General features: G+C 40.5%; 2 protein-coding genes and 1 pseudogene across 6 annotated transcripts in view; 1 reads left to right on the top strand and 2 right to left on the bottom strand.

Annotated features, from left to right (window-relative positions):
* Nucleotides 1-19264: 19264 nt before the first annotated feature.
* On the top strand, nt 19265-103599 carry EEIG2 (EEIG family member 2). The gene is made up of 11 exons (XM_036109944.2): nt 19265-19516; nt 60053-60173; nt 70540-70569; nt 75655-75771; nt 79577-79623; nt 87374-87477; nt 91355-91450; nt 91593-91782; nt 91879-92006; nt 92795-92864; nt 99391-103599. The coding sequence occupies exons 1-11, from the start codon at nt 19377-19379 to the stop codon at nt 99431-99433; spliced, it is 1086 nt and encodes a 361-aa protein (XP_035965837.1). The 5' UTR covers nt 19265-19376; the 3' UTR covers nt 99434-103599.
* LOC118546874 (GEL complex subunit OPTI pseudogene) lies at nt 47219-57907 on the bottom strand (annotated as a pseudogene).
* A 6302-nt stretch (nt 103600-109901) lies between the features above and the next one.
* The window catches only part of HENMT1 (HEN methyltransferase 1), a 9527-nt gene continuing 2995 nt past the window's right edge, over nt 109902-116433 (bottom strand). For all 5 annotated transcript variants that reach the window (XM_036109939.2, XM_036109937.2, XM_036109938.2 and 2 more), the window contains 5 exons: nt 115342-115454; nt 114593-114727; nt 112193-112372; nt 111347-111536; nt 109902-110510 (listed from right to left, as the gene is read on the bottom strand). In XM_036109939.2, the coding sequence (XP_035965832.1) occupies nt 110076-110510; nt 111347-111536; nt 112193-112372; nt 114593-114727; nt 115342-115454 (1053 nt within the window). In that variant the 3' untranslated portion in view covers nt 109902-110075. The remainder of the gene's footprint in view (nt 110511-111346; nt 111537-112192; nt 112373-114592; nt 114728-115341; nt 115455-116433) is intronic.

Genomic DNA, 116433 nt, shown 5'->3' with positions numbered 1-116433 from the left:
ATTTAAGCACTTTAACTTCCTATATATCTGTATGATTTCAAAATTTTCCTCTATTACCTAAAATAGTCTCTATTTGAAAGCAAAGGCCTCCTCTCATATCAACCTGCTAAAGAATTAGTCTAGTATTTTAGAATTTGACTTCATTTTCTCCTTTCTAGATCATGTGAGTTGGCTTTGCCTCTTTATGAGTTTGCCAAAAGCAAAAGTAAAATGCCAAACCAAACATCTGTCACTAAACAGGAGATTTAGTACTTTTACCTAAAAGAATGTTTGTTACAACAGGAATACTGTAATCGTTAAACCAAGATGAGGCCCCAGCCCAGGCCAATGGTGTAACATTAGACACCAAGGACTCAGGGAACAACCTGCTTCTTCTCACAGAATCTTCTTTCGCAGTGCTGTCAAGAACTGGGGGGAACGTTCTGATAATGAGGGGCTATGCTTATCTACACGGGGTTCTACAAAACACAAAGGCCTATTCAGGCCCTAATACCTGAATAGGACTGCAAAATTAGCTGACATGCTACGTTAAGAGGAGAGAAAAGAGTGGCTAGCTTATATCCATCATTTATCTTACCTTGTTAGAGCTCTATTCGAAACATTTGAGCATAAATATACAAAATGTTCATAATGATTTAACTCATAAAATAAAATAAGAATCAAAGCTTAAAAAAAAAACCAAAAAAACAAAAACAAACAAACAAGAAAAAACCCACAAAGGCTGGGACTAAAAGCCCTTAGCCACTCTTTGGTCAGCCCTGGCATCTGATAACAATGTTCTTCCAATTCCTAGCAAGGCTGGAGAGGTTGATAAAGACACTATCAGCAAAACCTCAGGCAGAAGAGAAATTCTGGTTCTCAACACTGATCCTATCACCACAGGGTGGAGAAGAACACAGTACCAGTTAATACCAAAGAACAAAAGTTTCCTTTATCTCCACAGTATATCACTAGGATGGGAAAGCCGTTACCCTGCTTATAAAGATTACCTACAGCAAAGGTAGGTGACAAACCATCACTTAAACCAGTAAGTGCTAAAATTTTATCTGTGCATTTGTGTGTGTGCTTTTGAAAAAGAAGATCTGAAAACTATATTGCTGCCCACACTAGGTAAGTTTATTATGTAGTTTATTGAGTTTATTAAACAGAACAATTAAATTTTGGAGGACATCTATCAAAGATAACAATGCTAGTTTTAGAATTGTTAATATTATGCCATTTTTTCTGACATTTATTTTAAAAAGATTGATTGCCCGTTGAGGTCATTCTTGGTTCTTGAAAGAAAAACCGTGTTATCACACAATTACCTACCCACCCTGCCCCATTTTCTAAAATGGTGGGGCAAGGGTCAGAAGGTGATTTTGTTTTAGAGCATTTTCAATTTCAGAAAAACTACTGTGGTGCCCAAATCTTTCAGTGCTATTAAAATGCAGACTTTAAAAATCATCAGCAGCCAGGAATCTTTATTAAGCATGTATACAATTCCTGCCCTTCTCAATCTCAATAATCTCAATTCCATGCAGATGTCCAAGCTGGAAACTTGGGAGTAATTCTTGCCCTCTCCCTCTACTTTATTCTCCATATCCAATCATCCCCTACAAAGTCCTATTGACTATAATTTTAAAATATATCATGGGCACCTGGGTGGCTCAGTTGGTTACGGATCTGCGTTCGGTTCAGGTCATGATCCCAGGGTCCTGGGATCAAGCTCTGAGTCCAGCTCCCTGCTCAGCGGGGAATCTGCTTCTCCCTCTCCCTCTGCCCCTCCCCCTGCTTGTGCTCTCTCTCACTCTCTCTAATAAATAAATACAATCTTTTAAAAAATAAAATAAAATATATCATAAACCTTTCATGCTCTCTAGTTAAAGATATTCCAAGTCATTGATATCTCTCATTTGGGCTGCTACAACAATAATTCTTAAAGTAAAAATAGCAACAAATACTTCCTAATACTTACTTTGGGTCAAGCACTCCTCTAAACACTTTAATGTTAGTTCATTGATTCCTCTTGACAACCCCGTAAGGTGTTCTGGTACCTTACCACTCTAAGACGGGGGGACTGGTGAACAGAAGAGTTCAGTGACTTGCCCAAAGTCCCACAACTAAGGAGGTGGAGAAGCCAGCAATCACCTCCTAACTCGCCCTCTGCAGTCACACCTGTCAGCCTCTGGTCTGATATCCACTCAGCAGCCAGTGTGATTATTCAAAACAAGTAAACTTTACCCAGGACCAGAACCTCTCTTAAGGGGAGAACAGAAAACAACTTTCTTCTTTTCTTCCCAAAAGCCTGATCAAATCAGCTCTGCAGAAAGGTTCTTTCCTAATGCCTCGGGAAAGTCCCTTAACTTTTTTGGTATGCTCAGTTAATCAAAATTCTTCTTATTAGTCACAAAGTAGTCTCAGTTCAATAACAAAAATGCTCAGTCCAGTGTCTTAGTTAAAACTCTGAACTGTATTGCAGTTAATGCTTCTTTCTACTACCCCCCCAAACTACTCGGGCTGGAGGCCTCTGCAGTGAGGATCAGCAAATCTTCATTCTCTCCGCTGGCCTTTGGTCAGCCAGGGGTGGAGGGGCCAGAGAAGGAAGAGAGATAAGGGGTAGGTCTTGTTTGACAGGCACACATGTAATCCAGCTCTGGTATACTCTGGCCATGGCAGGTGTTTAAAGTTGACTCCGGCTCTCAGAGTTGGTTTTATGAGCACCTTGGATATCCTCCTGTGAGTTCCCTTGACTACAGCTTCCTCGAAGTAGGCAAAACCTCTACCTGCACTGGACACTTATGCAGGAACCCCAGCCCCAGCCTCACCTTCAGCCTCTGATGGCACATCAGTAGCCTCTTTCTGCTAAGCTTGTCTGGTTTAGGCAGAAGGCCTCTTGGACATGATCCCGTTTTAAATAACCCAGGCACATACTCCTACCAAGGGCTTCATACCTTTAAGATGCCAATGAAAGGATTATAGTTACTTTCCAAATGCAGTTCTTTATTCTGTGTTCCAAGTATTTCTGTGTTCCGTGGAATCCAGGGGATCCAAGTCAAACTCTCCATCTTGTCCACTTAAAGCCTTCCTCACTAAGCCTGAGGTGAAGTAAAAACACCTGTCTCAATGGGCGTAGGGAAGAATCATAAGGCATTGAAAAATTTTTCCATGGGAAACTTCTAAATCTCAACTAGCTTCTCTGCCCCTTCAGTTTTAGCCCTTTTATACCCCTAAGATAGGCAGGGGAGTAAGGATCCACAGAACTAGTTTTTAACACCTTCTCCGTAATCCTGCCATGATGATCTGACCCTAACACTTCACTTTGGAATGAGGGGGTCATTGAGAGAGTCGGCTGAGTCAGTGAGTCAGCAAGAGTCCTGTTTTAACATCCTGTTAGAAATATTAAAATAGCATGTCTTTCCACTGCTATTAAGATTAAATGCTAACTCTTTAATATGTTCTATGGTGTGCTGCATGTTCTTTCTTCTACCACTCTTTGTCTTCTCATTTCTCAGCTCTCAGTTTAAATATTATCTCATTATTACAAAGGACTTTCCTGAAATCGCTCCCCACCTTTACTCCATTATTCTCACTCATACATACTATTTTATTTTACAGCATTTATCACAAGTTATATAATTGCATGTTTACTAGTTTGTAGTCATACTGCTTAACTATTCACTAAAGTATTTCCATTTTCCTCCTAGGTATACAACTGGACTACATTTCCCAGCCTCCCTTGCAGTTAGGGGCCATCATGTGACTAAGTTCTAGCTAATGGGATATAGGCAGAAAATGGGATATAGGCAGACCACTTCCCTAAAGCCTTCCAAGTTTGACTCAATTACAGTTGTGGACCTCATTTAGGAAACCCTGATATAAGAGGATTCTACCACTTACTGATTGTATAACCTTGCGAGAGTTCCATAATCTCCATGTGCTTCAGTTTCTTCATCTGTAAAACAAAAGAATAATATCTACCTCACTGAATGGTGAGATGTGAACCAATGAATACGTGAAGGTGATAAAACTAGAACAATGCCTACTACATAGTAAGTGCTCAATGTATGCTGATATTGTTACTGTTATTATGGATAATAATACCAGCAAACATATGGAAGAACAGAAATACAGATTTGCAAAGTTCAAATTGATACGGTAGAAGAAACAGACATTTTTCACTAATAAAGGAATTTAAAAATCATAACCAATAAACATGTGTTAGGATTAACAAAGCAGGGTTTGACTACATGAAAGGTAAGAAATCTCAGAGAAATTTAGAATTAAAGTCTTAGAAACCTCTGCCAATTAAAGATCAATCAGAAATGAAAGTAAAAGAATTCTGAAAATACAGCATAGCCATTCAGATTTGATTAACAACAACAAAAGAATCAGCTTATACACAACTTTACAGGAACACATCTACAGTGTTAAGTCAAAGCACATCTGTATCCTTCAATACAAAATGTCACTCTAATCAACAAGGACAGATGGGATACCTTTCCTCGTGCCCTTGCCCCTTCTGTACCACATAACCACAATATCCCCCTTTTACTAATAACTATCTGGGAGGCAGCAACATCCCTCTTGATCTAGCCCCGGCTTATCACATTAGTGCAAGGCCCCAACAAGGATTTCCACAAATGAACATGTGTGATGAAGTAAAATACATGCTAAGAAATCAAGTCTGCACTAAAAATAAAGCCAAAAATTGAAGCAAATCACTGAATAATTTTGATAAAACGTGCTTTTAAATTCATTTATGCATTTACCTCAGTTTTCTTTCCTACATGTCACTGGAAGAATTTATTTTATTTTTTTATCATCACGTTATTATTTTGCTTTTTTTTTTTTTTTGCTTCGTAGTAAAACCATCAGGATGAGATTATGCTACAATCTTCTTTGGCCAAACTGATTTATCAAGCATGTAGCAGTCTTCTTGTTCCCACAAAGCAACCTCCTATCTTTTCTTAGCTAGGATTCTGAAGCGTGCCAAACAGAGGAAATGATACTGCATGTCTCAGCGTACCTTCAGTCTTGGCCTTCCTCTCCCTCAAACAACAACAACAAAAATAGCTTTTTATAAAGATAGCTCTTAAGATTCGAAGGAGAATGTAAAACGTGTGAAGTTAAATATGGCATTAAAGGTATCAGAATAAATAGTAAGCTTACTGCATAGTCCTACTATAACTCTTTTCACATTGAAAATTAAAAACCACAGATATGGAGGAAGGTCCTGCTTAGAACATTTTGTGTTATAAATGGACTCACTTTAACAGATCATCCCTATCTACCTAGTTAGAAAGTACTCTAGTAAAGCAATTATTTAACCCTTTAAAAAAAAAACTTTATCTTAACCAATTCTACTGAAACCTGAATATTGTTTCTTAGAAAAATTAAAAAAAAAAAAAAAAAGAAAAGAAAAATTATACAAATAAAAATTATGCTTTCCAACTGGGAAATTATACTTGATTGCATTAGTCATGATAATGACAGTACCCGTCCCTGGGCTGTTTATTTGAACTATATTAACCACACCAGACTTAATCTAGAAAGCCCCTGAGTTTAAGTATTCAAAGAACATGTAAGCTAAAAGCTTAAGTCAAGCCCATCCATGGATGGGCACTTTCGTTGTTGTTGTTGAAGATAAAGATCTTTTGTGTTATTTTAAGAATCTCCTTTGTTAAAGATTTTGAATGCAGTAAAAAAATCTATATACCTCAGACACTTGGCTAACCAAGAAGGTCAGGTTAAGGTTATAAGAGGCATTTGTCCAATTTATCAGTCTGAGAACATAAATATACTTAAATAATGAAGGAGACAACATTGAATATAAATAATCTGGACACTCATTATTATCATAGAGCAAAATTCAAGATGTCCCCTAGTGCACTTCCTATTTTCATCACTGGCTTCAGTTCAATCTTCAAATGAATATATATATATATTTCCAGAATATAGTATAAATATATTTCTTCCTTACAAGAGCATATTTTCTACATCGATCTTAATCTGTTTCTCCTCCTGCATTCCCTAAATTAGCTTGAAATACCACCATCCTCTTTGTCATAGAGACCCATAATACTGGAGTAACTTTTTTTTACTTGCTCCCCTTATTCCATCACCATATGCAATAGGTTTCCAAGACCTATTGATTCTAGTTTTACAATAACCTCTCCTGAGTCCTCTCTCTCTAATGCCCCTGCTAATATCCCAATTGAGAGCCTATGGTCTGCACTGCTATAGTAACTAACCTTCTGACTGGCCCCTCCATTAGCCTCTCCCTAGCCCAATGTATAATCTTAAATACTCCTGTCAGGACAATGTTCCCAACAAACATCTCTGATTTCTCATTCCCTTGCTCAAATGCTTCACAATCTACAAAATAAAGTCTAGACTACCCAGCCTAGCATCTAAAACCAGGTTCTGGCCACAATCTATGATTCCAGGCTGGTTTTCCTCTACTCCTTTTCCTAGCTATTTTTTCCTTTGTTTCAACTCTGACTCCTCTCCCTAACTTCATGCTTTCCTGCCTCTTTGCCCTGGCTCAAGACGGAAGTGGCCTTTCCTTCCTTCTCTGCATTGGCAGAACCTACGCTTCCTTCAAGGCTCAAGGTCTAGCTCAATACCACATCCTCCACAAAACCTTCTCTTAATGTCTCATCTGGAAGTAATTGCTTCCTCCCCTGAAGTACTCTGGTAGTTATGTAAATACCTCTTTTTCAACTTTCTTCTGTTTTATTTTCCCTACCCTCAACTCCTTTAGAAGATTCAACACTTGGGGCACCTGTGTGGCTCAGTCAGTTAGGCATCCGACTCTTGATTTTGGCTCAGGTCGTGATCTCAGGGTTGTGGGGTGGTGCCTTGCATGGGGCTCTGCACTCCGCGGGGAGGGGGCGTCTGCTTGAGATTCTCTCTCTCCCTCTGCCCCTCCCCCCACTCTCTCTCTCTCTTTCTCTCTCTAAAATAAATAAATCTTAAAAGAAAAAGAAAAGGGGCGCCTGGGTGGCTCAGTTGTTAAGCATCTGCCTTCGGCTCAGGTCATGATCCCAGGGTCCTGGGATCGAGCCCCGCATCGGGCTCCCGGCTCGGTGGAAGACTGCTTCTCCCTCTCCCACTCCCCCTGCTTGTGTTCCCTCTCTCACTGTGTCTCTCTGTCAAATAATTAAATAAAATCTTAAAAAAAAAAAAAGAAAGAAAGAAAAAGAAGAAGATTGAATTGTTACTTGCTTTTGTATCCCTCTAATTGAATAATTGCATACTGGTCAACTAAATAAATAATAGTTAAAGAAATAAATGGGTACATATCCAATAACTAAGAGGCATTTAAAGCAAGTAAAAGTTTTATGTAGGGCGCCTGGGTGGCTCAGTTGGTTAAGCGACTGCCTTCGGCTCAGGTCATGATCCTGGAGTCCCGGAATCGAGTCCCGCATCGGGCTCCCTGCTCGGCGGGGAGTCTGCTTCTCCCTCTGATCCTCCCCCTCTCATGCTTTCTGTCTCCCATTCTCTCTCAGATAAATAAATAAAATCTTTAAAAAAAAAAGTTTTATGTAAAGAAGACATAATCTAATGCATAGAAAAATACAGGACTTGATACTGTAGCTAGATAGCAATAAAAAGAAAAAAGAACATTGGAAAGGAATGAATATATTTAGATAACAATATAAAATAATCTTTATTTTTCTTCCAAGATTTTATTTAAATTCAAGTTAGTTAACATATAGTATAGTATTAGTTTCAAGAGTAGAATTTAGTGATTCATCCCTTATATATAACACCCAGTGCTTATCCCAACGAATGCCCTCCTTAATACCCATGACCCATTTAACCCATTCCCCCACCCACCTACCCTCCAGCAACCCTCAGTTTGTTCTCTATAGTTAAGAGTTTCTTATGGTTTGCCTGCCTCTCTGTTTTTATCTTATTTTATTTTTCCTTCACTTCCCCTATACTCATCTGTTTTGTTTCTTAAATTCCACATATGAGTGAAATCATACAGTATTTGTCTTTCTAGGACTGATTTATTTCACTTAGCATAATACACTCTAGCTCCATCCACGTAGTTGCAAATGGCAAAACTTCATTCTTTTTGAAGGCTAAGTAATATTACATTGTATATATACCACATCTTCATGCATTCAACAGTCAATGGACATTTGAGCTCTTTCCATAGTTTAGCTATTGTTGATAATGCTGCTATAAACATGGGGTACATGTGCCCCTTTGAATCAATACTTTTGTATCTTTTGGATAACTACCTAGTAGTGCAATTGCTGGGTCATGGGGTAGCTCTATTTTTAACTTTTTGATGAACCCCCATAATGTTTTCTGGAGTGGCTGTACCAATTTGCATTCCCACCAACAGTGTAAGAGGCTTCCCCTTTCTCCACATCCTCACCAACATCTGTTGTTTCCTGTGTTGTTAATTTTAGCCATTCTGACTGGTGTGAGGTGGTATCTCATTGTGATTTTGATTTGTATTTCCCTGATGATGAATGATGTTGAGCATTTTTTCATGTGTCTGTTCACCATAAAATAATCTTTTCAAAGGAATATCTCCTCAAAGTATTTATTCTGATATATTCTATTGCAAAACTTATTTGTAGTTTTTTTTTTTTTTAAGATTTTATTTATTTATTTGACAGAGAGGGACACAGCGAGAGAGGGAACACAAGCAGGGGGAGTGGGAGAGGGAGAAGCAGGCCTCCCGCCGAACAGGGAGCCCGATGCGGGGCTCCATCCCAGGACCCTGGGATCATGACCTGAGCCGAAGGCAGACGCTTAACGACTGAGCCTCCCAGGCGCCCCTTATTTGTAGTTTTTAATGGACAAACATGCCTACTTCTTTCATTCCCACCTTTTTTATTAGTAATACTAGCCAATGCTGCTGACTTATCTCTAAGTAGTTGAAGTAACATTTAAAACACTATCGATTCAAAATATGACCTGAGGGGCACCTGGGTGGCTCAGTTGTTAGGCGTCTGCCTTCGGCTCAGGTCATGATCCCAGGGTCCTGGGCTCGAGTCCCGCATTGGGCTCCCTGCTCGGCAGAAGGCCTGCTTCTCCCTCTCCCACTCCCCATGCTTGTGTTCCCTCTCTCACTGTGTATCTCTCTGTCAAGTAAATAAATAAAATCTTAAAATATATATATATATATATATATATATATATATATATATATATATGACCTGAGAGGTGATTTGAGATCACCTTTAAAACGTCATCGAATTCATTTTTTTCATACATGTCTAGCAAAGTGTTTGGTACATAAAGAAACACTCCTAAATACTGAATGAATGAATCTACAAAATAAGAGTGCTGATAGTATTCATTCGCTACTATCTCTGAGTGGAAATGCTGTACTCAGAAATCAAGCCAAGAATGAGCCTGACAGAAAATAGGTGCTCAGTAAATATTTGTTGAGTTTAATTCATATAATTTTAGAACTAGAGAGGATCTTAGAGATGATTCACCTTCTGGTAATTTACTCTCTCTTCTATGCTTTTTGCCTATGTTTATTAAAGCGCATGAATTAGCAAGTATTTATTTAGCTTTTCTCCATGTTAACCCCTTGGATGCAAAGACATCGTGATGACTCACATGTAGCCAGATGCTTGGCAAATTGTAGGTACTCAAATGTTTGCTGAGTGAGAGTGAGACTAGAACTCTGCTGTCCAATATGGTAACCATTAACAACATGTGGCTATTTAAATTAATTAGAATGAAATATAATTTAAAATTCAATTCTTTAATCATACAAGCCACATCTGAAGTGTGCAATAGCCACATGTGGCTAGTGACTACACGACTGAACAGAACAGAGACTATTTCCATCAGTGCAGAAAGTTCTATTGGACTGTGCTGGTCTAGACTATTTCCTTCATTTTGCCGAAGAATATGAGCTCAGGGAAGGTGTCACCTGCTCGGAACCAAATCAGCAAAAGCAGAACTGGGATTAAAACCTGGAACTCCTAAATCAACGTCCATCATTGTTAAATCGTAACTGATTCATTTCAGAGCTCAAATTGTATGTAGCCCTAACTTAGAGCTGGTGGTATTATGGAAGCCATGGTCTTTGTCTTATGTTTGCCATAGAAGATATTTTATTTTTCTATTGCAATTGATCAATTTACATGTTTTATAAACAGGAAAAATATGACAGATAAAAAAAAATGTGCCTAGAAGCTCTGTACCTCCGCTGTAAAAGTAGAAAATAATGCCAATTTTAAAAGTGTTTTCCAGGGGCACCTGGATGACTCAGCCCTTAAGCATCTGCCTTTGGCTCAGGTCATGATCCTGGAGTCCCAGGATCAAGTCCCACATCAGGCTCCCTGCTCAGTGGAGAGTCTGCTTCTCCCTCTGACCCTCACCCTGCTTGTGCTGTCTCTCTCTCTCAAACAAATAAACAAAAACTTTTAAATAAAAAATGTTTTCCAGGTGCCTAGCTAAACAAAATGTTATAGTATCCTGACCTTCTGCCAATTTAATTAGAAAATGCATGAAATAGGTTCTGATTTAATGGTTGCTTTTTTAGTTTAGTTTCTTTAAAGCATTCCTCTTTGGTTTACTAAATTGAAAAAAATATTTGAATCAAAATCAACAAATTAATAAGGTTTGTTCAGATTTAGGATTCAAGATTGGTTTGGTGTGAATTCTTAAAAGATTTTCTCAGTTTTTTTTTTTTTTTTTGAGAGCATCAGTAATTTCTAAAATGCTCTTAGAGAACGTTATTTTCTACTACTTCTATAATGTATTTAGTTATGAAATTATTCTTTACTGTTCTCTGGAAAGAGAAATCTAGTTCTGCCTGATAAGAATAATTATAAAGAGATGAAGAAGTAATCATTCCCATAGCTACCTTAATATTGGATTATGAAGGAGGCAAGGGAAGAAAGGACCAAATCAGGGTTTAAGGATCCCCCCAAATGCTATCAGTCTAGGGCATTTAGACTATTACACTTGCTCAACGAAAGAACCTGTCTTAATCCACTGTAGTTATGCCCTGACTGGAAAGAAGTTGTTGACTAAATGTTGTGGTTTCAGATAGAAAAGTGTACAATTTAGTGTGTGTTTTTAAGAGCCACAAAGGCAATTTGCCATCTTTCTACAGAAATTTGAAAAAAGGTGAAAAGAAAGTGATGAAAGAAATCAAGTTTTAGAGTTAATGGAGGCACCTCAGAAAGTAATCTAGTTCTTTCTTTGAAAGCCTTCATTCTTCCATCAGGGAAACTAGTATTTAAGACAACTAAATATCAGTACTTAGGTATCAGTGATGTCCTTATTTAACCACAGGACCAAAGAAAGAGGGTATGTTTTTACTACCATATTTCCTTTGATGTGAAGTTAAATAGCTTTTGCTTGGCTAGGAATGTTATTATTCAAACTCCTATGTCATTCTCCTATAATCATTCCTTAACAACTCTAGTTTTGTTTTGGGCAATGGAAAATTAAGGCAAGTATTTAATTTAACATTTTTAGAATATATGCTTTTTCCAAACAACACAGTATAGCAGTATTTCCCCCAAATGAACAATGTATAGGAAAAAAAATGTTATGGACTCCCAAAGTTAATTTAAATTATTGTAATTACAAGGTTTCTTAAATCTCTATTAAACATAAAATTAGAGATCCTATAACTATAAAACAACATGAATTTACAAATTAAATATAACATAATGTCCTAAATAAATGTTTCAAGTTAATGACAATAATTGAATGTTCATTTATTCAGCAAATGTTTATTTGAGGATCTACTCTCTTCTAGCCACAGAGTTGTGTAATTATAGCTGGTACAATAAACACATCCCAAATTTCAATGGCTTTAAAAATTAAATGCTTAAGCAAAATAAGCCACTCACAGAATGACAGGTATTGTATGATTCCATTCATATGAGATACCAAGAGTAGTCATATCCAGAGAGATAGAAAATAGAATGGTGGTGTCCAGGATCTGGGGGGAGCAGGAAATCAGGAGTTATAGTTTAATGCATTAAGAGTTTCAGTGGATGATAAAAAAGTCCTACAGATGGATGACGGTGATGGTTGCACAACAATGTGAATAAACTTCATACCACTGAATTGCACACTTAAAAATGATTAAATGGTGCAAATGGTGGGTATTAATCCTTTCTGATGGCTGAGTAATATTCCATTGTATATATGAACCACATCTTCTTTATCCATTCATCTGTTGAAGGACATCTCGGCTCTTTCCACAGTTTGGCTATTGCGGACATTGCTGCTATGAACACTTAGGTGCACGTACCCCTTCTTTTCCCTACATCTGTGTCTTTGGTGTAAATACCTAGTAGTGTAATTGCTGGGTTGCGCAGAGGACCACAGGGGAAGGGAGGGAAAACTGAATGGGAAAAAATCAGAGAGGGAGACAACCATGAGAGACTCTGGACTCCAGGAAACAAACTGAGGGTTACGGAAGGGAGGGGGTAGGGGGATGGGGTAACCAGGTGATGGGTATTAAGGAGGGCACATGTGGTGATTAGCACTGGGTGTTATACACAACTAATGAATTGTTGAACAATACATCAAAAACTAATGATGTACTATATGTTGGCTAATTGAACATAATAATAAAAAATTAAAAATAAATAAAAATATGGTTAAATGGTAAGTTTGTTTTTTTTTCTAAAGATTTTTTAATTTTTATTTGACAGAGAGAGTACAAGCAGGGGGGAGTAGCAGGCAGAGGCAGAGGGAGAGGGAGAAGCAGGCTCCCCACTGAGCAGGGAGCCCGATGCGGGGCTCGATCCCAGGACCCCAGGATCATGACCCGAGCCAAAGGTAGACGCTTAACTGTCTGAGCCACCCAGGCGCCCCGGTTAAATGGTAAGTTTTATATGTATTTTACCATAATCTTTAAAAGTAATTTTTAAAAATCATACCCACAAAATTAATGCTAATTTCTCAGTCATCAATATTCTGGTCAGGAGGTTGGGAGAATGGAAGAGGGGCTCTGCTATAAGCAGCTGATAGAAAGACCCAGGCTGATGGAGGCTTTCTCATCTTCAGCACCCAGCTTCTAAGGCCAAATTGACATCAACATCCAGACATTAGATGAGGAAAGAATGAAAGAAGCACATGCAGGAGGTTTTTATGGACCATGGAAGTTTTATGGGCCTGGAAGTTGCACACATTCAATTGGGTGGAACTCAGTCATGCAAAAGAGACTGGAAAATATAATCTGCGTACTCAGGAAGAAGAGAAAACATGTTTGGTGATGACCTAGCACTCTATGCCATAGTCCATCCATTTGGTCATCAAATATCTATTTTACCTGGGGCGCCTGGCTGACTCAGTCAAAAAAGCATGAGACCAGGGGCGCCTCGGTGGCTCAGATGGTTAAGCGTCTGCCTTTGGCTCCGGTCATGATCCCAGGGTCCTGGGATCAAGTCCTGCATCGGGCTCCCTGCTAGGCGGGGAGCCTGCTTCTCCCTCTGCCTCTCTCTCTCTCTCTCTCTCTCTGACTTTCATGAATAAATAAATAAAACATTAAAAAAAAAAAAGAGCATGAGACTTTTTTTTTTTTATTTAAGAGAGAGAGAGGTGGGAGGAGCAGAGGGTGAAGGACAAGCAGACTCCAAGGTGAGCCTGATGAGGGGCTCGATTCCAGGACCCTGAGATCAGGACCTGAGCCGAAATCAAGAGGTGGACGTTTAACCGACTGAGCCACCCAGACACCCCAGAAGTGCATGAGACTCTAGATCTCAGGGTAATGAATTCAAGCCCCACGTTGGATGTAGAGATTACCAAAAAAACTAAATAAACTTTTATATATATATATATATATATATATGTTTCACCCTTCTTCTGAAATGGTATGCTCTCTCCCTCTCCAAAGGAAATAACCTAAGATCTCACTCAGTCACTTCATCAAGTTGAAAATACAGGATCTCCAGTAACTACACAAGCTTCTCCATCAGATCTGGATACAACTCTGTATTATCTCGTGATCTGGTGATTCTCAACCAGGGGTGACTTTGTCCCCTAGGGAATATTAGACAAGGTCTGGAGGTGTTTTTTTATTGTCACAACTGGGAAGGAGGGGGCATCTAGGGGTTTGAGGCCAGGGATGCTGCCAAACATTGTACAATGCACAGGACAGCCCCCCACAACAAAGAATTGTCTGGTTCAGTGTGTCAACAGTCCCAAGGGTGAGAAACTCACTGTGACCTATAACCTAATAAGATATCTTCCCCAATCACGCCCAATATATAATTATGGAGCAAATGTATTGCAGCAAATACTTGCAGGTGGTAAGGAGGAAAAAGGGAAACACTGGCCCACTGCAAAGATACAATTCTGCCTGGAGACATCGTGATGGTCCTGAACTGGCAGTGGGGGAGGTTCCCAAGCTAAACCTTGCTTCTACATTCTGCAATATTGTTCTCTGTGGTCACCGGCTCTACCCTCTGAAAGCTTTTCCTCTAAGCCCTCATGTGAAGTAGGTGTGGGGAAACATGAATTCCTTGTAAAGAGTACAGCTTTTAATATAGGCAAATGGTTTCTTTAGCCATACAGTCCCTCAAAAACTGAAAGACTTCTGATCTGTTTGCATCCAGTCAGTTCCCTAGGCCAGTAACACTAAAGTTCTTTCCTAGAGATAATTCTCAACCCTAATTTATTTCTTTGCTTTTTCACCCCAACACTTCTCCCCCTCTCAAAGGGCTAGCAGACTTAAATGTGAAGGCCACACCCTAAATCTAATCTTTGCGGCATGGCTGAATTTTAATGGGGTCTTGTTGCTCAAAAGCTCTTTCAATCTTATTTCCTATTCTTTGAAGTATAGAGCAGTCAGTTTTTCCAATCCCTTGAGGCTCCAAGTTTTTGTACTCTCTCTATTCCTTTTCATTTATGTTTGCATACCTGCTTATTATTGCATGAGCTCATCTCATCTTTCTAATATCTTGCTAAATGTAACCAGTAAACTTAACTTACTAACATTTCCTTTTCCAACCCCTTCTAGAGCTATGGGCTTTGTAGTCACCTTATTTGCCTTCTGAAATATTGCACTAACTTTTTTACCAAATGTCTTGCCATGGGTTTCCATTTTCCAGCTCCTAATAATAGTTTCTTTGTTGTCTACTGCCTGCCTAATTTTAGATTTGCATGATAGCACCCTATCTGTAACAATTTCTGTATTAAGGTAATGCTAGCTATTGGGGCAAACATACCTCAAAAAGTCCCAGTAAAATTTGTTTCTTACTCACCTAACAGTTCAGTATAAGTGTTCCTGGTCAGGGGTGGAGGAGCGGGGGAATAACCCTTTGCCATACAGTCACCTAGGGACCCAGCCTTCTAGAGGCTCTGTCATCTTCAACAAGTAACTTCAAAAGTTTCCCTTGACACCAAATTCCAACCAGCAGAGACCAGAAGAGAGGGAAGATCATGGGTGGGAAGTTTCTGTGAGCCAGGCCTGGAACTGGTGCCATTATTTCTGTTCACATTCCACCGGCCAATAGAATTTAAGTAAAAGTAGACTTCGCATCTTTCAGGAAGTGTTCTTGAAGGGAGGGAATATACCTTTCTTCCTTCCAGCTTCTTCCTGGCTGGAAGTGAGAAATGGTGCTGGAGCTCAAGCAGCCATCTTAGACCACAGGGTGAAAAGCACATGTTAAGGATGATGGAAAAACAGAGCTGAGGTCCCCGATAATCATGGAGCTCTCCTACCAGCTTTGCACTGCTTACCTCCTGACTTTAATTAAGAGAGAAATAAGCTTCTGTCATATTTAAGCCACTGTTGTTTGAGTTTTCTTTTATTTGTAGCTTAACCTAACTTTAACTTATATAATTATTCTCTAATTGTTTGGTATGGTTACTTTTTCTTCTGCCCACTCCTTTTAGTTGAAGACCTTTAATACTTTCTTCTCATAGTAGAGGAGACTGTAAGAACTACCAAATCTCTGACACAAGTAGTCTTAGCTTATGTCTAGCACCTTCAGATCATTTCAAGAAACATTTATTGAATACCCACTAATGCCAGGTACTGGTTGAGCCCATCTTCTACGAACTGCATCTTCCAGGTTCCTTTGCCTTCTGGCTTTGGATCATGGGAGGTACCAGCAGGAGATCAGAAGGCAAGAAGTGAGAGAGGCCAGGATATTTATCCTCCCTCCTTTCAGCTCCCCCACCAGACTGTGTGTCCCTTACCCTGCCCTCAGTAAAGAGTCCTTTCATTGAACTTTCCTCATTTAAACACTTTGAGTTTGATGTCTGTTTCTTGTCTGGGCTTTAATTCATTCAAACCATGGATCAACAAGAGAGTATTAGACTCCGTTCCTCCAGCTGGAGATCTTAAAAAATGCAAATCAGGCCCCTTCACATTTCTCTGTGTTAAAACGTCAACGGCTGCCTATTGTATCCCTGTCACCACACCCCACTGTAAGTTGCAGCCAGACTGAATGACTTTCAGTTCCTCCTGCAGCATGGGCTCTCTTCCTCTGAGCTTTTGCACATGCAGTACCTTTTTCCTGGAAACTGCTCCCTACCCCCCACTCTCATCATTCAGACATCAGTGCGAATGTCACTTACCCCAGGAACTCTTCCATAAACCTAATTATCCTCGTTAGAGGTTAGTATGTGCTCCCCAGGCAGCCTCTAATCACCATCACATACAGATAGAACTCAATGTTACATTGTACTTCCACCGCGTGCATATTTATTTGTGTCCTCTGGTAGACTGTAAGATATAGAACAGGGACTGCAGCTCAGATCTCTAGGACCTATTAAGGTGCTTGGTACCTAATAGGCTCTGACTAAATCTTAGATAGTACCTAAATGTTATTGAAAAAGCTTGAGCCCTCCTCCTCTAGCTACTGTCCTCTCTTCTCATTCACTGGCAAAAATCATAAAAAATAGTTTTTAGACACCCACTCCTCATTACTACCTTCCATTTACTTCCCAGACCTTTTTTTTTTTTTTTTTTAAGATTTTATTTATTTGACAGAGACACAGCGAGAGAGGGAACACAAGCAGGGGGAATGGGAGAGGGAGAAGCAGGCTTGCCGCCGAGCAGAGAGCCCGATGTGGGGCTACATCCCAGGACCCTGAGATCATGACCTGAGCCGAAGGCAGACGCTTAACGACTGAGCCACCCAGACGCCCCCTTCCCAGACCTTTTTAATCTCACTTTGCCACCACTTTTTATGGGGACTTCTCTTGCCAATAGTACCAATGACCTCCTAGCTCTTCAATGTAATAGATTCTTTTCAGTCCAAATCCCCTAGGAATGCTCTGCAGCACTTTCTGGAAACTCCCTCTGTTGTCTGGGGATCATGGATCTGTCTCTCTCTCTCATTGATTTGTTTGCATATCTATGCTATCCTCCATTCATTTATAAGCCCCTGTGTGTCTTATTCATTTCTATCTCAAGCCCCAAGGATAGTAGCATAGTGCCTGGCACACAGTAGTTCTTAATAACTATGAATGTTAAATGATTAAAACTCTTGGTTTCCAGCTCATCTCTCTTTTTCTTTCTTTCTTTTCCATCTCTCTTTCTTGATCTCTTTCTCTGACTGTTCTCAGGCACCTTCACAGACTCCTCTTCTTCCATCTACCCATTAACTATTCTTCAGAGTAACTCATTTTTATCCACCTTTGGGGTTTCAGCCATCAGAGAATACCCTAATTCCCTCATGTTTTTAATCTTAACCTTTCACCTGAGCTAAGGCTGGCCACTCTCCCAGGATATCTCACAGGCAGTTCAAATAACTCTTTCATTCCCAACCTGCCCTCCTCCTGCTTCCAAAACTCAGCCAGTGGAATTAACATGCACCTATATGTCCAAGTTACAAACCCCGAAGTCCCCTTAACTCTTCCCACTGCCTTTCCTGTCCTGGGGGGCAACCAGCTTTATCCACCACCAAACCCCCAAGCCCAACTCCTAAACTCTGCCTCTGGGTCTTCTATTTCTTCCACCTGGGACACCTCAGGCAAATCCTACACATTCTTTGAAATTCAGAACACAGGTTAACCTCACCTAATTGCTTCCTCTTCTAAATTCTAGACAAATTGCTTCTTTATTCTGAACAAACACAACTTGATGCTAGATTTAGTTTTTAATGACTGATTTACATATGTCTCTCACTAGATGGTAAAATTCTTGAGGGCAGGTTTTTGTCTTTGTTTTTTTGATCACTGGGTCTAGCCAGTGACTGACATTCTAAGGTGATTAAAAACTATTTTATAGGAATGAATGCATGAATAAATGAATGAACTGGGAATGAGAATCTCTGCAATCACACGCTTTCAGAGATTAGTGGGAGGGAATCTTGAGTTAAAAGGACAATAACTCAGTTTGAAAAAACTAACTTTATGTAACCAAGTAGGCAACATATATTGTAACAACATATACATGCCTATGGAAGGAAGGTAATCGCCGTGCATCTTAGGGAGGCTTTATTTTCCGGCTTTTCGGTTCTCCGTTATGGACAGCCGTATTTTAAAAGGGAAGGTATTATTTTAACCCCTCCTGTACTCTTATCCTGGGAGACAGGAATTAAAGTATAAATAAGAGAAAACGCCTAGAGCAGTGCAGTGCCTGGGCACCTGGCAGGCCCTCAACACATTTTAATCCCTTTCCTTTTTCCTGCCTCGTCCTCATTTTACATTAGAAGCCTTGTGAATTTAGAATATCTAAAGGAAATTTTAGTTTTAGGATTTCGATTTGACGAAAATAACGTCGTGGAGATTCTGATTAACCCTATTAACCCATGACTCTCAAACCCAAGAGAAAAAAAAAAAATCACTGGAGGGGGAGGGGGGAAAGGAGGCGGAGCAAAAACTGAAACAAGGCTGAGAGGAAACTGTAGAAGGAAGGTCCTTTTTGGTTGGGTTTGTCTTTATTTAACCCCAGAGAGGCGTGACGCTCTAACTGCCGTCGTGGGTCAGTTTCCCGGCGAAGCGCCCGCCCGCCCCGAATTTCCTCGCCCGCCCTCCCGCTTCCGCCCCGCGGTGCGCTGCTGGCCGCCGCCGCTAGGGGCGCCTCGGGCCCCGTGGCGCTGAGGCAGCGGCAGCAGCGGCGGCAGCGGCAGTCTTCCAGGCTTCGCCTCTCCCGGCTCTCAGACGGGCGGCGGCGGCGGCGAACTGCACACCGAAAGGGCGCCCACAGCCCAGGCGAGCTGCAGCACGACCAATCCTCGCGGGCGGGCGGGGTCCGCGCCGCCGTGCTCCGGCCCGGGCTGCCGCGAGAGGCGGCGGCGGCGGCGGCCCCTGCCCCGGCTCCGGCCGGCCCGCGGCGCCCCCCGGCCGCGCCCCCGCGCGCAGCTCGCGGCCCCGGCCATGGGGCTGCGCGGGCCCGGGGCTCCCGCGAGCTGAGGCGGCGGCGCCGGCCCGCGCGCCCCTTGGGGCCGCCCCCGCACCCCGCTCGCCGGCGTCTGGCTCTCATGATGATGAAGAAGAAGAAGTTTAAGTTTAAGGTGGACTTCGAGCTGGAGGAGCTCTCCTCGGTGCCCTTCGTCAATGGGGTCCTCTTCTGCAAGATGCGGCTGCTGGACGGCGGCAGCTTTACCGCAGAGTCCCCCAGGTAACGCGCCCTCCGCGCCCCTCGAGCCGCTGCGCCCGCGCCTGCCCCGCGGGGGTTTTTTCGATGGGCAGCTTGTCATTCCTCGGCCCATTTGCTCCAGGGGGAAGGCCAGCCTCGCGAGCTTCTCTTTCTCCAGGGACCAGTCTGAAATCAGTCAGGAGTTTATTGATCTGCACGAAGTGCTTTGCAAATGGGTCCATCTCAGCTGGGCTTGGCTCCTGCTTTCCTGATTCCAGATGGTTCCCGGTATCTGCGCTTCCCTCCTAAATTCTCTGGGAATGGGAGCAATGGCCAGAAGGAAGAGAATACTTCTGGTTTATCTTAAGACATTTCCATATTTGCGAAATGCAAAGTGGAACTTGAATTGTTGTTAAAACAAAAGCAAAAATAACTCAAACTGCTTGAGTTCCAAGAGCCCTGGCTCTGAACAGAAACCTGTGTTTGGCGTAACTCCTTTTCTCTTGTTGCTTACTTGGGGACTCCGAAGCCCAGGATGCGGCCAGGGTAGGCCCGATCAGGCTTGACTTGAGTCAAGTGTTCCCTGGCAGATGAGACAACAGTCTGTGCCTCATCAGAGAGCTGCGTCTGCAGTTACGCGCTAACACTCACTGAATTACCAGTCTTGAGGTGGCCACTGGTGGCTCTCAATGTGAAGGACTTAGAACCAGAAGGAGAGCCCAGACATGCCCTCATTTTGAAATGAGCCGCTGGGCACTCTCAGGGAGAGTCATTGGCAGGTTACAGAATGAAGCCAAGGGTGGTAGTGTTCCTTGAGTCATGTAAGGTCTATTTGGTAGGTTGACAGATTTGCTGTAAGGTAAGTGTTCCTTAAGAAAATAGGAAATTTACAGAAACTTTTAAAATGAATTTTTAAGTTCCTGAGATCAAGGTAAGAGGTTAACAGTTAATGCTTATTTTGCCTAAATTTACTGCTCATAGACTTTATTTTTACCCTAAAAATATTCTGCTTTCTTTTTACCTGTCATCCCTATTAGTGTAAAGGAAATAAGGTCAATGGGTTGTGGAATTGGGGTCAGAAAATTGTCTGCGGTGGCAACGCTGAAGCCTATAGAAGCCAGAAAATGTAAATGGCTAGTTGGCCAAAGCAAAGGATGTATAAAGCATTATCGACTCTCAGAATTAAAGAAATTAGCCAAGGATACTTTTTAAGATTAAACTGTGCTGCCAGATCTTTTGTGGCTATTCAGCTAATTAATTGCACTACAATCATTTTTAACACACTGGTGAGAGAACAGTGTGACTTAAAATGGTGCAGCAAATATTGTACCAGCTCTTCAAGTGTGGAAAAGCCAAAACCAATTCTTGAATGTCCTGTAGGTGCAAATGACTGTCTTACCCTGTGTCTTACCCTGTTTGCTGCAGGGTCCCACCCTGCCACTTCTGGCAGTTAGACCAGCTCTTCTGGGTCTCTGGTGACACCTGGTGGTCAGGGCACCTCTCTCTTACCTCATTCTCCCTCAGATTATTGATTTGGCTTGCTACTCGCAAGTCAGTTATTCCAGTATTGCAGGCAGTCATTTATTCAGCAAATACATGTAGGTTGGGTCCTTTAAGTATATTATCTTATTTCATTCTCACAGCAAACCTGTGGGGTAGGGATTCCTTTTTTGTGGATGAATAAACTGAGACTCAGAAAGCTTAACTTTCCCAAGGCCTGCAGATCTGGTAAGTAAGATGTCAAGATCTCGATACAGGTCTGTCTAATTTCAAACAGACTGATGCCAGATGAAGGAGAAAATTATGTGCTGTGCTGAATGGGGAGCTTCCTAATGATTTTAACAAGCAGGGGGTATAATTTGATTTCTAATTTGCAAGAATTGGAAAGGAGAAAGCGGAGTATCCTGGGTTCAACTTACCGCTTTCTCTTCCGACAACAATGTGGCCTTACCCCTACTGTTTGGAGGGAAATGATTTATAATAAGGAGCCTGTGCCTTGTTAGGTAGAGGTAGTTGGTGTAAAACTAAGAGCGAGGATTTAGAATGAGGCAGATCTGCATCTAAATCCCAACTGCACCATGATAAACCTGGGTGGGTTATTCAGCCTCTCAAAGTTTCCGTCTATAAAATAGAAACCATCACTGGCATATAGGGTTGTTATGAGGATTTAGTAAGATGATGTACCAAAAACAGCTATCACAGTGCTCTAGCACCCAATCAACATTCTTCTTTTAAGATTTCTTTATTTGTCAGAGAGAGAGAGAGAGAGCACACGCACAAGCGGGGAGAGCAGCAGACTCCTCAGGAACCTGATGCAGGACTCGATCCCAGAACCCTGGGATCATGACCTGAGCCGAAAGCAGACGCTTAACCGACTGAGCCAGCCAGGCATCCACACCCAATCAACATTTAAAGAGAAGACAAGGCGCTTGTCCAAGAGGGTTTGCTTCCTTTAAGATGTTGATACTTAATTCCTTTATCCTGAGAATTACAAAAGTGTTGGTTTGAAAAAAGCTACCTCATTTTACAAAAAAAAAAAGAAAACTTGAAACACCTAAAGGATATGAATTATTTTTAAATTGCATAACTTTTAATTCTTGGATGCCAGTCTAGGCATTGCATCTCTGATTAAATGCTAGATTTTCGGGGTACCTGGTGGCTCAGTCGTTAAGTGCCTGCCTTCGGCTCAGGTCATGATCCCAGGGTACTGGGATCGAGCCCCACATCGGGCTCCCTGCTCAGCAGAAAGCCTGCTTCTCCCTCTCCCACCCCCCCTGCTTGTGTTCCCTCTGTCGCTGTCTCTCTCTCTGTCAAATAAATAAATAAAATCTTTAAAAAAAATAAAAATAAATAAATGCTAGATTTTAATTTTTTAAAAAATAAGGGGTGCCCGGGTGGCTCAGTCAGTTGTGTCCCACTCTTGATTTCAGCTCATGTCATGATCTTGGTCCTGAGATCAAGCCCCGATCTGGCTCCACACTCCGTGTGGAGTCTCCTTGTCCCCCCACTCTGCTCCTCCCCCTCTAAAATAAATAAATTAATTAAATCTTAAATCTTTAAAATAAAAAACTCTGTTGCCAACCAAACAAAAAACAAAACCACAGTAGCTTTCCAGTGGAGCGTGCTGGGAGGATTAATTTGCATTAACGAGGAAGTGAGGATGAGAGGACAGCTTGAACAGGTCACCAGTAGGAGCTGGTGATAGCTCAGCCTGACTGCAGAGAGAGTTCACATTGAACAGAAGCAGAAGATAAAGACTTTGAGTACCATTATAGTTTGCTTTCCACTGCTCATAGGATAAAAGTCAATTTGAGATTCTTGCACTAAGTTCTATTGTGATTAAAGTGGTATTTAAACTGGCTAGCTGGCTGATGTTTGTCATAGACGAGAAATGGGGAGACAAATTAGGAGTCTGTTAAAATAACCCAGAGGAGCTAATAAGTACCTGAACTTGTAGGTTTTTCATATAAGTGGCTGATAACATGATAATGCTATGACAAAGGCCTTGATGACATGACAGAGTAAGAAAGTCAAGAAGAATCTTTGTTTTGTTCTGTTTTGTTGAGGTGTATCACGGTATGTGTGAGGTGTATTTGTTGATAGTATATTGTGGGGGAGGATACGAGGAGGTAGGTTATATGTTGGACACACTACATTGAGATGACAATGAGTGATATGCACTTGGAGACATGTTTATTGTGGGTTTCTTAGATTCTGGTCTATTGTAAGTAAGCCTGCTTACTGAACTTTTCATCTAGAATTTCCTTACCCTTTTTGCCCTTTTAAAGATTAGTAGTGAAAATTAATTTTAGAAGGATCCAGTTTCTGCTGGAAAAGTGTGTTTAGTGAAGAGGTTAGAAAAAATATAAAGACTAGAAGGTGTTTATTTGTAATAAATGTTATTAAAATTGTCAGGTTTTACGTACCATAGTTAATAAAACATTCAGAAAATACACGTATGATTATAGTAATCTAATAAACTGAAATCAAATTATTGCCTAATAAAATATTTTTGAACCTTTCAAAAAGACAGAAAATTACACTAAGTCTTTTTAAGTGCATGCTTCCTTTGTAAAAGCATTTAAATCTCTTTTGAGGTTTGTTAAGACGGTCAGAACAAGTTTCATTTCTGGTCTGCTTTAATAAAGGAATAAGAAGAAAAGTTTCCTGTATTTTTAGGATTTCCAAGTTTGCCTTATTTTGTTCATGTTTTTTTGTACTCTAGCTAAATACTTTCCCAAGTTTCACATGAGTTGTGGCAAAAAACCATGTGAATTCAGGGAGTGTCTGGGAAGCTAATGAGCACATCTGTGTATTGGATCTTTTACTTTGTAAACAAGCTGAAAGGATTTCTTCCCTTTGGCCAGAATACGTATTCATGTTTTCAAGATTTTAGTTCACTGCACATCGTGTTTCATTTTTTTTGCATGTCCATTTTCTGAACACCATTTGTTGAAGAGTGTCCTTTTCCCATTATATATTCTTGCCTACTTTGTCCTAAATTAATTGAACATATGTGCATGGGTTTATTTCTGGGCTCTCTGTTCTGTTTCACTGGTCTGTGAATCTGGTTTTATGTCAGTGTCCTAGTGTTTTGATTACCACAGCTTTGTAGTATAGTTTGAAATCAGGTAGTGTGATACTTTTGGCTTTGTTCTTCTTTCTCAATGTTATTGTTTTGGCTATTCAGGGTCTTTTGTGGTTCCATACACATTTTAGAATTATTTGTTTTAGTTCTGTGACAAAGTTCACTGGAATTTTAATAGGGATTGCATTGAATATATAGATTGCTTTGAGTAGTAGAGATATTTAAACAATATTAATTCTTCCAGTCCATGAGCCCAGAATATGTTCCCATTTATTTATGTCATCTTGAATTTCTTTCATCAGTGTCTTATCCTTTTCAGTATATAGGTCTCTCACTTCCTTGGTTAAATTAATTCCTAGGTATTTTATTCTTTTTTATACAATTATAAATGGGATTATTTTCCTGATTTCTCTTTATGCTACTTAGTTATTGCTGTAGAGAAATACAACAGATTTTGGGGTGCCTAGGTGGCTCAGTCAGTTAAGCGTCTGCCTTTGGCTCAGGTCATGATCCCAGGGTCCTGGGATTGAGCCCCACATTGGGCTCCCTGCTCAGCGGGGAGTCTGCTTCTCCCTCTGTTCTGCCTCTGCTGCTCCCCCGCTTGTGCTCTTTCGCTCACTCTCTCTCTCTCAAATAAATAGATAAAACCCTTAAAAAAAAAAATGCAACGGATTTTTATATATTAATTTTGCATCCTGCAGCTTTACTGAATTCATTTACTAGTTCTAACAGTTTTTTAGTAGAGTCTTTAAGGTTTTCTATTTATAGTATCATGTCATCTGTAAATAGTAACAGTTTCCCTTCATTTTCGAATTGTATGCCTTTTATTTCTTTTTTCTTGTCTAATTGCTGTGACTAGGCCTTGCAATGCTATGTTGAATAAAAATGAGTATAGTGGGCATCCTTGTCTTGTTCCTGATCTTAGAGGAAAAGGTTTTAGATTTTCACTGTTGATGGGTGCCTGGGTGGCTCAGTAGATTAAGTGTGTGACTCTTGATTTCAGCCCAGGTCATGATCTCAGGGTCGTGAGATTGAGCACCACATCAGGCTCTGCATTAGGCATGGAGCCTGCTTGAGATTCTCTCTCTCCCTCTCCCGCTGCCCCTCCTCCCCTAAAAAAATTAGATTTTCACTGTTGAGTATGATATTAACTGTGGTTTTGTCATTTATGGCCTTTATTATGTTGAGGTACATTCCCTTTGTACCCAATTTGTTGAGAGTTTTTATCTTAAGTGGATGTTGAATTTTGTCAAATGCTTTTTCTGCTCTATTGAGCCGATTATATGCTTTTTATCTTTCATTTTGTTAATGTGGTATATTATGTTGATTGATTTGCAGATGTTGAACCATCCTTGAATCCCTGAAATAAATCCCATATGATTTTGGTATATGATCCTTTTAATATATTGTTGAATTCAGTTTGCTAATATTTTGTGAGCATTTTTGACCTATGTTCACCAGGGATATTGGCCTGTAATTCTCTCTCTCTCTCTCTTTTATTTTTTTATGGTGTCATTTTCTCATTTGGATATCAGGGTAATGCTGGCCTCATAAAATTAAGTTTAGAAGCTTTCCCTCTTCAGTTTTGTTTTGTTTTTGAAGAGTTTGAGAAGGATAGGTATTAATCTTTGAATTTTTGGTGGAATTTACCAGTGAAGCCATCATTCAATCTCCTTACTAGTAATCAGTCTGTTCAGTTTCTATTTCCTCATGATTCAGGCTTGGAAGATTGTAAATTTCTAGGAATTTATCCATTTCTTCTATGTTCTACAATTTGTTGGCATGTAATTGTTCATAGTAGCCTATTATGATCCTTTATATTTGTGTGATATAAGTTGTAACTTCTCCCCTTTAATTTTTTTTTTTTAGAGGGAGGGAGGGACAGAGGGAGGGGGAAAGAGAGAATCTTAAGCAGACTCCATGCCCAGGGCAAAGCCCAACATGGGGCTTGATCTCACCACCCTGAGATCATGACCTAAGCCGAAATCGAGAGTCGGATGCTTAACCATCTGAGCCACCCAAGTGCCCTCTCTTTTAGTTTCTGATTTTATTTATTTGAGCCATCTTTCTTTTTCTCTTGGGGAGTCTAGCTAAAGGTTTGTCAATTTTATTTACCTTTTCAAAGAGCCAGATCTTAGTTTCATTGACTATTTGTCTTCTTTATCTCTATTTCATTTATTTCCATTCTGATCTTTGTTATTTCCTTCTTTCTACTAACTTTGGGCTTCATTTGTTCTTCTTCTTTCTTTAGGTGTAAAGTTAAATTGCTTATTTGAGATTTGTCTTATTTTTTGAGGTATTGCTATGAACTTTCCCAGTACACCTTTTACTGTATCACATAGATTTTGGTATGTTGTATTTCTGTTTTCATTAATCTTTAGGTATTTTCTTATTTCTCCCTTGATTTCTTCAGTGACCTAATAGTTGTTCAGTAACCTGTGGTTTAATCTCCATGTACTTGTAGTTTTTCCAGTTTTTTTCTTGTAAGTGATTTCTACTTTCATACCATTGTGGTCAGAAAAGATGCATGATATTATTTCAGTCTTGAATTATTGAGACTTGTTTTGTAGCCTAAAATGTGACTGATCCTGGAGAATGTTTCACGTGTACTTGAGAAGAGTGTGTATTCAGATGCTTTTGGATGGAATGTTCTGTATATCTGTTAAGTCCATCTGGTCTAATATGTCATTTAAGGCTAATATTTCCTTAGTGATTTTCTATCTGGGTGATCTATCCATTCATGTAATGGGGTGTAAATAAATGTGGTGATGTAACGAAGTTCCTTACTATTATTGTATTACTATCAATTTCTCTCTTCAGGTCTGTTAATATTTGCTTTAGATATTATGGTGCTTCTATGTTGGGTGCATTTATATTTATAAATGTTATATCTTCTTGCTGGGTTGTGCCCTTAATCATTTTTATTATAAATAGGTTGTTTTAAAGTTCATTTTGCCCAATGTGAGTATAGCTACACCAGCTTTCTTTTTGTTTCCATTTTCATGGAACATCTTTTTCCATCCCTTCACTTTCAGTCTTTGTGTGCCCTTCTGAAGTGAGTCTCTTGTAGGTAGTATATAGATGTGTCTTATTCCTTAAGCTATTCATCCACTCTATTGTCTCTTGATTGGAGAATTTAGTCCATTTACATTTAAAGTAATTATTGATAGGTATGTACGTACTGCCATTTTGTTCATTGTTTTCTGGTGTTTGTAGTTCCTCTCTTTTTTTCTTGTCTCTGTTTTCCCTTGTGATTTGATGACTTTCTTTAGTATTGTGTTCAGAGTCCTTTCTAATTTTCTTTTGGTATTTACCATAAGTTTTTGCTTTGTGGATACCATAAGGCTCACATATATCATCCTATGTATATAGCAGTCTATTTTAAATTGAAAGCAACTTAAATTTGAACATGTTCAAAACCCTACACTTTTTTCTCCCCTGCCACGTTGTGTTTTTGGTGTCATTTTTTACACCATTTAATTTTATAAATCCCTTAACTAATTCTTGTGGTTTTAGTTAATTTTACTACTTTTGTCTTTTAGCCTTTTGATAGCTTTATAAGTTATTAGTCCACTACCTTTACTGTATATTTACCTTTTCCAGTGAGATTTTTACTTTCATATGTTTTCTTCTTATTAATTAGTTCTATTTCTTTTCAGCTTAAAGAAGTCTCTTTAATATTTCTGTAAGGCCAGTTTAGTAGTGATGAACTTTCGCTTTTGGTTGTCTGGAAAACTCTTTATCTCTCCTTCAAATCTGAATGATAACCTTGGTGGGTAGAGTATTCTTGGTTGGAAATTTTTTTTTTCCTTTCAGCCATTTGATATCTCATGCTACTCTCTTTTGACCTGCAAAGTTTCTGCTGATAGCCTTATGGGGTTTCTCTTATACATAACAATTTTTGTTTTTCTCTTGCATCTTTTAAGATTCTCTCTTTAACTTTTTATTTTAATCATAATGTGTCTTGGTAGCTCTCTTTGGGTTCATTGTATTTGGAACTCTCTGGACCTCCTGGACCTGGACGTGTGTTTCCTTCTCTAGGTTAGGGAAGTTTTCAGCCATAGTTCTTCAAGTAAGTGTTCTGCCACTTACTCTCTTTCTTACCCTTGTGGGACCCCTAAAACACAAATATTATTTCACTTGATGTTGTCCTAGATATTCCTTAAATTATCTTCATTTTTTAAATTCTCATTTCTGTTTTCTGCTCTGTTTGGGTGAGTTCCAATTCTTTATCTTCCAGTTCACTGATCCAGTTCTCCTTCATCCAGTATACTGTTGAACCTCTATGGTATATTTTTCAGTTTGGCTCTTGTATTCTTCAGCTCTGTGACTTCTGTTCGGTACTTTTTTTTAACGTTTTCTATATCTTTGTTGACGTTCTTACTGTGTTCATCCATTCTTCTCCAGAGTTTGGTGAACACTTTTATGACCATTACTTTGATTTTTCTATCAGGTGGATTACTTATCCCTATATCATTAAGGCCTTTTTCTGAGGTTTTGTCTTGTTTTTCTATTTGGAACATGTTTCTTTGTTTCCTTATTTTACTTGACTCTCTGTGTTTTTTCTATGTATTAAGTGAAACAGCTACCTCTCTATCTTGAAGGAGTGGCCTTGTGTAAGTGATGCTCATTCTCATTCAACATTGCCCTAACTCTTGGCTGTCTCTCAAACCTTTGCGATTATCTAAGCCACCTGATTTATTCTTGATATGCCCCTGTTGTTGAGGTTGTGCCAAGACCTATTAGTGATCCAAGGGAAGGAATCTCATTTATCACCTAGTTTGGAAGTCAGACCCTCAGGCAGGAGCTTTTAAAAGTTTGCAAATATATAAAAATCCAATGGAGCCACAGTCATAATCTCTCTTAGCCTCTAGACCAGGAGATCTTGACCCTGGGCAACAGTTGCAAAAATCTGGGAAGGCTCATTGAGCTGTAGCAAGGCTAGTGGGATGCACAAGGATGGTATTTCCCTGCTTACATTCCCTGGATATGCCTCCTTAGCCTCTAGATGGGTGGGAAACCTGAAGCCTATCCCTCAGGCTGAAGCTTCAGGCTAAGTAAATAGGCCTTTTTCACAGGAAGACTAGGGTTATGTTTCAGTCTGCTGTCTTTGTAGTGCCCAGGGCATAGTGGCCTACCAAGAGCTGTCTTTTGGACTTTTACAGTCCTGGGGAGCTCTAGAATGCTGGTCCTCTTGGCCACGAGGGTCAGACAATCAACAGATGTCCCCTATATGGATTGCACATGCCCACTGGCTTTAGTAAAGGAGCTGGAAGGTGTAGGGGGTTGGTTCCCAGCTTTAGAAAAGCAGTGGGAAAATGTCTTGACTTCTTGCACTGGTGGTATTCAGCAATGTAGCAAGAGAGTGAGTGCCTTGTCTGTGTGCATGCACTGACTTTAGGCTTGGGAGTGGGAGGATGCCCCAACTACTCACACTTGCCAGCCCCAGCCAGGGGAGGGCAGGGATGGGTTGCAACAGCCAGTGCTGGCAGACTTTAGCTAGGGAGCAGGAGAACTCCACAACTGTTTATGCTCTCTGGTCTCAGCATGTGCCATGACTGCTCACCTGACCCATCCCAGCAAGACAGTGAGAGGGCACCACATCCAAGGTCACCCACCTGTGCTGGTAGGCAGTGTGGAGAGTGAAACAGTGGTGTCTACCAGTTCATCCATATCTGGGAAGCATCTAAACTGTCCCCTACTCCTCCAACCAATGTCCCCAGATCAGCAAATGAATCTCTCCCACACAAAACCTTGCCTCTTTTCAAACTGCTATTTTTTCACTGGGTCTCAGGGTGAGTGAGACTGTACATGAGCCCTCCAAGAGTGGAATCTCAGTTTCCTATAGCACTTTGGGACCCCCAGACCTATTGAGTTTTACAGTTTTACCTATCAGACCTATTGGTTTTACAAGCCAGACATTCCAGGGGCTCGTCTTCGTGGTTCAGATCCCAGGGACTGGGGGCCCATTGTGGAGCACCAATCCCTGACTCCTCCAGAGAAGTGTCTGTCTGGTGAGATCCATCCCTATTCTGGGTCACCACACCAGAAGTGGGTTTTTGGGGGTTTTTTTGTAAGGCTGTGTCTCTGCCTCGCCTACCCATCTTGATGTGGTCCCTTTTTCCTTTGTTGTGGAGAGTACTTCATCTAGTTTTTAGATCTTTATCAGAGAGAAATGATCCATATGTAGCTATAGATTTGGCATATCTGTGGGAGGAGGTGAGAGTTCAGGATCTTCCTAGGCTCCCATCTTGGACTCCCTCCCTCCTCCCATCCCAGAATTCTTTTTTTTAATTATTTATTTTTTAATTCTAGTATAATTAGCATATAGTGTTATATTAGTTCCAGGTATAGAATATAGTGATTCAGCAATTCTATACATTACTCAGTGCTCATCATGATAAGTGCACTCTTAATCCCCATCACCTATTTCACCCATTCCCCCAGCCACCTCTCCTCAGTAACCACCAGTTTATTCTCTATATTTAAGACTGATTTTTTGTCTTTTTTCTTTGTTCATAGTTTCATTTCTTAAATTCCACATATGAGTGAAATCATGTAGTATTTGTCTTTTTCTGACTGACTTATTTCACATTATACTGTCTAGATCTATCCATGTTGTTCCACATGGCAAAATTTCATTCTTTTTTATAGCACACAAATACACCACATCTTCTTTATCCATTCATCAATTGATGGACACTGGGGCTGCTTCCATAATTTGGCTATTGTAAATAATGCTGCAGTAAACCTAAGGGTACATATATCCTTTCCAATTAGTGTTCTCATATTCTCTGGGTAAATACCCAGTAGTGTGATAACTGGATCATATGATAGTTCTATGGTTAATTTTTTGTGGAACCTCTATACTGTCTTCCACAGTGGCTGCACCAGTTTGCATTCCTACCAACAGTGCACAAGGGTTCCTTTTTCTCCACATCCTCTCCAATACTTGTTTCTTATGTTTTTGATTTTAACCATTTTGACAGGTGTGAGGTGATATCTTATTGTGGTTTTGATTTGCATTTCCTTGATGATGAGTGATGTTTAGCATCTTTTCATGTGTCTGTTGGCCATCTGGATGTTCTTTGGCGAAATGTCTGTTCATGTCTTCCACCTATTTTAATTGGATTATTGGGGGGAGGTAATTGAGTTGTGTAAGTTCTTAATATATTTTGGATATTAAGCCCTTATCAGATATATTATTTGCAGATATCTTTTTCCATTCAGTACATTGTCTTTTGTTTGGTTGATTGTTTTCTTTGCTGTGCAAAAGCTTTTTATTTTGATGTAATCCCACTAGTTTGTTTTTGCTTTTGTTTCCTTGCCTTAGGAGACAGTCTAGAAAAATGTTGCTGCAGTTGATGTCAGAGAAATTACTGCCTGTGCTCTCTTCTAGGATTTTTATGGTTTCGGGTCTCACATTTGGGTTTCTAATCCATTTTGAGTTTATTTTTGTGTATAGTGTAAGAAAGTGCTTCAATTTCAGTCTTCTGTATGTAGTTGTCCAGGTTAACCAACACCATTTGTTGAAGAGACTGTCTTTTTCCCATTGCAAATTCTTGCTTCCTTTGTTGAGGATTAATTGACAAAATACTCATGGGTTTATTTCTGGGCTCTCGATTTTGTCCCATTGATTTGTCTGTTTTTGTGACAGTACCATACTGTTTTGATTACTACAGCTTTGTAGTATATATTGTTATCTGGGATTGTGTATCTTCAGTTTTGTTCTTCTTTTCAAGATTACTTTGGCTATTCAGGGTCTTTTGTGGTTCCAGTCCTGTGAAAAGCTGTTGCTAATTTGATAGGGATTGTATTAAATCTGTCGATTGCTTTGTGTGGATATGGACATTTTAACAATATTTTTTCTCTCAATCCATGAGCATGGAATATCTTTCCAATCATCTTCAATTTCTTTCATCATTGTTTTAGAGTTTTCAGAATACAGGTCTTTCACCTCCTCGGTTAAGTTTATTCCTAGGTATTTTATTTTGTTGGGTGCAATTGTAAATGGGATTTTCTTAATTTCCTTTTTGATTATTAGTGTATTTAAATGCAACAGGTCTCTGTATATTGATTTTTGTATCCCACAACTTTACTGAATTCATTTATCAGTTCTGGTAGTTTTTTGGTGGAATCTTTAAGGTTTTCTGTATATAGATAGTATCATGTCATCGGCAAATAGTGACATTTTACTTCTTCCTTACCAACTTGGATGCCTTTTATTTCTTGTCTGATTGCTGTGTCTAGGACTTTCAGTACTATGTTGAACACAAGTGGTGAGAGAGGACATCCTTGTCTTGTTCCTGATCTTAGGGAGAAAGCTTTCAGCTTTTCACCATTGAGTATGTGTCACAGACTTCTTTATACCCTGAGCAGAAATGGGATCATCTATTCACGTAATACAGTATTGTAATAATGGTAGCTTACATTTTTTGTATACTTTTCCCATGTGCCAGAAACTTTTCTAAGCCTTTATATCCTCAAAATACCCCTAGTAGGAAGGTACTATTATTACATTATTGCTGTTATTACTTTCATTTTATACCTGAGGAAACAGAAGTACAAAGAGGCATTGAAAGTTATACAGTTAGTAAACATCAGAGCTGGGAGGTAGGGTACACTCTTGATCACTAAATTCTGCTGCCTTTCAAATTTTATGTTATATGTTTTCTCATTTTTATGTTTTAACGAAATTGTAAATAAATATATATGGTATGACTTTTTCTGAATGCTAGTCTCAGAAAACTTGTTTTCATATGTGACACCACCAAAGAGGTCACTAGACCTGGCCCCTCTAGATTTGTCCCAAATTATTGTATATCAAACATAAGAAACATAGTACTCATGCATATGCTTTTTTCCCCCCAAGGTGTGACATTCCAGCAGGAAGTCCTCAAAATTCAGTCTCATTACTGGATAGTTGTGCCTTGTAAAAATATTATTAATGCCATTTTACACCAGTAAGTTAATATTCACTATTATATCACTAAGTCTTGCACAGTAGGCAATTTATAAATATTTATTGAAAGAATACAGGTATTTGGAGAGAGGATCTGTTGTAGCTTTGCTAAGGATGACAATAACACAGAGACCCCTAAATTAAATATATAAGGAAGTCATTTGGGGAAGTATATGCTGTTCTATGTACATGGCTTATAAAGAATTAATGTTCAATTTGGGGTATAAGCCTTTGAGGGATACTATCGAATAGAGATCCAGAGAAGTGTATAAAGATTCTGAGGAATCTGAGGCGCCTGGGTGGCTGGTTGGTTAAGCGTCTGACTCTTGGTTTCGACTCAGGTCCTGATCTCAGGGTCGTGAGATAGAGCCCTGCATCGGGCTCTGTGCTTGGCGCAGTCTGCTAATTTCTCTCTGCCCCTCCCTGCCCTCTCGCTCTCTCAAATAAATAAATAAATCTTTAAAAAAAAGATTCTGAAGAATCTTGAATTATGAGGTGAGTCTCAAGAGAGGAGATGATAGTCTTCAAATAATAAAACAAAAAAATTGTGTGTATGTATATTTTACTTTAATTTTATTTAATTCTTATAAAATCCCTTTTATAGAGGTGTTATCTCCTATTGGGTTAGGATATATGTTGGGTGCTGTAACACATATATTAAAAAGTAATAAGTGGCCTAAAAGATATAGAAGTTTATTTCTCTCCTGTAAATTCCAAGCTGATGTGGCTCTGCTCTGTCAAGTTGTCAGGGGCCCTGGCTTTATCTTGTTGCTCTGTCATGCCCAGGGTATTGTTCTCATCCACAGAGACTAAGTTAGTTCACCCCACATCCGAATTCTAGCCACTAGAAAGAAGGAAAGGGGAAGGGGAGGTCCCTATTGCCCAGAGCCCATTGACCAGAACTTAAGCAGAAAGCCACATCCAGCCCCAAGAAAGGTTGAGAAATGTAGTCTTTGCTGGATGTCAAGTGCCCAGAAAAAGATTCAATTATGATAAAGAGAAGGGGAGGACAGATATCAGGGGACAGTTAGCCTCGATCACACCACTGTTTTGTTTTGGGTTTTGTTTTAAGTAGGCTCCATGCCCAGCGTGGAGCCCAACACGGGGCCAAAGTCACAACCCTGAGACCAAGACCTGAGCTGAGGTCAAGAGTCAGGATGCTTGGGATGCCTGGGTGGCTCAATCGGTTAAGCATCTGCCTTCGGCTCAGGTCATGATCCCAGGATCCTAGGACTGTGTCCCACATTGGGCTTCTTGCTGAGTGGGGAGCCTGCTTATGTGTGCTCTCTCTCTCTCTTTCTCTCTTTCTCTGACAAATAAATAAAATCTTTAAAAAAGAAAAAAAGTCGGATGCTTAACTTACTGAGCCACCCTGGCACCCCTATCACACCACTGTTTTAGAAATGAGAAAGTTGATCCTCAGAAAAGCAACATAATTTGTTCCAGGTCACAAATCAATTAAATGAAAGATTTTTGAAAGACTGTCCCATAAAGAAGGAATAGGCTTATGCTGGGTGCATCAGAGGACAGAACCTAGGATCACTGGGGACATGTTAAAGAAGGCATGTCTCTATCCAGTATAATATTAGAAAAGTAATCTCTAATATTTAGAGGAATACAGGAGTGAATACGCTACCTCTGTACCCTGTCCTTTTGTCAGGGACGCTGTCCTTCATTAGAAGGATTGGTGACATAGATGGTGCTCGTGGCCCTTTCTGACTCCAGGATTCTATGATTAGGCTTTCAGTTGTATTTCCTAATAATGCTCTTCCTAAATCACCCATTTTAGCCAAGACTGGTCAGCTTATAGCAGCCAAATGTTTGTGTGTTTCTGTCTCCTTGGTGCTCTCCTTTTCCCACCTCTTCTTCACCATTCTTGTAGTTGATTCAAATTCCAACCATTCTTCAAGAACTAAATCAAATGTCTCATTGGCTTTATGCCCATACCTGTCCCAACCTACAGTCCACCCACTGCTTGCCTGCAATGTTTACTACACATACTGTGTCCTTAACAAATGTCGGTTGTCTGTTGAATGGATGAAATCTTTCCTCACTGTCCCACTCTGATTTTACCTCTCACTCAATTCTTATAATTCTTGTTTCTACCCACCAGTCATTTTACCCAGATTTGTCCTTTTAATTGCCTTTATGAAAAATTTCCATGCAGTGTAAAATTTACGGTAGTAAAAAATAAATACAAGAAAAGGTAGAAAGAAGTGTTTAACTGTTTTTTTTGGTGGGGGGGGGCGGGCAATGGAAGAGAATTCCTTAGCAAGGTTTTGAAAAAAGTCTAGCTGGAGAAGGAAATGAAATGATAGAAGGAACAGTACATATACACAGTGGCAAGGAACGGGCATGGTATGTACTGGGAGCACTATGAATACAGGTTTACCCCGCTATCCAACGTAGAACATTCCTATGAAATCTTTCATAAGCCAGTGGCATAAGGGAGAGAGTACCATCCCCCCTTTTGCAAAAATTCACATTCCGGCACTTCACATTTAGGAAAGATCCACCTTATTCTAGTAACAGTTTTTTCTTGAAAGCAAAAATCCTCTTCAGATTTCTTTCATTTAGCAGGCACCAATGTAGGTCTTTTTAAATGTGAAATGGCAAGACACAAGCTTTCAGAAAGTGAGGGATACCTGTGTGTAGCATTTTCCACCCTTATTTATGGTTCTGCTTTTTGCAGTTTCAGTTACCATAGGTCAGCTGCGGTAAGGAAGCAGATGATCCTCCCTCTAACATTTGGTCAGAAGGTCAGCAGTAGCCTAAGGCTATGTCACAATGCCTATGTCATTTGCCTCACCCATCACAGACATTTCATCATCTCACATCACAAAAAGAAGGGTGAGTATAGTACAATATTTTAAGAGAGACCACATTCACATAACTTTTGTTGCTGTATATTATAATTCTGTTCCATTGTTAGTTATCTTTGCCAATCTCTAACTGTGCCTAATTTATAAATTAAACTTTATCATAAGTATGTATGCATAGGAAAAAACATAGTACACATAGGATTCCATACTATCGGATTTCAGGCATCCAGTGGGAGTCTTGGAACATATCCCCCACGGATAAGGCCGGGGGGGGGGGGCGCTACTATAATTGTGTATTACTGCTGACACATAAAGAGAGGGAGAGAGAATGGTCTCTACAAGGAGTCTGGACTTAATTTTGATACTGTAGGCTCTACGGAGCCAAAAGCAGAGGAGTGACTTATGCAAAGTTAGTAGATTGGCTTAAGGCTGGAGTTTAAGAGAATTCTCATCTGACAACCTTAGCTTTCTCAGTAGCAACTGAAAAAGGGAGAAAAGGAACATGAGGATAATGATAAAAGATCAGAAAAGCTTCTATAAGTGAGGAGAGAAAGCTGACCAAAGACAAATCCAAAAGGCCCAACTAGAATTTAAAACATAACTTTAGGGGCACCTGGGCACCTCAGTCAGTTAAGCATCCCAACTCTTGATTTTGGCTCAGGTCATGATCTCAGGGTCCAGAGATCAAGCCCCGTGTTGGGCTCCGCACTGATCATGGAGCCTGCTTGGGATTCTCTCTCTCTCCCTCTGCCCCTCCCCCCATGATTGCACGCTCTCTCTCTCTCTCTAAAAAAAAACCATGAATTTTAGTGATGGCAGTGTGTGTATGTTCATGCATTTTTCTCCAGCAGTGCTCATAGGTTTGAGATAGGAAAAAATGGATAGAAGGTTTGATCCAGGTTTAGATGTTGTAGGTATGTGAAAAGGCCAAGGAGGCTAGGGAATTAGAGTGTTGGTGAGAGAGGAATTTTATTTAAGCAGTCGCTCATGGGGTCCACACTTCATAAGGAAAGAAACCAGGCCAGGAAGATAGATAGGAAAACAAAATGGTTAGAAGATGCAGGCTTCAGTGATTGTAAAGAAAAGTACGTGTGAAAGGAATGAGGTTGTGACAGAGTTGCTGGAGTCAGAGATGTGCTCAGGGAGCAGGATCCACATCTCCCACCAGAGGGTACATTTGTTACAATTCATGGACCTACATTGACACATCATTATCACCCATGATGAAACCCATAGTTTTCATTCAGGTTCACTCTTGGTGTTCTATATCATGTGGGCTTTGACAAATGTGTTCTGACATGTATCCACCCTTACAGTATACAGAATAGTTTCAGTGCCCTAAAAATCTTTGTCATCTATTCATCCCTCCTTTTCCTTAACCCCAGGCACCTTGGATTAGCCTTTTCTAGAGTGTCATATACTTGGAATCATATAGTAGGTAACCTTACTCAGATTGGCTTCTTTCACTCAGTAATATGCTTTTAAGGTTCTTCCATGTCTTCATAGCTTGATAGCTCATTTCTTTTTATCACCAAATAATAATTAGGTGGTCTGAATGTACCACAAATAATCTGTTCACCTACCATTCACTATGTGTGTGTGTGTGTGTGTGTGTGTGTGTATACATCATTTATATATATATATTTTTTGTTTTTATGTATTATATATTTATATATTTTTTATATATTGATTTTATATATATAATTTATGAATTTGTGTATATTTATTTATATATATTAATTTATATAAAATTTCATTTATGTGAGTTACCTAGGGTGGTCATATTCATAGAGACAGAAAGTAGAATGATGGTTGCTAGGACCTGGGGGGAGGAAGGAATGGGAAATTGTTTAATGTGTACAGAGTTTCACTTTTACAAGAGGAAAAGAGTTGTTAGAGATTTGATACAATATGAATGTATTTAAGACTACTGAACTGCACACTTAAAAATGGTTAAGATAGTAAATTTTATGTTATGTGTATTTTACCATAGGTTTTGTTTTTTGGGTTTTTTGGTTTTTTGGGGTTTTTTTTGAGAGAGAGAATGGGGGGAAGGGTCAGAGGGAGAAGGAGAGAGAGAATCTCAAGCGGACTCCACACTATGTGTGGAGCCTGAGACTGGGCTCAGTCGCACAACCCTGAGATCATGACCTGAACCAAAACCAGGAGTTGGACACTTAACTGATTGAGCCACCCAGGCGCCCCTTTCCACAATTTTTAAATGAATAAGTATTTCAGCCCCCCCCCCCATTTTTATTAGGTCAGGCCAATTAATTACATATTTAAGTAAAGTTGATAAGTATTAAGAAGAATGTTTTCTCCTTTTTAAACTTCATAATACAGGAACATTTTGCCATGAATTTTCTGCAATAGCATTGATGAGTCCGTTCAGTCATTCTGCAAACTAATGTGATCTAATAAAATTAAGACAAATAGGTTTATGTAGTAATTAATTTTTACTTAACAATTTTAGGCAAGTCCCTCTTGCTCCCACTTGTATTTGTGCTTATTTAAGCCATTTTTGCTTGTACTGTAAGTCTTGAGATATATTTTGTTCATCAACAAATAACATTTATTGATAATATTATTTCAAATTTATCTTTTATTAAATGTATTACCTTAATAAATTTGTTCTTTTTTTGAAGATTTTTTAAAATTCATTTGAGAAAGAGACACAGCATCAGAGAGAGAGCAAGCAGGAGCAGGGGGAAGAGCAGAGGGAGAGGGAGAAGCAGACTCCTCGCTGAGCAGGGAGCCTGATGTGGGGCTCCATCCCAGGACCCGAGGATCATGACCTGAGCCGAAGGCAGATGCTTAACGGACTGAGCCACCCAGGCACCCCAATAAATTTGCTCTATGAAAGTACTGTATAGGACATTTACTTTCATCTTTTGCATGAGCCCTTTTCATTATCTCAAATGATATATCCATCATAACAATTTATGAATATATTATAATAAAATAATATATATTAATATATGTAATAATATAATTGTTACTATAAACATAGGTATAAAATATAATTTTTATCATCAAAAAGTCTGTAGTTTAGTGAGAGATACTGATGCATATATTGTTAAATACAATATAGGGCAGAGTGACAAAGTCTACAGTAAATGTACAAATCGAATTGTATGGCAGTTCAAAGGAGAAAGGGAGCTATGAATTCTGACTGAGAAAATAGGAAAGACTCCTTAGAAGAGGTAGCGTGTGAACTAAGCTTTGAAAGATTAGTAGGACTTATCCAGTAGGGGGGAAATGGGATGGTAGAATGCCCAGCATTTTGACTTTAATAACTTTTTGACTTGCATTTATTATTAAAAACCATCTTAAAGAGCAGTACATTAATACTGAATCTTCATCAGGAAAGCATTTTCTAGTGCAGCCACTTTGTAAAACAGACTGGCAATTCCTCAGATGTTAAACAGAGTTCCATATGATCTGGCAGTTCCTCTAATCTACCCAAGAGAAATGAAAACAAGTCAACACAGTGGCGCCTGGCTGGTTCGGTTGGTGGAACATGGGACTCTTGATCTTGGGGTTGTAAATTTGAGCCCCACTTTGGGCGTACAGATTACTTAAAAATAAAATCTTTAGGGGCACCTGCGTGGCTCAGATGGTTAAGTGTCTGCCTTTGGCTCAGGTCTGGGATCAAGCCCCACGTTGTGGTCCCTGCTCAGCGGGGAGCCTGCTTCTCCCTCTCCCTTTTCTCTTCCCCCTGCTTGTGCTCTCTCACTCTCTCTTTGTCAAATAAATAAATAAAATCTTTTTAAAAATAAATAAATAAATAAATAAGTAAAAATAAAATATTTTAAAAAAAAAGAAAAAACATGTCAACACAGGGGCGCCTGGGTGGCTCAGTCGTTAAGCATCTGCCTTCAGCTCAGGTCATGATTCCAGGGTCCTGAGATTGAACCCCACATCAGGCTCCTTGCTCAGTGGGAAGCCTGCTTCTCCTTCTCCACTCCCCCTGCTTGTGTTCCCTCTTTTGCTGTCTCTCTCTCTCAAATAAATAAATAAATCTTTAAAAAAGTAAATAAAATTCTATAAAAAAACATGTCAACACAAACACTTATACAAGACTTTTCATAGCAACATTAATCATAATAGTCAAAAGTCAAAACAACCCCAATGTCTGTCAGCTGATCAAATGGGTAAATGTGGGACACCCGTACAATGGAATATTACTCAGCAATAAAAAAATGAAGTACTGATACATGCTACAACATGGATGAACCTTGAAAACATCATGCTAAGTGAAAGAAACCATAACAAAAGGCTACATATTATATGATTTCCTATTCTGGGCATTTCATATAAATTCAGTCTATTGAGACAGAAAGTAAATTAGTAGTTGCCCAGGCCTAAAGGGTTGGAGGGAAAAGGGCAGTGACTGCTGATGAGGTTTCTTTTGGAGGTGATGAAAAGGTTCTAAAACAGATTGTGGTGGTTTCACAATCTGAATACACTAAAAACCATTGAATTGTACATTTTAAATGGTTGAATCATATAGTGTGGGAATTATATCTCAATAAAGTTGTTTTTAAAAAGCATTTTCTGGTGCACCTGGCTGGCTCAGTCCATAGAGCATGCAGCTCTTGGTCTCAGGGTTATGAGTTCAAGTCCATGTTGGGAGTGGAGCCTACTTACATAATAAAAATAAAAATAAATAATAATAGGGGTACCTGGGTGGCTCAGTCGGTTAAGCATCTGACTCTTGATTTCAGCTCAAGTCGTGGTCTCGTGGATTGTGAGATTGAGCCCCATGTCAGCCTCTATGCTGGGCGTGGAGCCTGCTTTAGATTCTCTCCCCCTCCCTCTCCCCCACTGCTTATGCTTGAGCTCTTTCTCTCTAAAATAATAATAATAATAATAAATAGCATTTTCTGACAAAACTCTATTAAACCAACCTAAGTCCTTGGACAGTTTTCTATACAGTTCATTCTTTCATTTAACAAATAATCATGTGTCTACTATGTGCCAGGCACTATTCCGGGCAGTTGAACTATTTCTATTACTTTTCACTTCAGTTTTTCTGAAGTGAAAAAATTATTTTTCTTGGTGATTATTCTCTATATATTTTGCAATAAGCATGAGTTATAAAACAAGTATAAAAATTATAATATCCTAATTTTTATTAATCTGTTAGAATGTGTATAGTAGCTATTTTTTTATAAAGTCCAGTTTCTCCGGATCATATTTTACATGTCTAAACTATGTTAAGAGGGGTGCCTGAGTGGCTCAGTCCTTTAAACGTAGGACTCTTTGTTCTAGCTCAGGTCATGATCTCAGGGTCATGAGATGGAGCCCTGCATTGGGCTCTGCGCTCAGTGCAGTCTGCTTGGGATTCTTTCCCTCTTCCTCTCTCTCCCCCCCAGCTCATGCGCAAGTGCGCGCTCTTGCTCTCTCTCTCTCTAAAATAAATAAACTGTGTTAAGAATTAATTTTTGTGGCAGTTCATATAGCCAAAAGCAATTTTAATCATTTTAGCTAGTGAGTTATTTCAGCTACTTTTTTCAAAAAGATTTATTTATTTATTTGGGAGAGAGAGCATGAATGCCGGCCCGAGAGTGAGGGGAGGGGCAGAGGGAAAGAATCTTCAAGCAGACTCCCCCCTGAGCACGCAACCCCTCACAGGGCTTGATCTCAAGACCCATGAGACCATGACCTGAGCCAAAACTGAAGGTCAGCACCTAATGGACTGAGCCACCCAGGTGCCCCTTTAGTCACTTTTATGTTTATTATTGATACCAATAATATTCATTATGAATTGGATAAAAAAAAACTTCTAGAATTTTTCTTTCTTAGCTAAACCAAGAGAAAATTTTGAGCGTTGCTCTCCAGCTCTATATTATGGTTTAGGGAGCAAAGATCTTCAGGGTCAAAATGTCCTACTTTGGGGTAGGAGAGAAACAGACTTGATAAGCAGGAGCACAGAACCATAAAAGTGGACAGTGCTGAGAGCATGTCTAGGTAGTGAAGCCGAACAGCAAATGTTTGGGGGCTGTAGTGAAGGACAAGACAGCAACAGGGGCCAGATTTTGCTAGGCCTTGGATGCCATTCTGTGAAGACAGAATTTTATTCTGTATGCAATATGACCTTGAACCCACCATACCCTTTTTTTCTGATCCTAAAATTAATTCAAGATCAGTATAGAAAATTTGTAGGAAAATACATAAAATTACAAAGATGAAAATATTACCCATCCAAGATAATTACTGTTAAATTTTTGAAATGTACCTTTCCAGTTTCTTCCAGTTCATTTTTTACACAGTTGAAGCCAAATTACATACACAATTTTTATTCTGCTATTTTTTTACTATTATAAGCATTTTCCACATTATTAAACACTTCAGCATATTATTTTAATAGTGTCATACCTAATATTTTTTCATGAATGAACTATAAGTAACAATTCTTCTGTTTTGGATATTCCTATTGCTTTCAATCTATTCCTCTCTTGCCCATTCTGAGCTCTCTCCCATGAACATTGGAATGTGAGGTAAAGCAAGGTCTGTGATGATGTATGGTAGGCAGCTGAAAGTTTCTGTCTGAAACTGAGCAGGGTAGTCAGGATTGCATAACTAGATTTTTAAATAATCCACATGGACAGGTAATTAAAGCCAGAGATAGCGTATAGAATAAAACATAAAGGCCAGAGGATAGAACCTTGGTAGATGAAGATCTAATTAAGGAAAATGAGTCCAAAATTTTCGAGAGGAATGTGGTATCACAGAAGCTAACTGAGGAAAAATCTTGAGAGAGTGTCCAGCTCTGCCACTGTATGAGAGAGAGAGTGGTGTAAGAGCTGCTCTCTTTATTTGAAAATCAGCAAGTCTGGTGAACTTTTTTTTTTTTGAGGAATGATTGACATATTAGTTTCAGATGTACAATGTAATGATTTCATACTTGTATACGTTACAAAATGACCACTACAGTAAGTCATCTGCCACCAGACATAGTTACAAAAAATTTTTTTTCTTGTGATGAAAACTTTTAAAATCTACTCTCAGCAATTTTCAGATATGCAATACAGTATTATTACTATAGTCACCATGCTGTACATTATATCCTTGTGACTTACTTATTTTATAACTGGAAGTTATCTGTTTGATCCACTTATCCATTCATATGTCAGGACACTTAGGCTGTTTCCATATCTTGGCTATTGTAAATAATGCTTGTTTGTTATTGTAAATAATTTTTGTTTGGGGGTTTTTTTTTTTCTATAAATACTCAACAATGGAATGGTTTTATGGTAGTTTTATTTTTAATTTTTTGAGGAACCTCCATACTGTTTCCATAGTGGCTGTACCAATTTACATTCCTACCAACAGTGTACAAGCATTTCCTTTTTCCACATCCTTACCAGTACTTATTTCTTGTCTTTTTGATTCTACCCTTTCTGACAGGTGTGAAGTGATAGCTTATCGTGGTTTTGATTTGCATTGCCCTGATGATTAGTGATGTTGAGTATCTTTCCCTATACCTGTTGGTCATCTGTATGTCTTCTTTGAAAAAATGTCTACCCATTTCCTCTGCCCGTTCTTTAATCAGGTTTTTTGTTGTTGTTATTGAGTTGTAGGAGTTCTAATTTTGGATCTTAACCCCTTATTGGATATATGATTTGCAAATATTTTCTCCTATTCAGTAGACTGCCTTTTCATTTTGTTGATGGTTTCCTTTGCTCTGCAGAAGCTTCTTAGTTTGATGTAGTGTTACTTGTTTGTTTTTGTCGCCTTTGCTTTTGGAGTCAAGCCTCAAGAATCATAGTCAAGATTATGTCAAGGAGCTTACCTAGCTGTGTCTTCTTCTGGGAGTTTTATGATTCCAAGTCTCATGTTCAAGTCTTGAATCCAGTTTGAGTTAATTGTTGTGTATTGTGTAAGATAGTGGTCTAATTTCATTCTTTCGCATGTGGCTGCCCAGTGGTGAACTTGAGAGAGTAGTCTCATTAGAGTCATTGGGGCAGAATCCAAGTTTCGTGGAGTCAGGGGGTGGGCAGGTGGTGAAGCAGCCGAAGTGTCGAGTGTAATTGTGCTTTTGGGAACTTTGTTGATGAAGAGGAGAAAAGTGAATTAGGTAAAAGGGGGAAAACAGGAAAAAACAATAGCTTTATGTATTTATTTTTAGGATGGAGACCCAAACATGATTCTAGGCTGGGGCAAAGAAACAGTGTAAGAGAAAATAGGGGTAGAAATATTTAAAACAAACCCATGATTGAACACCTTTCTGTTATCTCAAAGAAAAAAAGAAGTTTCTGTCCTGAAACCTGTTTACTGGTTTCAGAAGAAATTCTCAGGCTTCTCCTAATCAAATGCTATTTCCAAACCTTGTGGCTTAGAAACTAGCTTACACCCAAGTCTGATTTTATCTTAATGAAATGAGGAAGTAACCATAGTATTGATTTTGGACCTTACATGTTTGCTTCATTTCATTTTCGTGAGTCATCATTAGCATAGCATTGGAATAAACTTATTTAGTGACATTTTCTTTCTAGTTAAAATTTTATATATTTCCTTGTTCACAGACTGCAACCACATTTCAAAGGCAATTTCTGGGAATTTTCTAGTGCTGGTGTCTAAAAAAAGTTGTTGACTTTTTTTTTAGAAAAGTTGTTAACATTTTATCTTCTATTGTTATCTTTTGAGGCCAGTTCAGGGTCCCATAAGGTTTTTTGTTTGTTTTTTTTTAAGTATCACCTCTGTGTACCATCCTGGACACGAAAGTCTCTGCATTTTGGTCATTTCTTATGGGATAGAATGACTTTCAGAAAGCTCAAATGACTGTCTTCCTTGGAGTGTCCTATAGACATCACTATTTTCTCTGCATCCAAGGCAGAGACAGTTTTAGAAATAACAGCCCCAGAAACATAGAAAAGATTGTTCATAGTCCCTGCAAAAGAAAATAATTGGTTCCAAAATTTTGCTTATAGGCTAAATTAGTAAAGAACCTTTTAAAAGCAACCATAAATTTCCTTTACAATTTCTATTAATGCATTTCTATTCATGGAAAAATTAACTCAGTCATTAAGTTACTAATACAGATGATAAGCATTTGTAATTATATACAACTGAGCACTATAAGCTCTCTCATTATACTAATATAGTGTAAGCCTTCGTGAAGCAACTAGGAATTCAGTAATACCTGCAATATTAGCTATTGCCAGTTCCTCGTTTGAGAAACTATATATTAGTGCCAACTGATAGTAAGCCAAAATGAATCTGACAGTAATTTTTACTAAGGTCACCCATATAAAACCAGCATACAAAAAAAAAAAAAGAAAAAATTAAGAAGATATTTAAAATATTCATTGCAGTTTTTCTGACTCACCTACTGTGACCCCCCTGGGGTTTCCTTCCTTGTGAGGAATGGTATCAGACCTGTCAAGCAATGCTGTGTGATGCATAATCACGGAGCTCACACTGACTGTGGTCACAGTCAGCAGGAGATACCATGGTGGGTCTCTGCCACTCAAGAAATCTCCCAGCCCACGTGCTCAGTATAGTCCTTCTCTGTTCAACCCCTAACCGCGTCCTTTCACTGCCACCCAGATCTCTCCCCTCTTCCATCTCGTCCCCAGACCTCCCTTCAAAGTAGCACTCACTAGACCGTGTTGCCGTGACTTTTATTTTAATTCACTTCTTTTGCCTGAGTTTTTCCTCATTATTATATCATTATCATTATTTTAAGAATTACCAAAATAGCCAGAGTAGAGCCTTCACAGCACAGTTTTCCTGCTATTTTGTCACATTCCAACTGTGTCACTGGCTCATTTCACTCCCAATCTCAAAAATGTAAGCATTCTACATTCTTCTCCTCCTTATCTGTATCTCCAAATCAGTCCTCATGGCCTGTGCATGTTGTTTTGAATTCACTACTTAATATCACTGTAGCAGATAAACCTCCTCTGATACTCTAGAGCTCCCTTTCAATAATTTATGCTTGTGAAAATACCCAAGGGGGAGTATATTTTTTAATATATTCTGTAACACACAGCAAAAGTTCACTAAAGCCCCATCTTTCTTGCTCTTAGTATTGTTTATTTGCAAGGCACCTCCAGACACTTATAAAATGTCCCAGGAGTTTATCGAAACAAGAGAATCATTTTACCCAGGGACTCAGGAATTGTATCATAGAAAAAGCTTTTGAGTGGTCTGGATTCATAACATTTTGTTCTTTACACAGTGCTATGTATATATAATATATATAAGTAATATAATAAATAATCATATATCATATATGTAATTTATCTATATGATAAATAGATAAATATTTAATTTGGGGGCACCTGGGTGGCTCAGTTAAGTGTCCAACTCTTGATCTCAGCTTAGGTCTTGATCTCAGGGTTGTGAGTTCAAACCCCACATTGGGCTCCACGCCAGGCATGAAACCTACTTAAAAAAAAGAGAGAGAAAGCAATTAGACTTGAGCCCAAGTCTTCTGAGCTTAAAGTTTGCTCCCTGTCCAGTAGACTGTGTAGATGAGGTTGGATGGTAGGAAAAGGACAGAGCACGTTTGGGAGGCACCTCAAGGGAGAGAGGCTGTTATCTTTTACACATGTTTTTAGACTGTTCAGAAAGAACCAAAAAAATGTCATTTTGTTCAAAAATAAAGTATTTTGAAAGAACAGGTAACCTACTGCCTTGGTTTCTTGCCCTTTTTTTTTTTGATTCTTAAGGTCTAACTTTTAATTCATTTTTCTTATTCTTACACAACACAAGTGTCTTATTCAGAAAGGGTACCTGAGTGATAACTTTTTGCTTTGCTTTGCTTTGTTGTTGTTTTGGGTTTTTTTAGTCCTTGCATGTCTGACAGAATATCCTTTTTTCCTTCAGACACGATGCATAGTTTGGGCTAGGTATAGAATCCGCAGTTCACATCTGCTTATTAGTTCTGTAAAGTTAATCCCTTTTCCCTTTGTTTTTAAGAGTTGTGGAGAACATATATTCATTCCTATATACATAACTTGATTTTAAGTACATGTGTTCATGAAGGATTTCACCTTATTGAAATAGGGAAGCTTTGTGGGTTTTCTCTTTTTTTTCCCCTCAATTAAAGATTTGATTTATTCAAGTACCCAAAAACATTCTACAGTGGAAAAACTGTTTTATTAGACTCCATGGCCCACGCACATACTGCCACACTGTTTTCAGAAGACTTGAAATGCCACTGATAGTTTAAAAACTGTACACCTGGTGGAAAAATGAGGAAGACAATTTAATGTTGCATCTGGATCCAGAGGTGCATCAAATTAAACGACCGCTCCCATTAGCAAACAGGTGTTTCATGATGATATCCAGGAAGAAATGGTTGGTGATGGACAATTCAGAAATGCTTCCTCAAAAGGCAGATGGTTCTTTAAAAAGTTTCAGATCACAGCCCGTGCAGAAAACACTGATGCCCAACACACTGAATCTCGGTCCAGGAAACATGGGTCTTTCGGGTTCCACGTGGCTGGGGTGCCCCTACAATCATGTTTCTGTGCTGTAACTATGAGGCTCCTTTATACCGGACAGAGAGCGGGTGGGGTCTGTACACCATCAGTCATCATGGATGGCAGTGTAAAAAATGATCCAAATGACCATGAACAAAGCAAAAGATGTCATAAACCCTTCTTTTGTGAGCTCCCATGTGCCACCATATTCTTCCTCACCTGTCTGTAGGTAGTTGCTGAAGCAGAAGTACAGGACTCCTGCATTGATTAGGCAGAATTCCGTTATTCCCAGGAAACCCCGCAATGCTCACACTCCCCAAATGACACCTAGGACCACAGAGATGATCTGTCAGAACCAGTAGATCACATCTAAAAATTCATCCTTGTCCTCCCAGGCCATGTAGCTCCACAGCACCTTGCTCCAGACAGAGACTTTGAGGGCCCCGTTGGCCAGCTGCGGCTGAGGCAGCTCCTTTTTTTTTTTTCTTTTTTTTTTAAGTTTTGTGTAGTTTTCATTAAATTTTCCCAAACTATCCTGTGTATTCTTAAATTTGTAGTATAAGGTCTTTCCTTAGATTAGGAATGGGTTTTTTCTGTTACTTCATTTTTTTATTGTGCTTTCTTCATCTGTACTGTCCTTTCTAGAAGGTAGGGAACTAATGCTTTGTAGAATGTGTATATTTACAGCAAAATAAATTAATTTTCTTGGATGATAAAATAGTCTTGTCAAAAATACTTATTTTGATACATGGGAATCATGAAATTTTAGCATCTAGTTTAACACTTATTCCTAAATGAAGAAGTTGAAGCCCCAGTAGGTTAAATGATTAGTCACAACTCACCTAGTTTATAATAGAAAACACCTTGGTTCTCTATCCTTTGCTCTTTCCATATATCATCCTGCTTTTCTTTCACTGACTCTTAAACTGAGAAGTTATAAATAGAAAAACTATACGTTAACTGACAGGTGAACTGGGTGCTAGTCTTCCTTTTTTATATTATTCAAATGGTTTCTATTAAGTGTTTAGAAATGTGGTCAAAAAGTATATAGAAAAAATAATCTATGACTATACATATGGGAACTTAAAAAATACATGTCTCTCTAGGTGAACATAAATTCATATTTTACTCATAAAAACAACTACTCAGTTATCATACTATAAAAATTGGCATAATTTTGCATACTTTTTTTTAAAATGACTTTTCTTGTTAGGACATCTGCTAAGTCACTGAATGACAATCTTTCTTTTTCTTTTTTTTTTTTTTAAAGATTTTAATTTATTTGACAGAGAGAGACACAGTGAGAGAGGGAACACAAGCAGGGGGAGTGGGAGAGGGAGAAGCAGGCTTCCCGCAGAACAGGGAGCCAATGCGGGGCTCGACCCCAGGACCCTGGGATCATGACCTGAGCTGAAGGCAGATGCTTAACAACTGAGCCACCCAGGCGCTGTGGCAATCTTTCTTGCATGAGGCTACAAAGATTTTTTTTTAATATATTCAGCAGATTATTAACAAGCAAGTATTTAAACATTTATTTGAGGACCTACTGTATGTCAAGTAGTAGTGTGTGTTTCTAAATGAAATTTCTCATCAGAACAGTTCTGGGGTGGGGAGCCTGGGTGGCTCAGTCGGTTGAGCATCTGACTCCTGATTTTGGCTCAGGTCATGATCTCAGGGTTGTGGGATTGAGCCCCCGCATCAGGCTCCATGCTCAGCAGGGAGTCTCCTTGAGATTCTCTCCCTCTCCGGGCGCCTGGATGGCTCACTTGGTTAAGTGACTGCCTTCAGCTCAGGTCATGATCCTGGAGTCCCTGGATCAAGTCCCGCATCGGGCTCCCTGCTTGGCAGGGAGTCTGCTTCACCCTCTGACCCTATCCCCTCTCATGTGTTCTTTCTCTCTCATTCTCTCTCTCTCAAATAAATAAAATCTTTAAAAAAAAAAAAAAAATTCTCTCCCTCTCCTGCTCCTCCTCCACCCACTCCTGCTCGCGCTCTCTCAAATAAACAAATAAAATCTTGAAAAAAAAAATTCTGAGCAGTGAACAGTGAGCTGTTGACAAACTTGCCTGCATTACAGCATGTTCTTTTCTCTTTCCTTCCTCATGATGAAAGAGGAGCCCCTTCTTCTGTCGAGGGACAATTCCCCCAACTATTGTCCATTTCACATCCGCTCTGACATTGTCAGAGATGGGTCCTCTCTGGTGCCATTATTCATACCTCCTCAAATCTTTGACTTTTTCTCTTTAGTGGTTCTTTCCTATCAGTGCTAAAACATGCTTAAGTCTCCTGCATGTTAGTTGAAATCTTCTTTCTACCCCATGTCCCCATCCGACTGCCACCTTCATCCTCTCCACTTTATTACTACTGTCTCTACCTCCTATAGTAATCTGCCTTCCACCCTCACCTTTGCACTGAAACTATACTTGCCAGTGTTATCAGTGACTTCATTGTTGCTGCTTTTTCATCATTATCTTACCTGCCCACTCTGCCACATTTGATATTCTGGGGCAACGCCTTCTTAAAAATCTTTTCCTTGGTTTCAGTGACAAACAGGATCTCCTTTGCTTCTCCATTTACCCTTTGGTCTCCTTCACCTGCCCCCTTCTCCTCCCATACCTTACATATCAGTGTTCCCTAGAATTCCAGACTCCGCTCTCTTCCCTTCCGACTCTACCCACTCTCCTGAATGGCCTTATCCATTCCCATGATCTCAGTGACCATTAACATGCTGAGGACTTAACATTTGTATTTTGAGCCCTGCCCTCTTTTTGAGTTCTAGGTCTCTGTATCTGTCTACCTACTGGACATTTCCAAAGGAGGGACTCTCAGGCTCCTCAACCTCAAAATGTCCAAACTCTGGATCATCATTTCCTACATTGTCTAACACTACCAGCAGAATGAATGAATGAATGAATGAATGATGAATGAATGAATGAAAATCCCCTGGGCTCAATTTTTTTCCACTGAATGATAGTACTGTTCACCTAGTTACACAAGCCAAAAATGCCTCTAGAATGCGAGAGATTCATGTATGCTTAGTGTTGTAATTAAAAGTCACAGTTTTTACGGATCTCATTTATTCATGGAGTTTTAAAATATTTATTTTTGCTTCAGTTCCCAAAGGTTCATTTTCTCATGAATCTATATCTCTTAGAAAATAGAAACCTCCATTGACTATTGAAGAAAATTCCCTACTTATAAATTTAATCATTATTTCTCTCTGGGTGGCAAATGTAAGTAGATGTAGAACTACTTACATTCTTTTTTTTTTTTTAAGATTTTATTTTATTTATTTGACAGAGAGAGACACAGCAAGAGAGGGAACACAAGCAGGGGGGAGTGAGAGAGGGAGAAGCAGGCTTCCCGCGGAGCAGGGAGCCCAATGCGGAGCTCGATCCCAGGACCCTGGGACCATGACCTGAGCTGAAGGCAGACGCTTAACGACTGAGCCACCCAGGCGCCCCAACTACTTACATTCTTAATAATAGCAACTTCTAACATTTATTATTGAGATCCACTATAAGGCACTGTTCTAAACACTGTAATAATTCACTTAGTTTCCAAAAACTCCCTTGACTTGTAGGTACTGTTACTACCCCCGTTTCGTGGAGGAGGAAACGGAAGTGCAGAGAGGTTAGGGAGTGTGTCCAGTGTGAGAGCCGGCAAGTAGCAGAGGCAGGATTTGAACCCAAGCAGACTGGCTCTGGATACAAGCACTTCACCTCCCTGCAGTAATGTTGTCTGGCAAAACAGCTTGCGTTCCTCACAGCAGTTTTTGATCACTGTTTCTGAAAAGTTAAAAATACTTCAAATTCCAAGATATGGCATAATTTTAAATATATGTGTAGAGTATACATATGCAAGTTATTCTTAGAATATTAAATAATGCAGTTTGCTGGTACAGTAAGTTACAAAAAATGGATCCATAATTTTCACTTTATTAATTTTTTAAAGACTTTTTAGATTTTTTTTAACTCTTGAAGGATAAACAGTGGCCATAGCAACATTTATCTTCTTTTAAGTCTTTTGCTTACGTATTTCACAATCAGCAACTTTATCGTTTATCTTAGAAATACTTGACTTTCCACAGTATCAACATAAATCCTATTCTCTTGCTTTGTTTCTTGAAAGTGGTTAAGCAACCATATAAAACTCATAGGAAATTAATGACTCACATAACGGAAAACATTACTAAATGTGACTTTTGTCTCAGTTGCCAAGTAGTCTGAGTTTGTTTCCATGGTAACCCATCAGTATAACAAACTGTCACGAACTAGCTTTGCCACTTTGTTTGTTTGTGTAGTTTGGACAGCTTTCTGTCAGCTGTGTGTCTATGCATGTATATTTGCGTGCATGTATACACATTAAAGATTATGACAAAAAAATTCTGAATAATTGCCTTGGGCATACAAAATTTTTCCTTTATTTAGAGAAATTGTTGAATACTTCAGGGCTATTACTCTGATGATATAAAATCGAAAAGATTGCCTAAATTATCATATCTTTTTCTACTTGAATTCCTTTTAAGAAGGGACATAGCTATTTTTAAGCTTATAAATTTTTAAAATTTGTTTCAAATATCGGTTCATTTGAAATATGTGTAATCATAGAAGCATCTGCCAGAGACAAGGCAGAAAAAAAAGGAAAGTAGGACTGCGTCCTAGGAGATGAGGACTGAATGGAATGATGGAGGAAGCCAACTCGGCCAGTTCTTGCCAGCCCCTCTCCTGGGTGGCAGTACTCTAGGATACAGAATGGCAGACACAGAGGCATTCAGGGAACCGAGGTAGACCGCATCATACATGACACCAGGCTTTCACCTGAAGGCTGAGTTGGGGAATGATTTCTAGAGCAGGTCATGACTAAACTAAGTGAGTAAGAATTAAATTGGTAAATCTAGGGAGTTGAAAGGGAGAGTAGACAGCATACAGAGGAAAGAAAACCTCATGAACAAGGCATACAAATGAGGAATAGTGTGAAGTAAATTGGGACTGACAAGCAGTATGAGACAGAAAGGGTCAAGAGAGGGGCACCTGGGTGGCTCAGTCAGTTAAGCGGCTGCCTTCGGCTCAGGTCATGATCCCAGAGTCCCGGGATCGAGCCCCACGTCGGGCTCCCCACTCAGTGGAGAGCCTATTTCTCCCTCTCCCTCTGCCTGCCTCTCTGCCTACTTGTGCTCTCTCTCCCTCTGTCAAATAAATAAATAAAATCTTTAAAAAAAAAAAAAAGGGTCAAGAGACTAAAGATAAGCAGGGACCTAATCATGGCCATGTTAAGTAGGTTGGAGGTAATCCTCCAAGATATGGGGAAGTGGTGAAGGATTTTATTATTTTTTTAAAGATTTATTTATTTATTTTGGGGTGGGGGGAGAGCCAGAGGGAGAGGGAGAGAGACTCTCAAGCAGACTCTGCGCTGAACACAGAGCTGATCTCGGGGCTCGATCCCACAACCCTGAGATCAGGACCTGAACCAAAACCAAGAGTCAGACACTTAACTGACTGAGCCACTCAGGCGCCCTGTCAGTGAAGGATTTTAAACAGAGGAACGACATTTTGAAATTTGTATTTTAGAAGGAGCTCTCTGGTAGCAATGAGAAAGGTAGATTTGAGTGAGGACCATTTAGGAGGCTGTTGCCATATTTCAAGGAAGAGCTATTGAGGGACTGAATTAGGGTAGTGGTGCTAGACACAGAAAAGGGGTTGATTTAGGAAAAATCGTGAAGTAGCATAGGCAGGAATCAGTAGCTGGGACTGTTTATTTGTGACTAATGCATGACATTTATTCATTCAGTCAACAAATATTTATCTAGTGTTTACTGTGGTTGGCAGTGTATTGTCCAGAGTGATTTTCTGGGCTCTTATTTTTGCCTTCATCATTTCTGAGTTTCTACTCCAGTAAGGATTCTTTGTTGTGTGACATCATGAGTTAATTAATGATCATGTACACTTTTCATAGCCTTAGTTCATCCCAACCTGATCTCTTGGTTCATTAGACTTTCTTACTCTCACATAAGAACCTGTTCCAGAGTCTTAGCTTATATGTCAGTCTACTACTTGGGAGACAGTATTCATGTGTCTGGATAGTGTCTTAATTCCCTGCAAGTGGATCTGAGCTTATCTGTAGCTTCATTGGGTGGGGCTGTACAGGTCATGAAAAATATGTACAATATATACAAAAATATGCACAAAACATTTCATCCATAATATTTGATTTTATCTTTTAGTTTTATTGAAGTATAATTGACAAATTAATTATATATGCTTAAGATGTACAGCTTGATGGGGTGCCTGGGTGGCTCAGTCAGTTGGGTGTCCAACTCTTGATTTCAGCTCAGGTCATGATCTTAGTCCTGGGATCGAGCCCCACATTGGGCTCTGCACTCAGTGGGGAGTCAGCTTGAGATTTGCCCTCTCCCTCTGCCACTCCGCCCACTCATGCATGCACTCTCACTCTCTTGCACTTTCTCTCTCTCACAGAAACAAATAAATCTTTTAAAAAAATGATGTACAACTTGAGATGTTTAGATTTATGTATACATTGTAAAATGATGACCACAATCAAACTAATTAACATATCCATCACCTCACATAATTACCTGTTTTTTTCTGGTGAGAATATTTAAGATCTACTCTTTTAGCAAATTAGAAGTATGCAATACAGCATTATTAACTATGGTCACCATGCTGTACATTAGATCTCCAGAACTTATTCATCTTGCCTAACTGAATTCGGTACCCTTTGGCCAACATCTTCCCCATTTCCCCACTTTCTAACTCCTGGCTGCCACCATCCTACTCATTGAGTTCCACTATTTTAGATTCCACATATAAGTGAGGTCGTGCAATATTTGTCTTTCTGTGTTCGACTTACTTCACTTTGCATAATGTCCTCCACCCTTACCCATATTATCACATTTACTTCTTTTTTGTGGCTGAATAACATTCCTGTGTGTGTGTGTGTGTGTGTCACACATTTCTTCAGTCATCCCTCGACAGACACTTAGGTTGTGTCCGTATCTCAGCTATTATGAACAATGCTGCAGTGAACATGGGAGCAGAAATATCTCTTCAAATATCAATTACATTTCCTTTGGATATGTACCCAGAAGTGGAATTGCTGGATCATATGGTAATTCTATTTTTAATTTTTAAGGAATCTCCATACAGTTTTTCATAATGGCTATACCAATTTATATTCCCATCAACCATGTAGGAGAGTTCTTTTTTTCCACATTCTTTTTTTTTATAGATTTTATTTATTTACTTTTGAGAGCGAGAGAGAGAAGGGCTGAGAGAGAAGCAGACAACCCACTGAGCAGGGACCTCGATGGAGGGCTCCATCCCAGGACCCTGAGATCATGACCTGAACCAAAGGCAGATGAATAACCGACTGAGGCACCCTTTTTTCCACATTCTAACCAATACTTTTTTTGTCTTTTTGATAATAGCCACTCTAATAGGTGTGAGGTCATATCTCATTGTGGTTTTGATTTGCATTTCTCTAATGATTAGTGATTACAATCATATATCTGTTGGCCTTATATCTTCACTTGAGAAATGTCTATTCAAACGTTTTTGCCCATTTTTTAATTGTGTTGTATGGAGGTTTTTTTGTTTTTGCCATTGAGCTGTTTGAGTTTCTTATATATTTGAGACATTAACCTCTCATGAGATATATGGTTGGAGAGTATTTTCTCCCATTCCGTAAGTTGCCTTTTCATTCTGTTGATCATTTCCTTTGCTCTGCAGAAGCTTTTTAGTTTGATGCAGTCACTTATCTATTTTTGCTTTTGCCTGTGCTTTTGGTGTTATACCCAAAAAAATCATTGCCCAGACCAATGTCAAGAAGCTTTTTCTCTATTTTTTTCTAGTAGTTTTACTGTTTTAGGTCTTACATTTAAGTTTTTAAATCCATTTTGTGTTGATTTCTGTATATAGTATAAGAGTCCAATTTCATTCTTCTATTGTGAATAACCAGTTTTCCTAGCACCACTGTCCTTTTTCCATTATGTTTTCTTGGCACTCTTATCAAAGATCAGTTGAGTGTAAGTGGGTGGAATTATTCCTGAGCTCTCTATTCTGTTTCACTGGTCTATACTTCTGAGGGATTTTTTTCCCAATACCATACTGTTTTTATTGCTGTGACTTTGTAATACATTCTGAAATCAGAAAGTGTGACGCCTCCAGCCTTGTTCTTCTTCCTCAAGATTGCTTTGGGGTCTTCGTGGTTACACAGGAATTTTGGGATTGTTTTTTTCTAGTTCTGTAAAGAATCCCATTGGGATTTTGATAGGGATTGCATTAAATCTGTATATCACTTTGGGTAGTATGGACCTTTTAACAATATTAATTCTTCCAATCCATAGGATGCCTTCCCATTTATTTGTATCTTCATTACTTTCCTTCATCAGTGTTTTATAATTTTCAGTGTACAAGTCTTTCACCTCTTTGATTAAATTTATTTCTAGGTATTTTATTCTTTTTGTTGCTATTGTGAATGGGATTGTTTCCTTAATTTCTTTTTCAGGTAGTTCATTGTTCATGTATAGAAACACCACAGATTTTTTTTTCTTATTTTGATTTTGTATCCTGCAACTTTACTGAATCTGTTTATTCTGACAGTTTTTTTGGGGGGGTGGTCTTTAGGGCTTTATATATATATGATCATATTGTCTGCAAATAGAGCTAATGTTACTTCTTTCTTTCTGATTTGGATGCTTTTATTTCTTTTCTTGACTAATTGCTCTGGCTAGGATTTCCAGTACTATATTCCAGAAGTGGTGAGAGAGGGCATCCTTGTATTGCACTAGATCTTAGAGGAAGAGCTTTCAGGTTTTCCTTACTGATTATGATGTTAGCTGTGGGCTTTTCATATATGGTCTTTACTGTATTGAGGTAAGTTGCTGCTATACCAATTTTGTTGAAAGTCTTTATCATGAGTGGATGCTGCAGAAAAAGCATGCCAAATTTAATCTATTCAGATGATCATGTGGTTTTTCTTTTTTAAGATTTAATTTTTTTATTTGACAGAGAGAATGAGAGAGAGAGAGAGAGAACAAGCAGGGAGAGTGGCAGACAGAGGGAGAAGCAGACTCCCCTATCTTTTGGAAAAGTTTAAGAAGGATTGGTAAAAATTTTCCTTTGAGTGTTTGATAGAATTCTCCTAAGAACTATCTGGTCCCGGGCTTTTTGTGGGGTGGTTGTTCAAAAGTTTTTTATTATTGATTCAGTCTCCTTATTTGTTATTGATCTGTTCAAGTTTTCTGTTTCTTCTTGATTCAATTTTAGCAAGTTGTATGTTTCTAGGAATTTATTGATTTCTTCTAGATTATCTAGTTTGTTAGCATATAACTTAATAATAGTCCCTTATGATTCTTTTTATTTCTGAAGCATGTTTTAAATGTCTCTTTTTTCTTTTTTTTAAAGATTTTATTTATTTATTTGAGAGAGAGAATGAGATAGAGAGAGCATGAGAGTGGGGAGGGTCAGAGGGAGAAGCAGACTCCCTGCTGAGCAGGGAGCCCAATACGGGACCGATCCCGGGACTCCAAGATCATGACCTGAGCCAAAGGCAGTCGCTTAACCAGCTGAGCCACCCAGGCGCCCAGTGTCTCTTTTTTCATTTCTTATGGTCTTCACTCTTTTTTTCTTAGGCTAGCTATGAATTCCTTGATTTTGTTTATTTTTTTTCAAAAAGTCAACTCTTGGGGCACCTGGGTGGCTTCGGCTCGGGTCATGATCCCAGGGTCCTGGGATTGAGCCCCGCATCAGGCTCCCTGCTCAATGGGGAGCCTGCTTCTCCCTCTCCCTTTGCAGCTCCCCCTGCTTGTGCTCGCTCGTGCTCTGTGTCTCTCTCTCTCAAATAAATGGATAAAATCTTTAAAAAAATAAGAATATCAAGCCCATGTTTTTTATTTCTGTGAGTACTTTTTAGTTCCTTATATGTTCTGTTTTATAGCATCCTATTCCTTTATGGTAGATGCAATTTCTGTCTCTCTGAGAATCTTTTTTTCTTCTTCCAGCATAGACTCTGTTTTTTAAAATTTGCCTTTTTGCTATTCATTCTGGTCTCAGTTTGTTCATATTAAGAGACATTCTTCAAGTGTTTGCTCATATTTAACTGTGAGGCAGTTAAAGTTGCTTAGAGGCTTTGTGCATGTAGAGAGTGTTCATTGATTCAGGTTTTTACTGTAGATTGAGCTGGCAGAGTCATTTTATAACCTCCAACATTCATCTCATTAGAGCTTTTTTTGGGGGTCTGGTTGGATTCCCCAGAGAATGTTCTTCTTACGTCTTCTTAAAGAATATATCCTGAGAAGCCAGATTAGGGGAAGAAGTTTAGAAGTCTTAGCATTCAATAAGTCCATCTTTCATCCTGGGTCCACCCTGCCCCCCCACCCAGTATGGTCATTCTATTTTCAATACCTGCCCTCAGGTCATGTAACACAGAGATCCCTCTGTTGTACCTCATCAGGAGAATAAATCTTCTGCAGGAGTCAGGAAGATCTGAGGGCCTCTTTCTAAAAGAGTTTTCAATCAGTTCTTCTGCCATTTGTCCCTCCTTTGTTTCACTTAATGCTAATTTAAGATACCTGCTCTTGGCTTTCACCATTACCAGCTTCATGTTCAGCTTTCTTTGATTTGCTAAATCATTATCACTTGTTAATCCCTGGCCATTTATTTTTGTCTCCTCTCTGGTTCTCTTTGTCCTTGCTAGATGATGCCTTAAAAATTAAATAGAATGTTTGGGAGAGCAGAGGTAAGTTAATACATGCTCTCAACCTGCAATCTTTAACTAGAAGTTTTTATGTAATTTTTTTTGAAGTAAAATATAGGGGTTTTTTTGGTTTTTGTTTTTGTTTTAAATGTCTGATTCCTGATCAAAGGTCAGTGATCTCAGTGACAGAAACAACGAAGTGCTTGGAAGCATAGGGTGCTCCTGAAGGGTAGCCCTTCAGTATACTTGCACACCCTTTTTAGGAGCTCCAGAGGCCATGACTGATGCCTCCATCAAGTCTTGAGGCCCTGAGATGTTGATAGGGAAACAACATTTTAAAAAATTCTAATTTTATTTTTTCCTCTTTGTTATTTTCATTATTATTCACTATTTTTTTCAAAAATTCATTTATTTTTAAGCATGTTAGCTCCTGCCTATCTTGCTGGGGATGCCCCATGTTGCCTGATAAATACCTCCAGATCCATTCTTTGCCAAAGAACTCATTCTGCCTGTGTTGTGACCATACAAATAAATTGCACTCCTGCTGGATTTCCAGGAAACTCCACTAAGAACACATACATCCTAGGGGTGCCTGGGTGGCTCAGTTCGTTGAGCTTCCATCTCTTGATTTTGGCTCAGGTCGTGATCTCATGGGTTCTAGCCCAGGAGGGGCTCCACACTCAGCTGGGAGTCTGCTTGAGATTTTCTCCCTCTACCCCTCCTCCCCCCCAACGTGTTCTCTCTCTGAAATAAATCTTTTTTTTTTTAAGATTTTATTTATTTATTTGACAGAGAGAAACACAGCAAGAGAGGGAACACAAGCAGAGGGAGTAGGAGAGGGAGAAGCAGGCTCCCCGCTGAGCAGGGAGCCCCATGTGGGCTCAATCCCAGGACCCTGGGATCATGACCTGAGCCGAAGGCAGATGCTTAACAACTGAGCCACCCAGGCGTCCCAAGGTGAGGTTATTTCTATAGAATGACAGGGGCTGGCTCAGTCAGTTGAGCGTCTGCCTACGGCTCGGGTCATGATCCCAGAGTCCTGGGATCGAGCCCCACATTGGGCTCCCTCCCTGCCACTCCGCCTGCTTGTACTCTCACACTCTCTCACTCTCTCTCTCTCTGGCAAATAAATAAAATATTAAAAAAAAAAAAAGAACAAACCTCACCTTTTACTTTCCTAAGAAAATCAAAAACTATTCAGCCTGGGCTTTCTTGCCTTTCCCTTTTGGTTTCTTCAGTTTTCTCTTTATTTTCACCCATTGTCTTTCTTTTCTTCCCATGTTAGAGGAATAATTATCCTTCTGTTTTAAGGCCAAGCCCCCTACACTTATACAAAACAGTAGAGGGAACAGCAGGTACAAAGGCCTGGAAGCTTGAAAGAGCAGAGGTGGTGGGGAAAATACAGATTTTCCTTTATGGACAAGTAGGCTGTTGAGTTAAACGGGCCTGGTTTGAAAGCTAGTGCCGCGACTTCCTGCCTAAATGACCTTGAGTTAACTTTTCTCCTTGCGCTTCATCTTTCTTATCTATAAACCTCCTGGGGTTGCTGTGAGATTGAATAGCATGTGGTAAGCTGACAGCAAATGGCAGCTGTTGCTGTTACGGCGGGAACAGGAGTAGAGCGATAGCAGGAGTCCATTTCAGAACACGTATTTGTTCACAGTTCTGTCTCTGGTACTGACTAAACCACAGGCCCTACAAGGTTAGGAACACCGTCGTCCTCGTCTTCGTATCTCGGACACCTAGCACACAACCCGCACACCAAAAATAAACATGTATTATGTGCTGAATGAATGAGTAGTGAAGCTTCGATTTATGTTGATTAAATTGATATGTAATTTCACTTTTTTTTTAAATTTAAGTTTCTGTGGATAATTAAAAGCTTCTAGAGATTTTCAGATCACATTGTTAGAAGTTTGTTTTCTTCATGTTTCCAAATACTGGCTTTTAATCTATCGCTTCTGCATTAGAGACCTGAGTGAAAGAGTGTGTATGCTTTTTTGACCTGTCATCAGTAGTAATTGTTTCTCTTTTTTTTTTTTCCCCATTCAGGGAAGTGGTGCAAGCAAACTGTGTTCACTGGAAGAAGAAGTTCTCATTTATGTGCAAAATGAGTGCAAGTGCTGCCACAGGCATCCTGGATCCTTGTATCTACAGAGTATCTGTGAGGAAGGTATAAAAGTAGCTGATTACGTCTCCCCTTTCAGAAACCATAATTAGTTCCATAGTCACTGACTCACTTTATTTAGCTCTACTTCATCATTAGAAGTGTTATATGTAATGCCACTTCACACTTGCAGCAATAATTTGAATTACTGCGACAAATAGGACTTAAGAAAATGCTAAGTCATAAACTATTACTCAAGAACCTTATCTCACTATCACTACCTTTAAGTATTGACCCTATTTGTATTATTTGGGGGGGGCTCTATCTATCTTTATCCGGCCATTCATTAAATTTCTCATTGTTAGGCATTATTTTAGGGACCTTACATATATTATGTCTAACAACAACCAGGAAAATGGGTGTTATTTTTTGGCAATTTCAGGAAAACTGAGGTTTAGAGAAGTTATCACTTGCCCAAATTCACATAGCTAGGAAATGGCAAAATGGGGACTCACACGAATCTTTCTAATTCCAAGGCCCTGTTTTGTTTTTTATATCATTTCCTTTCCACGTTAGGTTGAGGCATGTTCCCAGTAATCTACAAAGATGGTAATCTCAGGTGATCAACTTAATATATATAGAAATACGTGATCCTACTTTTTTGGGGGTGAAAAAGAGGAAATCCATTTGTCACCACTATAGGTGAATGAAACTATTGCCTTTAAATGTAACCTGTATGTTACATCTTATATACATTTTTTTAAAGATTTTATTTATTTATTTGACACAGAGAGAGAGAGCACAAGCAGGGGTGCGGCAGGCAGAAGGAGAGGGAGAAGCAGGCTCCCCGCTGAGCAGGGAGCCCGACATGGGGCTCGATCCCAGGACCCTGAGATCATGACCTGAGCCAAAGGCAGATGCTTAACGACTGAGCCATCCAGGCGCCCCTCTATCTTATATACATTTTTTTAAATAACCAATATAATACATATACGTGTTCAAAGATTAAGGGAAGGACTTAAAATGAAAAGCAGGAGTCCCTTGCCTTGTTCTTTTCCATTCCAGTCTTGTGTTCTTCTTTATCAGATAAGAAGTTGTATTTTTAACTTTCTTTCTCTGCTTTTTGAGTGAATGGATAGCACTATGTTGTGTGTGGCTATATTTTGTTATATTGATTCATCTACTCAGCTAAGATATAACATAAATACATATATACATTTTATAGGTTTTAAACCTTTAATGAAAATAGACCTCTAAAACAGTCTAACTTGGAGCAGCAATAATTGCATCAAGGGGACACCTGGGTGACTCAGTCGGTTAAGCATCTACCTTCAGCTCAAGTCATGATCCCAGGGTCCTGGGATCAAGTCCTGCATCAGGCTCCTTGCTCAGCAAGGAGCCTGCTTCTCCTTCTGCCTGCCACTCCCCCTGCTTGTGCTCTCTCTCTCTTTCTCTCGTTGTGTCTCTCTCTGACAAATAAATAAATTTTTTAAATCTTTAAAAAAATAATAATTGCATTAAATCTTCCCTAAAGGAAGGATAGTGCCGTGAACGTGTGTATGTCATCATAGTGACCTATGTTTGAGTCCCAGATATGCTGCTTATTAACTGTAAGACCTTAGGCAGTTCTCCTGACTTTCTAAAACTCAGTTTCTTCATCCAAGCTAAGAGTATGATAATTGCTTTCTCTAGAAGTTTTGAGGATTAACTGATATAATAAAGCATCCTACCTTCTCTTTCTACTTTAATTGCTGTTGTGGCTTTTATATTGAAACCTTTACTAAATGGAGTTCTAGTCATAATTTTCTAAAGATGACCAGTCTTTGAATTTTAATAAAAAGAAAACATATAACCAGTTTAGAGTAAAGCATAACTGCTAATTAAATACACTGAGTCGGTGTGCCTGGGTGGCTCGGTTGTTAAGCGTCTGCCTTCGGCTCAGGTCATGATCACAGGGTCCTGGGATCGAGCCCTGCATCGGGTTCCCTGCTCCGCGGGAAGCCTGCTTCTCCCTCTCCCACTCCCCCTGCTTGTGTTCCCTCTCTCGCTGTGTCTCTCTCTGTCAAATAAATAAAATCTTTAAAATAAATAAATACACTGAGTCTATTACAAAAAAAAACTAATTATTTTGTAATTTAAGGTAGGACTTGTTCATGTGAAATAAACCAGTTCCTCAGGTTGTGATGGTTTGGTGTATTAGTTACAGCATATACAATAAGCTGCTGAAGCAGATACCCAAATATACAATGACTTAAACAGGACAGAAGTTTATGTCTCTCGTGGGTAACAGCCAAGGGGTCCAGGGCTGGTAGAGCAGCTCTGTCATCTTCACCATATGATGCCCATCTTTAGATCCAAGGGAGTTACTCCAGTCTTGTTATCTTTCAGCCATTGAGAAAAGAGAAAAGGCCACATGAGAATAAAAGTAAGAACCCATAAAGAAAAATTAGTAAACTCATCTATACAAACATTTTCTGCATTGCAAAAAAATACCTTAAGCAAAGCTATAAATTAAGGGAAAACATCTGCAAACCATGTCAGAGGACTAATTTCCCTGGTATGGAAAGAGCTCCTTCAAATAAATCAAGAAGAAAAGATCAATAACCCTTTAGAAAAATAAGCAAGCAACAGAATATTTATTTCACAAAACAAAATATAAATAGCTTCCAAACCTATAAAAAATTACTCAGTCTCATGTATGTTAAAACTACAAATAAGGCACCATTTTTTACCTATAAATTTAACAAAGATCAAAAAGTTTGATAATGCACTCTGTTGCCTAGGACACAGGGAAGCAGTCCATCGCCTGTCAACAAATATGTGAGTTCCTGCAAAGTGCCAGCTACTATTCTAGGCCCTGAAAGGACAGTAGTGAACTGCAATAAGTTCCTGCCCTCAAGGACTCTCTTTTCTGGTTGGAGCTGGGGGGAAGAGTGATAGAAAAGATAGAGAGTAAGCATGTAACCAAATAAAATTGTTTTAGATGGTAAGTGTTGTATATAAAATTCAATGAGATAATAGAGAATAACTCAGGGAGAGGAAATCATTTCAGAAAATTAGGGGAGACTTCTCTGAAAGGTAACATTTGAATAGGAGGCACTCATGTAAAGATCTAGGGAAAGACCATTCTAAAGCAGTAGGACCTTGTATTAACTAATACAAAGTTCTCCAGAGAAACAGAATCAATAGAGTGGAGAGGTAGCTATATAGATACAGATTTATTATAAGGAATTGGCGACAATTATGGAGGCCAAGAACTCCCACGATCTGCCATCTGCAAGCTGGAGACCCTAGAATGCTGGTGGTGTAATTCCAGTCTTCAGACCAAAGGCCTGAGAACCAGGAAACCAATGGTGTAAGTTCAGGTCAAAGCCGTTAATTAGGAGTGCTGATGGTGTAAGTCCTAGTTTGAAAGCAGGAGAAAACTGATGTCCCAATTCAAACAGGTAAAGAGAGCGAATTTAACCTTCCTCAGCCTGTTTCTTCTATTCAAACCCTCAACAGATTGGATGATGCCCACCCACACTGAAGAAAGCAATCTGCTTTCCTCAGTTGACTGATTAAAATGTTAATCTCATCCAGAAACACCCTCACAGACATAGCCAGAAATAGTGTTTAATCATATATCTGGGCACCCCATGACCCAGCAAGTTGGTACATGAAAGTAACCATCCCATACCTGAAAGTAAAAAGGCTCTGTGTTAGTTTCCTAGAGCTGCTATATTGAAGTTCCATAAACTGGGTGGCTTAAAACAACACAAAGGTATTGTCTTATAGTTCTGGAGGTCAGAAGTCAAAATCAAGGTGTCAGCAGGGCCATGCTCTAAAGGCTCCAGAAACTGTTCCATGCCTTTCTCCTAACTTTTGGTAGCTCCAGGCATTCCTTGGCTTGTAGATGAATCACTCCAGTTACATGGCTGTCTTCTCCCTTTGTGTCTTCACATCATCTTCCCACTGTGTGTGTCTGTGACTATGTTCAAATCTCCTTTTTTTTTAATGAGGGTTCCAGTCATGTTGGATTAGGACCTCATTCTAACTAGATTACCTATGTATTTCCAAATAAGATCACATCCCAAGGTACTGGCGGTTAGGACTTCAACATATCTTGGGGGGTGGGAGGAGAAATGCACAATGCAATCCATAACAGACCCTAAGATTATAATAAACCTGGGGATTTATGCTTCGGAAATTAATGGACCAGCTTATTAAACACCACCCATCCCTCTGAGAACAACTTGAAAAGTTAGACAAAATATAAAAAACAGCTGCTTGAAGGTATCAGAAGCTGCCAAGGCAGTAAGGACTTAAGAAGCTTAGAATCATAGACAAGGGAAGCATAAAGAGATGAGCCTAACATTTAGCATTGCTTTTTCCCTCAAAGCATTTGCTAAGTTGCAAGCAGTGGTTAAGAAGCTGAGCTGAAAGCAATGACTGAGAAGAGGCTAGCTGAGATCCCAGCAATTTTACAAGACTAAAGGGACAAAAACTGGAGTCCAGGACCCATCAGCATGAAGGGCCTTGGTAAATACCCCAGACTTTTCATTGGGACTCCCTAAGAGTTTCAATCTAGAAAGAGTATGGTGGGTATAGATCAGCCTGTATAAAGATTGAAACTCAGCTTCTAATCCTGCTTAGATGAAAGTGATCTGCCCCTGTCAGAATTTGCCAGAAGCAAATGTGTATCTTCTCTGAAGGAAAATAACACTATTCTGAGCCTCAAATTACTTCTTCAAATTATCATGCACAAAAATTACCAAGTATACCAAGAGACATGACTGCATGACCAAATATCAAAAGGAAAATAGATAATGAAAACAGACTCATGGAAGATACAGGTTTTGGGAAGATCAGAGACAAACATTTACTGTAACTATAATGAATGAACAATATGGGTGCATTTTATTAGAGAACTAGAAACTATAAAGATAAAAGCAAATTGAATTCTAGAACTGAGAAATGAAATAACTAAAATTTAAGGCTAAGTAGACAAGGGGCACCTGACTGGCTTGGTTTGTAGAGCATGGGACTCTTGATCTTGGGATTGTGAGTTCAAGCCCCATGTTGCGTGTAGAGATTACTTAAAAAAAAAAAAAAAAAAACACTTTAAAAAATAATAAGTAAGTAAATAAAGCTAAATAGATAAAAATAAATTTCAACAGACAGATTTAACAGCAGGCTTACCAAAACTGAAGAGAGGTTTGGTAAACTGGAAAATAAGACAAAAGAAAATATCCAGACAAAATCACAGAAAGAAAGTAGAAAATTTAAAAAAGAATGTAAGACATGAGAAACAGTATAAAGGTCTAACATATATGTAAATGGAGCCCTAGAGGGAGAGGAAAGGTATTGTGGCTGAGAATCTTCTAAAACTGATGAAAAACATCAAGCCACAGATTCAAAAGTATTGTAAACCCCATTTAGGTTAAACAACAAATCTGTCATGTTTAAATGACAGAAGACCAGCCTGGCTGGAAGATGGAGAAGAAGGAGAGGGAAAGCTCTTGGTGATGAGGATGGAGGCACTAGATCAGGCAGGGCCTTATAGGACATGGTAATGAGTTTGGATTTTATTCTAATTACAATTGGAATCCATTTGAGGATTTTACTAAGGAGAGAGATGATCTTCTAAGATCAGTTTTGCTGCTGTGTAGAGGATGCATTGCAGATAGACCACGTAGGTGGTGGGGATGGTTCAGGTGAGGAATGCTTGTATTGGCATGGAGCTATAACCACAGAGACGGTATGATGTGGGATGTGTTTCTGGAGGTAGACCCCCACCAATGGATTGGATGTGGTAAATGAAGGGAAAAGAATTGAGAATAACTCTTAGACCCTTGCCTGAGCATATAGGAAGGTAATTGTGCTATTTATTGAAATGGCAAAAGCTGAGTGAAATAATTTTGGGGACCGATAAGCAGAAATCAGCAGGCCTGTTTTGGCCATGTTAAATTGGAGATGTCTATGAGATACCAAGTAGGAATGTCCATTAAAGATACCAGTCTGGCACTCAGGGGAGAAGTCAGACTAGAGACGGAGACATGAGAGTTACGAGCATAGTTTTTATTTAAAGCTATAGACCTGGGACGCCTGGTTGGCTTAGTCAGTTAAGTGTCCAACTCTTGGTTTCGGCTCAGGTCATGATCTCTGGGTTGTGAGATGGAGCACCGTGTCCTGCTCCACACTGAGAATGGAGGCTGCTTGGGATTCTCTCTCCCCTTCCCCCTGCTCGTTCTGTCTCTCTCTCAAAAAAACCAAAAAAACAAAACAAAACAAAAAAAAACCCTACAGACTTGAATGGGGAAAGTGTAGACATAGAAGACAAGAGGTCCTGAACCAAATCTTGGATCACTCTAACACTCAGAAGGAGTATAAATTACTGTTAGCAGGAGAGGAGCAAGAATTCATATGTATCACTTCTTACATCCTTTTGGCCAGATCTTGGTCACACTGCCATAGCACAATACCATATTATTTCACTCATATGTGGAATTTAAGAAACAAAACAGATGGGCGCCTGGGTAGCTCAGTTGGTTGAGCGACTGCCTTCGGCTCAGGTCATGATCCTGGAGTCCCTGGATCGAGTCCCGCATCGGGCTCCCTGCTCGGCGAGGAGCCTGCTTCTCCCTCTAACCCTCCCCCCTCTCATGTACTCTCTCTCTCTCTCATTCTTGCTCTCTCAAATAAATAAATAAATCTTAAAAAAAAAAAAAAAAAAAAAAAAAAACAGATGAACATAGGGGAAGGGAAGGGAAAATAAAATAAGATGAAAACAGGGAGGCAAACCATAAGAGACTCTTAACTCTAGGGAACAAACTGAGGGTTGCTGAAGGGGAGGAGTTTGGGGGGATGGGATAACTAGGTGATGGGCATTAAGGAGGGCATTTGAAGTAATGAGCACTGGGTGTTGTATGCAACTGATGAAGCACTGAATTCTACCTCTGAAACTAATGAAACACTATATGTTACTTAAATTGAATTTAAATAAGAAATTTTTAAAAGATTTTATTTATTTGACAGAGAGAAACAGCAAGTGAGGGAACACAAGCAGGGAGAGTGGGAGAGGGAGAAGCAGGCTTCCCGCCGAGCAGGGAGCCCAGTGTGGGGCTAGATCCCAGGACCCTGTGATCATGACCTGAGCCAAAGGCAGACACTTAACAATTGAGCCACCCAGGCACCCCTAAATAAAAAAAATTTTTTAAAAAGAAAATGTTGTCATTATTTTGGGTAGCCATATACCCACCTAAAAATACAGTTTTCTATTACTTTGGAGAGCAGGGGAATGGATAGTTGGTGTGCAACTAGCGTTCTTTCTACAGAGGTTGAATACAGGAGTAGGTCCAGCAAACAAGAGTGAGAAGGAGCAGCCATTGAGGTAGGAGTAAAACCAGGCAATTGCAGCACCATTGAAGGTTAGAGAAAAAAAAAAATGATGTTGGAAAGGAGGTGGAGTGCCCAAGCCTGTCAGATGCTGTTGGGGGGTTAAGTAAGATGCAGACAGAGCCTTTGGGCTTTAGCAAAAATGGACATCATTGGTAATCTTAAGAACTATTGCAGAGGGAAAATGAGGACAAAAGCCTATTTGAAGTAGATCGACTAGAGAGTGGGATATAGCAAATTGAGAAGTCTTTCAAGGAGTTTAGCTGTAGAGGGGAGCAAAGAATTAGCTAGAAGAGACAAGAATCATCTGGAGAAAGTTTTGTTTTATTTAGTAAAGTGTGCTATTAAGGGATATGACAATAACCTAATAAAGAAGAATAATTCAATAATTCATAATAGGGTGGATTTAGTGGTATGGCCACGCCAGACATCAATGCGACAGGAAAGGGGAAGGGCAGCAAATATTCATGAATAATAGAGTTTACCATAGATTGCTGCCCATCTTATTTAAATTCACCACTTTTTTTTTTTTTTTTTTTTGGCTGGGTACATGGTACATGTACATTGATGGTACATGACAAGGTAGAGCTCCCCAAGTCCCTCCCCTTATTCATGGGGTCTGGGATGGAAACTGTGTAGAGGTCAGGAAATTCTCAGTGTGTTGGGGGATGAGTTGGGGCAAGGACTCCCTAGCAGCTGAGGGCCTCTCTTCCTCTTGCTCTTGCTGGGGCTGATGGTCCAGGGGGCTCTTACTCCTTGGAGGCCATGTGGACCATAACGTCCACCACCTGGTTGCTGTAGCCAAATTCATTGTCATACCAGGAAATGAACTTGACAAAGTGGTCTTGGAGAGCAATGCCAGCATCACAGGTGGAAGAGTGGGGTGTCACTGTTAAAGTCGCAGGAGACAACCCGGTCCTCAGTGTAGCCCAGGATGCCCTTGAGGGGCCCTCTGATGCCTGCTTCACCACCTTCTTAATGTCATCATATTTAGCAGCTTTCTCCAGGCAGCAGGTCAGATCCACGACTGTCACTTTGCAGGTGGAGACATGGAAGGCCATACCAGTGAGCTTCGCATTCAGCTCAAGGATGACCTTGCCTACAGCTTTAGCAGCACCAGTAGAAGCAGGGATGATGTTCTGGGCAGCCCCTCAGCCATCGTGCAACAGCTTCCCAGGGAGTCCTTCACAGTCTTCTGGGTGGCAGTGATGGCATGGAGTCATGAATCATGACTCCCTCCATGATGGCAAAGTTGTCAAGGATAGGGCCAAGCAGTTGGTGGTGCAGGAGGCATCGCTGACAATCTTGAGGGAGTTGTCATACTTCTCATGGTTCACGCCCGTCACAAACATGGAAGCATCAGCAGCAGGGGCAGAGATGATGACCCTCTTGGCCCCACCCTTCAGGTGAGCCCCAGCCTTCTCCATGGTGGTGAAGACCCCAGTGGACTCCACAGCACACTCAGCACCAGCATCACCCCCTTTGATGTTGGCTGGATATCACTCCTGGAAGATGGAGATGAGCTTTCCATAGATGACGAGTTTCTTGTTCTCAGCCTTGACTGTGCCATTGAATTTGCTGTGGGTGGAATCATCCTGAAACATGTAGACCATGTATTTGAGGTCAATGAAGGGGTCACTGATGGTGACAGTTATCTGTTTTGCCAGAGTTAAAAGCAGCCTAGTGACCAGGCACCCAATAAAGCCAAATCCATTTACTCTGACCTTCACCACTGTGTCTCAGGGACACGGCTGGCACTGAACCATAAGGTGTGGCTTCTGTCAAACAGGGAGAGCAGAGAGCTTAAATTCACCACTTTAAAGATGGAAATGGTATAAAAAAGAATGAACTCTTACCATTCACGACAACATGGATGGACCTAGAGGGTATTGTGCTAAGTGAAATGTCAGAGAAAGACAAATACCATATGATTTCACTTATATGTGGAATCTAAAAAAAACAAACAAACAAAAGCCAGAAACAGAATCATAAGTACAGAGAACAACCTGGGGATTGCCAGAGGGGAGGGGGATGAGGTGAAGGGGATTAAGAGGTACAAACTTCCAGTTATAAGATAAATAAGTCACAGAGATGAAAAGTACAGCATAGGGAATATAGTTACTAATTTTGTAATCGTGTTGTATGGTGACAGATGGTGACTACACTTACCATGATGAGCATTGCATAATGTTTAGAATTGTCAGATCACTGTGTTGTACACCTAAAACTAATTTTTTAAAAGTGGGTAGGGAGAGGAGATTTTGACCCTAATTGTAATGGCAAACACACATACAGAGTGTATTGTGTACTGGGCTTTGTTCTAAGTATTTTACACTTAATTCTCACACTGTGCCGTGTCCTAAATCCAGAGATTTGGCAAATTAGTGTACAGTTATATATTTCAAATAAAATGATAAGATGCCTGTATATTATTTGTTATTATTTTTCACTTTTGCCAGTCTTGTTCACGTTAGTTAAGAGGGATTCTACTATACTAACTGGATCAGTATTATATGTGTTTATATATATATATTTATATTAATGTGGACAATATCATATAGTAGAAAAAAGTAAGATATAGAACAGTGTGTGTAGTATGGTACATTTGAGTAAAAGGCATCTTTTGGACTGTTCCTAAAAATTGGTAAGAGTAGCTGTCTCTGGGGTAGGTGTTTCAATTCTTCTTAAAATCTTTCTACAATGTCATTCATGTGCTTACTAAGTAAGTAATTTAACATTTCTTTGGTGATTTGGGTTCTAACAGTGTGTCTAGGATACTTTTTGGCAATTTCTTCTTCAGAATAGATTAAAAATTAGCTTGTCTTCTTACCATTTGCCTTTTTCAGATTTAAGTTAAAGTCTCAATTAAAATTCTGATAATTTGGGGGATGGGGGTAGGGTAGCCATCCAAATAGTTGAATTTAAGATCATTAGAAATTTACTATCAATATTTGCAAGCATGTAAAACTGTAAATACTTCAGGATTATTTGATGTATGTTTAATTTTAAATCTTTAATCATATTATATCCTTACAGTGTTTTTTATCTTTGGCAGGAATTGAAAGGTGGAAAAGCTTATGCAAAGGTAAGTAGATGTTCTTTTACTCTTTTGGAACTTTTAATATCACTCACCGCTATTTATAATCTTAAAAATCAAATGGTTTGCTCCTCTAATTGCTATTCAAGTAGGCTGTTTTTATTTTTTTAAGATTTTATTTGTTTATTTTAAAGAGTGCAAGCGGTGGGGTGGGGCGGGGAGGAGCTGAGGGAGAGGAACAAGCAGACTTCCCGCTGAGCACAGAGCTGGAAGCTGGGCTCCATCCTACAACCCAGAGATCATGACCTGAGATGAAATCAAGAGACAGACGCTTAACCAGCTGAGCCACCCAGGCCCGCAAGTTGGCTGTCTTTAAATAAAGCAACTTGGAGATTGAAAAGTTGGATCCAGCAATAAATTATAGGCACATTGTTTCTAAAAGCTGATTATGGGATGTTATTCTTACATTTCTGCTTCCCTACTAGAAGATGATCTCTGGTTCCATTAAGCAATAGCATCTGTTAATTCAGTCTCCCCTGGGAAGTATTACCAATTCCACCTCCCCTCACGCCCCCCCCCCCAGTGGAATAGGACCTCTCCTCTGTGCTCTCTTAGCATTCTGTAGTACATGATCACTACTATCCTTTATACTTTTACTAGCTATATGGAATTACTAGTAATTAGTGTGCTCACCTTTTTGCTAAATAGAAGGAATTAGTAATACTGCCAGAAACGCACATACTCCTCTTTTATTTTCAGTCTCTGATGGTATCTCCATCAATTCAGTCATCTGAGCCAGGACACCAGCGTAACCATCAAGTCTGCCTAACTCCTTAAAAGCACTTGGTTGCAGTGTCAGTTAGGATGCTCTTTACTACAAGTAACAGAATACCCTCCTCACCTAGAGGTTGTTTTTTTGGTTTTTTTTTTAATTTCACAAAGCAAGTAGATATGAAACAGAGCTGCAGATGCGAGATAGAGCTGCTCCAGGATTAGTTAAGCCACTGACTGAAGGACATCATCAAGAACTCATGTTACTTTTCTCTTTTCATTCTTCCATTCTCTGTGTGATGACTTTATCCTTGCCTAGCTCTTCTCATGGTCACCAGGTGGATTTTTAGTCCACACATTCACATATGACAAAATCCAGCTGCTTCTCCACAAATGGCTTTCTTTGAGTGAGAAAACTTTTCCTAGTCAGCCCTCAGAGGATTTCCCCATGCCTTTCATTGGCCACAACTGGATCATATGCCCACTCCTACACCAGTCATGGGCAATAGGAATGGATTGCCATGGCTAGCTTAGACTAATCACAGTTTAACAATGAGCTAGAGGTTGGGCCACTTTCGTTTTTGCACATGGATGAGCTAAGGACACTTGAATAAAATCAGGGCTCTGCTAACAAGGAATATTAGAACATTGGATGATGGTGGGGAGGCAAAAAACAGGGTCTGCTGCAATTGACAAATCTTGATTTCTCCCTTCTCATTTAAAAACCATCCCTTCTCTCCATTCACAAGGCCAGTGCCATAGGTTATGCCTTCATTATTTCTTATTTAAAACCTGTACTGGCCTCCTATCTTTTATTCTCTGCCTCTGATTTCTCACTCCATCCATCCTTCGTACTATTGCCATATGATCACTCTGAAATTTGAACATGATCATTCCTCCACTTTTAGTCCTTCAGCTATCTATTGCCCGTCAAGGAAAATGAAATGAAAAGTCTTTAACCCAGCATTTAGACCCATCTTGGACGCCATCTGTGAATGCTCACACTCACTTATTCTTATGCTTCAGACTTACTGCCCTCAGAAACTTCCTGGAGTGTACCGTGCTATTTTAGCCTCTTTGCCTTATGACTTGATATTTTCCCTGTTATGCATGCGCTTCCCCCTTCCCTTGTCCTGTCAGCTCATACAGCATTAGACACTCAGTTTAGTCATCCCTTCCCCTGAGAAATTTTCTTTTCTTTTCTGTCTTGTAACTGTGCCTTCTACTATCCCAGCACTTAAACTTTTTTATAAGAATGTATTTTCTTTCTATCTTCTCTCATTTAAATATGAGCTCCTTGAGACTAGGAATGATTTACATTCCCAATGCCTAATGTTACCTGAAATGTAGATGCTCAGAATTATTTGCCAAATGAAGTAATATCTACCACAGATATAACTAGTAGCTATGTAGATACACCATTTTAACGAGACTGTTATCTCAGTAAAGCCAAAGAGAAAATCATAAGGAAATATGGACTCTCTGGTGCCTCACCAAGTCCTGATCTGTCCTGTTCATCACTGTTTTGCAGCATCCAGAACAGGGCCTGGCACACAAAAGGTGCTCAGTAAATGTTGACCTTCAGCCTGAAACATCACAGCCTTCATTGGTAACCTGCAGCCTAAAACATCACATTGACATACCCCACCTTTTAATATGCTTTCTTAATGGTGACTGACCAGATTGGTTTTTTTTTTTTAATTATGCTTGGTGACACTGTAATACCAGCATTCTAACAGTGGATGGTAAGCCAATGGGCAAGTTTTTGCTCAACAAATATGTATTAACTGCCTACCGTATGGCAGCATTGTTCTTGGCGCTGTTACGTTCTTATGGAAGGTTGGAGGAGACAGACAGTAAACAAAATAAATATGAAATGTGTATGTATGTGATATGATGACAGCTACTAAGGAGAGGAACAAGGTAGGCAAGGGGTAAAGGCGGACAGGGTAGGGGAGGAAGGGAGGAGTCAGGGCATTAAGAATGGTCATGGAAGGCCTCTTAGGTGGTATTTGAACATAGACCTGAATGGAGTGAGGAGGAAAGCTACAAGAAGATCTAAGAATGTGTCAGGCAAAAGAACAATAAGTGTTAATTGCCTTGAGGCGGTCTTGGCATGTTCGAGGAAAAGGACATTGTGGCCAGGAGAGTAAATTAGGAAGAGAATGGGGAAGTGCAGTTGACAAGGTGGTGGCCAAGGATGAAGGGACCATAGACAGTCAACGTAGACAACTCTTTGAAGGAGTTTTGCTATAAAAGCAGAAAAGTGGTCCAACAGACTGGAGAGAGATGTGGGATGAGGTTTTCTTTTGTTCATTAAGATGGTAAAAACTCCGGCATGTTTGTGTGCTAATGGGAATGGTTCGACAGAGAAGGGAAACTTGAGAGTGCAGAAGAGAGGGAGGAATTCCTGAAGCAGTGAACTTGAGCAGGCAAGGGGAGAGTAGTTGGCCTCAGATCGGAGCACAGCCAGTTCACCCACAGCACACAGGGTGCAGCTGCAGGCAGGTGAGTGCATGTGGCCAGCAATAAGAGCTTCTGGAGGTTAAGTGCTCTTTTGCTTGCTTTTAGCTTCTGAGTGAATTAGGAAGCAAGGCATCAGCAGAGAGTTTGGATGGAAAGGAGGTGCTAGAGGTTTAAAGGGAAGGGGTAATGTAGGAAATACAGCCTTCAGATGATGTGTAATCAAATAGCCCCATGAATCTTCACATGCTCATTGGTATGTGGCTTTGCCCTAGCTACATCCGGGCTTTTCTGCTGATCTGTCGGACCCCTAAAAGGCAGTAAGGCCAGAGTAACCCTGTGAAAATTAGGTAGATGTCACCCGTGGCTGATGTGTTCTGACTTATTATTGCGTTTAGGAATCATGGCCTTTCAACTGGTCTGTAAGTTCTTATTCTCCATCCTTTTTGTACCAGTTAAAAGCTACTAAAATAATGCTGCAGCCTTTAGTTAAAATCTTCATCTTAAATGCCTTCTTATGTGCCCAGTATGTGTCTTAAAATCTTAAAGCAGGCAGCTTAAAATCATATCAGTGTTTGAAACAGTACTTTTTTTTTTTTTAATTTTTTTATTGTTATGTTAATCCCCATACATTACATCATTAGTTTTAGATATAGTGTTCCATGATTCATTGTTTGTGCATAACACCCAGTGCTCCGTGCAGAACGTGCCCTCCTCAATACCCATCACCAGGCTAACCCATCCTCCCAACCCCCTCCCCTCTAGAACCCTCAGTTTGTTTTTCAGAGTCCATTGTCTCTCATGGTTCTTCTCCCCCTCCGATTTCCCCCCCTTCATTCTTCCCCTCCTGCTACATTCTTCTTCTTCTTTTTTTCTTTCTTAGCATATATTGCATTATTTGAAACAGTACTTTTTATTAGGCATTCAGGGAGATGTGCTTAATTGCAAACTCAAAAACATTTTTTGTTGTTTTTAATAGAAGACTCCATATGCATTTAGTCATGTAGAATAGAACAGACTTAGTTTGTAAAAAAAAAAAAAAAAAAAAAATCGGGCATATTTCTTGTACCGCTTAGAAACGAGAAATAGGGGTTAAACAACATCAGAGGACAGAGCGTGGGACGATCTTCGGTAGCTGCAGAAAATGGGGACTGAACATGGGTAGTAATGAGAAGGAGGAACAGGTTTGAGCTAAACTTTTGGAGAGCAGCATAGAAGGTTGTTGAGGTGCATAGCTTTGGGAAAGGGGAAAAGGTTTCATAAAAAGGGATTTAGCTTAAGTGTGATCAACAAGGCAAATGTTGTGGAAGGTGGTGAAGGAGAAGTGGCTTATACCAAAGAAAACTTAAATCATTCTATTTCTTGCATGGAAAGTAAGAATTTAATAACCTGCAACTGTCTGTAGTCACCAGTGGTTAACTGGGAATGGAGCCAGAATCAGAATAGGGAGAAGAAAGTCTAATCAGTTTTCTTTATGAATATGCAAATGATCATGATTGGTCTGCTGCTATTTCCCACAGTGTGGGGTGAGTACCACTGCTACTTGCAATGATTTTAATTGTTTGATAAACATTATTTTTACTTTAACAGTTATGTATTTCAGTGTGTACAGAAGAAATATATATATTAAGCACATCAAATCTGTGATTTCAGAGATCGCATTGCTTAAGCCAAGAATAGAATGCTTAAGCCAAGAATACATTTTTACAAAAGAAGCGAGCCAATCTAAAGGCACACATTAAGCAAATAATAAAGTAGATATTGTTAAAATGGCCAAAATTGCAAATGACTGAACTTTGAGAAAACTTGTCTAGAACATGGATTGAATATTTATTTTAAGGAGAATATGATAGGAGCCTAGTAGATATTCTATTAATATAATTCCCTTTCTTTTCATAGCTGGGCTTTGCAGATCTAAACCTGGCAGAGTTTGCTGGATCAGGAAATACCACTCGTCGCTGTTTACTGGAAGGCTATGATACCAAAAATACAAGACAGGATAATTCCATTCTTAAAGTAAGCACGTTTTGAGATTTGCATGTCAACAAATGAGAATCTCTGCCTTTAAATAAGCATGGGTATATACAGCCAAGGGCAAGATGGGAAACGGTACTGAGATCATAAGCTGACCACACCACTGAAACACTCACTCACCATCAAGGGAGGCAAGCTACCCCAATCACAGAAGCAGTGAAAATTAACAAATGTTCACCTTCATGATCCTAAGGTGTTTCTGGGGCTGTGAACATTCAGGGAATAGTACATACAACTGCTATAGCATAAGGGCTCATTGAGAGTAAGGAGCATGATGAGTGAATACCTTAAAAATGTTAATCACTCCCAAAAAGTGACTTCCCAAGCAGCTGTGGTGGGCACAGAGAAGTCACTGGGCTTTCCTGTAACTAGTGAAGTGACAGGTGGAACTCACTTTAGGCATCTGGCCCTGTTGTTTCCAAGTACCATCAGCAGCCTCCTATTCTCGTGGCCACACTGCAGAGAGTTGCTGGGGTATTAAATGAGACCAGTTGAGAAAATGTTTGTAAAGTGCCTTGTACTTGGTAAGACTCACTGGACATACATTTTGCTGTATTTTAGTTAGGTTTCCCCATGATGGTAGCTTATCTAATGATAGGAAAGGAAAATAGGGCACCTGGGTGGCTCAGTTGGTTGAGTGACTGCCTTCGGCTCAGGTCATGATCCTGGAGTCCCGGGATTGAGCCCCGCATCGGGCTCTCTGCTCGGCAGGGAGTCTGCTTCTCGCTCTGATCCTCCCCCCTCTCATGTGCTCTCTCTCTCTCTCTCATTCCCTCTCTCAAATAAATAAATAAAATCTTTAAAAAAAAAAAAGGAAAGGAAAATAATTCAGAATAAAAACTGGGTGGTCAGAAGTTAGTGGAGCAAAGAGTTATCCTATACCTACAGTTTTCAAACTTTGTTTTCAGTAAAATAACAAAAAATTTCAGAGCACTTGCATATACCTGTGTGACATAAACAGTGTTGGGTCGATGGGGTAGATTCCAGATAAAGAAGCTGAGACTCAGGTTAAGTGTCTCACTAAAGTCATTGGGGGCAGAGCAGAGGCCAGAATGCGAATCTTCTGCCATGTGGTCAGTGGTCTTTTCATGTTACCGTACTGTCTAAGCGCCAGACTCAGAAGGAACAGACTGTGCTGTTCATTCTTAGACTGACCCCAAAGAGGCCACTAAATTCAGTTTCTTCATATTTGTGGCATAAGAAGAGTGGTAATCCTTCTCTGAATTACAGTGTTTTCATTGGGAATTGAAATAACTTTCTAATTTCAGACTCCCCCATCCTCACCCCATTCCTTAGGGCCAGCTCCTAGAGTAGTTTCCTTCTGGCTCCCCATTGATCCTTTCACACCATCTCTCCCACTTGGTCCTACAAAGAACTTACTCTTTTTTTTTTAAATTTTAGAGCACAAGAGCGTGCACGCACAAGTGGGGGGAGGGACAGAGAGAGAATCTCAAGCAGACTCCTCACTGAGCACAGAGCCCTGAGATCATGACCTGAGCTGAAACCAAGAGTCAGACACTCAACTGACTGAGCCACTCAGACACCCCATAACTTACTCTTTTGTAGATCACACCATTCAGCTCTCACACTCTCCCTGCCTGAGCTGTATCATCTCCTGGCCACCTAGTTACCTTCTCTCTCCTGCTCATCAGTGACTTGGCTCCTACCTCACAGTTTCTCTTTCCGTCTCTTCTGTCACCATGTTTTGGTGGCTTCACCATCTGGTGGGTGATCTGTCCTTGTGGACTGTCTTCTCTGTGCATTCTCTCCCTCTAGCTAATCTTTTATGTGCCTGAGGCCTCTCCGTTCCTTACACTACCCTTCTTCAGCAACCTTTTCTTTTTCTTCATCTCAGTTCCTCCCCCCAAACTCTAGACTTTTCTATCTCTAGAAACTTCACCACAGTATTCCCCTCTGCTACTACTGTCTCTTATGTTTCCAGTCCTCTTGGTCTCCTGCTCACTTAGCTGTCCTTCACCTTACTGTTCTCTCACTCTCTACCAGCCTCCACTTGCTTCCACTGCCCTCTTTATCCAGCTTAGATTCCAGAATCCACGATACTCCTATGCTTAAAAACACTTCTTGCTGCTTTGCCCATCTGTCCCCTGGCGAGTCCCTGACCCCAGTCAAATTCAGCTGACCTCTCTGGGCCTACACCCTAATTGCCGAACGTTGCTGGAGAAGATCACACCACCATATAGCTGCCGTTCCTACAGTCTTGCTCACCACCATCAAGCAACTGTACTTCCTTTGTAAGCGTCCTTTCCCAGTTTCCAAATACTCTATTTTATACCTTCTTTCTCCTCATATCTCCACACACCACCCTTGTTCTCAGCTAGTGGTCTTACTTTATCCTTAATGGAGAAAACAGAAGTCATTAAATTCAAATTCCCTCATCTTCCTGTTGCAGAATTTACAATTCTTCCTGTCTCTCCAGCCCTGTTAGCCCTTTTGCCCCCATTACAATGAAGGAAATGTCCCTCTCCCTGTCAGAAGTCACTCCTTCCTCTTTAAGTGCTAGAGTCCAAAGCTTGACTAATCAAGAGCTATGCAGCTTGGACTGTCCCTTCTCCTAATCATCTCTATCTCCAGTGAATCATCCTCATTAACATATGAAGAAACAGCTCTCATAGCTACTGTATTTAAAACAAACAAAAACCACTTCTCACCTCCTCCAACCACTGTCCGACTCTCTCTGTTCTGCTTCCCCACACAATGTCTTAAAAGCTGCATGTGCCATCTCCATCCCTTCTGAGACATTCAGGGTATTCAAGAGTGCTGTTTTGATATAGTTAGAAACCAGACTGTGGAGATCTATGAAAGAAGGGATAAGGATGCCTGCACAGCCGGCCCAGGTCCCATATTTAATACGTGTAGCACTCAGAGAGAAGAGGAACAGTAGCGGAGGCACTGGGGTGAAGAAATAAGAAAGAAATGAGGTTCTGTTAGGATACATGTCAGCCACTAGTAGAAAATATGCACATATATAAATTTTCTCTTCCTCATAAAGACCATGAGTTTCAGTATTACGCAGTCCTAGTTTCAGATCTCAGCTCTACCCTTTATTAGCTACCTGATCTTGAAAATATCACTTCATCTCCTGAGCTTAAAAGGAAAGTATCAGGCTCTCCTAGGAGTTTTGAACACTAAATGAAATCATGCAGTCTACAACACTTAGCTTACGCCTGGCACATAATTCTCAAATCACGATTGCTGTTAATGTTGTCATTATTACTGCTATTACCATTATTATTCCCGGAAGAACATAACAAGATTCTATGGTTGAGTCTTAAAGAGACCGTGAACAAGTAGAGAAGAGCAGCATTTCAGAAAGCATTAGCAAAGCTTTAAATTCTGTTCTAAAGCTGGAAAAAGCCCAGAAGCATTCTGCTCTCACAAGCCACTGCAGGCCCCCCCCCTTGAAGGGTCAACATGGCACGTTGGAGGGAAACATTCCAGATGCTTCAGCACCACAGGAATCTGGGAGGAAAGACATACAGGAGACCAGGCGAGCAGTGCACACCCACGGGGCCATCACAGCACTGGCTCTCCATTTCCACCTTTCCCACGCCGATTTTTGCCATTACCAAGTTTTGAATGTTGAAAAATGGTCTGTGTAAAGCAGCAATTTAATACTGGATGTAACCCAATTCAGCAATCGCTTTATTGAATAATCTCTGAATAGGAAATACTGGCCTAGGTTCTGTGGAGGATGCATGGATTAGCAGAACATGGCTTCTCCTCTCAAGGGAACTTTTATAATCATATTTCTTTTTCTAATACCCAGGTTTTGATCAGTATGCAGCTGATGTCTGGTGACCCGTGTTTTAAAACGTAAGTTGATGCTCAGTAAATGAATTATGTATCTGAAAGTATAATAGTGATTTTTTTTTGTCTAAATTTTTATATTCATAACTTGTAGTGTTTACGAATGAAGGAACCGTTCTTTTCCTAGGAGACTGACGACATAGACATTACTATTAACCCTTTGCCAAACGAGCTCCCCACACTCTAAAATTATTTAAGCTGTAGATCTTTCATCATCTTCAAGTTTTGGGTGAAACTATACAATTAAATTTTTGAATTTGATATCTGTGGACTTAGTCATTTCTTCAACAAATACCTGTTAAGTGCCTTACCATGTGCTAGGCCCTATTCTAGACACTAGAGAAACAGCAGCGAAAAAAAAAAATAGACCAAGTCCCTGACCTCTTGGAGTGTATATTCTTAAGAGGAAAACAACAAGTAAGAAATTAATGTATAATATAAAGATGGCGATGAGTGCTTTGGAGAAAAATAATGCAGGGTAGGAGGGCATGGTGGGGAGAAAGTTTACTGTTCTATAGAGAGTAGTCAAGATGAAAGTCTTCCCTGGCAGAGATGGTATTTGAGCAGAGACCTGAAGGAAGTGGGGAGTGCACCATGCAGGTATTTGGAGAAAGAGCATTTGAGGTAGAGGAAACAGGGACAAAGCCCTTCAGGGAGGAGTGTGTTTGGTATGTCCACAGGGCTGCCAGGAGACCGGTATGTCTAGACCAGACAGAATGAGGAGAGGGGGATACGAAATGGGATCAGATGGTAAAGAGTCTCCTCGGCCGCTTATAACCTGAGATAAAAAGCTACTAGAGGGTTTAGAGCAGGGGAATAAAATTATCTGACTTATGGCTGCTAGGTAGAGAATAGACAATTTGTGGGAACGACGATGGGAGCAAGGGCAGAAATAGGTAGATGAGTTAGGAGGCTATTTCAGTAGTCCAAGGTTTAGGGCCTGAGTAACTCATTTATTGAAATGAGAGAGCCTCTAAGAGGAACAGGTTGGGGGCTGGGAGCTTGGGTGTTGGACATGTTACATTGGAGATCCCTATTTAACATCCAGCCAGGCACTTCAAGTAGGCAGTTGGATATGACACTACAGAGTTCAGTGGGGAGGCCCAGGCTGGAGATATAAATTTGGAAATCATGACATCTTCAGCACATAGAGAGTAGTTAAAGCCATGACATTTGATTAAATGACCCAGAGGGAGTGAGTATAAAAAGACTGAGGGGTGGGACAATCCAGTGTGTTAGAGACTGGGGAGACAGGGAAGAACCAGCAAAGGAACAACTGTGAGAGAGGAGGAAGAAACCAAAGGAGAGGACTGTCCTGAAAACCAAGTGAAGGACGTGTTTCAAAAAGGAGAGAGTAATCGGCTCTGTCCCACACCGTGGACGTGGATCACAGAAGATGAGGACTGAGAACTGACCTTTGGCTCTGCAGTACAGAGACCATTGGTACCTTTGACAAGCACTTCGGTAGAATGCTCTGAGCCTGCAGCCTTACTGGAGTGAGTCAAAGAGGGTTTGGGAGGAGAAAAATTGGAGACAATATAAACAATTCTTATGAGGAATTTTGCTGCAAAAATAGGAACAGAAAATGGAGTTACAAATAAAAAGAGGATACAGGGTCAAGGCAGGTCTTTGGGGTTGTTTTAAGATGGGAGATAGTTCAGTATATTTGTGTACTGATATGAATGGTTCAAGAGAGAAGGAGAGATGTGGTACAGAAGAGAAAAAGGACAGTTGCTAGACAGTGTCCTTGGATTGTCAAGAGGAATGAAGGCAGAGAATGTGGCTTCAGATTCAGGTATATGAAAAGTGGAAGCAAATAGAAGTTATTTTCAAATTGTTCCTGATTTCTTAGTGAAATAGGAAACAAGATGATCACTGAAGAGTGGGGATGGGAAAGATGGAGGTGGGGGTTTGAGGAAAGATGTGTAAAAGTCCTCTCAGAGCATAGGAGAGTGAATGGAATGGGCAAAGGCAATTCCTGAAGACAATTGAAAAAGAAAGTTAATTATATATTATTTAAAGATCTGAGAAAAAATATATTTAGAAAAGAAAACCTTAATTATTTCCCTGTGCATCAACTTCATGTTTTTAAGAGTAATGTCCAGGGGCGCCTGGGTGGCTCAGTTGGTTGAGTGTCCAACTCTTGATTTTGTCTCAGGTCATGATCTCAGGGTGGTGGGATTGAGCCCCGTGTCAGGCTCTGCGCTCAGCAGGGAGTCTCCTTAAGATTATCTCTTTCCCTCTCCCTCTGCCCCTCCCACTGCACTCTCTCTCACTCTAAAATAAATTTTTTTAAAAAATTTTAATAGCAGTGTCCATATAGTTCCCTATTTACAGTGTTTTGTAAAGATGAAAATACATATTTTTGTAAAAATGAATTATTGATTAAACTATGCGTTTTACTATAACTTATCCTTCCTGTGTTGTCATCTCTCAAACCATAATTTCCTGGCTTATTTCTTTACATCCTGCTCTCTTAGGACTAAACAATTTTTGCTATACTGTATTTGGCTTCTTAGGTAACAATATTTTTCTAGTGGAATCAGCTTAGGGTGAAATGAGAAAATGAGCAGCAAAACTAAGTAGAAGAAAAGGAATTCATCATTCCTTCTCGTGAACTTATGAATATTCCCTTTCTGGCCCTTTCTCTACCATTTTATCTATTTGTGCAACTCAAAATACTAAAGAGCTCAAAAATAGATCATCTTATGTTCTATATTATCTCCAGGAATGTAAATCTGACAGTCTAGAGTTTATACTTCTAGAGAAAGATGTTTATAACTCATTAGAATAAACAGACCTTACCTAATCCCAAGATACATAAAAGTATTTCTTGGGAAAAACAAACCCCCAATATTCATTTTCTCTTTTCTCTGAATATCTGAAATTGTACACGTATCAGTGGAAAAGGGGCAGCTCTGACACATCCATGCACTTGCACATGCTGAATATAGACTGAATAGGAAAGTGTTTAAATGACTGATGGAAAAAGTAAATTATTTTTATTAGGTTGTATTTCAATATATATCAGAAATGTAAAATCACAATGCTTTAGAGCTGAAAAGAATGTTGGAGGTTGTCTAGTCCAGTGATTCTTTTTTTCAGAATATTTAGCCACAAAGTCCTTCTGCTTAAATGTATGATGAATCCCAGTATATCACATTCTTCTATTGAGGGGCAAAAAGGTAGAGTACCTTAGTACCCCTGAAGTCTCTAAGGGAGCTTCACAAAGCCAGTTTTAAAAGTATTATATAATCCAAGTTCTCATCTTACAGATGAGGAAACTAAGGCACAAAGCAATTGAGTGACATGACTATTTGTAAGACCTAGATGTATGTAACTAACTGCTGGGGAGGTTCGTTCTACTATTCTCTCTGCTTTTGTCTATCTTTGAATTTTTCATGATATAAAGTTTTTAAAAACCTACTAGAGAAACTAACAAGAATATAGCAGATCTTTGGCATTCTCAGCTTTAAATTCTAGCTTGGTATTTTATGAGCAGAGGATCTGTAACATGGCTTGTATTATTTTTCTGAAAGACAAAATGTCATGCCAGGAGCCTGTATTTATGCTTAAGACAGCTGGTAAGTCAGGCTCCTAACTACCTGCCCTGAACTCTGTTTTGTAGTTCTCTGCAACTCATCAAATAGCCACCAACTCTTATAAAAGAATGAAACTGGCTGAAAAGAAAGCCAACCACTAGTACTAATATAGGAAAAGAATATCTCAAGAGAAAAATTATATGCTACACTGGCACCTGACAACTTGGTGGTCACGCAGATCTAGGGATGATGTAATCCTCTTGAGTAGCTGGGGCTCTGGAGCATCCATATTCTAGAAGGAAGGAAATTACGATTGTCAGAATGACTTAGTGACTATTATTGTCTCCCAATTTAATTCTTGAGACAACTCTGTGATGCATTATCCATATTTTTTAAGTGAGGACCTTGAGGCTCAGAGGTTAAGGAACTAATTTGTCCAGGGTCCCAAGATTCAAGATTCACTCATTTATTCAGTACATATGCATTGATTGTCTACCATGTGCTAACATTTACCAAACTAAATTAAGACCAGCCCCTGCTCTGAAGGATTCACTGTTTATTTGGGAGATAGACACAGAACATATGATGCTCTCAAGGCATAGAGGAGAGTCCCTAACTATTTTTTCTTAAAAGCCAGGAAAGTCTTCCCTGGGTGGGGGGTGGGGGGTGAGAGGGGGTGACACTGAGCTAATTTTTAGAGGATGAATAGGAAATTATGAAGCAGAGGAGGTAGGTAAAGACACTCTAGGAAAAGAAAATGACTTGCTTGAGTTTATGGCATTGTTACAGGGCATGAATACCAAGTAGGTGGTATTGTCATTTTAGGTTATTTTTCACATACTCTAAACATTACTGTGAAATTAAAATTTCATCTCTTTCATTCTGTAATTGAGCTATATTACACAATTTCTGATAAGGGATACAAAAACATTTTCAGAACAAAAAGGGGTAACAATAAAAACTGACACTACTAAGCACTCAGTGATTATTTATTCAACATGACTGAGTTGTCTAGGGAGACTTAGGAGAGCTGCCAAGGCCCAGCTAAGATTTTAGATTGTAAATTTGCCTTAATATCATTCATTCCCCATCGTTAATGAATTTTCTCCATAATGCTTAGTTGCCCCAGTGTTTGAGCAGTTCATGAAGAAGGCTAAAATTATCCAGGGTTGGGGCTCTTCAAGGTTTTGGAGACTACAGAACAAGGGGTGCCAAACTGAAGGTATTGCTAAAAGGGTTATGGCCCTGAAGTCAGGCTACACAGGAAAAGGGTGGAGCCCGAGGGAGACTGAGGTTGGGGGGAAAGGGAAGAGGCCACAGGCCAGGAGCTCTGAAGGCTGGAGAACGGGTCTGAAAGGTGGAGGGATGGAGACACTGTAATCAGGCCACCTGTGAAAGAAGAACAAAGGACCTGGTATGAAAAAGGTAGGACAGGCCGGCATGGGTCATGATCAGTGATTAATGACTGTGACTGTAGGCTCCATTCTTTGTAAGTGTATTTGTTTTGCATATTACTTTTTCTTATGGAATATTGAATGCATGGGGTTTTTTTTTTTCCACTATTATTTTACATTATTTAAAAATCCAGCCTTTGGTAATTGAAGAGGTAGGTCTAGGTCAGACTGCAAAAGGCCTTGTATTACCATTCTAAGGAGTTTGAGCTTTATCTGGAAGGAGCTATGGAAGTGTTTTAAATCAAGGAATAACATGTTCACATGCACACTTCAGAAGGACCACAGTGAAAATAGCACGGATAGAGGGAGGCCGACTAGCGAGGAGACTCTTGTGGTCGTAAGGTACAAAGAAGACCAAACTGAAGTAATTAGTGGAGGCTGAGAAGAGATGATGAATAGGAAAAATATGAGAGAATCTGTGTGATTTGGAAATTGATTGGATATGGAGAAATGCACGTAGGGAGGACCCAGAGGCAGCATCTAGGATTCTGGTTTTGGTTACTTTATGGACCATGATGGCATTCAGAGTTGGGGAATACAAGAAGAAAGCAGATTTGGGAAAAAGAAGATGGCTTTGGTTGGGGATATATTGACCTCAGTGTACTTGCAGGACACATACTTGAAAGTATCCCCAATAGGGGGTGCCTGGGTGGCTCAGTCAGTTAAGCATCCAACTCTTGATTTGGGCTCAGGTGATGATCTCAGGGTCCTTGATCTCAGATCAAGCCCCATGTTGGGCTTGCGCTGGGTGTGGAGCCTACGTAAGATTCTCTCTCCCTCTGCCCCTCCCCCACCCCTACCCCTATTCATGTTCTAGATAGATAAGATAGACTGACAGATGATAGATTTTTTAAAAAGAAAATATCCCAACAGGATGTGCAGTTTTGGAATTTAGGAGATCATATGATAGAAATAATCTATAAATTAAATAGGTTTAATGGTAATCTTAAATGTCTGTTCAAGGATCTGAATAGCCTGAGGATTCTATTGAGATAATATAGTAAGAATTTAAGAATTACCACATAGCATATGTACACACACAGTATATTCACATTTACACTTGTGTACATACATGTATAGTTTTATATGTACATATGTGAACATGCGCACACTAATAACCACTACTTTGAAGTGTACAATTTGTTTTATATTGCTTTACATTTTTTTGTTACTGTTGCATCTGGCCAGTTTAATGTTTTATGTAGATTAAAAAGATAAATTCTGTAGATTAAGGCAGCTGAATGACAATTATTGAACTGTCACGAAAATATTAAACTGTGGTGTATTTAATGTGTGGCATTAGCCCCCCACCCAAAGATGTCTACGTTTTAATCCCCAGAACCTGTGAATATGTTGGGTTAAATGGCAAAGGAGAATAAGGTGGCAGATGGAATTAAGGTACTAATCTGCTGACCTAAAATAAGGAGATTATTCTGGGTTCTCCAGATGGACCCAATATAATCCCAAGGGTCCTTAAAGGGAAGAGGTATAATTCAAGGGAAAAGGTAATTGGAAGAGTCTCAGGGTCAGAGGGAAATGTGAAATACAGGACAGTTAGAGAGAGATGGGACCTTTCTGGCTTTGAAGATGCAGGAAGGAGCCATGAGCTAAGGAATGCAGGTGGTCTCTGGAAGCTGGAAAAGACAAGGGAAGAGATTCTCCCCCAAAGCCTCCAGGGAGGAATGTGGTCCTGCCAACACCTTGATTTTAGTCCAGTGGAACATATGTCAGACCTTTAACCTACAGAAATGTAAGATAATAAATTTGTGTTAGTCTCTAAGTTTGTGGTAATGTGTTACAGCAACAAGAGGTAACTAATATACTCAGGCTAACTAATTTTTGGTCGTCTTTATTTTGGAAATACTTTTCTAGTTTATTTTAGTGATCTTTATTTTGGAGGTACTTTGCTAGTGCATTTTGAATTTCAATGAATACAAAATAACAAAAAGAGAATTGCCATATAGTGGGTCAGTTTCACTGTCCCTTCAGCCACCTTCCTATTTTACCTCAGGTCACCAAGGGATAGTCTCTAGGAGGATGTGTTTTTGTTTTTGTTTTTCTAGACTATCAACCTTAATAGGTTAGGGATGTTTTATTTAAAAAAAAAGATTCTTGTTAGAACTCACACTTGCCCCTCCCTGCTTCACAGCTTCCACATGGAGATAGAAGCCTTGAATTAGCCAGTGAAAATATATCCATCACCTACCCCAGAGAATCCAGCCCAAAAAGCAAATCTAAACAACTGGAGTTCTTTACAGACTCCCCCTGGGGCAGGTGAACTGTTTACAGAGAACCATGGGTACCATTTATAAGAAGTTAGTAGAGCCAACAAGAGCTTAGGCACTGGAGCAGGAAGCATGATACAACCTCACAACCTCGGGCACAAAGGGGCTTAATGCCCCCCCTCTGTCTCCCTGCATTGTCTGAGAGTTGACGGCTGAAGCATCCTCCACTGATGGTGCCGGGGACACACGGACAGAGCCTCTCTCTCTTTCCCACACTCCGTGACGGCAGTGCCCTTTCTGGTCTCACATTTTCTGTTGAGTAAAAATCCTTTTTCCCCCCCATGAATCTTATTCCAGTTTTGAGAAAGCTCATACAGTATTTGTTGATTTTTATTACGCTCACCCTCAGAGGTAACATTAAGCACGCACCTTACTAAGGCTGTATACTGACCCCACATCCAGTCTTTAACACTGTTTCAAGCTTTCAGATTCACCCATCAATGAAGTTCTGATCCTTAGAAATATTTATTTATAGGCCTCCTTCTACATCGATGTCTATACCAATTGCTGGTGAATCTGAATCTCTGGAAGAAGACAGAAAAGGTGGAGAGACTCTCAAAATCCATCTTGGAATAGCAGGTACGGGGGTGTGTGGCATACTGGTTTTTTCGTTTGTACTACTTGACATCCTAAAAGATTCCCAAAGTCCCACCCAGATTTAAAATTCTTTGGGTAGATGGCTTGATGAAATGGGCCAATAATTATCAGCAGAGTTTTAATTACGCAGTTTTTGGTTAAGCCAATGCTTCATTTGTCTGAAACAGATTGCCCTGACAGATTAAGAGCTAAACGTTGCAGTGACACACACACACACACACACACACCCACCCACCACCACCACCACCACCACCCACCCCCCGCATTGTGTACTTCGGCAGGAGTTTGCCTATTCCACATGCCCAGCAACCTGTCAGGTGTTGCTTCTCCTCCCTGGATCACTTTCCTCTGTCAAGTGGTGCCCAAACATGAGTGTACATCAGAGTCACCTGGTGGGCTTGTGAAACCTGCAGCCGGAGGTTCTGGTTGGGTGGATCGGGGTTGGGGCCTAAAAATTGCATTATTGAGTTCCGAGGTGACACGGATGCTGCTTCTCTGGACAGGCTCCCAGCCATAGTCAGAATCTGCTCCAGGAGTTAAAAGCAGGGTGGGGAAAATGTTAAACTGGCTGAAGAAAAAAAGACTTCGGAGCTTCCTTTCTTCTTTTCTTTCTTGTGAGGGAGGTTATTATTTGAAAGAATGAAAAGAAAGGTGTAGTGATGGGATTAACATTTTCATCACCTTTCTAGATATGCAAAGATAAGGTTTCTTGTTGATAATAAGGACTACAGTTCTCATGATTTAGGATCAATCCTTCGCATACTTTTAAATTTTCCATTAGCTCCTTCTCTTTGGTATTTAAATATTCTGAATTCTTTATTTTAAAAAAAACTCACTGGCCCTACATCCTGTCTACTGCTCTTCTGTGGGTTCATGCTCTTCTTCCTGCAGCCTCCCTCCCCTGCTTCTCCCCTCTTCCCCTTCCCTCTTTCACACCTTTTAGAGCCAAACTTCTAGGAAGAATACTGTGCATTTATTCCTAAACACATGTGACACCTGACTTCTGGCTTCTGCCCTGTCTTATGTCTCCAGTAACATGACTGTCAAATCCTGTGGGCGTTTTTTCTGCTCTCACCTGACTTGGCCATTTACTCTTTCTTGAAGCCTTCTTTTCCCTTGGCTCCCACCTCTCTGACCTTTCCTTCTCTAGCTTCTTGGGGGCTCTTCGTCTTCTCCCACCTTCCTCTTAAATACTGACGTTCCAGAGTTCAGTTCCCTCTACTCACCGTCCCTGGGCAATATATTCTATACCCTTCGATTTAACTATCACATTCATGTAAATGTGATCATGTAAATATGAATCGAACACTTCGGTTTACAAATCTGTGTTGCCTCCAGACCTCCCTCCTAAACTCCAGGTGCACATTTCCAAATGCGTTCTGGGAAGGTCCACTTCATGTTCCCTGTTCTACTGAAATGCTTCTGTTTCTCCTCAGCCATACTCCAAGTTCTTTCAGATCAGGTCTTACTTGTCTTTGTACCTCCAGCGTAAGGCCAGGGGCACAGGAGCAATCCACTGCATGGTGACCTGGCGTCCTCAGGGTCCCCACACCTGGCACAAGTCTTCCCAGCCCTTCCTCCTGCATCTTCTGTCTCACTTACCCTTGCGCACGCGAGTACTCGCCAGTCAAGCCCTGCCGCTCGTGCCTGCTAACCACCTCTCTCTCTCAGCTGGGTTCTTGTGAAAACCTTCACTCCTCCACGCCCTGTCCATCCTGGGGCCTGGATGTAGATTAGTCACATCACACCTTTGCTTAAAGCCAGTGAATTATTTCCTTCTTTAAACCCATAGAAAGTCCCTCACCACCAGGCATCTGTTCATCTCTCTTTTCCCTTCAGTCATATCTGCCCAACTGCCCAGGGTTCTGACTGTACCAAGCTGTCTGCTCTCTGCAAATGAGGCATGCTTTTCCCCGCCAAGTCTCGCCAAGGAGTTGCTGTACGTGCTTAAAGACCTCGAGGTAGGGGCACCTGGGTGGCTCAGTTGTTAAGCATCTGCCTTCTTCAGCTCAGGTCATGATCCCAGGATGCTGGGATCGGGCTCCCTGCTCAGCAGGAAGCCTGCTTCTCCCTCTCCCACTCCCCCTGCTTGTGTTCCCTCTCTCACTGTGTCTCTCTCTGTCAAATAAATAAAATCTTTTTCAAAGGGGGGGGCACCTGGGTGGCTCAGTCGTTAAGCATCTGCCTTCAGCCCAGGTCACCATCCCAGGGTTCTGGGATCGAGCCCCGCATCAGGCTCCCTGCTCAGTGGGAAGACTGCTTCTCCCTCTCCCACTCCCCCTGCTTATGTTCCCTCTCTTGCTGTCTCTCTCTGTCAAATAAATAAATAAAATATTTAAAACATAAAAATAAATTTAAAAAAGACCTCGAGGTAGCCTCCTCTATGGGGTCTTGCCCCCACTACCAGGTAGTGTTCGATGTACTTATCCTTCCAAGCTCTTAGTAACACTTTCTCAGTGCTTGCCACATTGTATTATAACCACTTCTACCTCTAAACTCTGAGCATTTATTTTGTACTCCCTTTATCTTTTTTTTTTAAGATTTTATTTATTTATTTGAGAGAGAGAATGAGATAGAGCACATGAGAGGAGGGAGGGTCAGAGGGAGAAGCAGACTCCCTGCTGAGCAGGGAGCCTGATGCGGGACTCGATCCCCGGACTCCAGGATCATGACCTGAGCCGAAGGCAGTCGCTTAACCAACTGAGCCACCCAGGCGCCCCTGTACTCCCTTTATCTTATGTACTACTGGGCACCTGACTTGGTAAGAGCTTAATAAATAATTATTGAATGAATACATTTTGAAAACCAATAAATGAATTAAAATCTGAGCCAACTCTCAGAATAAAAGATTAGTCCTATATAATTCCTGATATGAACCAATACTTTGGGTTTCGATCTTGCTGTAGCTCATTTTTGTTTAGAACCACTGTAAAGCAGGCCCAGGGATGCTGGTTTGGATTCATATCTTGGGGCCCATCCAGAAGTGAGAAACCTTTGCAGAAGGGCCAGGTCACTCCAGTAGCCTCCTTGTTGGGCAGCATTCCTTGGTCCAGCTGCATCCAATATCACTTATAGACCTGCTGCTATAATTGCTGTGTTACTCAGTTGGTTTCCTTTTGCCTCTAAGTGAAAAACAGTTCTAGTTTCCAAATATTTCACACTAATGAAAATCGCCACAGTTTTGCATTCTGAGGAACCTGGTTCTGGAAATATGTAATTGGCATCTGGGATATGCATATTATCAGGGAATGGCTAGAAATGGCTTTGACCCTGGGTTGGTTTTTTGGTTTGGGGTTTTTTGGGTTTTGTTTTGAGTTTTTTTGGGGTTTTTTTTTTTGTACATTTACTTTGAAACTGAATACTATAATCAATTCCTGAGAACTTGTATTCTCACTGCTACATTCCATGCTGTGTTGATTTAAACCACAGACATTTGCCCAAATTATAGCCTAGCACTAGCAATACTAACATTAAAGTTAATGTGCTCTTTAGTTTACTGCTGTGATGGATTTTTTGAGAGCAAGATTTCCTCAAAAAGCACACAAAAACCTGGATATTTTGTGAGTATAAGAATACATCCAACTCATTTTTATTAGAGAAATACTGAATGTCAAAGCTGAAATGGTTTTATTTAAGAGAGTGCTGTTAAATCTTATGAAAAAAACTATTCAGTAAACTAAGTTTTTTGTATTTCTTGCAATGCAGTTGACATTGTACCAATTTAAAAGGGTCTCTTTCACTTTGTAACTAATTTTTCTTGATAATGAACTTGGCAGTTTACAAAATCTGCAGATGAGAATACAAATTGACCATTGACTTGTCGGCAGTCATAGTAACACTGTGTTATGACATATTGCAGATCTTTCAGCAAAGAGTGCCTCTGTTCCAGATGAACTTGGTGCCTGTGGACATTCTAGAACATCAAGCTATGCAAGCCAGCAGTCCAAAGTATCAGGTAGAGGCTAACAGTGAGGTTGAAATCCTTAGACATTTATTGCTCTAAAGGATTAATTGAAATTGCTGGGGTGTGGAAGAAGAACGCTTGATTGCAGCGTATTTGATGTTAGTGTTTTATCCAGAGCGCTTTTCTCTGACAGGGTATAGCTCGTGCCACTCCCGGTCATCCAGTTTCTCTGAGCTCTGTCACAGGAGAAACACCTCAGTGGGAAGCACATCAACAGGAATTGAAAGCATTCTAGAGCCGTGTGATGAAATTGAGCCAAAAACAGCCGAACCAAACCTTGATCCAGCCAGCAAAGAAGATACCGCTTCGGAACTGCTCACCAGGTATCCTTTCAGTCTGTGTTTAAATGGGGAGAAAAAAAACAACTTTGTTCTCATAAGAAAAAGGAGGGGGAAAAATTTTTTTAATTATTTTCCAAGATGCCCAGTGAAGCAAGATTCTGTAGAATCTCAGCTGAAGCGAGTCGATGACACCAGAGTGGATGCAGATGATATTGTGGAGAAAATCCTACAGAGTCAAGACTTCAGCCTTGATTCCAGTGCCGAAGGTATATGGGTAATATTAAATGTGCATAGATGTCTGCAACCCCGGTCCGTGTAGTCCGTGTGCTCAACAGGGAAGGGGCCCTACATCACCCTGACTGTTGCACGTCAGTAAAATGAATTTCATTGCCCAGGAAAATCTGAAGATAACTTTGTAGCTCATTTCCAGGAATGGATATTAAATTGGGAAAAGAATGAACTTGAGTTTAAAAACATCAATTTTGATGAGAGGTTTTATTGTGTATGCTTCAACATCCACCGTGTTTATATACCTTATGGCCGATGTCTACGTCTGTTTTGACATAACTGGACACTAGTACTTCACATCACTGTGTAATTTGGAGGGTTGGGTGGTGATCTTGAGATGATAGCGAATAATAGAATCCTTTATTCCTTCCTCAACGTTTTCACTGAGGCTGAAAATTTACATGCCACCAGTTTGAAAGGTGTAATTATCCATGCTGGTGTGAATAGAGAGCAGTTAACAGTGGACTTAGTTTCACTATGTAACTGCTTGTAAAGAGAAATAATTAAACCTTACTTGTGGAAATTTATAGCAAGAGATGTCTTCTTTACTCAGTTTTAAAGAAAAATAGCTTTAGGGAAGTTGATGAGAAATAACTATGAGGATATCTTCTAAATTGCCTGTTTGAAAACATGCGTGCAGTTTTTTAAGTTTTTCATTTCTTTAATACAACTGAAATGTAAAATATGAATGGAGTACAATAGGAATATTATTTGACGACAATCTAGTAAGTGTACCTATAACAAGTATTTTAAATGTGAATTGCAGAAGAAGGCCTGAGGTTATTTGTGGGTCCTGGGGGAAGTACGACCTTCGGCAGCCATCATCTTCCAAATAGGTATGTAGTCCAGACAGTCTCTTAAAGAATACACTGCCTTTTTCTTTTAAATGTTCTTGAGTGGAAGATGAAGGGTACAAAGTTTGTATTAGACTGAGGTTAGAAAACACATACAGTGCTTCCATGAGAAGAATTACAGCTCTGAGTTTTCCTTGAGTATGTTTGAAATTGTTTTATAAGTTTATTTGTTGATTTTCTTTTTTTTTTTTAAGATTTTATTTATTTGACAGAGACACAGCGAGAGAGGGAACACAAGCAGGGGGAGTGGGAGAGGGAGAAGCAGGCTTCCCGCCGAGCAGGGAGCCCGATGCGGGGCTCGATCCCAGGACCCTGAGATCATGACCTGAGCCAAAGGCAGACGCTTAACGACTGAGCCACCCAGGCGCCCCTATTAGTTGATTTTCTTAAGTGTGTTTTTAGAATGTATTGGTAGAGGACCAGAAGAGCATTGGGCAAGATGCAATGAAAAGGGATGTTTAGAAAAGAGTTCTTAGGGGGCACCTGGGTGGCTCAGTTGGTTAAGCATTTGCCTTCGGCTCGGGTCATGATCCCAGGGTCCTGGGATCAAGTCCCACATCAGGCTCCCTGCTCCACGGGGAGCCTGCTTCCCCCTCTCCCTCTGCTGCTCCCCCTGCTTTTGTACTCATTCTCTCTTGCTCTCTCTCTGACAAGTAAGTAAAATCTTTAAAAAAAAAAAAAAAAAGAGTTCTTAGCCTGATATTTTAGAAAGAGCAAAGCAGAATTACCTTTCAGTCAGTGATCTTGTCTGTTGTGAGCAGTTACACAGCCATTCAGCAGCAAACACTTAGTATTAACCTTTTTTGTACTCCCCTCTTCTCCACCCTACAAGAGTCTAACCTACATACTAAGAACAGCTCAGAAAAACCAAACATCATTTTGGGAGTTACTCAGATTCAGATGAAGAAAAGGCACTTTTCTTTGCCAGACTTACCATTCAGATTCCCAGCCCTGCAGCAAATAGTCATGAGCACTGATGCTCAGAACACTTGAGGAATTCTGATCTCTGCCCTGATGTGCACCCCCGATACTCAGTATTTCCACGTAATATTTATGTAGAGTTCCAGGATAAGTCAGAGTTGTGTTAGGGAGCCCTCCTTGGTCCGAGGCAGTTATTTTATTCTCTAATGCTCACAACCTCAAAGAATGTCTCATTCATTTGTTCCACCAGTACTGGTCTTATTGAGTACCTCCTATGTGTCCAGCACATCGCAGGGTCCAAAAGATACGAAGCATAACAGTAAATACCTACAATCAGACGTGATAGGTAGGTAAGAGAGGGACATACAAAGAGACTATGAGGAAATAGTTCATTTGAACTGGGGATTTTAGAGGATGTAAGCACAATTTATAGTTTTCATTACCTCTCCCTGACTTATCCATTCATTAAATTCAGTAACTATTTATTAGGCCAAGTCATGGGTAAGGATGCAAAGCAGAAAGGCCCAGCTCATCCTCAGCTAGCTTGTGTTCCTAGGGTTGGCAAATTACAGCCTGTGAGCCAAGTTGGCCCACTGCCTATTTTTGTAAAAATAATTTTATTGGAATACAACAGCACCTATTTATGTATTACCTATGGCTGCTTTGATGCTCCAGTAGCAGAGTTGAGTAGTATGTAGAGATCACAATGGTCCACGAAGCCTAAAATATTTATTCTCTGTCTCTTTGTAGCAGGTGAGATAGACAAACTAAAATTTATAGCAGTAAGTACTGTAATATAGAGAAGTAGAGGAAACTGAGAGAAAAAGATAGGACCTCACTCAGAGAAAACCTCCTAGACAGTTGACACCTGTAAAGAGTCTTGGAGAGAATTAAGAGGTAAATGGAGGTTAACAGGTGGATATGAGGAAGACAAATATTCCTGGTAATAGGTTCAAATAGAATGAACTTGTAGGTATAATAATTATATCATTATATAATAGTAAATATATGATAATTATAGATAACACTTACTGAGCATTTATTTATGTACCAGGCACATATGTGTTTCATTCAGTTCTTACATTATCTCTTTCAGTACTCACAAAGTACTATCGTTAGTTTTTAAAAAGAGAAAACAAAGAGGTCAAAGAAATGTGCCCAAAGCCTTAAAACTAGTAAGTGATAAAACCAAGATTCAAACTACTGTCTCTTTGAGTCTAAACACATTTGTGATAGCTAACTATCATACCTTGCTGGCCTGTGAATAACCTGACCTACTTAGGGAGTTGCCAGCGAACAGGTACTCCTGAAGAGGGGGCATGGGAAGGAAGCTGTGGGACAAGAGGTTGGCAGCAGTCTCGAAGCCAGGTTGTAAATGGCCTCTATCACCATAACAAATTATCTTTTTTTTATCATGTGCACAGTTTGATCATTCTTTGCAGGAAAGTGATCTATCAGATGGGCATTTTAGAAAACTAGCCATAATTTGTAGCGGGTTGGGTGGGTCGGGGGGAGATTGGAGCAAGGAGAGACTAGGAGAGGCATCTGTGAGGACAGTGATAAGTACGGTAGAGAGAACATGTGTTTTTGAGTTAAAGAGTTTGGGTTCATATCCCAGCCAGACCACTTTTGGGGCCTTGGTAAATCTTTTAATCTCAATGGAATTTTAGTTACCCCTGTTGAAAAGTGGGGGTAATCATGGGATTGATTTAAAGAGTAAATGACATAATATACTCAGTAAGCTCTAGCAATTATCAATTTAGGTAGAAGAACCGCAAACAATACAGTTCCAACCAAAAGGAACCAAAATAGGAAATGCTCAAAGACACAAGCTATCTCTACTCTCATTTCAGACTGCTCAGGGTCCAAGTCAGAATTCCCACCCCTATCTGCTTTACTGATGTTATTAACCTCTGTAAGGCTTATTTTCCTCACCTGAAAAATGGGAGTGATAAATATTACCTAACTCATAGGATTTTACTGAGGATTAAATTAGATAACTAATGTAAAGTATTTAACACAGTGCCTAACACATGGACAGCTCTCAGTATATGCTGGTTGTATATATTGTTGTTATTGCAAGGAAAGAAAAATAATCTAGAACTTAGGAGATAAAAGCATTCATAATTTTGAGTCCCACCCCCTTTCCAAATGAATGTTAGAAGAATCATCACCCAATGCATGAAAGCCTAACGTGATAATTAGGGGTTGAAGTAGATGTCACATGCCACAGAAAGGCTGAGAAATGTTAGAGATAGTGTATTATGATGAAAAGAGAATGGGCCATGCAGTCAGACATGGATTTCATTCCTGGCTCAGCCATCATAACCCAGCTTGGCTATAATCCTGACAAATGACATCTCTTACTTGCCACCAAAAAGACATATCGCTGGGGTTAATGACACAGGCTCTGGAGTTGGGCTCCCTGGGTTCAGTCCCAAGCTCCACCGAGTATCAGCTGTGTGTCTTCAGTAAGTCACCCCACTTCTCTCTGCCTCAGTCTCCTTACCTACAAAATAGTGATGATAAAGGAACTCACCTCATAAGAGTTATAAGGCTTAAATTAAGTGAGGTAAGACATGTAAATGACTAAAACAACATCTGGCAAGCAGTAAACACGCAAGTACTTAATATGCACTAATTAAAGGTCTCTCTTGCAGAGTTGTTGTGAAGTGCCCAGCATAATACTTGTATACGTAGGCTCTCCGTCACTAGTTGGTGTGATGAAGACAAACGAATGTGTTAGCATCAGACCTATTCTGAGAGAGAAACTGGCAGCACAAGATGAAACTAGAATCATTTACTCAGGCACTGAAGAGGCACAAGAACCATACCTACCTAGTTAAGAAAGTGAACCCATGAGAATGAAGAGAACAGAGCAACAAGCAATAGAGACCTGGGGAGGAACCCCCCCCAGTAATCCCCTTGAAGCCTAGTGGGTACAGCCTGACCAGCTCAGGGATGCCTACCGAGGTTGCAGGGTTGCACCTCCTTGCTTGCCTTTGAGACATTTAGTTTCTGACAGAAAGTGCTTTCATTTGTTTCTATTCCTCTCTCTGATTTGTCTTTCATCTCTGGCCACTTTTAAAGATTTTATCACTGGTTCTTAGTAGTTTGGTTATGATGTGCCTTGGTGTGTTTTTCTTTGTGTTTATTCTGCTTGGGGTTCATGGAGCTTCTTGGATCTGTGGTTTACAGTTTTCCTCAAGTTTGGAAATTCTCCAGCCATTATTTTTACCTGCCCCTCCTTCTGTTTTCCTCACCTACAGATTCTAGCCCCCAGCCTCCCTGAGCTCAGAAAGAGTGACCCCTGCCCTCAGAAAGACCACCTGGCTGTGTTGGGGTTCTCCCTGCCGTGCAGGCTGGAAGGACCCTGCAGGAAACCACTTTGGGCTTTCTTCATTGATTTCCCTTCTCTCAGGACCAGTCCTGCACTGCCTGTTGTCCAGTGTGTGAAACTGTTATTTTACATGTGCTGTAAAAATGTTCTAGTTATTTAAAGCAGGAGGGAACGTCCGGTTCCTGTTACTCCATCATTGCCAGAGTAGAACCATTTTAGGGCCTCTGAAAGCCAGTGTGCAGGGGCGGCGCTCAGCAAGGTCCCTTCAAATTCTGATTGTCTGTAGCTGTGAATGAATGTTCACTGGTGTTTTGAATGTTCCTGTTCTGCAGAATGAGTCTGTAAGAACAGGAGCCTCTGAGCAGTCAACTGAAAGGTCCAATTCAGTCCACAGTGGGCTGGTAACCAGTACATTACTCCCATTTTTTAGAATTTCCTCTTAAAATTCCATGTGGGAAGAGACCAGTCATGGTGGTTGCTTCTGGTCTTCCTGATCTTGGGCATACTCAGAGTGAAATGGTCAGGTAGTGTAGCCCCTGGCATCTTGACACAGGAGGAGATGGGTACTGGTGATAACTTTAAGCAATAATACCGTCCCCTCCTGCTTACTCAGGAGGGCTCAAGGATCCTCACCTAAAAATAAACCCAGCTGCCATCAAAAAGGCACTGTGCTTTTATAGACGGTAGAAAACCTTTATCCTCCCAGATGAAGAAACAATAGAGGGAACATGTGTGTTCATTCCATTATAACCTAGGGCCAGGGCACTAGGTGCATCAGCAATAACAGACCTTCTGTTCATGAGGCCATTACTAAATTTAAATACCTGTTTTAGTCACAAGGCTTGCAAATTTTAAGTTTTTAGTACTCTCCATATTTCCTTAATAGAGGTCAGTCAGTACCTGGAATATCAGGGCAAAGGCTAAGCTGCTATAACAAAGATAACCAAAACTAGAGTGGCCAGGCTGATGAGACAGCTTTGCCTCAAAAGGTGATTCACTGACCCAAGGCCTCTCCATTTTGCCCTTCACCATCTTCCCTACCTGTTGTCAAACTTGGATGGCTACCAGTCCAGAGCAAGCAGTTTCTCTTTAAGCAAGTGAGACAGAGCTGACACATCCCCATCATGTTCCATGGGCGGGGGGGGACTAAGTCACATGCCAACACCCGTCAACAAAGGAGTGGAGGAAGTGTGGCCTCTAGCTGAGAAGTCTGTACAGCCTCTAGCCAGGACCACGAAGGAGGAGAGGACAGGTTTAGGGGGACAACCAGCAGTGTGCCAAACCGAGCTAATGAAGAAATGAACCCCTCTTCAAGATCACTTCACTTTCGGGGCACCTGGGTGGCTCGGTCGGTTCAACGTCCAACTCTTGATTTCAGCTCAGGTCATGATCTCAAGGTTGTGGGATCGAGCCTCCACGCTCAACAGGAAGTCTGTTTCTCTCTCTCCCTCTCTCCCGCTCCCCCTCTCCATCTGCCCCTCCCCCTGCTTTCACACTCTCTCTCTCATAAATAAATCTTTTTAAAAAAATCACTTCACTTTAAATCTGTATTACACCGGTATAATTTACATTACTGACCACATATAAAGACATTGGCATGGGGCACCTGGGTGGCTCAGTCAGTTAAGTGTCCACCTTCGGTTCAGGTCATGATCTCAGGGTCCTGGCATCAAGCCCCACATCAGGCTCCCTGCTCAGCGGGGAGTCTGCTTCTCCCTCTTCCTCTGCCCCCCCCCCCCGCTCATGTTCTCTCTCACTATCTCTCTCTCTCTCAAATAAATACATGAAATCTTTAAAAAAAAAAAAAATGAAGACATTGGCATGTTGACTAAAAGAATTCTTATACTTTCTAGAAAGGTACATTAAGACACCACACACTAAAAACAATCACCCATTAACTGCAAGGCCTGGATAAATTGCCAGTCAGTATATACTCTTGGATGAGATTGATTTTTAGGATTTACATATAAACAGGTTTCAAGAAAAGATTTCTTGCCACACGTTAAAGATTTAGGAACAATACTAGATTATTGTAGGAATAAGTGTGACTAGACTAATCCAACGTATTGATGATAAACATTTAATATTTCAAGTATTTTCTATCTGTGATCTCTTTAAACCGTGTGGAAATCAAATCTAGCCGAAAATGCCTAATGCACTATCTCTTTGAGGGCAAGGTTAACCAGAACAGTTTCAAGCATTACAGCTCAAGATCTTGAAGTGTTTTTTTTCCCCCTCCTGTTGTAGGGTGGGGTCCGGAGCTTATGAACAAGTTGTGATCAAACGCTAGAAGTCAAGCTGGTGAACTGAAGCTTCCCTGGGGGGTTGAGACGTGGGCAGTCAAGCTGTCGAGGCACTTCATTCAAGCACTTAGGAGAAAATGAACATATTTTACAAATGAAGCACGTTCCTCTATTGAGAGGAAAGCCAACACCGATTTCTTCTCGGAAAGTACCCACCACCATCCTGTCCCACCCCCCGAAAGGGAACATCAGAACTGTAGCATCCAGGTGCTGGGCCACGTGTTGCTAGCGGCAGACGGCTTCCGCGGTCACTGCATAGGATAATGAAAAGCCTGCTTTTTCTTTCAGAACATCCAGGTGGGGAAAGCAATGCTACACATCTGAGTACAGCTCCGTACTGAAGTATAAAACCTATAGTAGAGGTGCTCAGCAGGTTTGGGCAGTAGTAAGTGAATCATTTGGACCCTATAAATTCTGTCAAGATAGTTATAACCTCTTAAGGAAATCTCCCAGATGCTATCCTACCTACAGTATTGTACTGCTTAGTAACTTTTCTTGATTAAGTAATTGATATAAAGTTTGTGTGTTCATGTTTGGGGGAAAATGTTATACTACAATTTAAACATGTAGAATGCTTAATTCTCACCGTATCCATCACAAATGGAGTGTGTTTAAGTCTGAGATATGTGAATGAGTGTAATGCCATTATTTTGCAACACGTATTGTTACTAGTGAATGTTAGATGAGCTGCAGAACTCCTACTAGCACTATAGATGAGATTCATGGTAAGTTTAATATTTCATAGGTTAAGCTCCCATAAGGCACCTTAAGAGCTGTTCTAACTGAATAATATCTGCTGGTTTCAGGAGTCAGAATTCAGAACAGGAGGAAAATTATAGCATGGTCAGAAACAGTGGCCTTTTCTGTGTAAGTTCAGACTTATATCTGAAACTGAAAATTATTCCAAGGAGGTGGCAGATAAGACAGGGGACAGCTGCTTGACATTACTGACATGGACTCGTGGTTTTCTATTTTAAACTCCGCACAATGGGATACTCTGTTTTTTCCTTTACTGTAACAGTAGTTGTTTTGAGACAGTAGACTATAACATAATCCAATATAGCTTTAAAAGTAAGAATATCTGATCTGGATCCAGTTTAACAAGCTCAGCAGATAGACCATCTTTTTATCAGGTGGGAAGTTTTTCTGGTCTTACATGACAAGTTTTAATGTTCTTGGAGTCACTCAGTCACTGAAGAAAAATGCAGGTTCTATAGAACCAGTAATTCCCAGTCCTTACATTCAAAACCGTGTGCAGAAAAAACACGATACATTAGAATAACTTTGGTCTAGGTATTTTTGTGTTGGCAAAGTCAGGGGAAAATACATTAAGAAAATATTTCAATGTCCAAATGTAGAGATTTGGAAAAATTTTGAGTAGTTTGTGTTAGGGTTTTAGATTTTTTTAACATTCCAAGGATTAGGTATTCTAAATTAATCCGGTTCTATTGCAAATAGATATTTTTAAAAAGGTGAAACCCCATTTTAGAATCTTTTGAATGTTGAGAGATAGAGTTTGAGTCATTAGTAATACTTTTGTTATTTTATTTTGACAAAGGAAAAGAATTGACCTGACCATTTTAGTCTAACCAAGGAAAACTGTTAGCTTAAGTGGTAAAGACTTGCTTGCTCTCTGTGAGTAACAAAGTGAGCTGATCCATCCATTATATATTATTGGGGGGGGGGGTCAAAGTTTTTAATAGAGATATGAAACTAGTGTTTACAGATATTTATGACATGTTTTAAGAACATATTTTTCTATTTTCAAAATATTATTTCTAGGCTATATTTTTTATTGGCACTTCTGCAAATAATTTTGCCATTTTGAAAATGATGAAAGCTATCGATTATAAGCGAAGTTCAGTGAGGACATTCTTCAGCTATGTAAAAGGTCCTGTAATCCAGGCATTGCCCATTTTATCCTTGCCTGCCCTCGGCCTCCTGATACCTTTATACAAGACTGGCTCTCAGCATTTAAAAGGATATAGAAATATTTTTTTAAAAATGTGGAGATCTTGAAAAGCATAAAAAGCATGCCCTCTATAATTTTAGCAACCACCAGATACATCTTGATTTATGTAGTAGGAAATCATTTTAATAGAAACATTGATGAGGGAAAAGTCAGCACAAGTCTGGATTCCTTTTATTTTGTGTGGCATTGGTGGGCATACTTTACAATCACATTTATTTACAGTCCCCTGGAAATATTTGTTAAAGTTTGTTTAAATGTCTGCCTGGCTTTTCTGGTTTTTCTTAGAGCATGTACTGTGTAGCTATATCTTAATGATGTAGCTATTTTTAAAAATTGCTTATTTTTTTTAATTTGGGAATTTTTATTTTTTTAAATTTTTAAATTTTTTTTATTGTGTTATGTTAGTCACCATACAGTACATCATTAGTTTTTGATGTAGTGTTGCTTTTTAAATACCAAGTGCACTTTTGGTTCCATTTGGAGTTGAGAAAATTGGATTCGAAAAATTAGATCTTAATAAATTGGTCTTTAAAGTCAAATTTCAAATCACCCAGTCTTGGAGAATTTGCAAATATATAATATTGTCTTTGTCTAATCCTATCCTAGAGAAAGATTAATGGTATATTAAAGCTATTTATTTGTGGTCAGATAAGGAAGTCTTAAATACCCTGTTTGGGGGAAATACAGAGGCCGGTCCGAAGCCCACTTCCTGCGACTCGAGCTGGTAACTGAGACCAGAGAGGATGTCGGGTAGCGGGCAGAGCAGCCCTGGGCCATCAGTTTGCATTTTGATGGTTGACTCCCCTTTGAGGTGTGGAAGCCTTCCATATTCAGCAACTGTTGTGGATTAGTACTTTAAAATCTGAGAAAGTCTTTTTTTTTTTTTTTTTTTTTTTATTTATTTGACAGAGAGAGAGAGAGACAGCGAGAGGGAACACAAGCAGGGGGGGTGGGAGTGGGAGAAGCAGGCTTCCCGCCGAGCAGGGAGCCGGATGCGGGGCTCGATCCCAGGACCCTGGGATCATGACCTGAGCCGAAGGCAGACGCTTAACCAACTGAGCCACCCAGGCGCCCCTAAAATCTGAGAAAGTCTTGACCAAGAATCCTAAAGCCCACCAGCCCATTCCAGGAAAATACCATCAGAGAAATGATATCCAAACTAGATTCTTGCGTTTTGTTTTGCTTTTGCGGGAAAACTGTGAGCCATCAAGGTCCACCACTTAGCCCATTTGTTACTAGAAGGAAAACAAATCTTCAGCTAACCTCCAACCAAAACATAAGACATCCAGAAGTAATTTTAGACTGAGATTGCCACGCCAACTAGACCACTTTGCAAACTCAAGCTGACAGTATTAAATATTTAAGTGCTCTGAAGTGTTAGGCTATGTAATACTTACATAATCATATAATAGTGCTTAAAAGAGACTGGGCTTATATGATGGGGTTGCATTTTATTTCAACAGGTCTAACTGGGACAGTTCAGAAATTATACTTGGTCCGTTCTCTTAGATGGTACGTCATGTGAATATATTCAAGTACTGTAATTGAAATTATTAATGCCCCTTGCCCCTTTCTGTGTTGGCTTAGGTACTATGCATAATTTTAATAGCTGAGATGTTTAAGAATATAAAGTCTAAAAATATAAAGGATGAAATAAATTTAAAGACTACTCTGGAAATAAAGGCCTTATTACCTTAGATACATGATTTTTCATAAGAGAATATATACACAGTATATTTTAAATAGTCATGTGGGTGGTCTCTACTCCCTATATGACAAAGTGGCAAAATTTTTTATTTACAACAACAACATAGTCTGCACTTACAAATGTTTATGTTCATCTTATATATATAACAAAATTCTCTTGCTGATATTCATTGACCAAATCCCATGCAGAGGAATACTTAGGATATATTGATTGTTTTTTGGAAATACATCTTATTCTGGAAGTTGATACAACTTGTGGGTAATCATGTAAATGTTTATGGAAAAAAAATTGTTATGGAAGTGATTCCATTAGTATTGTTCTAATACTTGGAAAATGACCTTCATATTTATATATTTCTTTGACTGTACAACTATAAATCCAGGAAGTTTTTACCCAAAAAAATTTATTGTATTTCTAATAATGTAAAGGTGAATCTTTTACCTGTTCAATAAAAATCATCTTAAACTTTACAATGTGTATACTTTAAAATGTCAGTTAAGATTCTGTCAGAAATCGGTCAGATTCTTGCCAAGGTAAGAAAACAGAAGTAAAAGGATCAGTATAACTTCACCCTGATGGTTTCCCCTCATTTATTACCAGGTGGTGTAGCACAGACTTGAATCCTCCAGTGAAAGACCCTTCTTTTGAACTCTGAGCTTCACCCTGCAGTGGAGGGAGGCGGGGGGTAGGGCATGGGCTCTAGAGTAAGACAGACCTGAGTCTGAATTCAGGCTCCCTTCTGAACCTGTTTCTAATCAAGGATGGAGATAATACTATCACTGACTCTTCTGTGTTATGAGCAAGAACCCATGAACTATTAGGAATATACCACAGTAAGCACTCCTATTGGGCCAAAATTGGCCTTTGTGCAGCATCTACATACATACCTTCATTCTAGTGCTAGACACATAGAAGATGGTCAATAAAGAGGCCACCATTAGAGGGTAAGATCCTCACGGAAATGATGCTCAGTGCCACCACTGTCCAGACTATTCCTCCCTTTGACTAGGTCCTCACAGGGGAACAGTGCCAGCACGGTCCCTTTGCTGATACTCAAATGACAACAGCCATGTAAAGAGCAATGGTTCACTATGGGTTTGAACCCACATCTCTCTCTGCAGATTGCCATGCAGATGAGGAAAGATTATGTGTGCTAAGCTGCAAGACCCCGTGGGATGGGGATCACGGTGCCAGATCACAGCAGAAGCCAGCAGGGCCCTCTGATCTGCCCTCATACTCCCTTGCCCATATCTCAGGCATGGAGTTCCCAGGCCCAGCCTTTCCCCAACACCCAGTGTTTTTCTCTCCTTCCTCCCTCACCACATTTTACACCTTCATTCCTGTACCTACATATCACATACCTGGTTATGGACAAATCTTTATGTCTGCATGATAGGAAATACTTGGTGGAGTTAATCCATCCCACATCACACAAAATGTAACAAAACTTTAGGAAGCAAACAGAAAAGGGCTTACATTTGGACATTCCCTGAGTCGATGACATCTATTCCATATGGCCCCACATGACAAGGAAATAAAATGTCAAGAGACCTTCCTGCCTGAATTACATTAGACCCCGTTCCTATGCACTTGACTTCTACAGATTTCTCCTCAACCATTTCTCTTAAACTGATCTTTAAACCATTTAGCAGTGATTTCCAAGTATAATTGCAAAAAGCTTCAAGTTATTTTGCCGCTTATTTGTATCGGGGAGTTCTCAAAGCAGAGTACAATTACCTTTAAGTGGGAAAAGTGTGCCACCTTGTGGTATTTAACTTCAGCGATTCAGTTCAACTCTCTCCCAAGTGACCCTGTGTCTGCCCTTCTTTCCCAGTATTCTATGGAATTAAGACAAAAGGAAAAATACTTTCAATACTAATTTTTTTAAAGTAAACTCTCTGCCGAACATGGGGCTCAAACTTACAACCCCCAGATTAAGAGTCGCATGCTCTAATGACTGAGCCTGCCTGGTGCCTCTCTGTTCAATACTAATTTTACATAATTTGAAATACTTGCAAAAAAAGATTTGGAACCATCAGAGACTTTTACCCTATTTAAGTAAATTGCTTTCCTTTAATGTGGAATTAATAAAAGATTGTCAGCTCTGTTCTGTGAGGATTCCTACTAGAAAGGACTGGGTGGTCATGATAAATGGCTTCCAGAGGGATGAGGCTAGACAAAGATAGCAGTGGAGTATCAGAGCCTCTTCAACAAATGCAAAGAATCTGACTGGGTCAAGGCTGAGGCACAGGAGTAGGGAGCAATGTGACATTTCTGGGAAAGACCATAAAATGCCCAGAGCTTAATTTGACTAATTTCAGCCAGAGTCACATGAGAATGAAAAGGAGATGAACGGCAACCGTGCAGGCAAAGAACAGTCCACAAAACGTGACCGGCACATGAAGGGCCCAATAGGTAAATGGGCAGAGCATTGATGGCTGACTTCCAAACGATTTGTATAAAAAGCATGGCATGCTGTGGTCTTCAAATACTAGTTGCAAAGAGGTGAAACATCTACCGTACAAATTTATGACCTCTGGCTCCTACCAGCTTGTTTTGCAAGACCTCGGGAAAACGCCTATGTGTTCCCTATTGCGGGATATCCCTGGAAGAGGGGCATCCTCTACCGCGAGCAAGCATGTTAGCCAGTTAAACCACCTGGCATCCTTGAAGGGACGGCTCGAGATTCCACCTTGCACGACGCTCCTCCCTGACCTCCTGTCAGCAGCTAACACACAGGACCCTGTGTAACAAGGTGCTTTTGTTGGCATCTAGCTGAGGGAATTTCATTTGGAATTAGTCCTCGATACTCAGCGACAGAACTGAGCCCCTGGGGTGGAGAGCAGTACCTCTGAGAGCTCAACTGCAGGGTGTGATGTGCGTGAGGAGACTAGAGTTGAGCAGAGGAAGGGTTGGGAGGAGCTGTGGAAGAGTCACTGCCATCTCCAGGGCATGGAAACCAAACTTGAAGCCACAGTGCTGTGAGGACGTGAAGCTTCTAGACCATGGAAACAGTTGGAGGCAAACTTTTATTCAGACCAAGGGCCAGGGGTGTTCTAATACCTGGTAGCACACATTCCACACCTACTCTTGGCGGTGGGCTATGGCCCTATTTTTCCCTCTTAAGGACTGCCTCTCCTACGCAACCACACTTTTCATTACCATTCAGTGCAGGCAAATTCCTTGGAGCAAAGCCATCTTAAAAGTTGAGGCCTTTCTTTACAAACCCTGCAGTCCATTCCAAGGGTTTTCCTAGAAGGAACAATCCACCCCCTGAAAAAGGCACTGGTTCTTGCAAAACTGGAATCTACTTGTAGTTCCAGTTATTGTGAACCTAAGAACCTTCGTTGTCTCTAAGGAGTGAGATGGGATGGGGTACAAACAGTTCAGGGACACTCTGTCCTTAGTCTGCCATTTTTTAACATAAACTTAAGAAAAAAGTGATCACTTTGATTTTTAAAAAAATTATTTGAGAGAGGGTGCACAAGCAAGGGGGAGGGGCAGAAGGAGAGGGAGAAGCAGGCTCCCTACTGAGCAGGGAGCCCGATATGGTGCTTGATCCCAGGACCCTGGGATCATGACCTGAGCCCAAGGCAGACGCTTAACTGACTGAGCCACCCAGGTGCCCCAAGAAAAGTGATCATTAAAATGAATGCAAATAGATGGAAATGAATTTATAAAATACATTGCTAGTGATAAAGGAAGCTGCATCAAAAAGTCAATACCATTTATATAAAATAGTATCAGAAGATAGACATTTTAATCCCTTGGAATTCTGAGGAATGGTGGGCAGGGCTGCTCTCTTCAAGAAAGCATTGAATGAGGTGCAGGGAGTTTCCAAAGATGGTGTCGGGAGCAGGTAGTAAGAAAAAAGCATAAAGATTATAAAGCTTACTTTAGTGTCTACATAGTTCTGAGTTGTCTTCATTTTTAAAGTTTACTTTTACAATTTTTTTTAGATTATAGAAAAACGAGTTTACAGTTTTTAATTGCTAGGGTTGTTCTTTTGGGTTTTGGAGGGATACTAGAGGCAAGATAGAAACAGCCATCCAACACCTTAATATCAAGTTTCAGCCAGAGCTGTCAACTTCTTCCTGTTGCCCGCCAGTCCCTGCACCCCAAGGCTTCTCAAACCAGGATTTGGCACTGGTTTTATAACAGGAAACTTGTTTTACCTAACATATAAGGGACACATACACAGGCAGGAGTTCCCCTACAGGAAAGCCAAGGGAAGCTTCTTTTAAACATCTTCCCCAGAAAGGGCCTAATATGCAGCCTGTATGGAGGAAAAAGAAACCTACTGATAGCAAAGCATGATTCAAAATTTTAAAATTCGCTCATGTCCCCTTTCACAGGAAGCTGCTGGAAAATAAAGGAGGAATGAAGGGGAGGCGGCCATCCAACACTGCCCCCTGGAGGGTGGGTTTTACATGAGCGGGGGAATGCACTGGGAGGTGAAGGGAGAGCAGAGAGCAAGTTGAACAGGGACAGTGAGGACACCTGGGTGGCTCAGTGGGTGAAGCGTCTGCTTTCAGCTCAGGTCATGATCTCAGCGTCCTGGGATCGAGCCCCATGTCAGGCTCCCTGCTCGGTGGGGGACCTGCTTCTCCCTCTCCCCACTGTTCTTACTCAAAATATTTTAAAATTTGAGAGTGAGAGAGCATAATCTGCGGGGTGGGGGAAGAGCTTGATGCAGGGCTCCATCCCAGGACCCTGGGATCATGACCGGAGCTTAAGGCAGACGCTTAACCCACTGAGCCACCCAGGCGCCCCTCAAGTTGTTTTAAAAAGAGTGGCTGGAGAGGACTCGTCTTTATTTCAGCAGGTCCCCACACTGAGACACCTGAAATCTGGCTAGAACTTTACACAACTCATTTTGTATATAAAGCAGAGAAGATACTGTAAAAAGTAGCAACCCTAAAGATTTTGTCAGAGCACAAGCAGGGGGAGTGGCAGGCAAAGCAGGCTCCCCACTGAGCAAGGTGCCCCATGTGGGGCTCAATCCCAGGACCTTGGGATCATGACCTGAGCTGAAGGCAGACACTTAACCGACAGCCACCCAGGCGCCCCGAGGGTTGCCACTTTTCTTAATCAGGTATTGGATGTTCAGTCCCAACCTTAAAGGACTGTTCACTTTCTAGACCTGCAACATGCCCTGCTGTGAGAACTGGCTGCCTAGATAAGAGGATGAGCCCTTATCTAACACTGCTAAGATTAACACAGCTACCTTATAAGGAACATTACTCTGGGCCAGGCAGTCTTCTTAGTGCTTAAACTCAAGGCAGTTATTGCTCCCAGTAGACACAGAAGTGAGCTAAAAATTCCCCTAGCAAACCCAGCTTTGGCTGGGTTTACAACAATAAAGTCTCTAATTGCTTTTGTCCATTTAGAATGATCTCCATTTCCATGCTGCTAAAGGGTAAGTGTACATAGCTTTTTTGTTTATAACAAACTGCCAACTATGGACAGAAACAGCTGCCTTTAGAGTCTATACTTTAGTGGAACACACATCCACCTTATCTGTGGCCACTTTTCCACCTCAATTCCCGGAAAGCTCAGTGGTTGGCAAGGCTGCAAAGATTTACTATCTCTACAAGAACATCTGACACCTGGCTTAGACCATTAATGAACCTTTCCACATACAAAGGTCTGTATCAAAATAGAGGGTGAAGACAAATAAAGGATGTAGATCCTGATATCGCCAGAGACATGGGCAACAGAGTAGCTCCATCACACACAGCTATCATATGAAAAGGTTCTCAGGAAGGGATGAAGCTTGAACAAAGTAATCAATTAGCCTGGAGGACAACAAGACAAGGGGGCTTGGGCTTGGGCTTGAAACCTTGGCTCTAACAGATGAGAAGGAAGCCATATGCAGAAGTCATGCAGAAACCTAGAAAGACGGGGGCCTTTTGTTGGGGGGAGGGAGGGTGTAGCAAGAGTATGTCTTATAGGTCCTATGCATTCGAGATGGAAAAATCCGTCTAGAAAGGTCGGGGTGGAGGGACTGAACAGTTGGTTAACAAGAGATTATGTGATCGGATTCTATTCTTGAGTCCCTTCTTTCCCCACCCTCCTCTTCAAATCCACTTTCTACTTATTAACCCTTCAAAAAAAACCTAAGAACTATGGCCCCAAGAGGCCGTTCCCAGGCACCCACCCCCCACAGCCAGCCTGCCCCTGGTTAGTGAGGCTACGCCTGCTGTGGGCAGACCGGCACATGGCCGAAGGTCCTTCGCTCCTTGTTCCTTCCCGAGAGGACATGGACTGGGCACGCATCAGCCCAGGAGAAACTACAACTCCCAGCTTTCCAGTGGTAAGGTGATCCTTCCATCTGCTCAGTAAGGAGCAGAACAGTGGTGTAGAACCAACCTTACCAGAAAGCTAGCACATGCCCTGTCCCTTTCTTTGCTCTTTCTCCTTGGAATAGGATTTGGAACATTCAAGTGGTAACAAAAACCCAAAAACACCTTCATCCCTGAGGTGCATCAGAACAGGAAGGCAGATGAATAGGTCCCTTTAGTGGCAGAGTGTGGTCAGCTAACCTCTATACTCAGGTCTCCTCATTTAAACCAGTCCCCCCCACCCCCTGCCCCGCCAGGGTGAAGCTGTTCATTCGCAACTGCTACAACAACCCCAATTCCACCCAGGAAGCTGCCAGGGATGAGGCTGCTCTTATCTTCAAATACTTCCTGTATGTTTTAGGCAAGTATTACAGTACAGGTGAGCATTTAGCCCAAAGGAGGTAGAGAATCCTAGAAACTTTTGAAACTACTTATTCCCTGGGAAAAGGTTTTATTTGACAATCCAATTTGCTTTAAGAATGTTTAAAGTCACATCCAACTGGGTCTAACAGAAACATGAACAAGCGCATTTTGCAGCCTCTCCACCCCTGCAAAAAGCATATGAAAAACAAGGTTAGAGAAATTCAAAACCAAGTTGCCTAAACTTATGACTCCAGTACAGGGCTGATTAAATGCTCATCAAAGAGACGTTGTGTTTGGTAATCAACCAACTCCACCTGCACCGCACTTTGATCTCCGTTCAGTCGAAGTCCCTCCGCAAGTACTGTTCTCAGCTTCTCCATACTACCGGCCACCAAGTGGTTCACCTTCGGATAAATAATGAGTCTTTCCAGGGGTACATAGAACTTCTCTCCCACACTGTAAGGTTTGGGGGACTGCTCTATTTCGGCCCTTTGAGCTTCTGTTAATCCAAACTGTGGGGTACAACTGCCAAGTGGTACCACTCGATTGCCCTCCCTTTTCCTCGGACCCCGGAGAAACCTGCTTTTCATTAAGCCGACTGCTTTGTCCGACTCACTACTCAGAGTAAGCCGGAAGTATTTGCTTTGCTGTAAACTCGGGTATGAGGTGGTGTAAACCTGAAGGAAAAATTGGAAGAGGTTTCACTTCATTAGTAACTTCTTACATTATGAACTGTGTATTAACTATACATATCAAATCCTACTAGCCATGTGTGCCACCATGTAATGGGAATCAAGCCTCAAGCACAGTCATTAACTATATGATCTGCTTTAAAAATTCTAATGATCGGGGTGCCTGGGTGGCTCAGTCGTTAAGCATCTGCCTTCAGCTCAGGTCATGATCCCGGGGTCCTGGGATTGAGCCCCGCATGGGGCTCCCTGCTCAGCGGGAAGCCTGCTTCTCCCTCTCCCACTCCCCCTGCTTGTGTTCCCTCTCTTGCTGTCTCTCTGTCAAATAAATAAAATCTTAAAAAAAAAAAATTCTAATGATCAAAAGTCTCCCAAAGCCAATTTTTTCCACCAATTCACACCAACCCAATGTTCCTGCCTGACATTAGAGGGAAATGCTTAGGAGGGCAATGTGCTTATACTTCACCATACCTCCTGAATCCCAAAGGGCCTGAGAAGCTTGGAGGTTCAGCTGCAATACTCATTTCCTGAGCCACACTATGGAGGAAGTGCTGCTGATCCTAACAGATTACAATAGGGGGTCACTGGCACATCAGCTTGGAGGCTTTCCAGGACTTCTGATCTTTCTCTGTTATGTGCTTTGAGACATGGCAAAAGGCCAGGTGGTCTCCAGGGCGAAGTAGATAGACCAACCCTGAAGGCAGTTGTGGGTATGAAGGATTCTAAACTCATTTACATTTATCTCTACAGTGGGGACCCCTACAGAGTTCACCATCCTAACCCATGTGCTTCTTACCCTGGTCACTACCTCAAAGAATACTCACAACTTCATAAACGTGTTCCTCTGGAACGTGTTCCTCTGGCTCGGAAATGCTCCATTCAGTCGCCTTTGCTATGTTTTTCTGGAAGACCCCTATTTGGGTACAGTATCCAACATGCTCAGCTCCTGCTGGTGGATCCCCCACACCAGTGAACTCTACGGAGTAATTGTACAGTTTTGCCACATCCAAAGCCCTAAAATCAAAAGAAACGCATTTTTGAAAAGTATGGTTAAATTAAAAATCTCCAGTAGAATAGAAAATACAATGAGCTAAAATACTTCCCAACTTGCAAATTCTTACAGCAATACATAATGCCATACAGGGTTTGCTTACTTCTGAGGGGCTTTAGGGTCCTGAGTCAAGTTTCCAGGTAATCACAAAAATGTGGAGAAAGGGGAAGTTATGGAGCAGAGTGTAGGCATGAAAAAGGAGAACACAATGGCTACACACCCAAGTCCTATTTGGGTTTGCAATCATGCCAGAAACATGACCATCTGTCCATCTGTCAAGGAACACTTGTGCCAGGGTATGAGGCTCACCCTCACTGCCCTACACACACCCCCTCTTCCTGTTTTGTTTCATCTCCACACCAGTACTCCTACTCCTGACTTCATATCAGAAGACACCTGGTGCCCCACTTTGCTTAGCTGCCTGAGACCAAAAACTTCCATTTATTTTGCCCAAATATGGTGGTCCCTTTTATTAAATACCAAGCTGAATTTTGGGAAATTTAATTAGGATAAAAAACTTCAGTAATGTATAGGTATCAAGATTGACTTCCTGTGGGGTAATCTCCCCCCACGCCCCCCAACCCCACCACAAAATTCACAAAAACATTTATGAACTCACCACGTCTGAAATTGCGTTCTGTTCCACTCAAATCTGTGATCTGGATCTCTAAAGGTTGATGCTGGAAACAGGGGATTGAATTCAGAGTTTGGTGTGCTGATGACAACCATACCAGGAGAAAAGTACCCAAATACGACTTCAGGAAACTTGGCCAGATCTTCAGAATCTAAGTGTTCTATCCTGAAATGGTCAATGGGAAAGACAATGCAATTATTTTCCTAGTTGATTTAGCAAAACAATCTCTACATTTATCCCTTCTGAATCTTTGTAACGGTACTTACATGACCTAAAACCAACTATTCCTAAATACTCACCCTGCCCTTGGACCATGTTGCCCCCTCCTTGAGGGCTCTCTGGGCCTCACTGTCAGTAACTAAAAAGTATGAGCATAAGTATAAGCTCCCCAGGAGGCCTGCAGTGCTATGAGACTAGAACACATGCCCCACAAAAGTTGTGGGTTTCAGCATCAGATCCCAGTAGATTCTCACCCACACCCAAGGACCAGATCAGCTGCCCCAGTACAGGCGACCACTAGACCCAGTGAGCCATTTCTATCCTGATGCTGTATGTTAATCTAACCCACTTCTATCTTTGCCTTAAAGAGGAACAGGAGAGGGGCGCCTGGGTGGCTCAGTCCGTTAAGCGTCTGCCTTCGGCTCAGGTCATGATCCCAGGGTCCTGGGGCGTCTGCCTTCGGCTCAGGTCATGATCCCAGGCTCCTGGGATCGAGCCCCGCATCGGGCTCCCTGCTCAGCAGAGAGCCTGCTTCTCCCTCTCCCTCTGCCTGCCGCTCTGCCTACTTATGCTATCTCTCTGTCAAATAAATAAATTTTAAAAAAATAAATAAATAAAGAGGAAGAGGAGAAGCAATTTGACACTGAGTATATGCCTGAAAAATGTAAGTTTTTTTAAAGATTTTTATTTATTTGACAGGGAGCGAGTGAGAGGGAACACAAGCAGGGGGAATGGGAGAGGGAGAAGCAGGCTCCCCACCGAGCAGGGAGCCCGACACGGGGCTCAATCCCAGGACCCTGGGATCATGACCTGAGCCGAAGGCAGACACCCAATGACTGAGCCACCCAGGTGCCCCAAAAAAGTTTCTGAAGACACAACTGATACGATTTTTAGGGCAAATGTGCCCATATATCTCCCCATAACCACTACAGCTCAGCAGGCTGGTGATGGAAGGGAAACATAACCTCTCAGACCGGTAAGAGGAAGACACATAGGTAAATGACTCAGGAGCTTCAATTTGGCTTCTTTGCAGCATCAGTGCAAATACTACACATCAAAACATGTATAGTTAGAGCTATAATGCACTTAGAGCGCAATTTATTGCTTTAAATTCACACATAAGAAAAAAAAATCAATGCATAAGCAGAGGAAATAGAGCAAAAATCTGAATCAGAAAAATCGTATGACCCAATAATCCCACTCCTAGGGTTAAATGAAACTTGTGTTCATGCAAAACCTGTTCCGTGAATGGTATCAGTTATATTCATAGTAACTCCACACTGGAAACCCAAATAGCCTTAAATGCTTGAAAAGGTGGCACATCATACAAAGGAATACTCAGGAATAAGGAACAAACTGCCAAGAAATTAGATAATTTTATAGTGTTCTCAAAAACAATGCTGCAAAATGGATGAGTGCTGGCCGGGGGTGAGAAAGGTGTGGCCACAAAGGGGTCAGCCTGAGTTTGTTTGGGGGTTAACGGAACGGTTCTGTGCCTTGACTGTAAGTTACATTAAACTACATGTGTTAAATTCCACAGAAATGTACCTGTGCTCAAATATATTTTTAAAGATTTGTCAGAGAGAGGACGCATGAGCACAAGCAGGGGGAGAGGCAGAGGGAGAAGCAGGCTCCCTGCTGAGCAAGGAGCCCAATATGGGACTCCATCCCAGGACCCTGGGATCATGACCTGAGTCAAAGGCAGACGCTTAACTGAGCCACCCAGGCGTCCCTGCTCAAAAATACAGTGTTTAAAAAGTAGGGGCACCTAGGTGGCTCCATGGCTAAGCGTCTACCTTCAGCTCAGGTCCCTGGGATCCAGCCCCATGTCCTGTCGGGCCCCCTGCTCAGCGGGGAGCCTGCTTCTCCCTCTGCCTCTGCCCCTCCCCCCTGGCTTATGCTCTTCCTGGTGCTCTTGAGGTCTCTTGCACTCAAAATCCTTAAAAAATTAGGAAAACTTTAATAGGTGAGTCTGGATACAGGATATTCCTGGTGCTATTTTGCAGCTCCTCCATCTGTAAATCTGAAATTAAAGTCAATCCCGTCAACCTGCTTTACAAATAAATTTGATTACAACTTAAATCTAGTTAGGACACTCAATTTACTGAGAACTAATTCAGATTTTTCTAATAAATTTATACAGTAAGAATCAGTTTTAATACTTACAATTCAATACACGTTATCAAATCAAATCCACACAAACGGGAGTCTTTTTGTACAGCAGAACCACGGTACAAGGTTATGGTCAAATCTAGTTCCCGAGGAACGATGTACCCCCCCACTCCTGGAGACAACCTACCCCTGCAAAAACAGAAGGGAAATTAACACTATAATGTATTCAGAATCTCACCAGCTATAGAATTCTGATGATCTGCTCCTCTGATCAGTGTCTACCTAAGTGAGTTTTCCATGACTTGAGGTAGTAAGCACGAGGTCATAGGGTAACTTCCTCATAGATTACTGGCCAATGAGAACAAGATTGAATACTGCCGATGCTCTCGCCATTTAATACTTTTGGTCTTCCAGCTTCCTTTGGATCAGTGATTAGCTTTCTTTAGAAGAAAAACAGTCCTGAAAAAAATCTGCAAGTCAATATATATGAGACTGGAGAGCTGCTCGGGCTTAAATTAAGAGGTCTGGGGCAATTTCAATCCTCTAATGAGTTCTCCTGGCGTCCAGCATTTTGCCATTGAAAATTGAATCTGCAATGCTTTGTCTACTATAATTTAACAGGCTATACTTTCTACGTTGGTAGGAAAAACTACTGTTATCATTCACAATGTTATGGCACAGTCATTCAGTGAGCTTGAGGCTCTCAGTGCCAATCTTAAAATAAGCTGTATAAAACTTGACACTTCCTCATAGTGCTACTAGATTTAGATTAATGCACAATACTTTCAGAAACTTGGTATTACCCTCCCCATTCAAAGGGTCTGGCAGCAATATCTACTCCAACAAGATACTGAACGCAGCGGTGATATTTCAGCATCCATAAAAGTGTGGCATCACCGAAGCCCAAGTCTGCAATCTACGGATGAAACAGAACATTGAAGACATTATTGCCAGAAGTCAAATAGGACCAAAAACTTAGAGTGTAAGTGGTTATCAGAATTACCATATAATTATGTCAAGATCTTTTTGGTAGAAAAAAGTACACAAAAAGGAAATTAATCTGAAACTTAAGGGAGGAGTGGGCAGGAAATAAGCTGTTAGTGTTTGGACTGTAAGAAAGGCATTCACGTGAGTGCCTGGCACCCAGAACACCCTCAGGGTCTGGCACCCAGAGAACCCCACATGGTAGGCAGGTACCCTATAAAACAGAACTTTGAACCTCTGAGCGGCTTCTAACTTAAGACAAGGGTGCCCGATCTTGACCAAGGTTTTAGGGATTTATATTCAGTGTTGTTAATCTAATCCCCTTAATGTACATTTATATGTATTCTTAAATGGATTTCTTAATTATGCACTAAAGTCTTCACTAACCGCTCTCACCTAAATTTGATTCCCACTTTAGGAGGAAAAGAAAATTAAGACTTAAGTTTAATGGCACCCAATCCCAAAGATATCCCAAATCAGCTTCTAGGGTAGCTAACTGGCTCTAATCCAGCCTTAAGGGGATATCTGCAGATTTTAACTATTTTTGGATACTCAGACATGAAAGATACCATATTATCCTAAGATGCACAAAGTGTTAAATCTGGAACAGACTAAGTTTACCTCAAAATTCACTCTATCAGAAAACCAATTACAGCATTTACTAAGTTGCTTCCAAAAAAAATTCCCCTCTGGAAAAAGGGACTATAACTATACCTTAGCAATAGGCACATTCAACCTATATTCAATCCAATTTTTCCTCAGATGTGTTTCATTTTTTTACCTTCAGTATTTTAGGTAAACCTTGCAATCTACCACAATATTGCACCCTTAGCCACAAGCAGTAATTTTCCTTTCTGAAGCTGGTATATTTATGGGACAGTGGGAGAAGGGTTACATAGCATCAAAAAAAA

Source organism: Halichoerus grypus, chromosome 5 (assembly GCF_964656455.1).
Source record: "Halichoerus grypus chromosome 5, mHalGry1.hap1.1, whole genome shotgun sequence".
NCBI lineage: Eukaryota > Metazoa > Chordata > Mammalia > Carnivora > Phocidae > Halichoerus > Halichoerus grypus.
Note: the sequence above shows the minus strand (reverse complement) of the source record. Positions and strands in the feature narration are given on the sequence as shown.

Coding starts and splice junctions, on each gene's coding strand:
- EEIG2 (XM_036109944.2), top strand. CDS start 19,377: ATGATGATGAAGAAGAAGAAGTTTAAGTTTAAGGTGGACTTCGAGCTG. Junction 19,517..60,052: donor TTTACCGCAGAGTCCCCCAG/GTAACGCGCCCT, acceptor TTCCCCATTCAG/GGAAGTGGTGCAAGCAAACT. Junction 79,624..87,373: donor GGTGACCCGTGTTTTAAAAC/GTAAGTTGATGC, acceptor ATTTATTTATAG/GCCTCCTTCTACATCGATGT.